The 138,996-nt window shown below is 39.6% G+C and overlaps 3 protein-coding genes across 6 annotated transcripts; 1 reads left to right on the top strand and 2 right to left on the bottom strand.

Annotated features, from left to right (window-relative positions):
* Positions 1-42,898: 42,898 nt before the first annotated feature.
* On the bottom strand, positions 42,899-66,994 carry LOC117381312 (core histone macro-H2A.1). 3 transcript variants are annotated; one of them, XM_033978251.2, is made up of 9 exons: positions 66,734-66,994; positions 61,715-61,913; positions 60,947-61,053; positions 59,805-59,987; positions 57,107-57,217; positions 53,626-53,725; positions 48,645-48,734; positions 45,105-45,279; positions 42,899-44,486 (listed from the first exon to the last, which is right to left on the bottom strand). In XM_033978251.2, exons 2-9 carry the CDS (start codon positions 61,884-61,886, stop codon positions 44,321-44,323), a joined length of 1,104 nt encoding a protein of 367 aa, XP_033834142.1. In that variant the 5' UTR covers positions 61,887-61,913; positions 66,734-66,994; the 3' UTR covers positions 42,899-44,320. The 3 variants fall into 3 exon arrangements, with proteins under 3 accessions (XP_033834142.1, XP_033834143.1, XP_055082915.1); XM_033978252.2 differs by lacking the exon at positions 53,626-53,725 and adding an exon at positions 49,878-49,968 and having other exon boundaries at positions 66,734-66,984; XM_055226940.1 differs by lacking the exons at positions 42,899-44,486; positions 53,626-53,725 and having other exon boundaries at positions 45,136-45,279; positions 66,734-66,985.
* Positions 66,995-73,739: 6,745 nt separating this feature from the next.
* Positions 73,740-86,604, top strand: faxdc2 (fatty acid hydroxylase domain containing 2). Of its 2 annotated transcripts, none has more exons than XM_033978300.2 (9): positions 73,740-73,809; positions 76,286-76,311; positions 77,762-77,877; positions 78,682-78,785; positions 79,850-79,971; positions 81,940-82,145; positions 83,479-83,584; positions 83,844-84,010; positions 84,859-86,604. In XM_033978300.2, exons 1-9 carry the CDS (start codon positions 73,785-73,787, stop codon positions 85,013-85,015), a joined length of 1,029 nt encoding a protein of 342 aa, XP_033834191.1. In that variant the 5' UTR covers positions 73,740-73,784; the 3' UTR covers positions 85,016-86,604. The 2 variants fall into 2 exon arrangements, with proteins under 2 accessions (XP_033834191.1, XP_055082916.1); XM_055226941.1 differs by having other exon boundaries at positions 73,743-73,809; positions 77,774-77,877.
* A 240-nt stretch (positions 86,605-86,844) lies between these two features.
* larp1 (La ribonucleoprotein 1, translational regulator) lies at positions 86,845-138,528 on the bottom strand. Its single transcript, XM_033978192.2, has 21 exons — positions 137,918-138,528; positions 115,938-116,002; positions 114,696-114,761; positions 110,876-110,935; positions 108,330-108,480; positions 105,178-105,312; positions 104,318-104,470; positions 103,522-103,684; positions 102,207-102,351; positions 101,830-102,007; positions 101,116-101,279; positions 99,495-99,587; positions 97,094-97,420; positions 94,700-94,823; positions 93,822-94,027; positions 92,765-93,029; positions 92,387-92,531; positions 91,910-92,019; positions 91,200-91,330; positions 87,425-90,768; positions 86,845-87,136 (listed from the first exon to the last, which is right to left on the bottom strand). Exons 1-20 carry the CDS (start codon positions 138,261-138,263, stop codon positions 90,502-90,504), a joined length of 3,294 nt encoding a protein of 1,097 aa, XP_033834083.1. The 5' UTR covers positions 138,264-138,528; the 3' UTR covers positions 86,845-87,136; positions 87,425-90,501.
* Between the last annotated feature and the right edge of the window lie 468 nt (positions 138,529-138,996).

Genomic DNA, 138,996 nt, shown 5'->3' with positions numbered 1-138,996 from the left:
GAACCGCACTAGTGAGGGACTATACCGTTTTGTTTTGATCTAATACTATCGCTAGTCAGCTATATTGATCCAATACTGATACGTGAAAATGCAAAGCTAATGTTGAAGTATTATAACTGGACATGCAAATAATCAAGACTATATTCCAGCTCATACTAATCAAAAAATACATTTCATGTGCACATATGAAGCTAAAATATGAAAGGCAATTTTTCACGCTTAGATATTTTGCATGAGAATCAATAGTTTTCAATACCTCATTCAGTATACAGTTGGTATATTAATATTTTAGTTTACTGTAGATCCACCAATCACCAACTGCTCTACTTTACTTTAATACAAAAGTAAAAATCCAAGTACTCACAGTGCACCCTTAACATAACACTGTACTGTATTCTTCAGACCTGTTCCTACAGTGTAAATGGCTCCTCTCGTGAATAAACTCAGAGGTCGTCTTTTTAAACGGCCTGTACCTGACTTCAGACCATGACCCTGTTTTAGTTTGCTTGCATGATTCTTTGTGCTGCTTCTTGTGTTGGTTCAGCTTTAATCAGTGTAAAAAGTGTACACATTTGATAGAAAACGTTAATGTTAAGAAACCGTGCTGACTCGTTCACGAATGTCATATCACTAGTAACAATGTGCCTGATTGGACAAGAAGAGGTGGTCCTGTCAATAGATCCTGTATTAGTAAAATGCAATGTAAATGTATGTATAGTGTGAAATTCTTTTTTATTTAGCTGCTTTTACCAAACATGCATGATGTATCTTGACAAGATTAAACCAAAATCAGGTACCGGCCCTTTAAGCTCCTCTCGCTTTGGGCTTTTGTGGCTAAACGCTAACAACAAGACCCTGCTAGCCCTGCAATAACCCAGATCTCCATCCAGTCCTGTCACTTTGGGCAGGCTTAGGAGTAATAAGGCTTGTGTACAGCCATGGCTAACACACGCTAAGCTACAACAAGGTGCTAATAAAGGCAGCAGCTAGCGGCTCACGGTGCGGCTAAAGCTAAAGCCGGCCTGAATTAGCGCCGGAGCTGCAGGTTTGAGCTAGCCTTGTTGTGGTCAGTGCAGCGAGACGCCGACAATAGCAAACCAGCCCAATCTAAGCACAGGACTTTAGCCTGTCAAGATAAAAACATGTTTGAGTTAAAACAGAGATTTTCAAAATTTATGTTTCAAAATGTTGCAACTAAAAGTACTGAGCCCCGAGTCAGCTGTTTGATTTGACATATTTCAGATAGAAGTGTTGTTAAACTCATACTGAATGCCCAGTTTAAAGTGCATATCGTGCATTTCACTAAGACATTGTAAACTTAGTTCTATTTACATATTTACTGGTCTTTCTTGTTCTAGTTTTTTGCTTTTGGCGAAGTTTATAATTTTACTTCCTGGTTGGACACAGGCAGCAGGTGTGACACACACATAGAGGTAATTGCATAATTGTTACCTAGCAACCATAATGTTACCAAGGGCCAAAACTAAACCTAAATTACACAATAGAACTCAGCGCTACTTCCTGTATTTTTGTACTTTTCAATTTCTTTTTTTCCACTAGACTGATGTGAAGCTTTGATAAATATTTACCACACCCACCAAACTAAGTCAAAATTAGAAAAACATGAAAACTTGTCATAAGCATTTTATTAACACATATCAAATGCTAGACTTAAACAGATTAGACTGAAAATTAGACAAATGTTCTTGATCCACAAGTGAAATGACTCAGACACACAATAGAAAAACAAAGAGCAAAAATATGAATGATACTAAAAGTAGCAAAAATAACCTTGTGTCAAATAAGACGCAATTATATAAAATAAGGGACAAAAATACAATTTGAAAATTATAAAATATATACAAAACTATATACAGTAGGTGGTGGGAGGAGGAACAGGGCAAAGATGACATGATTTCACATTATAAGTTTCTATGAGATAAGGGGGAGATGTTGTACAGCTGGAACATGAAAAAATCTATACATTAGGTAAATATCATGAAAACAGGAGAGCAGTTTATTTAAATTGTTTCGAGAAGCTTTGACCAGTGGGAAAGATGGACTGACGTGGGCAGAGATGTGTTTTTCCTCGAGTGATGCAGAAAAGAGGGAGCCGCTGTCTGTGTGAATTAGTTTAAATAGACTATTCTTAAACATGCTATACTTATCATACTCTCACACATTCAACTATTACAGCTTTTGAAACGAAACTGCAGATGTAAATCAACACAGAGAGCTTTATTCTGGTACAAAGTGTCCCTCATTGTTTCATTGATGAATGCTCCTGTGCGTGGTCCTTGTAAAATAAACAAAATAAACTAAAATAAACTCATTGCAAATCTGTTAAATGAATGTATCTATACTCTGGTAAATGATCACACCTTTTTTTTTATATAGCACTTTTCCATTTTCAAGACACTCAAAACGCTTTACATCCAGGAACCGCTCACCTTCAACTTCGCTGGAGGTGAGGTGGGTTAAGTGTCTTGCCCAAGGACACAATGGCAGTAATCATCTGTGGGAGCTGGAATTGCACCGCTCCTCCAATAAAATTTTTTGGGTTTTTTTTTGCGTCAAAAGCGAGATTCAAACTGCCGGATCATGTCTTTGAAATAATATTATCTTTATCATTCAGTTGTTTGTTCTTTTTTTATATTTAATGAGAAAGAAAAAAATGTAAAATGGCTGTTTTAATACTTTATCATTCAAAAATCCTCATTATAAAAACAGTACCTCACTGAAAAACTCCAATATAAAAGCTCAAAAACAGTAGTATGTTTTTTGAACCATAAAACCCATTTTTCAGTCGTGATTTATTCCTCTGGCCCTTAAAGATGTCTGTGTCTCTGCTCCTCTCTGCTTTCGTGATAACACTAAGACGCCCAAAGCCCTCCCCAGCCTGACCCCGTGACCCTTGGGTATTTCTGCTCCTACGCTGGGTACGGGGCGGTCTCCGGAGAGTAGGGGGGCTCTGGGGGAACACAAGCCTGGATTAAGGCCTCTGTTTGGGCAGCGGTGACTTCTATGAGCCCCTGTTTGGCTTGGCCTGCAGCGGAGGACCAGAGCAGCGCGATTTCGATTGAAGATGGAGGAGTTTGCTGTGAGAGAGAGGTGGAAAAAAAGACGAGGTTTAAAAATGTTTGAGCAGGATTTGGAAGGATTCGGACACTCACACGACTCATGAGAACTGAACAATACATGGGCTATTTTCAGAAGGCTGCTGTTACTGACGCTCATTCTAGTTTCAAAGGAGAGCTATTGTGCAAAATTGACTTTTCACAGCTTTTATCCATGTTTTAAGTGTTTCTCATTTACCCTCTGAAGTTATATTTAGAGTGATTCATGCATATTTGAGTAATCTTCATTCTTTTGTATCTAAGACGTCATTGCTCAGGCCTACCCCCGTTTTCCTCACCACCTGTACACACCCGCTGTGACATACTGCCTTCTCCAGTTTTATTTTCTTAATCGGTGATACTCGCATTCTACCAGACAAAAGTTTGGAAAATTTTGTTCATTTATGTTTCTTCTTTGTTTCCATGATCACTTTCATTGTAGATTCTCACGGAAAGGATCAAAACTATGAATGACACATGTGGAATGTAGCAGACGAAAATAAACTCAAAATAAATTAAAAATAATTAATAAATAGCCACCATTTGTTTTGAACTCTGATTCGCACTTTCTTGACCCTGAGACGCAGCTGTGTAGTGAAAACCATCATCATGAAGCTCATTGAGAGAAGGACAAGGGTTTGCAGCGCAGTCGACCGAGCAAAGGGTGAATACTCTGAGAATTTGAATATAAAATGAATATTTTAAAAATGTGTTGAATTATTTCACTTCTGTCTTTGCTACATAATTACATATATGTTGCTTCATATATTTGATATATTCTGTTTGTATCTGAAATATAGAAAGTAGTGAACAAAAAGAAAAATTAATTGAAAGAGAGGATGTGTCTAAACTTTGTCTGGTACTGTAGGATTCGGCAGCGTCACAAAGTCATATTGGCACAAAAAAAATCTGCTGTTGACTAATGTGATCTGCAGAGCGTGGTCCTGTAGAGCGTGGTCCTGTAGAGCGTGGTCCTGTAGAGCGTGGTCCTGTAGAGCGTGGTCCTGTAGAGCGTGGTCCTGGAGAGCGTGGTCCTGTAGAGCGTGGCCCTGTAGAGCGTGGTCCTTCAGAGCGTGGTCCTGTAGAGCGTGATCCTGGAGAACGTGGTCCTGGAGAGCGTGGTCCTGGAGAGCGTGGTCCTGGAGAACGTGGTCCTGGAGAACGTGGTCCCGGAGAGCGTGGTCCTGCAGAGCATGGTCCTGGAGAGCGTGGTCCTGGAGAACGTGGTCCTGTGGTGTTTGTTGTTGTTGCATTTATGTCAAAACAATTTTAAAGTCCAAGTGCTGATGAAAGCATGCAGGAGTAACTTTATTGTGAGCCACGGCCAAAATGTGTAAGACAAAGTAAAATATTTTATTTCAAGATTTAGTAAAATTATAATTAGAAAATGAAAAAGGACCTACAATTATTATATTAGACTGCTGGCATTTTGATGTTATGTTTGGGCCAGTGGGAAAATCCTCCTGCATAAACAAAATACACTCATGAAATTCCATATTTTTCTTCCAAATTCTGAACTCTCCAAAAACTTTTACAGACAAAGAACTGGCTTTAGACCTCTTCATTGAGACCCAAACAGCATTTGAGCAAAATATGTCCTACCCCAGCACACATATATATTTTATAAACAGATTTTGAGGTAAAAAATAAGTCTACTGTGTGCTGTCTGCATCCAATTAGAAAGCTTGTATTGTCCAATAATCAGGAAATGTGCCTTAGCATGATAGCTGTTGCTAGAAAACAAAATAATAACATTTTATCAGTTTTAAAATGTCATAGCAGCTAAAGTAAATCAAAGTTCAAAACAAGATCATAGGAAATACAAAAACTATTAAAATGGTAATAAATAGTACTAGTCAGCCTTTTGGAATAAAAATGTCTTTAGGCCTTTTTTAAAGACCTCCCTGCTTTAAGGTGCCCTCGGGGACTCTTGGACGGGCGTTCCAAAGGCGTGGAGCAATGGCCTGAATTGCCCTGTGTCCCATATTGAAGGGCTTGGTCCAGGGCTGGTGGAGGGAGCAGGAGGAGGTGGTGGAGCAGAGGCATCGTGAGGTGGTGTGTGAGGTCGGCAGGGGCAGTTCTATGTGGGCACTGGTATGTGAGGAGCAGAGTTTATACTGGATCCTGTACTGAAGGGACCAGCGGAGGGACCGGAGGGCAGGAGTTATGTGGTCATATTTACACCTCTTCGTCACCCTGCTCTCCAAAAGTTGTAAAAAGTGCTTATAAACTCATTGTGGTGAATAATTAGGATGCTCGGGAGGCATAAGGAAACTGCAAACCATTTTTAAGACAGTAAAAATCAGGTACAGCATCTTTAATTGCACAATAGAAGTATTATATATCTAACATAATACACAATCGGTTGTTTTGTTTGCGGTTTCTGATCCGGTCTGATTTCATGGGCGAGTCGTGACGTTCTCAGACAGTTGTTTTGTCATATAATAATACCTCATAACGAACAATGTTTAATAATGATAAATGAGCTATTGAGGCATTGTGCTGTTTCCTGTCACTGCTCCATCAGAACAGAGAGCTCAACTAGACACCACTACTGCCCCCTACTGACCCAAAACACTCACTCCACTCATGCCAGAGAGAATTCAATGTACAGTTTTAGACCTTGCCATTATATATTGTCATTTTACACTAGATAAAATGTACTTGGATATAATTGAATACGAATTTAAATGGTAAAATGGTCACTTTTTATACAGCGCTTTTCCATTTTCAAGCCACTCAAAACGCTTTTTACATCAAGAAACCACTCGCCCATTCACACACACACATTAACACACCAGCGTACGCAGACATATGGGGGTGAGGTTGGTTAAGCGTCTTGCCCAAGGACGCAACAACAGCATCATTTGTACATATTAATGAATCAGAATTAGCTAAGAAGGGTATTTTTTTATCTGTAGTCCCCGTGACAGATTAAGCCTTGGAACCAGTCATGTACTTACATAATAATTACAGGCTTATGCACATTACCAACCTCATTGTACAATTTGGCACAAGCTCATATGTGAAACTGAAAATGCTATAGCTGATTTTATTTATTTATTTAAACATATAAGCAGCACAGTCGAGTCATTTCTACAAAATGCTGGTGTAAAATTCCAGTATTTTTAATGATCGACTCTGTTTCAACATGTTATTAATTTGTTAACGTTATTTTATTTTGGAGGGTTTTATTTGATATTTTGAGAGCCTGTTTTGGTGCGTTCGCAGAGTCGTAGATATCACACACCTGTGAGCGATGGGAGCCCGAACATGTGCACATGATTTACAGTTGGGGTCAGAGGTCAGAGGGGATGTTTGAGAGCTACAGTGAACAACAGCTTAGACCGACTTTTAGGTTACGATCTGAGCAAGTCCACTGTGTATCGACTTATAAAGCATTTATTGTACAAGAATTAGGAAGTGCGCATTAGCAGGCTAGTTGTTGTTAGCCAAAACTCCGCTCTGATTTGGTGGAAGTTGCGAAAAGTGCTTAGAAACTCATTGTGGTGAATAATTACGATGCTCAGAATGCATACGGTGAATAAGAAATGACTTTGGATCACTGCATCACTGTTTTTACGACATCGGGTACAGTGCCTTTAAGTGATTTTCTGTACCTGGTGCCTGCGTCTGGGGTCACGGTGGGGTCGTGGTGGGGTCACGGGGAGTGCGTCTGCCTCTCACTGTTTTGAAGCTGCTCTTTACAGCTCCTCTTTATAACTCACTCTAATGCATCAGTTTGACCCCGGAGCTGTGAATCACTACAGGGTCTCTGATGTGACACAGCCTGCTTCCTCCGACTTTCAACCGATCACGTCCAAAACACACTCCCTCTCCACCGCAGCAGCAGCACCACCGGCCTCCTTAGCCTCTCCATCTCCTCCGCTTTATCTCCTGCAGGTTTCCACATCATGTTTTTTTTATGTTTATGGAGGTTTGTCGTGTGGGAGCATGGGTGACGTAGACGTGGAGGTGAGGAATTGCACAGAATCCTACAGCAAACCGCAAGGAGGGTTCGAATAGGGCCTGGGAAAGATCGCTAAAGTACTCAAACATACATGGATGACATCTAACACGTCTTCAGGCCTATTTTTGATGAGGTAACGTTATAACATGGCAGAAAGCTCAGAAAAATCGATTTTGCTTAGTACTTCTTTAAGTGGTAATCCATTAGTATCACTCCTGGTTTAACTCTAAAACTCAGTACTAAAATTATTTACACTGAGACGCATCTTAAATCTCTTGTTGTTAGCCTCATCTGAGCTGCTTCACTAATTGCGACGACAGAGGGTCTTTCTTTACATCTTTTTCCTGCTACTGTGCCCTTATATGGTCACAAATGTGCACAGGTACATCGGCTTGGTTTTGCATTAAAATGTTACGTAAAAAATTGTAAAATGATGAATGCTGAGTTGTGCAATAGGTAAAGGGTTGTCAAAATATTGAAACTCAGATACTAATCGATACATTTGATACGCGTTTGAGCAAGTATACTAAAAAGTCCCATTCACAGGACAGAAATGAACCTTTCCTGAATAACTTTAGAATTGTTTTGAGCTGTGTCAGAACAAGTATAAGACCCATGGACCACTACAGAACCTACCTGAACCACTGAGGGATTACGCAGATATAAGACCACATGGGAATATAAAAGAAAGAAAAAAAAGAAAGTACTAGGATTTAAAGTTGAAAATCACACTCCATTGTCTAAAGAAAGAGTTTTTTATTAACATCGTGGTATCAAAATCGGTTTTGCGTATTGTCTCTCTTCCTTAGTATTGAAATCGAGTTTGAAATATTGGTATCGTGAGAGTGTGAGTTGTAAAACATAATCCCTGTGCCCATGTCATCAACACAGGAAACTCCATCCAAAATACAGAGACAGTTTACGCACAAGGAAGACTTTTTTCTGACAGTTTAAAAGCTCGTTCAACAAAATAAAGGTGTTGTCATGCATTTTTATGAGTCTAATCAAAACTATTGCGCAGTTTAGTTTTCGCCCTTGTTTACATTACGGTTGCTTAGTAACACATGTCTAGCCAGGAAATGAAATAATAAACTTCACCATAAAAAATAAGAAAAAAACACAAGGAAAAATTATTTGTAAAATCTTAAATATAATGGTTTGAACTATGTTTTAGTGAAATGAGGAGTCTAATCTGTTAGACGCACTTTACGCAAAATTGACTCGTGTGAACTTTAAGCCATGTTCTGATGTAGTTATGTCCGCTTCAAAAACATACCTGGAGTTGTGTTTGAGTAATGCTTTTTTTATTAGTCTGTCTACATCTCCAAAGCTGAAAATGCTTTGTTCCACCTTGTGATGTCATTTAGTGGTAGTTTTCAAGCTATTAGCTACATTTTACCTTTCGTTCAGCAGAGATTGGCAATTTCAGGGGTGAAATTATCCAAATGATTCTACTGAAGGTGTAGGACAACCCTTTTTGCTTTGCATTGAAGAGGAAAAGAACAAGACTGGGAACCAACTGGACAGCTCAGATGGTAAAGTGTTTGTCCACAGATCTGAAGGTTGGCGGTTTGAATCCCACTGTCGATATAAACTTCATTGGTGCAGCTCCCACAGATGAGTGCTGCTGTTGTATCTCCAGTGCCTGTTTACACTGGAAAAACACTATATAAAAATGTGACCAATGTGCCTAAATGGGTGAAATCCATGCATAGATGACCAAATGAGATGCTTTCACTGGTGTTGATAAACTAGCATACTTTTAGGTGTGTATCATATCGTCTCATCTTTGATTATATGTACAACATGGTAAAATATCTTAAATGAAATTAAGTTTAACATTTAATGGATAGTGTCAATTTTTGTCTAATTTAAGTGAGATTTAAAGCTGAAAAACAGCAACACTAAAAGGGTTTATTTTTCTCTTTATAATACTTAAAAGTTACTATTAACTCCTAAAAATACTCAATGCTAATAGCTTTTTGAGAATTAATAATTAACCTCCAAAAGGGCGACTTTAACACTTTTCTGACTGGTCCCATATCGACACTGAAAAAGAGTCGATATGAAGTGATTTGACGCTGCTGAATGTAATTTGGGCCCTTAAGTAAGCAAAGTTATGTGAAAGGTGTTGAGCATTTCCATTTGCCTGTGTTAGTCTGGGTCACTCTGTTTTTGAAGCGTTTAAACTCCTCAGTCACAGATCTGATTGGCTGAGAGCAGAGGGAGCTGCTTATCTGAAGGACTATTGATCGTAATGTCTTTATCTTTGTTTGAGCAGATTACACAGTGAAAGGGCCCGTTCTTATCAGTCAATATATTAACAATGACAAACAATATACAAACACATCTCTAGTCATGTATGGTCCTGAGCACAGTTTATTCCTGGTTTAGTTCCAGTTAAGTTCCACTTTTTGTGTGAAGTGTGAATGCAGCCTTATCTACAACACTTAAAGTGTCTAGGATGGGTTGGACTTCACTAAAACACGCTTAAGATCATTATATTTAAAATTGAGCTAAAATATCTATTTTCCTGCCATTATTATTATTATTATTATTATTATTATTATTATTATTATTATTATTATTATTATTATTATTATTATTATTATTATTATTATTATTATTATTAATTTATTTTCTTTTATTTATTTTTTTTCTAATTTTACTTCCAAGTTGGAAATCATGACATCACACTAGGGATGTCCATACCTGTTACCTCGCCTCCGTGTAGTATACAAGGCCAAAACTCCTCTAATGTACAAAGAAATTATTTAACAAATACAAATAGAAGAAAACACCTTGATTTTGTTGAAATAATGTTTAAAGTATCAGAAAAATGTATTTCTTGTGTGTAAATTCTCCCTAGAGTAATGTCATGTAATAAAACTCTCTAAAACAGAACTCTCTACTTGCTGCAATTTTAAACAAGTTTTGTTTTTTTTTCTTTACAAATTGCTTCTTGATTGGTGTAAACTTATAATGCATGTATTTAATAATTTATCCCACCTAATGAAATCAAAATCAGAGAATCATTAAAATCTGTCATACGCTCTTTAACCAGATCCACCACAATGGGGCACGAAAACCGGGCAATTACCAAGAGCCCTAAGCTGCAGAGGGCTCCAAACATTATTCTGTCAAAAATATTAATGATATGGCTTAACATTTGAATGGCACTTTACAACATTGATTCATACATACTTGGTCACTACTGTAGCCACGGCTGACCTGGAGCAGACTGACTCATGTGAGGCTGCTAATTTGCGCCATCGGCCCCTCCCACCACCACCACCACCACGTACCACTCACTACATTCATACATGAGCACGGTGGATGAAATGCTTTGCCCAAGGACACAACAACAGTATGGACTTGTGGGTGAAAGCTCTAATCACCTGAGTTGTTTGTGTAAAATGTGAGTCACCACAAAGAAAGTCTGATTTAGCAACATTTAGAGGCAAAAGTGGCCAGGGTGGAATATTACTTAACACTGATGAAGAGCAGCTAAAATAAATATTGTTAAAATGCAGATTTTCGTTGTGAGTTCTTTGGTAGTGTGATCAGATTTTCAAAATTAAAAAGAAACTGGAATACACCCGTGTTTGGAGTGGTTGGCAGTAATAAAACTGTGAAAAGAGCGTGTAATTATTGTGTACTCAACCTATTCTCGACTCACTTCTGAGTCAGTATATAATCTGAGAGACGTCTGTCTGCGCAAAATACATTCTTTTGTGTTCTGGCCATGTTCAAGCCCAGTTTTCTGTAATTTGGCTAAACAATTGACAATTTATGCCGCTCTTAACTCACAGGATCAATCTGGTAAAAATACTGACACCTGGGAAATTTCTTGAATAAAACTGGGACAAATCTGTGGTTTTGGATAAATCTATTGGGACATGGGACACAGGGCTCAAAAGTGGGACTGTCCCAGGTAAACAGGGACGTCTTGTCACACTATTCCTGGATCGAGTCACTAGGAATGACACAGGTTCAACATTTGTGCATTTACATTTGGATATTTCATGGTAAATAACTGCAATGTGATCAATAGATGCCAAAACTATCTCTTTCCCCCATCTGTACGTATGACATCATCTCACTCTACAACCTGAAAACAAAAAGTATTGCCCTCGATTTAGACGTATTGGTGCAATAGGTCGTTTTCACATGAACAACAATAACTACCTGTCTGCCTGACCTATCTACTGCTTATGCCAACTGTGTCAAAGAGCTGTATATTTGAGCAGTGTTTTAGCTCGTCCTGCGGCTAATCTCCGATGAAAACCTCTTCAAAGCCTCGAGCTAAACCTAGCTTAGCCGACGTTAGCTTTGGCCGCTATTAGCTTAGCACGCTTCACGGCTCACTTGCCTCCAGTTGCATGCACAGTCATCTCGAAACAGCGAGCGCATGTGTCACCGAAAACCCCATACGTCAAGCCGCTGTGCCACTGTAGCCATGGGAGCGGCGGCACAGTCAATAATAAAAACCCAGTCCTTTTTTACACAAGTGGCTTGACAAAACGAGGCGATCCGTCTTTCTGACAAGAGCAAAGTTGTTTGATTAACTGCAGTAGTTTTAGAGCTATGGGGCCTGACTGGATCTCTTTGTTAAAGTATTTAGCTGAAGATACAATAGTGGAAAGTGTACACAAGTTTAAAGGACTCAACTTTGAGGTCATTCGAAAACGATTAATAGGCTCCTGCTGACATGGAATGGACCTAAGTGGTTAGAGGTGCCTGGTTTTAAAATTTGCTGTGCAGCTAGTTTAAAATATTATTCAGTAGGCTGGATGTATAAAAATAAAAAATATAGACCTATATATTATGGATTTATGACAACCAACCCCATTCAAATATATATATATCATGGAGAATATGGACTAATATGGAGCAGAAAAGAAAGGGAAAGCATCAGGTCTAAATAAGACAGGTCTAAACCAGGACTAAACCAGGTCTATACCAGGTTTAAGCCAGGTTTAAAACAGGTTTAAGCCAGGTCTAAACTGGAATTAAACCAGGATTACACGAGAACAGACAGACTGTATATGTGATATAGTCTAATCGAGGAATAAAGCTCCACTAGATGAAGTCAATATGCTGAAATTTACAACATATATATGAGCCAAACCGCTCCTTAAACCACTGCAGTCTCTGCCCCAGTACAGATGTATTGTATAAGCAGCTCTTGAAAAAAAAAAAAAAAAACATTTAGTGTCCCATAATCAGGAAATGTGTGATAGCATACTTGTTGTTGTTAGCTTTACCATGATAGCTGTGCTCTGGTCTCTGAAAGTTGTGAAAGTGCTTATAAACTCATCATGTGAGTAATTAGGATGCTCTGAATGCAAAAGTAAGTGAGGAATAACTTTGGACCACTGCAATTGGTTTAAAATGGACTAGTTCATATAGCAGGTCTAAACCAGGACTAAACCAGAACTAAACCAGGTCTAAATCAGGTCTATACCAAGTTTAAGACAGGTCTAAACCAGGACTAAACCAGGACTAAACCAGGTCTAAACCAGGTCTATATCAGGTTTAAGCCAGGTCTAAGCCAGGACTAAACCAGGACTAAACCAGGTCTATATCAGGTTTAAGCCAGGTCTAAGCCAGGACTAAACCAGGACTAAACCAGGTCTAAACCAGGTCTATATCAGGTTTAAGCCAGGTGTTGTGAATAATTAGGATGGACTCTGCAAACTGTGTAAAATGAACAAGTTGTTTTTCACATTTTTCACAGATACAGTACTATTACAAATACAACTTTTGATACAGCCTACAAATGTATTTTTTGTTGAAATGTTTGTTCAAATAAATGTTTTCTATCATCCCACAAAGGTTCCTGTCATTTCTTTGTGTAGATGCTAGATGCACAGTTGGAATAATTAGTAGCTGCGTTGACATTTGCTCTGCTCCTGACCTCTTAATCCCGCTGGTGTACTTAAACGTTAATTGTCTGAATGATGAATCACGTTGTATGATTTAGATGTGACTAAAGAGCGTCATTCACCTGTCAGGAACCAAACCACGATGACAAAACACGAGCACATTTTTGTCTGCGCACCTCAGTCACCACTCCTCCTCTCCTCTCAGTCACCACTCCTCCTCTCCTCTCATTCTTCACTCACACGATCGCCTTTTGTTTTTCCAATGTGCCGTGTTTTAGAGTACACTCCCTCTGCCTCTGTGAAACTCTAAAAGGTCGAAAAGTATTCGTTTGTCACACATGGTTTTGTCCAACGCCCTCCACTCTCTGCCAGGGCTAAAAACAGGAAATGCATTGTATCTAAACAGAGAGATTTAATTTAGGGTAATTTACTTTTGGATTAGTGACGTGACGAATGCCTCGAAACATGAATGGTTCAAAGTGGGTCTAATATTTTAAAAGTGGACAGTGTATTGCATTATTGTGCCTTTGTGCGGTAGTGTGATACCTGCTTAGCAAAAGAAATTCAATTCTGTCACTGGACAAAAGTTTTAGTGTGAAGACGTTTCACTGCTCAGCCAAGTGGTGTCTTACCTACCTGGATGACTGAGGGATTACAGAGACAACTATCTGCCATTTATCCTTCTCATATTCAGCATTGTACTGTAATCATAGCCACTTGCTGTACACAATAGTGCTGTAGGCTTTTATTTTATTTTATTTTACTTTCACAGTATACTTTTTATTCTTTTTGAGTGCCTATTTCTGCTCTCTTGCTGTTCTTGAACCGTGTCAGGACTAATGCTAATGCTAATGACTCTATTTAATATATAAATAACACCTGAAAATAACTAGGTCATCCATACAACACATTTTATTTTGTTGTTATGTTACATTTAACGTTGTAATAGAAGTTAGCATTAGCGTTGACAAACAAAGACGTATCTTTCTAAAAGCAGAAGTGTCCTCCAGTGAAGTTTTCCTCATATTTGTAAAGTGTTAAACTGATCTGTCAGAATTGAGTGATTTTAACGCAACTCTGCAAAAACCTCACAGACATTACACTGCGCTCAAAATGGTCACGCAGACCCCTCTGATTGGAACTAACCGGCTACCGTTGTGCACAAGTCAGTTACTATGATGATGACACTGCATTTAATATACTTTTGATTGAAAGGAGTAAAAGTATGAGGTCAGACAACGCAAAAACTAGCTGAATAAATATTTCTGAACACCATTTATTTATTAAATTTTTTGCCACTAAAAACTCGTACAGGCATCAATTTAATTTTAAAATGTTTGGTATTTATTGGGGATTTCCACAAGGATCAGTCTTGGCTCCCACCATTTTTAATCTATTTTGAGTGATTCCATAAAAAAAGCACCAGCATTTATTTAATTGTATATAAACTGGAGTATTTCTTTTAAGATATATTTAATTTACCGCCACCTTAACGTGGTGGAGGGGTTTGAGCACCCGAATGATCCTGGGAGCTATGTTGTCGGGGGCTTCATGCCCCTGGTAGGGTCACCCATGGCAAACAGGTCCTGGGAGACGGGTCTGACTAAGAGCGGTTCAGAAGCCCAGCATGGAAAGTAAAAGACCAAGGCCGGTTACGTCGCCCGGACTGGCGTTACCGGGGCCCCACCCTGGAGCCAGGCCTGGGGTGGGTGCTCGGCAGCGAGCGCCTGGTGGCCGGGCCTTTCCCCACGGGGCCCGGTCGGGCCCAGCCCGAAGAAACGACGTGGGGCCGTCCTCCCGTGGACCCACCACCTGCGGGAGGAGCCATGAGGGGCGGGTGCGGAGAGATCCGGGTAGCAGTCGAAGGCGGGGACCTCGACGACCGGATCTCCGGACATGGAGACTAGCTCTGGGGACATGGAATGTCACCTCGCTGGGGGGGAAGGAGCCTGAGCTTGTGCGGGAGGTTGAGCGTTACCGGCTAGATATAGTCGGCCTCACCTCCACGCACAGCTTGGGCTCTGGAACCCAACTTCTTGAGAGGGGTTGGACTCTCCATTTCTCTGGCGTTGCCCGCGGGGAGCGGCGGCGAGCTGGTGTGGGCTTGCTCATTGCCCCACAGCTCAGCCGCTGCGTGTTGGGGTTCACTCCGGTGAACGAGAGGGTCGCGTCCCTGCGCCTTCGGGTCGGGGACAGGTCTCTCACTGTTATGTCGGCCTACGGGCCAAACAGCAGTGCAGAGTACCCGGCCTTCTTGGAGTCCCTGGGAGGGGTACTAGACAGTGCACCAACCGGGGACTCCGTTGTTCTCCTGGGGGACTTCAACGCCCATGTGGGTAACGACAGTGACACTTGGAGGGGCGTGATTGGGAGGAACGGCCTCCCCGATCTGAACCCGAGCGGTGTTTTGTTATTGGACTTCTGTGCTAGTCACAGCTTGTCCATAACAAACACCATGTTCGAGCACAAGGGTGTCCATCGGTGCACATGGCACCAGGACACTCTAGGTCAGAGGTCGATGATCGACTTTGTTGTCGTGTCATCTGACCTCCGACCGCGTGTCTTGGACACTCGGGTGAAGAGAGGGGCTGAGCTGTCAACTGATCACCACCTGGTGGTGAGTTGGATCCGCTGGCGGAGGAGGAAGCCGGACAGACCTGGCAGGCCCAAGCGTATTGTGAGGGTCTGCTGGGAACGTCTGGCGGAGCCCTCTGTCAGGGGGGTCTTCAACTCCCACCTCCGGGAGAGCTTCTCCCTGATCCCGGGGGAGGTTGGAGACATGGACTCCGAGTGGGCCATGTTCTCCACCTCTATTGTTGATGCGGCTGCTCGTAGCTGTGGTCGTAAGGTCTGTGGTGCTTGTCGCGGCGGCAATCCCCGAACCCGGTGGTGGACACCGGAAGTAAGGGATGCCGTCAAGCTGAAGAAGGAGTCCTATCGAGCCTTGTTGGCTCGTGGGACTCCTGAGGCAGCTGATGAGTACCGGCGGGCCAAGCGTGCCGCGGCTCGGGCAGTCACAGAGGCAAAAACTCGGGGTTGGGAGGAGTTCGGGGAGGCCATGGAGGAGGACTATCGGACGGCCTCAAAGAGATTCTGGCAAACCGTCCGACGCCTCAGGAGGGGAAAGCAGTGCTTCACCAACACTGTTTACAGTGCGGGTGGAGAGCTGCTGACCTCGACTGGGGATGTTGTCGGGCGGTGGAAGGAATACTTTGAGGATCTCCTCAATCCCACTGTCACGTCTTCCGAGGAGGAAGCAGAAACTGGGGACCCAGGGGCGGACTCGTCCATCACCCTGGCTGAAGTCACTGAGGTGGTTGGCAAGCTCCTCGGTGGCAAGGCTCCGGGGGTGGATGAGATCCGTCCTGAGTACCTCAAGTCTCTGGATGTTGTGGGACTGTCTTGGCTGACACGTCTCTGCAACATCGCGTGGCGGTCGGGGACAGTACCTGTGGAATGGCAGACCGGGGTGGTGGTCCCTCTGTATAAGAAGGGGGACCGGAGGGTGTGTTCCAATTACAGGGGAATCACACTCCTCAGCCTTCCCGGTAAGGTCTATTCCAGGGTGCTGGAGAGGAGAATCCGACCGATAGTCGAACCTCGGATTCAGGAGGAGCAGTGTGGTTTTCGCCCTGGTCGTGGAACACTGGACCAGCTCTATACTCTCCATCGGGTCCTCGAGGGTTCATGGGAGTATGCCCAACCAGTCCACATGTGTTTTGTGGATCTGGAGAAGGCATTCGACCGTGTCCCTCGTGGTGTCCTTTGGGGGGTGCTCTGGGAGTATGGGGTCCGGGGCTCTTTGCTAAGGGCTGTCCGGTCCCTGTATGACCGGAGCAGGAGCTGTGTTCGCATTGCCGGCAGTAAGTCAGACCTGTTCCCAGTGCATGTTGGACTCCGCCAGGGCTGCCCTTTGTCACCGGTTCTGTTCATTATATTTATGGACAGAATTTCTAGGCGCAGCCAGGGGCCGGAGGGGGCCTGGTTTGGGAACCACAGGATTTCATCTCTGCTGTTTGCAGATGATGTTGTCCTGATGGCTTCTTCGAGCCAGGACCTGCAGCAGGCACTGGGGCGGTTTGCAGCCGAGTGTGAAGCGGCTGGGATGAGAATCAGCTCCTCCAAATCCGAGGCCATGGTTCTCGACCGGAAAAAGGTGGTTTGCTCTCTCCGGGTGGGTGGTGAGTCTCTGCCCCAAGTGGAGGAGTTCAAGTATCTCGGGGTCTTGTTCACGAGTGAGGGAAGGATGGAGCGTGAGATTGACAGGCGGATCGGTGCAGCGTCTGCAGTGATGCGGTCGCTGTATCGGTCCGTTGTGGTAAAGAAGGAGCTGAGCCGTAAGGCGAAGCTCTCTATTTACCGGTCAATCTACGTTCCTACCCTCACCTATGGTCATGAGCTTTGGGTAATGACCGAAAGGACAAGATCGCGGATACAAGCGGCCGAAATGGGTTTCCTCCGCAGAGTGGCCGGGCGCACCCTTAGGGATAGGGTGAGGAGCTCGGTCACACGGGAGGAGCTCGGAGTAGAGCCGCTGCTCCTACACGTTGAGAGGAACCAGCTGAGGTGGCTCGGGCATCTGCTCAGGATGCCTCCTGGACGCCTCCCTAGGGAGGTGTTCTGGGCATGTCCCACCGGGAGGAGGCCCCGGGGAAGACCCAGGACACGCTGGAGGGACTATGTCTCTCGGCTGGCCTGGGAACGCCTTGGGGTCCCACCGGAGGAGCTGGAGGACGTGTCCGGGGTGAGGGAAGTCTGGGAGTCCCTGCTTAGACTGCTGCCCCCGCGACCCGGCCCCGGATAAGCGGAAGAAAATGGATGGATGGATGGATGGTTGTAAATGAGCATACTTCATAAATAAGTTGAATTATACAGCTGTAGTGTTATAGCTGTAAAGTGTCAGTGGGAGGCTGCTACAAAAGCTGCAGAGCGCGGCCTTATTTTCTCAGTGCAAAGACAACACGCAGACCAGTTTGCCGAATGGGTTTGTTCTGCTGTGAAAACGCCTTCACTGACTCACTCTGCAAATCATAAAGAAAAAAAAAAAAAACGACATCTAAGAAATTGGAATGTGTCTCTAATGCCAAAAATACTATACCCTGTGTAAAACCTTTCACTGGTTTAGGCCTAGATTATCCTACTTGTTTCGCTAACTATTTTCAATATACCGTGTTCTTATATTAAGCCAGTTGATTTATTTAGGATTATTAGGATCATTCTAATTGTCTATTTTAAGAGTAGATAAAAATACATAATTATAATGATGGGCCAAGTTGATACCAGTGTCCCATATTTGACCTTAAGTTGAAGTAAATATCGCTAATTTATCTTTTTGTTTTTGTAAAAATAACAAAATGTACTTTACTGAAATATAAAACAGTTGTACAAACAGCCATATAACGCTCTTCTGTTTCCATTTTGACTCATGATTAAAAAAGGACACACAGAGAATGGTATTGATTATTGGTATCTAACATAAATATCAATACTGGAATCAATACCCATCCCAGTTCACATGACATCCCAACATCCTAAACGGTTAGCTCTCGCCTCACAGCCAGAAGGTCTTGGGTTCCATTCTGTGATAACATAGAGCCTTTCTATGTGGAGTTTGCATGTTCTTTCTGTGTCTGTGTGGCTTCTTCCGATTGTCTGGCTTCACCCACCACTAAAAACACGTACAATAGGTACGATAATAACTATATCGACTTATCGTTCAATACAGAAAAGAAAGAACAATATATTTTGGGGTTCAGTATTTAATGTGTGTCCATTTTCTTTGCAATAGTTGGGAAATGTATGTTATTTTTGTCGCAGTATGATGAGATTTAAACTGCAGAGGGGTGAATAAGTAAATTCTATGGCAAATTTGTGGTTCATGCTGTAATTTATTTATTGCAGCTTAGGTTTTTTTAATGATACAGTCTATTTAAAAATGGTTTACAGGGATTATCTGGTTTATTGTTATTTTGTTACCATAATGTGATTTCAGTATTATCCTGTGGCAGTGGCAGTTTGTGGGGAAAGTAGAAAACAAAAGGTACAAAAATACAGGAAGTAACACAGAAAACTCCATCCATAATACGCAGGAGGCATTTTTCTGACACTTTAAACACTGATTCAACAAAATAAAGGTGTTGTCATTATTTTTATTATTTTTATTTAGCAAATCACAACATTTTTTCTTAAATAAATCTAATGATGTTAACTATGTTTTAGAGAAATGAGCAGTCTAACCTGTCATATGCTATAGTCTATTTTGCACAATATGTCCCCTTTAAGAATCGGTCTAATTCATTCTCCATAGACTTCTTTAACACAAACCAACATTGTTTTCCAGAATCCAGCCCCTTTTCCGATGTTGTATTTTTCCGTATAGTGGGAAGACTGGACCGTGTTGCTCCTCCCTGCTCATAACTTTGACAATTCCCAGCGCGGCTCTGGATAAATCCTGTTATTTCTAATGAAGCCCCTCAGTCCCAAAGTCTCATAAAGTTCTCATTAGGGCGACACATTTCCCTAAAGCGAGTAAGTCTGCTCTGACACCTCCAGATTAAAGAGGTTTGAAAGCACCACTGGCCCATAACAGCTCAGCTAAAAAAGCATTACGCCGATACAACCCAACAACGGCAACAGTTTTCTTAAAGAGACTCAAAAAAATCTTTAAACAATTTGCTTTTCAAACTGGGACCAGGGCTTTGGGTTGCCAGATATGCGAGGACAAATAAGCGACTAATCTTATGAAAGCAAATAGCCAAAAACAAGGGACCCCAGGCTTAAAGGAAGCAAACAGTAAAGTGTGGCAGTGATTACTTTTAAAGGACTATGCAACTAACACTATGTAACTTTTCTGATGAAGGGTCTGCCATCTGTTTGTCTCATGGAGATGCCACTACATTGACTGGAATGATCCACAGTATGGCATTAAACTTATCCATCTCCATTGAGTAAAGCCACCAGCCAACATGGAATTCTTACTAAAAACATGGAATTCTTACCAAAAAAGTGAACGTACACACAAAACACAAATGTCAACAAACTTCTTTAAGGCGCCCATATTACAATATTCTGATCTATGCGTTCTGGATGTACTGCAGCTGTCTTTACACTCATTTGGAAAGGCCAGTAAGCAGGCCGTTACAGTAATATAACCTACTGGAGACAAACGCATGGATAAGTCTTTCCAAGTCTGGTTTTGACAGTAAACCTTTGATTTTTGCAATGTTTTTAGATGGTAAAAAGCTGCAGATGTTATTGATTTGATGTGGCTGTTGAAGTTCAAGTCTTAGTCGATTATTACCCCTAGTTTTCTAGCCTGATTTGAAGGTTTTAGAGAGAGAGAACGGAGGTGACAGCTAACACTTTCTCTACGTTTACTCAGAAATTTGTGAATGAAACAAAACCTGCACGCTTCCATCAGCTGATCATTTTCATGTTAAATTGTGTTTTTATAGTACACAAATTCAACATGGAAGTTATGTACAGATGATTTTGTTTGTATACACACTTTTTAAATGGACCCTTGATCTGTGGAGAGGCAAGCCCGCTCACAGTAACTTTTTGTTAAATAAAATGGAAGACTGGAGGCCTTACTTTTCCTTCCTGCTCCTCTGTGCTCTTTTGTCCTGGGGCAGAACCAGGATTAAGGCTCTTTCTAATAGGACACAGCAACACACACTTCTCACACACAAACTCTCTCTCTCCCTTTCCTAAGCCCCTCCGCAACCCACACTCCCCCTTTTTTTCTCTCATTTTCTCTCTTGTCACTGTCTCTCCTCCCCCCTTTCTCTTTTCCTCATCACTCTCTCACTATCTTTCTCTCTCTCCCTTCTTTTTCTTCTCTTTTATATCTCTCTTTCCATTTTATTTCCCTGTCACACACCTTTCTCTTTCGTTTTTTCATTCCCACCCACTCTCTCTTCTCGCCCCCAACCCCCATGCCACTCTCTCCTATTTTCTCTAAACCCTTTTTCTCCCTCTCTACCTTTTTTCCTTCTTTCTCTCCCTCTCTCTCTCCATCTTTGGCTCAGATCTGGTTTAAGCTCCAGGATTAAAGTCGACACTTGGTTCAGACATGGCTCCTGGTTACAGTGAGTTTGATGGACCATAAGAGCTTAGACACAATTATATAACAGTATAGTCCAATCAAACACACACGTACTGATGAGAAAGTACAGGCTAATGTATGGGACAGGGGTTTGGTAGCACTGGTTCTTTCACAGCGATCCGGATTTGGTATGGGTTAAAACGTAATGTGTGTTTAGGGTGATTCATGCAGGTTTGAACGTGCAAGACGCCATTGCTTCGAAAATCCCTGTTTGTACCTACCCTTCATACACTCCCACTGCTCTTATTATTTTCTTATTTGGTAATACACATAGAATTTGTCAGCACCACGTAGACATTTTGGCACAAATGAAAAAAAATCCATCTTACTAGTGTGATCTGCACTTATCTGTATTTGCCTCTGTCAGCATTTTACGTCAGAGAGATGTTTTGTTGTTATGACGTTTATAGTGATGTACCGTAAAGGTGTAGACTGGAATCAATGCTGCAGTTATTGCTTCTGTCATCAAGTAATTTTAGATCAATATTGACCACCTCTACAGCAGCAATCCTGTGTTGATCGGAGGGTGTTTAGAGGTTGGTGGTGCGTTCAGGATCCCTCAGACGCTGCAGAGTAAACAGAGAATCCCAAAAACAAACAGCACAAAGCTCCACACTCCTAGTCCCTAACTCCTTTACCTTTGGAGCTACGTCACGGGGTCAACCATAACAGTTTTAGGCAGAGAGGAGAAGGAGCTTCAGCTGCGTTTGGAGAATCCGCCCATCCTAACCAATGGTGGGAACAACGGTGAAGTCACGTGACCCTACAGCTGTGTAATAAAAACTACAGCACCCACAAAACGGACTTCAATAAGCGCTCCTCGTTCTCCTCTACTGCTCTGATTTTAATGAGAATTTCAACATGGTATTGTACTTAAATGACCCAAGTGTTTGCACATGAGAGAAGATGCTAAAAACGCTCAGCAATAAACTCCACAGACTGTATGATCTGTGACTCTGACAAGTTTAAACATGAACCACCTCCAACAATAAGATATGTGCTCAGGCACAGAACAGAATAAATATTCTCACCATCAGCTGAAGCTTCTGCTCTGTCCTCTGTCACTACAAATATTCAACCACATCCTGTCCTTTTGTCTGTCTGTTGAAGGACAGAGCGGTGCACAGGCTCCATAGGCAAGTTTGCAAATAAGTTTAAATTTGGTTTCTATGGACACAAAAACTGTGCACAGATTTTTCCTTATGCCATTACGCTATCTACAGATCAACTGCATTAAGCTGAGATGAGCCTAAAAGCTTTTATGTTCACTTTTGAAGTTGGGTTCATTCAAAAAGATGCTCTGTATAATGTTTGAGACAATAAAACTTTTACTGCAATAGAAACTCTTGGTGCTGAGATCTACTAGAAGCTTCGTGGCCAATTTGAGGAATTCGTAACGAGCACTAGTCTTTGTTCTGGCTCATCTGTGCTGTCTGGTCTTCTTCTGTCAGGCCAAAGCTGGTACACTATCAGACTGAAGTAATGTAGATAGCATCTAGTGATATGTCGGAATACAACGGGGCAGATCAGCCAGTCTAAGTACAGATGGTAGCTTTAAATCCCAGGCACAAACTATGAATAAACAGAATAGAGACATTTAGGCATTCACAAAATGCAGACAGTTTATTGCAGACTGTTAAATCTAAATGCTATAATGTTAAAAGATATATTCAAAAAGATACTAACATTAACTATCGAGTTTGGGCCTGTGCTTCTGTCTTTTCTGGCACTATAAGAAATGCCAATCAATCATTTAAATAGAGATAAATGTGTGAGAAAGTTGACTTAAAGCTCCACTAATGGTTTAACTGTGTTTGTGAATGCTCACTTAGTCCGCTCATAAACAGTCATTTATCTGGGGCTTTCCAGATCTACTCACGTCAGTTCAAACAAAACCTGAAAAGGATTTAACAAGAGAATGATTCAGGAAGGCAACAATTATTTAGACGTTGTACCTGATTTTTACTGTCTTAAAAACGTGAAAAACAAAACTGGTTCATTTAAGGTTATTCCTCATTTAACTATACATTCTGAGCATCCGAATTATTCCCCACAACTCTCAGAGACCAGAGCAGATTTTTGCAATGACTATAATGCTAACAACAACTAGCAGGCTAACGTGCACTGCCTGATTATTGGATAGTGCTTTATAATTAAATGCAGGCAGTAGACAGCAGACTTATAAATGTATGGTCAATGGTCATATTTTTACATAGCACTTTTCCACCTTCATGATGGTCAAAGCACTTTACATCATCATATACACATTCATGCACCAGGCAGGGAAAAGCCAAAAGTAAAATCTGCCAACTGGACAAAAAGTTGTAGGAGTGAAGACGTTTTGCTGCTCATCCAAATGTCTTCTTCAGATCTGGTCAGATTACTGGTGGACACTTGTCTTATATCTATCTGAAGTTACTCGGGCTCAGTGCTCACTTAGTGTAGCTCAATAGACCTAGCCCACAAATAGAAACTGTAAACAAAAGCTGTTTTCAGTTTCAGTGTAGTTAGCCCCTCCCTACAGATAGATACACTTTTGGCTTTTACTATGGATCAGACCTGGACAACTGAGGGATTACACAGACATGCACCAGGTGAGGCTTGCCCAAGGACATCTGTGTTGAACCCATGATGTTTGTGTTGAGAGTGGGATTCAAACCACCAACCTTCCGATAAGTGGACAACTGCTCTACTAACTGAGCTACTGTATTGGGGCAAGAAACAGAAGCACAAGAATCCCCATGTTCATCTATCTCAAGGACCTTCTCCATCAGCACTGTCCCACCCGCCACATCAGATTAGCCGACACCATAGACCGTATAGATAAATGGACATAGCTAAACTGCTAGCCGCCGCATTCAAAATAGGAAATGCTCATGGGTGCACTTCCGGCTCCATCGATTCTGGCTCCAATTCACTTCACATTGGAAAATTGTCACCCCTCCCTCTGTAACTGCTGCTGTCAGACTCCTCATTTTGGACTTAAAATGTTATGTAACCCCTGCTACATGATTTTTTTGGGGGGGCGAGCCTCTGGAACTCACTCCCACAACCCATCAGGAATTTGACCTCACTGCAACACTTCAAATCACTACTAAAACCTCACCTGTTCAGTCTGGCATCCCCCCCTTGTTTTATTATTAGAAAAGACGTTGAACAGGTCAAAAAAATCTGCAATCTGACAGTTAAACAACAAATTCCACCACAGAACTCGGACCTGTCTCCAGCTCTGTTTAAAGTACATCCAGTTGAAATACTGTGATGGCTCTTCTTATTGTGTGAGTGCAGCTGTTGACACTCTCTTTGCAGTGTCCTGTGGCTGTGGATCTTGTGTTGACAGAAGTGAGTTTCCTCTTCGGTGACATCAGTGAAAAGTCCGACCGTCCCTCAGCTCCTCCTCTTCACCACATTCTGGTATTTGTTACAATATTGAAATACATACACATATATAAATAGAAATGGACATAAGAATCACTTTTACAAACAATTTATAATTTTTTTTCTTGTTTTGTTCTAAATGACAGCTCTGCCCTTCAGTGTATTAGATTAGTGGTTTTCAGATTAGATTGTGATGGTGACGTTCTTGGGTCTAGTCAATAATAGAAATGATCAGATTCAGCATTTGTGAATCTGTCTTTGAATATTTCATGTCAAAGTACAATGTAATAATCCACGGAGAAAAGTGTCTCTTTCCTCCATCTGGGAGTATGACATCATCACATTTTAGGATCTGAAAACTACCAATACTCTGGGCTACAACTAACAATTACTTTGGAAGTTGACCAGTGAGCTCATTATTTCTGTTGTACAGGGAGACTTTATATACAAATATGGTGGATAGAGAATATTTACATGTAAGATGTATTATTGATAGAAATGAGAAATAGTTTATTTTTGTTTGACATTTTGACTGAATAATGTTGCTGTCTTAGCTCTTTTTGGCATGTGTTTTAGAGTGTGTAAACTACACTCCAAATTACGATTATTCTCAAAATATCAATACTATAGATAGAAAGATAGACAGGTAAACTTTGTTCTCCTGAGGAGCGGAAATGCAGGTGTCCAGAAGTATATAGTATAGTATAGTGTGATATAATATGACCAATCCCACACAATAATACATCACTAATCATAGTCCACTAGTCTCGATTAATGACATATCTACTTTTTCACAGTTTCGCCTTTTACTGGGGACAAAAAACTTGTAATGTAATGTAATAATTGAAATTTCATTTCTGACTAAAACTTCTCTGTAACTGAGCGGCCCAGGTCACAGCTTCCCACGGTTCTTCTTTAAACACACTCACTTCCTCTGCCGCACTGAGTGACAGAGAAATCCATTAGACAGTCTGACACTGAGACACATTACAAAACAATGTGTCAGATGCCCCGGAGCGCTGGTCTCTCTGACGCCTGTCCCGTCCCTGTCACTGCTCCTGTCTCTGCTCCTGTCACTGCTCCTGTCTCCCCTCCTGTCACTGCTCCTGTCTCTGCTCCTGTCTCTGCTCCTGTCTCTGCTCCTGTCTCTGCTCCTGTCTCCCCTCCTGTCACTGCTCCTGTCTCTGCTCCTGTCTCTGCTCCTGTCTCTGCTCCTGTCTCTGCTCCTGTCACTGCTCCTGTCTCTGCTCCTGTCTCTGCTCCTGTCTTTGCTCCTGTCTCTGCTCCTGTCTCTGCTCCTGTCACTGCTCCTGTCTCTGCTCCTGTCTCTGCTCCTGTCTCCATTCCTCTGCACCCACCTCCACTGTCACCCACACTCACCTACTCGCCCTCACCCACTTCCACACTAGGGCTGAAATATGATATGAAATGTGGGATATTGTGATACAATTCTCCGTGCATTGCAGATGATTTTCCTCTCATTCTGAAGGGAGGCAGACCGATTGCTGCTTATGCTAAAACTTACATTGAATTAAACACTGACTTGCCACAGAGACTTACAATTTGAAACAAAATATGATATTTTTTTAAATGGGAAAGAGACAAGCTGAAACCCGTGAATAGCTTATCTATAGCTATATTCGAAAACAACTTGTGTAGATACTGTTTTGTTTTTGACGTTCTCAGCCACCCCTCCCTTTGCTCTCCGTGCTAAGTCACTCCCCCTTCAGAGTGACATCACAACACAATCAGCATGCATCCCACTAATGACACTACTGCACATTACGTCAAGTTTGTGAAGTTATATTTGTATAGTTGTATATTTGTGGAGAATTGTTGAGAGGGCGATTGGGTGACCATTGGACAGAATGATATTGCTAACTGTAAGAAAAGGTTCAAATAGAGCCCAGGACAAATCAGTAGATAACTCAAACATGGATGACATATAAAATCTTATCAGGCATGTTTCTGATGAGGGAAAAATGTTATAACATGGGAAAAAGCTCCAATTTTGTAAATCTTCAAATCATGATGAATATAGCTGCAATTATTTCACTATATGTTGTTATCTGGTGTTGCTTGTTGAAACGTTGCATCAGCTCTTTGTCTTTGTCTCTGTGGCTCTGTTGGTTCAGTGAAAGCCCAGTTTGTTGTTTGGTTCTTGACAGATGAACACGCTGAATGTCATCACGGCTCAAACAGAGAACCAACAACGAGAGAAAACCACCTCAGCTTCCAATGACAAGTCCACATTTCAACATGAATGTTTGGATTTCCTGAAGTCTCTAAACTAATCTGTAACGGAAACTACCTGAACCATAACCTCACCGTGACCCCAATTTGACCCCAACCCAACCTTTAACCGATCGCAAGCTTGTTTAGAATCATTGACAGTTCACATTCTTCCTTATTGAGTCCACAAACATCCCTAAGCACCAATTATAACCACTAAAACAAACCTATAATGCAAAATTGACTTTTCAGAACTTTTAACCATGTTGTTTCTCCTCACCATTTAATCATCTGAAGTTATATTTGGACTGATTTGTGCATGTTTGATCTTTAATCACTTAATTTGAAAACACAATAGTGCCAATCAACTCTTGTTTTCACCATCTGTATATGTTCATTGCTCTGTGCTTACATTGTTCTCCAATTTTATTCTTTTAATGTGTTTAAAATGTCCACATTACAACATAATGACCCACCGGTGTCATAGGTTTTAACTACAGAGCAGACAAAGGCACAATATGTCTTCTTTAAGCTCAAATAGTTAACATTACAAATTGACTTTAATGTGTTTCATTGATCAATAGTATTTCGACACAGCACAGGTTGGTATCGATTTCTCTTCGTTTCACTAAAGCCGTATCTTTTAGTGTTTCAGATAAGTGACATTTTTGGAGCTAAACATTCACTAAAAGTCAACATTATTCAACAGCTCAGGACAAACAAAACATAAACCATAAAAAGTGTTATCTGGACAAAAATAGCGAAAGAGGAATTTGAATTTGCACAGAGGAAACTGATGCAAAAATGAAAACTAAACCTGGCTGTTTTAGGGTTGTTAAAATAGATAACACAGAATCAAATTATATTTTTATATTTTATATATTATTTTACAATTATTCATGATTATTGACCATGACAACAGCAAGGTCCTTCATTCAGTTTCATTGTAATAGATGAGCATTCCTCCAGTATGTGACCAGTTTTATCAAATCACACTTTATGAATGATAAAGGTTGAATTTTCAAATAAATTGTTGTTAAAAACACAAAAGAGGGTTAATTTTTTTATGTTCTGCAGTGGTTCATAAGCTATTCCTCATTTAGTTTACTGATTACCAGACCAAAGTTTTGCTGTCATGGCAGACCTAACAACAACAAGCATGCTAACATGCACTTTCTGATTATCAGATAGTAAAACGCTTTCAATTTTGCTCAAATACATCGGATACAGCCACTTTAATAGGCTGCATTAAAGTGATATTTTTACCTTAAAATGAAAGTACGTTTCCACAGAAATAGAAAGTTAAAACCATACTTCAGAACTTTCTACATGGGGATAGATCAGTTTTATGTTATATATGGAAGATTATAGCCAAAGATACAACATTTCAAGTAAGAATCAGGTTTGTGGAGATGCAAGCTCGCTCACAGTAAGGACAAATGTTATTCTGTGCAATAAACACACCTATAATCAAAAAACATGCCTTTATTTTAATCTACTTTTGGCAAAAGTAGCATACTATGGCTTTAAATGGCTTGTGTTTATGTGTGCAGCAGCACTTTGATGACATGTCCTGTCTTTAATGACCAGTGTGTGGACGGTGTGTGTGGACAGAGGTAATGCCACAGCAAACAGGGGCGGGACAGAGCTGACTGCTGACCACATGCACTTTTCATCATCTTTGTAAACCTCATATCAGGAAACAGACCAACGGCAAAGACCTCGACAGCCACTGTTGCTTCAGTCTTGCCACTAAGACGAATTTTAATGATTTTTGTGAGTTGACAAACTCTTAAGAAGCCGTCTACTGTTGCCTGGGATCCAGAATATACACTTCTCCAATACTTCACGAAGTCAATCTTTCCGAATGATTAACAGGTGAATTAGCCAATCAGGGACACGCATGGTCCGTCTATATAAAAAAAAGACTTACAAGAAAAAATGAAAAGAAAACATATCACAGCAGACTAGAAAGCAACAGAGATTTCTGCAGAATCAATGAGTGAAGCACTAATCTGAGATGAGAGAGGTGTCATTTTGTTTGTAAATGATACATGACCTATTAGCTCCGTCATTTCACAGGCATCACTTAAAATAAACAAATTGATTTGAATTGATTGGACGATTGTGTTTGGTTCTGGCTTGAGATCATAGACTATATATAAAAGGACATAGCTAACCCGCTCTTTACTGTGTTCCAAATAGGAAGTGATCATCGGTGCAATTTGTCTCCATCGGCTTTGGCTCCAACTCACTTTCTATTGAAAAAAACGTTGGCCCTCTCTCTATAACTGTCAGGCTCATCATTGTTTTAAATGTCCTTAAAATGTTCTTTTTAACCCACTCTACATGATCCTGTTGTTATTTCACGACTTTGTCCATAAATCAGAATATGAACATTAATAACACACCATGGATTGATAAAGTTGCTAAGCGCCTGTTTCCTGCTAAACCAGCCGTGCAGGAAAGGTAGTGTAACATCCACAACATCCTGATTGTCTCTTTGGTTACTCTTGCACTTGTGCTCAGAATTTCAAATATGATGAAAATGGCTCCAAATTAGCTGCTATAACTGTTGACCTTGATAGGCTTCATTTGGCTGGAGCTGACCGCTATGAGAGACGTCACACTCTCTTAGCCCACTTTTATATACAGTGTAAGCTCGAGACACAACGGAGGAAGTAATGACCAGACCGATATCCCTCTGTATAAAAAATACAGTATAAAATATATCAGTCTGGATTTACCAAGCAAAAGACAAACAGCACCGCAGCCACTGTCAACACAACACAAACCTGATCCTGTAGAAGACATGTGTTGTTAATACAAGTCAATGGGCATCTGTACATGGATTATATCTGTCAGCCATTATCCCATTCTAATCAAACTGTGTGCGTCCCAACCAGGCCAAAATGCATGGAGCAAATCTCATAAATGCGATCATTGAGGAAGGCAGTGCGGCTCAAACCGGTAACTCTAGAACAGAACCGAGTCAGGCCAATGTGGACCAGCTGTGGGCTAATCCAGGACCTTAGAGGGGATTTGGGGCGGCCATGTCAACTTTAATTGAGCATTAATTACAAACAGTGCAATTTCCCATTCAGATTGGCCTGTTTGGTGATGGGGTACTGCCATCTGAGAGGCTGAGGCTGAGTGTGGTATGTCTCTGGTCCACTCATGTTTAAACTACGTCCTGTCTGAAATCTACAAATGTGATTCTTTTCAAAATGTTTGATCAGATCCAAATCAGGAATAAGAGGAGGTAATATTCAGTCAAGACAAGAAGGATGAAAGTTAAAGTGCATATGACAGATTTTTATGATTCTTTAATTTTGACTTTATTTTGTGGGATAATACCTGTCATAAATATAAATTATAGTTTTATACCAACAGCAAGCAGAGTTTTAAAACATATTGATGACATTACACTAGACAAGGGACATTCAGAATTCCTTCCCAAGACAATTTACAGACAAAAAACTACATTTTCCAAACTTTAAACATTATTTCAACAAAATAATCATATATTTTCTTTTGGCAAATAATGATTTCTGTGTACATTGGAGGAGTTTTGGCCCAGTGTACTCCAAACTGCATCAAAATTTGTAACATTTTTAGTTAAATCTTACATACTACAGAGAATCAGCAAAATATTTCAACTATATTTTCTATATTTAAAGCGACCAGTGTCACATCACCTGCATAATTCCATGGAAACACAAAGTACAAACCATACCCCAGATGACATTTTATGATATATTGTGGAATATTATAGCCAAAAGCACAACATTTCCATAAAAAAGCAGCAGAAGGCCCTCACCATGCCAAATAAGAGTTAGGTTTGTGAAGATGCAAGCCCGATCACAGTAAAGATACATGTATTTGTGTTTCAGTGCAATAAAAAATCCAAAAGCGCTTCTGTATTTTTTGGCTAAAACCTCACGCATTAGAGCTTTGACTGTCCGTTCCCATCTTGTGCCCGGATCTCGCCGTGTCGGGTGCTGGGGCCTTAAGTGTCTCATATATTGTGTGATGTTTGGTGGAGTGGACAGTCTGAGACAGGAGGAAATGGGTTTGAATGGATGAGGTTGTGCTAGTTTATATGACTGTGAGTGCTCCTCTCTCTAATCCACTCACACCTCCTGATCTCTACTGCACAGAGCTGGTACAGGCTCCACTGCACTGGATCACAACTAAAATCTGCATGAGGGTTCTTTTTTTAATGCTATGGGGGTATTATTTGCTCATCCATAACATGTTGTAGTGTATTAGTTTTGTATCATCATTTTAAGAAAGAGCGCTGTACAGGAGCATGGGTGACGTAGGTTTGTGGGTGGAGCCTTGTTAATGGTTGGACGGCAAACTGTAAAGAGGATTCGAAAGGCCTGGGAGAGATAGCTAGATTACTCAAACATGCACGAATGACATATAAAACCTCTTCAGTCATGGTTTTGATGAAGGAACAACATTATAACATGGTAAAAAGCTCCAAAAAGTCAATTTTGCGTAATACCCCCTCCTTAACAATATTAATTTCAGCTGCCTCCATGTGTATTAAGTATCACTGGCCTGTAGACTCTTCTGATGTCATCTGAATCCCAGCAATGCCAGTCCAAGGCAGCTCTTCAGTTACTCCAGCAACAGTCACTATACACAAATCATAAATGACAAAGCAATTTGAAATTCCTGCAAGTGTGTGACCATCTACAAAACCATTATTGTTTAAAATTTACCACATAGAACAAGTGTGTTTCCATTTCGAGTGCTTTGACCTAACACCAAACGAACACTGTCTGCATCAATCAAACTGAGAGGATTTCCATTAACCAGAGACAATGTTATATCTGGAGATTTGGGCTCGTATGTGATTATAGAGCTGAAAGGTAAAGGTATATATGGCAGAGTGGCGCAGTGTTTCTACCTCTTCATCAGTCAAATGTGGCTGAAAATGTCCAAACTGAAGAATTCTAGAGCCACCAGACACGAAGCGCAAGTCCTTCAAGACCGGAGCAAATTCATCACGTTTATCGAGTCCGTTCACTATCGCGACCACTACTGTCTGATCCTGGACAACTTTTCTTGCGAGCTTGTTCAATCATTTGCGCTAAATTTCAGATCTCTGTACCTTTCGGGCATACGCCGCATCGCAGAAAAGTAACTAGTTGCGTTTCACGAACTAGCAAAACATAAAATTGTACATATTACACTAGTTAACCACAAGCTAGAAACGTTTAGAGTGAAGCTGATAGACTTTGGGGTATCTCGTGCAGTTTGCGACTTGACTCCTGGTGTTGTCGTCAAAGCAATCGGGGTACCACGCTCGCGAAGTATCGTTAGCATCAAAACTGAGCAAAGCTATTGATATGTGGGCGCTAAGCTGCGTGCTAGCATTCCTATACCATAGATGCAATTTTTTCCTGACTCTTTGTACGTCAACAGCTCGTGGAAGGTCATTTCACAGCTAAACACTTCTGCATTACCCATTACTCAAGATCAAAAAGGTCACAGCAAAAACAAATGTGGCAGATTTGGAGTTTCAAAAAGTCACTGCTTTGCTCCAAGAGAAAGAGAAGGAGATGGTTTCCCACATCAGTGCCCACAAACAGCTCAGAAACCTGTACATCTATGCAGGACAGGAAAACATGCAGCTTAAACACCAAAAAAATTACTGCAAAAATGGAGTTGGAGTTGCAAAACGTCAAGGACAAGCTCCAAAAGAAAGAGAAAGAGCTGGATAGTGTCACCAGTTTACATAACAAAATCAGACAGCATTTTCACAGTGCACTGAGGGACAAAAAACAGCTCACACAAGAACTGGCTTTTACCAAAAGGAAAATGGAAGCAATGACCAGTACACTTAAAGAACAGGACACTGCAATCTCTGCCCTGAAACGACAAGACTGGTCTGATCCAGAGGCCTCCAGCCGGAAAGAAACAGTCCAGAGCACAAGCGGCAAAACCAGGGCCGATGAGCAGAGGGACGACAAAACAACTCCAACGATGGACAACCCTGCATCAAGACAAAATAAAACTCGAACTATTTTAAATATGTGTTATTCGTTTTACAGTCCAAACCTGACTTACATGTTGCCATATAACTGGTCACTATTATGAAGGATATTGGTGAAGTCTGAAGTAAAAGTAAAATTCCAAAAGATACTCAAGTAAAAGTATTAAAGTACCTATTTAAAAGTGTATTTAAAGAGTAAAAAGTAAAAGGGCTTTTGTTGTTTTAAGATTTTGAGATCTTATAAAGCAGTGGTGCCCAAACTCTTCACCGAGGGCCATATCTTGAAAAATATTTGACACAGAGGGCCACAGACCAGTGGTGAATACAGTCAATAGTTCAGATGGTGCATTTACCATAGTTTTGACTTCATAATTTAAATAAGGATTGAAATATTATTATTAGGTCTGTATGACAATGCATTGTGATGTTATTTAGGTTATATTGGTAGGATTACTCAAATTTGCCATAAAAAGTACAGATTATGATCAATTGGGCCAGTTCAACTGAAGGTCTGAGGGCCGCATTTGGCCCCCGGGCCACAGTTTGGGCATGCCTGGTCTAATAGTTCTAATGCTCCAGTCTGGGGCTTGTCTCATCGTCATGGATACCTACCAACTGTCCTTGTGCCATCCACCATCTGAGGTCGTGCTCCTGTCCTGCCTCAGCTCTCGTCTCAGCTCATTTCAAAGAGCTTTGGTTTCAGAAACATGGTATTATAAAACACTTTGAGGTTAAACTGCTCAGTGAGAACTGGACTCTCTGAAAACAAAACTAGTTATTTTCAAACAGTTTGCACAGGTCCAAAGTTATTCCTCACTCACTTTATGCATTCTGAGCACCCTAAATATTCACCACAATGAGTTTATAAGAGCTTTCAGAGCCCAGTGTGGAGCAGAGCCAGAACATAAATAATATAACACTCACATCAGAACTTTTAATAGAGGGCAGACCAGCTGGTTGTCTCCATGAGAATGTGATGACTTTGCCTGGAATGTTTCACAGTATGGCATTAAAAGTATCTATTCCCATGGAGACAAGAACATGACGCTACCGTGCCAAGTTACAGGTCAGATCTGTGGTGACGCAACGCTGCTCGCAGTAAAAATGCATATTTGGAATGTAAGGAAGACACAAATATCATACTGTAAACAATCTTGGCCAAATCCGGCATTTTTCTGGCCACAGTGTAATTACTGCTTTAACATTAGACTCGCTGTAGTAGCAGTAGTAGTAGTATCCATATCCTCAGTAGTAGTTGCAGTTCTCCAGTTACAGATTGATTAGCTGCATGTTTGTGAGGATTAGAGCCCAGACCCAGAGTCTAGACCGGGTCTAGACCAGGTCGGCTTTCACTGGACCAGGACAAAGACCGGAGCGTTGGACTCGGGACAATGCAGTTATTAGGACAGACAGATTACACAGGAGACAGAGGAGACACAGAGCAAGACTTGGGCTCATGTCAGAAAAGGACAGTTCTGAAATGACACTTTCAATGAGAGGGAAATATAACATTATGTCCACATGTTTCATCCAGGGACTTTCTGTTTTTGTCTCCATGGAGATGTTATTGCTGTGCCTTTTCACCTTATTGTTGCTGTGGGCGCTGCCATCGTCGTTTGGGTTGTATTATTTTGTATGGAGCTGCTGATCTTGACAGCAAATAAGTTCTACAGGGACTAAAGAGCCGTTTAAAGCTTTAGAGAATCAGTGCAGTATTGACTTGTTGCACATAAACATTGAACATTTGACACAAACCGACCGACTTTATATAATATTTTAGCGCCAAAACATTTTCCAAATTCTGCATTGAAAGGAATGGGGTTTCCACTTAACTGGACGTGCTACTACAAAGGAAGCACTGTTTAGCTGCATTCACGGAAAAAGTGAGCAGGGCGGAATAAGGTCAATATTCCACAGTATGGCATTAAACCGATGTACTTTCCCACTTTGTTGCTAAACTGTGCATCTGTTTATAGAAAAATGAATTGTTTTAAAAGGATGTCTGCTCCTCTGGTTCTACTCCTGTCTGCTCCTGTGGCTCTGCTCCTCTCTGCTCCTCTCTGCTCCTGTCACTCATCTGCCTCTCCTCCTGTCTGCTCCTCTCTCCTCCTGTCTGCTCCTCTCTGCTCCTCTCTCCTCCTGTCTGCTCCTCTCTCCTCCTCTCTCCTCCTGTCTGCTCCTCTCTCCTCCTGTCTGCTCCTCTCTGCTCCTGTCTGCTCCTCTCTCCTCCTGTCTGCTCCTCTCTCCTCCTGTCTGCTCCTCTCTGCTCCTGTCTGCTCCTCTCTCCTCCTGTCTGCTCCTCTCTCCTCCTCTCTGCTCCTCTCTCCTCCTGCCTGCCCCTCTCTCCTCCTGTCTGCTCCTCTCTGCTCCTGTCTGCTCCTCTCTGCTCCTGCCTGCTCCTCTCTCCTCCTGCCTGCTCCTCTCTGCCCCTCTCTCCTCCTGTCTGCTCCTCTCTGCTCTTGTCTGCCCCTCTGACCCCCCATCATAGATCCTTCTGTAAGCTGCTAATTGTGCCTATTGTTCTGGAGGACTTTGAACTGAAAGGGGGCCAGATGACATCTATGACACCCAGCCTGCTGTCTCATGTCCCGGGACAGACCTCCTTTGCCGGACAAAGGAGGGGCTTAAGGCCTCAGCACCCAGTGACAGCCAGTGGCACCCAGTGACACTCCAAACACCCGGGACAAAAGCAAACATGTGTGGCCTGAGCAAGGGTCCCAGACGGGGAGGGTCCTGACCTGAAACCACCAGCAAAATCTCAGGTAGACTCAGGTACAGCTCACCTGGGCGGGCAGGTCGGGGTTAATCTGCCTCCAAGGTGGATGTCTCACCTCTGCAGCCTCCACCCACACACAGACACACCCATGGATGCACACACACAGACAAACGCACACAGACAAACGCACACACACAGACACAGAAAACATGTAGGTGCAGAATGGTCTATACTGTCCCGGGATGAAAGAAAACAAATTGTTACATCTCAGCTTTAAAAGGGGGTATAAATCTACTCTCTATCATGTTATAACGTTGTTCCATCATCAAAAACATGGGTCTGACAGAGAATAAATTTACCTCGAGAGAGATCAGTAAAGTGTACCTTACCCTATTTATGAGTTTTCAAACACACGTACAGCTTTAGAGCAGCTTTATTAGACAAATAAGTCCCTCACAGCCAATCAGCTCGCAGCATCATCAAGCTCTTAACTTGTGATTTTTCTGTGTTTTTACTTTGTTGACACAGTTATACAGTTACAGTTATTACTCAATCAAACAGCAATAATTCAATAAATAACCAATAGCTTATAAACTTACATTGTCAGTGATCATGTTTCGTTTAATTTATTCTTATTTGTCAAGGACCATGTACAAATGCATTCATCTCACAAAAAGATGAACTGTGCCAGATTTCGCTGCTGCTACTTTCCATCTGCAGTCCCTGGGCAGGCGCGAAAAGTTGTCATTGTCATTGGTCAAATCATTGATGTTGGCTGTTATTGCATTGAATTTGTTACTATCCTCCAGTGGTGGAAGGTAACAAAGTACAAGTTGTAAAGTAGTGACTTAAGAATTATTTTTAGGTATCTGTACTTCATGTAAGTCAATTTTAGAGAGGATGCTTTTTACTTTTACCTCACTACATTTGAGAGCATGTATCTGTACTTTCTACTCCACTACATTTTTTTACTGGACTGAAAAGTAAAAGTAGTGTGTTCAAGGATTGAGAGATTAAGTACTTTTATATAGGTACTTAAATACTTTTACTGAAGTAGATTTTTTCATGTTATACTCTTATACACTCTTACTTAAGAAACAAAAAGAGAGAGCTACCCCTCTCTGTTCATGTCCAAACTGTCTGGACACATGAGGCTTTCTCTGTAGAACATCTTGCCCTGACCCTTGACCCCTGAGTCCAGTCCCTGTCGTTTTGTCCTTCTGTTTCCTCTTTTGATGATGACGTCTGGAGGCCGGGCTTAAGTCACACCCAACGTCTGAAATCTTAAGAGAAAAATAAATCTATAAATGACTTCAAGTTGTTGTTGTTTTTCTTTCTTTCTTAACTAGACACCAGTGTAGGGGTGGGAAATATTGACAAAATGTTAGATTTTTATTTTTATTTTATTTTTTCTGCATGATCTCATTAACAATAATCAGATGATATTTTGATATGTTGGTTTGGCTGAGATTCAAATATAGTAAATGGGCCATAAAAGTAACCATAGCAGTGTAGAAATATCACCTTTTTTCCGCTTGTTTGGGAGTTTAAATTAGACGTTTCTGCCATTTTTATTTTTGATTAGGTCTTTTTTCTGTCATTTTTAATAGTTTTATTCACTGACGATATACTCAACATTCAAATTCAACAACAACAACTGTGATATGATCCATTTTTCGATAAATATCTTCCACCTCTACACTGATGGTGAAGCTGAGGCGACGGAGAGGCCTTACTTCCTGGTTCTTGGACAATAAAACACTTTATAATTAGATGTAGACAGTAAACAGCAGACTTAATTTGACCTCAAGAAGTGTTTATACAGTAGATCTATGTTGGGACAAGACAGTTTTGACTAATAATCAGGTACAGTCTATTTAAACCTCGCTTCCAGGTCTCACCGTTGAGTTTTCTGAGAATTTTTTAGGATTTATTTAAAGTTCACATTTTAAACATGTCCGGAAGAATTGACAAAATGACAAACTAATACAAGAATCACACTTCAGAACATGTTTGTACAAATCTAAACTACAGTTGTTATGCAAAATACAACAGGAGGTTTTGTTTGTGGAGGAAATTATGGTACTTCAAAAATTACAGCCTTTGCGATTTGCTAATTCTGTCCATTCAAATTGCGATTCAATTACAAAGAGTCTTACAGCTCCAAAATGTACTACCGCCTGTGTTTTTCTTGAGCTCCGTGTCAGGTCTTCACGCTTTGATGCCCTTCACTTGGCGTGTTAGCAACGATGACACGCGAACATGCTAACTCAAAGCTAAAGCCATACTATCTCTGCGTCACACGTGCTCAGACAGGCCGGGTCTTTTCACAGCTCAGTTATAAATACTTGAGTAACTTTTTAAAGACATTGGACTTTTCAGAGTACTTTTCTACCAGCATACTTTTACGTGCTTGAGTAAAAGTTGTGGTTACTCTTGTCACTCTGAGTTCACAAGTGACAAAATGTTTTATTACGATTTAGTTTGTCTCATTTTTGTGTCTGTCCTTTGAAAATATCAGTTGTTACCTCGCAACAGTTACTCTTTAAGTTACTCTTACTTGACTAGTACTTTTTCCTAATACTCTTGTACTCTTGTTGTTCTGATGTTGTATTTATTTTTATTATAATAGCTATATTTCTACTTTTTTATATTATTATTCAGTGTTTTGTGTAGTTTGTGAGTTGTGTTCACTGACAACGACAATAAAAGTCTTCTAATTCTGATTCTGATCACTTGAATAACTTCTTAGACCACTACTTTGTACTTCTACTTGAGTGATATTATTTTGAAGTAACATTTCTCTTACTTGAATACAGTTTTTGGCTACTCTACTCACTCTGGTCATGTGCAGACAAAAGCAAACTGCTGGCTATAAGCTGAAAGAGTTTATTACTTGGTTGTCTCGTTGAAGATATTTACAATATTTTGCCTGGAATGTTCCACAGTGTAGCATTAAACATATCTATCTTGATGAAGAAAAGCATTCGATGCCACCAGGCCAAGTTACAAGTCAGATCCGTGGAGAAATGAGCCCACTCACAGTAAGAATGAATGTTTTTGAGCAATAACATGTGGAATATCGACCAAAAGCGACGTGGATGAGCAGAGAAACGTCTTCACCTCTACAACTTTTTGTCCAATTGACAGATTTTACTTTTTTACTTTGAAGTTTAATGCCATACTGTGTAACATTCCAGGGAAAGCGATAACGTCACTAGGGAAGCAGGCGGGTGGTGGATCCTGGAAGGTATGTCCTAATTCAATCAAAACTGTTTTAAAAATGTTATTATAAACATATCAGGTTAAAAGAGCCAATATTACACTGTTTTCAGATCTATGTGATGTTGTTTCCTCATCACAAACCTGCATATTTAGGCTGAAAAACACTCTGTTCCACCTTGTGATGTCATGTGGTAAAACAGGAAGTGCTCCACTATGTTTTCAAACTCCATACACCTTCACTAGAATCATGTGGATAATTTCAGCCCTGAAATTGCTCATCTCTGCTGAACTAAAGGTAAAAGGAGCTGTTAGCATGAAAACTACCACTTCATGACATCACAAGGTGGAACAGAGCATTTCAAGCTTCGCAGATGTAGACAAACTAATAATGTAGGATTGTTCAAACATGTGTGAATGAAATAAAACACAACTCTAGGCATGTTTTTAATGGGGTAACGACATTGTAACACGGTTTAAAGCTCAAGAGTCTATTTTGAGTAACGTGAGGACTTTAAATCCAAACTGTTTCAAGTTTATCTGGAGCTGACCCTGTAATTACCCCAGAATGACCCCAGAGTTAGAACAGGGACACAAGAGAGAGAGAGAAAGAGAGGAGGAGAGAGAGAGGGAGAGGGGAAAGAGAGGAAGGGTGGAAGATAGCGGGGAGAAGCAGAGAGAGGAGGGGGAGAGCAGGTGGAGAAGACGGTGTGAGAGGAAGAAAGAAAAAACAAGGAAGAGAGACGAGGGAGAGAGAGGGAAAGAAAAGTGAGAGACAGAGGGGTGGGGTAGAGAGAGAGGAGAAAGAGGAAGGGTGTGGAGAGAGAGAATAAGAAGAGAGGGTGGAGAAGAGCAGGGAGAGGTAGAAAGAAAAGAGAGAGGAAGTGCGTATGCGTGTGCGTGAGAGTGAAAGTGAGACAGAAGGGTGAAGAGAGAGAGAAAGAGAGAGGAGAGACAGACGCGGGGGCAGAGAAAAGAGAAGGAGAGAAGAGAGGAGAAAGAGAGGGGAAAGGTGGGAACAGAGAAAAAGGGAGAGGGTGGAGAAGAGGGGAGAGGTAGAAAGAAAAGAGTGTGCGGAAGTGTGCGTGCATGAAAGAGAGAGTGAGAGAAGAAGAGTAGAGAGAAAGATATAATTAAAAAGCAGTACAACAGGAATATGAAGGTGGAACTCAAGTGCAATAAAATAGAATAAAATAAATTTGAATAAAAATGAGTCTAAACAAAGGTGAAAACTCCACATAGAACAATTCTCAGTTACAAAATTAAAGATGTAATAGTACTTAAAGGTGCACTAAACTTAAGTGAGCTTGTTTCCATTTAATGTCATACTCTGGAATATTCCATGGAGACAAGGAGGTGGCAAAGTCTGTGCCAGAAAAGATACAAACTCCAGCTTTTATCTTGCTACTGAAATCATGCTCTACTCTTAAAGGTGCTTAAAATAAAAGGAGTCAATACAAAAAATGTGTAAATACTGCGCCTCATCATTCTGTCTTTCAAATAAACTGTACATTTGAAGCTTTGAATCACTTTTTGATCCAGTACAATTCCACTTTTTCACTGGATCTAAAGTTTCAGCCATTGCTCGTCTTCCTGGTGTTCTACTGCCACCCTCAGGACACAGGCGGAATTGACAAAAACTACTCAATTTATTTATAAAACAGAAGAAAGTGCACCACACATAAAATATACACGCATACGCAAAAATAAGTCAATTCTGAAATAAATAAAATGTTTAATGTGCTTCTTATTTTGAATTTTGTGACGATACAGCCATTTTTAAGAGGTTCCTGTGACTGCAGTGGGGGTAACTAGAGGCACTGCTCTGTCTGAAGCTTTTTTACTCAATTTAGACTTTAATCTGATTTTTGCTTAACACAATCTGACCATAAAGAGCTGACGTAAGTGGAATTACAACAGGTGATCTGATTTGTGCTATTAAACAAGTCTCTTACACATTAAATTACAGGCACAAGCAACATTTTTTTCAGTTAATCGCACTTTTTTGTTGACAATCAAACTCCTAAACAGGATCATGAACGCTCGTATTGATCACAGGCTCCTGAAAATGTGTGTGTTTAAATCTAAAAAGTGTGTTTACATTGTGTCACCGTGGTTTAATCCACTGCTGCTCCTGTGTCATAATCTGACCCATAATCTGCCTCTGCACATGAGCGCCCCCCGGTGTTTGCTCTGCTCATCCATGTTTTCTTTCTCGAACAAAGAATCCAAACTTCATGTGAGAAGCACAGCGCACACATGCTTCAAGTTTAGGGGATTAGGGAGGAGATGGAGCGATGGGAGGAGAGGGAGAGAGGGAAGGAGAGAGCGGCGGTATGGAAAGAGCGGAGAGCAGGGTAGAGGAAGACAGGGATGGAGAGAAGGCGGGAGAGGAGAGAGAAATGGGAGGTGAGATAAGAGGAGAACATGGAGGAGAGAGGAAAGAAGAATGGAGGGAATGAGAGGGGAGAGGAGAAAGATAAAGAGGAGAGAGGAGAGAGATAGAGGAGAGGGGGAAGAGAGAGTAGAGGAATAGAGAGAAGAGAGAGGGAAAAGGAGAGAGAGGAGGATAGAGATGGAAGGAGAGGAGAGGGCAGAGAGGGATGGGGGGGGGATGTGGAAAGCGTAGAGGAAGAGAGGGTTAGAAAGAGAAGGGAGCAAAGGGGAGAGAGGAAATGAGAGAGTAGAGAAATGAGGGGGATATGGAAAGAGGAGAGGGTATTGTAGAAGAAGAAAGGGATGGAGAGAATGTAGGAGAAGGAGAGGAGGAATGAAGAGAATGAAAATGGAGAGGAGAGAAGGGGCAGATAAGAGAGAAGAAAGAAGAGGGGAGATATAGGGATAGAAAGCAATGAGAGAGAGGGAGAGAGTGGGAGACTCATCTATCTGTATTTCCGGGGATTAGAGACGTCCAGGAGATGAATCTGACCAGGATTAATATTTAACTGAGCTGCTGGTTCTAAAAACAGACTTTTTGACAAGACAAATCTAATGTAGACCTAACATTATGAGAAATACACATCCAGCTTTAGTTTTGCTTCTGTTGATGCATCAGAGCTGCCATTTTGTTCCAAACAGACCATTTGTGCTGATATTAACAAATGCAGATTTTAGACAATGTATTTTTTCAGTCAGGTTAAAGTTAGGGTTTGCATCAGAGTAGATTGAGCAATAGTTAAGTTTAGGGTTTTGGGTTAAGTTTACCACCTGGGTCTAGGCAAAACTGCGGTCTCATTTATAAAATGTGTACGCACAAAACGGGGTCTAAATGTTACGTATCTGACGTTTCACGTTAATTTTGGGATCTATAAAAAGGCAACTTGACGTGGGATTGTGTGCTCCTGTCCGATGACTCTGGACCTTGTGTATGGAGTTTTCAGCAGACGAGGCAGATCTGTGCTCAGAGAGGAGCCAGTCTGAGGAAGTTTGTGTTTAGTGTTTAGATGGCTACAGATCCCTTTATTTTATATTTGTAATGGCACTCACTGAATCACAACTGTCTGTGGGGAATAAAAACAATGGTTTGTATTCATATGAATGTTTCGTCATTTCAAAGCCGTTTGTGCACATGTGCACAAGAGGTTCTGGCTTATTTTTTATATTATATAAAGAGAAGCTGATGCCATAAACACTGGACATAAAGATAATAAAAGTCCAACTCTCAAAGACACTGCTGTTATACACACAACCGGTACCAAAGCTCCACTACCCCTCCTCCTCTCCTCCTTTAATCATGCCCATCTGAACTCTGGGAGATTCACCAGTGACCAGACTCACATCTTCACAAAAGATCCCAACAAAATACTTGGTCCCACATTGTGATGTCATCTGGTGGTACCAGAAGTGCGGCTCTTTATTTTTACAGTCCATCAAATCTTCATCATTTATGTAACTTTAAGCTGCACACTGATCTGTAAAGAACTGTAAAACATTTTATAGATCACAACCCCAGAATAAAGAGCCTGATAATAATGAATTTGCATCAGTTTATTTAAAGTGCATATGACAGGTCAGACTACTCATTTCACTAAATCATAGGGCAGCAGATGAACCAAACCCATTTTTACAACATTTTAAACATTAATTAAACAAAATAAAGGTGTTAACTGCCCTTTAAAACTCAAATGCTCTGGTCTGGACCCTCTGCTGTGTCCCACCAAACCAAGTCAGAATTAGAAAAACATGAAAACCTGTCATATGCAATTTAACGTCCAGCCCTGATTTATAATTCTAAATCTGAAGCCAAACTTATGAAAATATTGTGAGTTTTTCAATGATTTTATTACTTGAGTGTACAGAGCTTTTGTAATCCTTAGAAAGCATTTTACATTTCTGTTTTTTTACATAAGAAAAGGTAATTCGGAAAAGTCCAAAATGCCGCGGAAATAGCGCAGTCCGTGTTTAGATCCTCGATGAGTCCCAATTAAATCCCAACTCAAATCTGCTGCAGGGAAAACCATGGAGGAGCCAGTCCAATTGTAAACTATATAGCGCCATCTAGAGGTGGAACAGTGGAAAAAAACAAAACAAAAATCTAAAGCAGCTACAAGTGCAATGGGGTCGAACAAAGACAGAAACACAGAATCTACTTAATCATGTTTTTTCTTTCTGCGTCTTAAAGGATCTTTATGAAAATCAAAGTAAAAATCTACAGTCCCATATTTTTTTTACCATAAAGTTTCACAATTACTCCATCAATATAACACGTACAAACACACAATAGGAACCGATGAGCACTGCAGAGGCCACAAATCTCCAAAATATAATGCACGATCATGGAATCTTATAATAATTAAAGGGACCGTTTATGAATAACTAACACACTGACTAAAGCGGCAACATTATTCAGGGGATGAGAGGAGAGGGTCAGAGGGACAGAGGAGAGGGTCAGAGGGACAGAGGAGAAGAAGATGCAGAGGAGAGGGTCAGAGGGTCAGAGGAGCAGAGGATAAAGAGGGGAGGGTCAGAGGGACAGAGGAGAGGGTCAGAGGGACAGAGGAGAAGAAGATGCAGAGGGGAGGGTCAGAGGAGCAGAGGATAAAGAGGGGAGGGTCAGAGGGACAGAGGAGAGGGTCAGAGGGACAGAGGAGAGGGTCAGAGGAGAAGAAGATGCAGAGGAGAAGGTCAGAGGTGCAGAGGAGAGGGTCAGGTGGAGCAGAGGATAGAAGTTTTTTAAACAGTTCTATCAACCACTTTTTTATAGCTTGCCTTTCATTTTTTTGCATTTAAATGGCTGACAAAGATGAAGTGAGCGAAGCATTCACCCACAAACGAGACGGTGGTGGTTCAAACCTCACTGTCCTCATGACACTTCACCCCTTAAACCTACTTCAGTCACAGTATGTAGTATGTAGGGTGTGAAAGGGAGGGCATCTGGCGCAAAAATTGGCCAAATCACAGTGACTAGTTTTGCTGTAATAAAAGCTACCGTAATATTCTAGGTATAGATATATATAAAACATAATTTGATCATTCTTTTGGCATTTAATTGTCTGAAATTTGAAATCTCTGCAGTGCTGTTTTTGCCTGTTTAAATAAAGGCAAAAATAACATGAAATTTTCAGAACACGACACAAAAACTGAAATTATTTATGAATTTTGTCAACAATTCCCAGCCTTAGAAAGATTCTTCATGTACAGAGGACTGCGTTAGCTTTAGCTGTTAGCCGTGAGCATTAGCCTTAGCTGGTCTCGAGCTTGGCCATCTCCTGGACGTAGATGCCGATGCTCTCGCTGTCGAACAGGACGAAGTAAACCGTTTTGATGGTGGAAGACATTGTCGCCACGAAATAACTGGAGATGGCCTTCAGGATGAGCTGCGCTGCTGTCTGCTTTGGGAAGCCGTTCCTGTGAAAAAAAACATGGATATTTATCTTTATTAAAGTCATACTCTTGGACGTGCCGTTGATGTCATAAATACACTCAGTCCAATAAAACAATATCATTTTGTCTGATTTAAACATGTCCCAGGGATTTGTACAATGCTGTTTGAACTGCACAACAGCTCATTATTTTATTTTTTTTAAACAAAAATTTCATCCATTTTTGTCAATATCATATCTTTGCTAAACTAAAAACTATAATAATCACTTATTTGATTTGCACGGAGACTTTCAAGACACCCAGACCTCTTCACAGTGCATTATTCATCCTAATTATTTACCACGACACACTTTTGGACTGACAGTAAATCAAACAACTACCATGTTAATACACACAGGTATTGATACTAAAAAGTCCCATTCACAGCCCATGGATCACTATGGAACTTACCCAGGGATTACACAGATGGAAGGCTTCATGGTAATATAAAAGAAAATACTAGGATTTAATGTTGAAAATGATATTCTCTATAGAGTGTTTTTTATTATCATCGTGGTATCAGAATTGGTATTGAGTCTATTCCTTAGTATCGGAGCAGAGTTTGAGATTTTAGTCTGGTGACGGCACTGGCTCAGATCTCACCGTCCGCTGCCGATGGAGGGGAAGGCCACAGACTTGAGTTTCTTCTCGTCGGCTAAAGCCAAACAGTTCCTCACGGTTTTGTCCAAAAGCTCCTCACATTTGTCCGAGCCCCAGCCGGGACTGTGGCAGTGGATCACGTACTTCGCAGGGAGACCGAAGCCCGACGTCAGCACCGCTACAGGAGGAGAGGGAGAAGAGAGGAAGAGGAGAGGAAGGAGAGAGGTAGGAGAGGACAGCGAGAGGGAGGAGAGAGGAAGAGGAGAGGGGAAGGAGAGAGGAAGAGGAGAGGAAGAGGAGAGGAAGGAGAGGACAGCGAGAGGGAGGAGAGAGGAAGGAGAGAGGACAGAGAGGGGAGGGAGAGAGGAAGAGAGAGGAAGGAGAGAGGAAGAGGAGAGGAAGGAGAGAGGAAAGAGAGAGGTAGGAGAGAGGAAGGAGACAGGGAGGAGAGAGGACAGGGAGAGGGAGGAGAGAGGAAGGAGAGAGGAAGGAGAGAGGACAGAGAGAGAGGAAGAAGAGAGGAAGGGTGGAAGGAGGGGAAGAGGGAGGAAGAGAGAGAAAGACAAAGAGATATTGAAATAAGGGTGAAAGTGAAAGAGTGATGGGATGAAGAGACACAGTAAGAAAGCAAGAGAGAGTTGTAAGAAAGAGATAGAAGAGATGCAGAAGGGAAAACAAGGGGGAGACAATAGAGGAGGGAAAGAAGTAAGAATATGAGAGCAGCAAGAGTAGAAATGAGGAGGAAAAAGAAAAGAGGGAAAGAAGAAATGGAAAGAGAGGGAGGAGAGCAGGTGAACAGAGGTGAGGAGAGAAGTAGAGAGAAATAGAGACGCAAAAGGCGGATGGGTGATGGAGGAAGGGGAGAAAAGAAAATCAAAATCAAAATTGCTATTTAAATGAGCACAAATTGCAACGATTGTAATTATTCACTGAATGTAACACATAAAATAACTGTCCGTGTGTGTCTGATGCCCTCCCAGTGTCTCCATGGGCTCTTATTCTGTGTAAAAGCTGCTAAACCTGTAGCTTAAACCACAAAAACATGCACTGAAAGGCATGAGATTCATGTTTCAGGAGGAGGTGTTACGCTGCTATGGGGTATTAACCTCTAACACATAACAGATTTGGATCACCATGTTATCTTTTATTGTTTTAAAAATATTCGCCATTAATGTGTAACAAGCTTCATTGTTGTTTTTAAAGCTCTGAATCCTCCCTCCTTTTGCTCTCTGCACCAAGTCGACTTGGATCCCGCTAATGAAACTAATGCACATCACACCAGGTTTGTCAAGTTGTAGTGTGTTGTTGTTGTTTTTTTTATTATTATGCTTTTGTATATTTATGAAAAAATGACGTGTGGGAGTTTGGGTGAAATAGGGTTGTGGGCGGAGTCTTGTACAGGCTTGTACTTTTAAACATAAAGACGGTTTGAATAGGGAGAGATTGCCAAAATACTCAAACATGCACGACATCTAAAACCTCTTCAGGCGTGTTTTTGATGAGGGAACATCGTAACATGGAAAGCTCCAAGATTTTTTTTTTGCATAATACCCCCTCTTGAAAAAAACTTTCACATTGGTCACAAACCGAGCCGACCAAAGCATGTGTAGATGTTGAGCTCTTGAACATTGATCTAATTGCTAATCAAAAACATGCCATAAAAATCGATGACCCTGGATGTTTTTATCCCATAATAAAGTAACTGTCACATTTTCCCCTTTGTGGATTCTACTTCAGACAGCACAAATTTAACAGTTTCAAATATTTTGAGTGGAAGATTGCCGCGATGAGGGCTCAAAAATCACTTCTCCAAATCTACAAAACGTCCATCGCAAAACGAGAATTAGGCATCAGCTTTTGCAGTTCAAACATGAGCTTTAGCCTCCATCAAACTCAAATCGGCATCATCAGAAATCCTGCCAAAGAGCTGAGAGCGCTGTGAAGTTTGAGAAGAACCGCCCGAGTTCGTTATCCGACAGAAAAGTGAGAGGAGACTTAAGACAAATGTATTTCCAGATGTTTCAGGGGGAAACAGATGTTGGAGCAGAGGAGGTGCAAAGTGCTCATTAGGAGTGATGCACGCACTGCTCTGGGAGAGTTAAAAGCCTCATAATGAGACTTTTAACAATGATTTACAATGATTTTCAACAACTCTGTACCAGAATTTGTTGAAGTGCCGAGTTGACCATTCGCTCATGTTTAAAACTCAACCGCTGCATATTTTCTTCTTGTGATGTCATGTGGGTAATACAGGAAGTGCTCTACTGTGTTTTAATCATTCAGATGATGTCAGCGCTGGAATTTGCAATCTCTACTAAGCTAAAGGTACCGGTAGTTGTTAACTTTAAAACTACCTCTACATGACATCACAGGCAGACACAACGGAGCATTTTGAGTTTTGGAGATGTAGACAGAGTACTAATAAAGGGTTACTCATTTATCCTATTTTCCGGAGTATAAATCACACTTTTTTTTATAGTTTGGCCGGGGGTGCGACTTATACTCAGATGCAGCTCATATGTGAAATTATTCAAGTACAGAATTTCACATCTTCACTCTGACAACTGCGCGAGGGTACTCTAGGCTTGTGTACCAGTCTGGCAGCCAACTACCTCCGGAGCAGCGCTTCATCTACTTCCGGGGCAGGCGGAGTTGTTCAGAAGCGACGCGAGAGTGAGTTTGTTAGCTTGTTTTTTATGCTTTAGTTATCTGATTAACTGTTAATATCTTATGTTAATATACCAGACATGTTCACTGTCTATGCTTCTTGTGGCTGAATAAATATGTGTTGTGTAAAGGTTCATTATTTATGTTATAGTTCACTTGTTTGACCAATAGATGGCGCTGGTGTGTTTGTAATACCTGTAAGAATATTTACTTGACTTTTCTTTTATACATTTCATATTTAATTTCCCTTTATTTATTTCCCCTTCTTTATAAGACCATAAAGGTGATGATTTTTATTTTGGAACAATATTGTAAATGTTTAGTTTATCATACGTTTAGTTTAAGGTCGCAAAAACTACTTCCTGTTTTCTGGTTCAGCCTTTTGCACTAATGTGAAGTCTTACTCGACAGAGCGCTATTTAAGAAACAATTGAAAAGTAAAATATAAAGTTTTTGGTTCACTGTTTTTTTTACTTGCAGGCCAAAGTGGTGTGTATATTTTCCATGGATTCAGATGTGATTTTGTGTGTATTTGTAATATGAGCCAGAGCTTATGTTATATTTTATGTGTTTGCTAGTTCTACGGTGTGAACTGTGATGAAGAAGTAAGACCACAGTAAACATCACTGAAAATAACAGACTCTCGCGTCTCTTGTGTTTGTGGACAAGCTGGCATGTTACATTGGCGTCGTGTATCTGATCAACTGTTAATATCTTGCGTAAACATACCAGACACGTATTCAGTTTGTCGTCTATGTGTTATGTTAGCGTGCTGTACTGCTATTCAGCCTGTTGTTCTCCATTTTATTGTTATTCAATTGTGATTAATGTTGCAGCTCATAATATAATGCAACATAACACAGGCCCTTTACTTACCCCCAGCCACCTCCAGGGGGCCGTTTTTCTTCTTGAGCTCCTGTACCGCTTCTGCAAACTCTTTGCCTCCTTTCTTCTCCAGAGCAGTTCCTATAAAAACAATGCCCAATTTTTTATATTTTTAAATGAATTAGAAACATTTAAGCAACATAAAGAAACAAAAAACAAGAGGTGAGAGACATGCAGTCGATCAGGCACAACACAGAAGTGATCAAAAAGTTTATTAATAAATTAATGTATTAGTCCCCTGGTTTAGTCCTAGTTTAGTCCTGGTGCAGTCCTGGTTTTGTTCCCTAGTTTCGTCCCCTGGCTTCGTCCCCTGGTATCGTCCCCTGGTATTGTCCCCTGGTATCGTCCCCTGGTATCGTCTTCTGGCTTCGTTGCTTGGTATCGTCCCCTGGTATCGTCCCCTGGTATCGTCCCCTGGTATCGTCCCCTGGTATCCATTGGACTGGTTTAGTCCTTGTCTAGTCCCTGGATTAGTCCAAGGGCATAAAAAAAACTAACAAAACACAAACTTACCCACTCTAGAAGCAACTTTATAAATATGATTTTTTAAATTTGATTTATTCCCAGATTGTCCATGTCTCCAATCAAATTATAAAAAATTGTGAGGATGATTTTAGGGGTGAGGTGGGGTGTCAGAATCGTACCACTTTTCAATACAGTTTTATTGCCAACCCTTAGACTTAAAGAAGACATGTTGTGCGTCTGCTATAGTAGTTATAAACTGTGACACCAGTGGATCATTATGTCATACTTTAGCCATTTTAATTCACAAAATGATCTAAAATTAATAATAAAATAATAAATAATAATAAAAAATCTTCTGACATGTCATCACAACAAAGCTGCACCTCACCTCACAAGGAAACTAGATTTTTTTTTTTAAATTTGCACCAAAATAACTATGCGATGCTGCTGAATCCTACACATATCACCGATTAAGAAAATAAAACCAGAGAAGGAATCAGTACAGAGCAGTGGACACATACCCCTGAAAACGGGGGTAGATCGGGGAAATAAATATAGGACAATAAAGATTATTCAAACATGCATGAACCACTAAATACAACTGGGTACATTTTCTAAAAAGTAAATCTTGCACAATATGTCTTCTTTAAGCAATTTCTTTATTTTGACTGGAAGAAGTTTTGTATTGTACATGGATAATCTGGGCCGTAGATTGGATTAGTGCATATAATCTCTGTGGTTCTATGTCCTGTAGTTTACCTACTTCCCCTCCCATGTACAGGGAGGAGTTGGTGGGGTGGACCACCGCGTCACTGTCCACGCAGGAAATGTCCGCTTTCACAACTTGTAACTATGACGACAACATGAAGGACACATGAAGGTCAACGAGGTCAGAATGAGACAGTGGACATGGGGTCAGAGGTCACAATTAGGGATGGGACAATAAACAAGTATATTGTTTATCGTGATAAAAAAGGATGACAATTATCGATCATGGGACATTTTATATAATTGTGATAATGGCCAATGAAGACAAGCGGCATCTCATCAGAATAAAAAGCTACTTCTCCATGAGGTTTTTTTCCAGATCGAACTATAACAGTTTAAATATGGAACCTATTTGTAAAATTATAATTATTCATAACCAGAACATGTTTATACTGTCAGCAATTTTAATACTCGTCGTAATATAATCGTTAATCGTAATTATTTTGGCCATGATGACCGTGACACCAAATTTCAATATCGTCCCATGCCTAGTCACAATGGGGTCATATGGAGTCAAAGCGCAGGAGGGCAGGGGGTAGCGCTTCGTTTGAGAATGAGCTCTGCAAAAACATGAGAAAAACTGACTTGAATTCAGAATCTGTCATGTAACGATCATTTCTGACATGTTATATTTCATATTTCATGCTGTTCTTGTGTCGTTAGGCAACACACGTCACATACATTGCCTAGTATGAGTGTGGTGTGTGTGTTGGCGGTGGACGGAGAGGCTGATGGCGCAGACTGGCAGCCTCACTTCCTTCAGTCTGCCCACCCAAGTAACCACCAGAGTGTTGAATGAATGAATAATGTGAAATGCCTTTAAAGCCACAGTATGTAACTTTTTTTTCATTTTGGTAGTGTTTATTTCATTAAAAAAACATAGAAAAACATGTGTCCTTACTCTGAGCAGGCTTGCATCCCCACAAACCTGACTTATATGGCCTCCTGCTTGTTTCCATGGAAATGTTGGTCCTTTGGCTACTATCCTCCACTATTCTATCTCCTTGGAGAATGTTCCAAAGTATGGTTTTAACTTTGTTTCCGTGGAATCATGCAGGTGAAGTGCCACCTCCAGAAAGCTACATACTGTATCTTTAAAGTGTTCGAAAAGCCTTGTGTGAATCAAATACATTATTATGAACATTTCTTATTTAATCGGCTTCTGACAAACGCAGAAAAATCATTACATAAACACAGATCTAATCAATGAAAACTAATCAAAATGAGGTACATCTTTGACATTCAAGTCAATTTAACTTTGTATTCGCTTTTGCAGTGAAGCTGAAAGCAGAGAAGTGACAAAAAAGGTTAAGCAGGACAGTGCACAATGAAACAGGAGCCCAATTCACAACTTCTCAATGGAATTAAAAGCATCACGTTGAAATATTTGTTTTAATTTGACATTTTTTGACAAATTTTTGTGAAAATTTCTGTCCAATTGTGCCGTCCTGACTTTAAAACCCTTTTTATCTACAAATTATAAGACACTTTTAAAAGCTCAAATCCAAAGCAACCATCTTTCAGTGGAGATTTCGCCAGATTATACATTTTTTGGCAGCAATGGGTGATGTTTTCATTCCACATATTTTAAAAAAAACACAAAAACAGATTTGGTTTCAAAAGTAAAAATATATAATTTTCTCATATTACCTTCAATTTTTTACTTACATTTTTTCAGGCAACTACAGACCAGGAGTGCACCGTTTATATATCAGAATAGGTTGTGTTATATAATTCAGATGGAGGGCAGGGGTCTATATAACTCTATGGGGGATTCACTGTTTTTGAAAGAAATATCCAAACTTATGGTCCACAAACTTTTCATATTAATCTTATTGTTTAAAGTCCTTTCAGCTGACAACAATCACATCTTTCGGGTTGAATAATTTCATAACTTTTTGAAAACATTGTGAAAAAATTATTTCACTTTTATTTATTTATACTGACAGAGAAGGTATTGAACTCTGAGCCAGTGTTTATTTCATGAGGATAGGCCCAGTTATTACAAAGATATTAACCATAAACCAGGTCAACAAATCTGTAATCTGCCAGTGAAACAGCAAATCCACCTGAGAGTTCAGACCCGTCTCCAGGTCTGTTTTAATTATGGGATTCTACAATGTGCAGACAGAGATATTACCCATAAACCAGGACAATATATCAGTCAGTTGTTGTTATATCGGCTCTTTTCACACTTTTGTAATTTGTAAATATTGCATTTAGGTGTTTTAGGTGTTCATTTTTCTCACATCAGAAATTTAAGCTCTGAGTCACTTGACTGAAAGGGTCGTTGCCTTGGACAGAACTCAGACCTGAGGGGCTCGGAGAGGATCCTTGAGTGTGTCGAGAATATCTGTTTAAATGAAAATTATTTATAAATTTTCTTGAGGCAGATTTCAAGTTGTGTATAGCCATTTCAACAAAATCTAATCTGCAGATTGGCAGTTCTTTGATGCACTAGCTATAAAAATGCAAAAGCTGCTCTGGTAGCCCTGGTTCAGTCTGGGTTTGCTCCTGTTTTAGCCCTTGGCTAATCCTGGTTCATTCTCTGGTTTATGTACACCAAATAATTGTTTGACAAATCAAAAAAATAACTGCTTCCTATTTGACTCTTGTCAGTAAACAGGGCAGACCTATGTGATATCACATAGTACTTAAAATCACAGCGTCAGCTGGGGGAGCACACATTGCCCACTGTATGTGTGTAGCATTGAACACAAAACTGCAAATGTACCTAGTTTACTTCATCAGTAGAACATACTGATAAAATAAAACTAGTGATAGGCCTTGATGGGACTGCAGTGAAATAAGGTTGTGGATAGCTTTGTTTGCCTTTCCAATCATATAATTTGGGTAGAAATTATCCAAATCGGCCCAACAATATCGAGTTTATTGGTCATTGAGTGCTCTGGTTTCTAAACCATCATATCAGCATGAAAAAAACCCATATGAGTCCATCTCCAATTAAAATACCCCCAAAAGGTTGATGTAGTGTTTAGTTTTAGTTGTAAGTAGATTTATTTTAAGGTTGAACTAGTTTTTAATAAACATAAATGAGTCCTCTATGATATTATTCAAGTGCTGCCAGTTAGCTCCGGCTATAATCACTGTGATCCATGCGTCGAGCTGCTGTGCTACAGTAAAAGTTCAAATAAATCAGTATATGGCCAATAATGGACTCCCTAGTTCAGTTGTGGTTGTGATGACGACAGCAGAAGTGAGAGATATAACGCTCCATACTTCAAAACTATTCATGAACACAATGATTCCCTCATGGTCCCAGGCCTCCTCAACCACACTGAGACGTCTCTGCTCATTACACAAGCTGACTCTGAACGTCCTTGACAAAAAGCCCAGACAGTGACATCACAATTTTAAAGAAACATACAATTTAAAAGTTTTGCCAATTTTGATAATGTTAAATTATTTTAGTATCTTAACTCTAATACACCACTGAATTCACCAGCTGATTTAAAACGGGAAACAAAAAAGTTAAAAGTACTTACATGCTTCCAAACAAAAATGCCCTCTCTGATAATGTTGTATATTTGTGTTTTGCCTGTTTTTATATATGTATATATTTTTTACAGACAGGTGTTGAAAACGAGCACTTGTGCGTTTGTGTCTTGCCCAATGTGATTGTGACGTCCTTTACAAACATAAATACGTCGTTCTTTCCATGTGACCACTGTAGGATTCTCTCTCTCCCCTCAGCTCTGTGTGTGGATTCTAGTCTCACCCAAATCGTCCTTGAGTTCGAGTTCGGCGTTGGTGGGGTTAATGACGCCCTCCACGTCGAAGCCGGCCAGGTTACTGACCTCACTGTGGATAAGGTTCAGCTGCAGTGCAAAGCGGCACCAACAGGGGGCGCAGTGCAGGAGGAGACATGCGCGGGGACACAGAGGAGAGCAGGGCGGGGTTATAACACCATCACACACAGCCACAAGGACACCGGGACTTCAGGACACTTCAAACAGCTTGTTTTGGCATAGTTATTGCGCATTTTTGCTGATAATTCAATACTATTCATTTCAAAGACACATTTATAAAACGTTGTAGATCCTTCGGTTTTATTAGGATTGAACAATATGGGAGGAATTATGATTTTTGTGTGAAACATTGGGGTTAAATTTGACATTTATGTTTTAAGAATAGGATTCTGTTCAAAGTTCACAGTTTAAATGTGTCCAGGAGAATTGACAAAAAGACTGAAATATGAACTGACAAACTAATAACATTTCAGAACATGTTTGTACAGCTCTAAACTACAGGGTAAGCATTTTTTTTAATGCAGAAAAAACAGGAGATGTTGTTTGTGGAGGAAATTATGGCACTTCAAAAACTGCAGCCTTTGCTAATCGTGTCCATTGAAATTCTATTGCGCTGAGTTTTACAATCCTATAAATAATAGTGCTGAAAATGTTTGAAAAAATGTCTAATTGTAATATTTTTTAATGGTAAAAATTTTAACGTTAACATTTTAAACTCATCCAGAAGCATGAACGCTTGAGAAAAGACTGAAATCTGAACTTTAAACTAATACAAGAATCCCACACATTGCACAATATATTCTAAACTACAGGGTTAGCAGTTTTTAGCCATTGTCATTACTCTGCAAGTCAGTGTATTTATGCATAATTCACACTTAAAAGCATGTAAAAGTCCAGGTATCCTTTTGGCCTAATCAAACCCAGCAGGAGGAGTTAGTACATTTGATTATTGCTCATTAAAACACATTAGATTATAGACAGAGTAAAGTACCAGGATGTGGGGAAAGAGAAAAGTCATTGTGTTTTCTAATCAGACACCTGCGTCGCTCTGATTAAAAACACATTTAACGACCGGCTTCACTGCGGTCACCATCAGGGCTGAATCATAAATCAAAATGTACATGAGTAGCTACAGAGCTCAGAGCAGAGCAAAGGTGAATGTGATTCAAAAGGCCCATATTACACCACTTTCTGAGCCGTTATAAGGCAGTTTCCTTGTTAAAAACATACCTGGGAGTTCTGTTTTGCTTCATTCACACATGTTAAAAAGCACAAACCCTGCCTATTTAGGCTGAGTTCTTCTCTCAAACAGAAAACTCTCTGTTACACCTTGTGATGTCATGTGGTAATACAGGAAGTGTTACTCAAACATGTGTGAATGAAACAAAACACAAGTCCAGGTATGTTTTTGATGAGGTAACAACATTATAACATGGCTTAAAGCTCCTAAGAGTCAATTTAGCGTAATATAGGACCTATGTGTTGTTTTAAACGGGTAAAGTATGACTATAATACTCCCTACAAGTCGATGCAAAGAAGTGTTTAAATGCTCAATCAAAGCCAAATAGTGTTTTTAAGGTGTACAATGTAACTCCTGCTATTCTCAATAAAGACTATTACTGTTATTGAATTGAATGAGTATCGCATTAAACTCATCAACTGCCATGGAGACAACAAGCAGACGAAACCACCAGGCCAAGATCTACAGGTTTGGTTTGTGGAGAGGCAAGAGGTTACAGTAAGAATGCATGTTTTTCCAAGGTATTTTACACGCTTGTAATTGAATAATACAAGATGGATCAGTTTAATGCCATACTGTGCAACGTTCCAGGCAAAGCAATAACGTCTCAAGCAGGTGGTGGTAACCCTAACCTACCAGAAAAGTTGCACAGTGCACTTTTAAAATGAACTGAATTGGGTGAGAAGATTTTCAGTTCACTCCTTGTCACTTATTGCATCAGTCTTGAGTCACTCACTGCTCCCAACGTCTTTTTTTTTTTTACTTTTTCTCGATCAAAAATGAAACTCCTCATGAGCTCAAAGGGCCTATATTACGCTATTTTTGGATCTATGTTATAATGTTGTTTCCTTATTAAAAGTTGTGAGAGTTGTGTTTCATTTCGTTCACGCGTTTATCTCACAGATCCTGCTTTTCTCATTTGGAAAATACTCTGTTCCACCTTGTGATGTCATGTGGTAATACAGGAAGTGCTCCATTGTTCCACTCCATTATAGGATCATTTGGATAATTTCAGCCCTAGAATTGCCAGTCTCTACTGAACAAAAGGTAAAAGGTAGATGTTAACTTGAAAACCTCCACTTCATGACATCACGAGGTAGAACAGAGCATTTTGAGCTTTGGACATGTAGACAGACTAATGATACAGGATTACTCAACCGTGTGAATGAAACAAAACACAACTCCAGGTTTGTTTTTGAGGAGGTAAAAACATTGTAACATGGCTTAAATTTCACAAGAGTCTATTGTGCATAATATGGGACCTATAAGATGCAACTATTGAAGACTACTGCAATGGCAACAGAACTAACTACAGCAGATTTCAAAATATTTGCAGACAATAGTAGTTAATTTAAAGTTGCACAATGTAACTTTTCTGGGGGAGGGTTTGTCACCTGCTCGTCTCCATGGAGATGTTATTGCTTTGCGAACTATTTGGGGAAAAATATCTAATTGCAATTTTTCTGAGAAGCACTGTGGTTGAGATTAGATTTGTGATTTATGTTTTAATAATAGGATTCTGTTCAAAGTTCATTAAACTTATGCATTTAAAGGGGATTTTATTACTCAGAATTACATAGAGCCCAGTTATAGAAAGAATGCATGTTTTTCCAAGTTAGGTCTACTTGCACAGATCCAAGATAGATGAGATTAATGCCATACCGTGGAACAATCCAGGGAAAGCAATAACATCTCTAAGGTGACAAGCTTGTGGCGGCCACTCCAAACAGAAAAGTTACACAGAGCACCCAAAATAAACCAAATTATTGATACTATGCAGTAGGAATGTGCCAAAATCTCACTATATTAACATCCAGATGCCCTGCCTGAATTCTCTTTCCTCATTTCCTGTGTAAATCCCGCCCACTGAGGAGGCCATTTGGCGCTCTCATCTCGCTGGACGTGAGTGACAGCTGTGGAGTCAAGGAAAGAGAAGTGGGATGCTCATTAGGGAGCCATAGTGGGGCCGTTAGAGGCATGGTCTTGTGTGGTCGTTAGGGGGGTGGTCGTGTTTGGTTGAGTGTGTGTGTGTGTGTGTGTGTGGGTGTGTGTGTGTGTGTGTGTGGGTGGGTGCGTGGTCGCGTGTGGTCGCGTGTGGTCGCGTGTGGTCGCGTGTGGTCGCGTGTGGTCGCGTGTGGTCGCGTGTGGTCGCGTGTGGTCGCGTGTGGTCGCGTGTGGTCGCGTGTGGTCGTTAGGGGGTATGGTCTGACCTTTTGACCCAGGAAGAGGCTCTTGGTGGACAGGACAGTGAAGCTGTCCCCGATTGCACCCTCTGTGGTGCTGTCTGCTGAGGCCGCCTTGCTGACCTCTCCAGTCTGCTTCTGCAAAACAAAAACAAAAGATCATGTTACAGAAATTATCCAGAAAGAGGTGAGTTTTGAATGACATGAGGTAGAGATCGACTGATAAGGGGATTTTCATGGCCAATGCCAATAAACCGCCATATTTGTTTTGATACTGACGGACCAAGTGTGCGTGTCACTGATAAGTGAATTAGCCAGTCAATCCCACCCATCTGAACTCTGGGAGATTCCCAGGTGACCAGACTCATATCTGCATAAAGTATTAGAGGAGTGTGTATTCTGGACCTGAGGCAAAGGGCCGAGCAGTTTCCTCTGTAAATGTGTTGTTAGGCCTTTCCCACAACTGAGGAAGTGTGAATGCCTCAGGACAGGTCCCTCAGTCATGGTCACCACCAAGAATTTAAAGTTGGTCATCCTCTCGGCACTGAGGAGGTAGAGAAGTGAGTGGTCGTTTTGTCAATTTTGTCCTTGGTCTTTCTGATGTTCAGGACAAGTTCAAGCTATTGTTGTGATGTTGCACCTCATTCCTGTTGGCCGTCTCATTGTCATCGGCGATGACTTGGAGCACTGTGGTGGTATTGGCAGATTTGACAATGAGACTGGAGGAGGAAGAGGAAGAGGCAAAGCAGTCATGTGTAAACAAAGTGTAGAGCAGGGGGCCAGGTTTGACACCGTCAATAGGCCTCGTGTTGTTGTTTGGCCGTATTGATGCCTCTCGTCAGAGCAGCTCTGGCTGTGCTGTATGCCGCCTGGTCTTGTGACTTTGTGCATTTCAATGGAATTTGTGAAGAAATGTTTTTAAATCAACATGATTGAAATCCCCAGCTGCAATAAGCACACTGCCTGGATGTGCTACACGGCTGTTGTTAATGCTATTGTACACTTGTGTTAGCACTAGCTTACCATTAGCGTCCGATGGAATGAACACAGCACAGATGTAAACAGCAGTAAACTCCCTCGGGAGATAAAATGTCTGACACTTTAGCAGCAAGAGTACACATTTTATCCACTACTGTGACGCTAGTGCCCCAGGAGTTGTTAATATAGATCAAGCCCGTCCACAGAAATTTGGGGGCCCTGGGCAAGAAGCCTCACATAGGCCCCCTCTAATATAAATGAATAGAAAGAGGGACAACAGACCTCTTAGTCCCTCCCTGTCCACTCCCTGATATAGATGCACAGTCCCCCCTCGTTCTCCTTACCACAATCCATGGTCCTGTCAGTTTGGTAGGCGGCGCGTCCTGCTAGCTCTACAGCCACTCCTTGAATGGAGCCGTCCTGCCAGGTCTCGGAGTAAATCATGCAGCAACAGTTGTTAAGAGCCCTCTGTGCAGTCATTTACTGTATCTCATCCATCTTATTCCAGATTGACCGAGCATTGGAGAGAAAGCTGGTAAAACGCGGTGGTCTGATCGGGTTAGCCTTTAGCCTGGCGCACACCCTGCCCACTTGCCGCTCTTCTGAAATACTGTTGACAGGTGACATTCTCCAGTGTGCGGGAGTAGGAGTCCAGTCCAACAATAGTGAAGTGTGCCAAAACTGTGCAAAAAATCCACAGCAGCACCAATAGAGAGCAAAAACTTACCGCCATCTTGTATGAGCATGTTTTAACCATTTTTCTTTTGATTAATTGATTAGTTTAGATTGTGAAAAGCCCGTCATTGAGATTTTGACTAAATTTGACCCACATAATGCCACTTGTCCAACCATGATTTAATCCCTGCTTTTAAAGGGGCCTATATTACACAAAGCCCAAAATGCTCTGTTCCAGCTTGTGACGTCAGATAGTTTTTAAAGTTAACAGCTCCCTTCTACGTTTTGTTTATTAGAGATTGGCAACTCCAGAGCTGAAAATATCCATGACACATCCAATGACTCTAGTGAAGGTGTATGGAGTTTAAAAACACAATGGAGCGCTTCCTGTGTTTCCAAGTAAGTTTGACAATTGTCTCAGTGATCGATTAGTTGTGATTAACTGATTAACTCTTTTCAGCCCTGATACTAGATTCACACATTTGTTCAGCAATATAAACATCTGTAATTGCGTAAGTGTAAAATAGATGTGTTTAATACTAATGTTTATTGTTTTATATTGATACTTTGCAACTGATGTCATCAACATTCCCCGAGGATGTGATGCTAACTGAAGGTACTACTCTATCTGCTCGGTTACTCAAATTAGACTCAACGGGTGAGCTGATTTGTGCTGTTAAACAAGTCACTGTCAAATATCATTACAGTCACAAACTAGCTAGCATTAGCCAACAGTTTCAGTTAGTCACCCTCACCTTTTTGTTGAAAATCAAAGTCCTAAACTGGATCATGAACACTCATATTGTTCACAGGCTCCTGAAAATGTGTTGTTTGCAAATTACTTTTTTTGTTAAAACATTTGACTCACCAGTGTTTACTAATGTGTGCCCCCATGATAACATCTGAACATTCCACCATAGAGATACATGTAGAACACTGCCAGTTTAATGTCACTGCAAAGTATCAATTGCCCCTGTGTTTGTCGGTTTTAATAACGGACCATGAGTGAAGGCTGTACTGTGGAACATTCCAGACAAACATCTCCACGGTTGCAGCCTCTTTGTGTCTGTACCTTGGGGCGGCCGAGCTTCTTGCCGCTCAGTTTCCTGGTGGCTGGTTTCTTCTTGGGCTTCTTCTCTGGAGCAGGAGACACCGGCGCCTCCAGTTTTCCCTTGGCTCCTCTCTTTTTGGCCAGCAGCTCCGGGTGGATGTTGGGCAGGACTCCTCCAGCCGCGATTGTCACGCCTTTGAGCAGCTGCAGGGACAAGAGGGTGCACGAGGTCAGACTCACAAAAGATTACATTAGTCACAAATATTGATTTTATTTGGTATGTTTCATAAAAGACTTGGAATACTTTTCTAGCAAATTCACTGCTAGTAGGGCTGCAAGTCTAATCAGAATCAAATCACAATTTGAATGGACGCAGTGAATGAATGAAAGATTGCAAGTGAATTTGAAGTACCATAATTTCCTCCACAAACAGCAATTAAACTGCATAGAAACTGTTAACCCTGTGGTTAAGATCTGTACAAACATGAATTGAAATGTGCACTTGGTACTGTTGATATAACTGTTGTAAAAACTGTTTTCACTTGTGTTTTTTTGAGATAAAAACATGTTGTTTTCTAAATCAGATCCTCCACTTCCTTCACCTGGCTGGATGACTCCTACCCTATCCTGGATTAGCCCCCCCTCTGTCCTTTAGTCTTGAGTGGACTCTGGCCTTACAGATCTGAACTTTATCTGCAAATGGATGCGTGTTAGTCCTGGACACATCTGCAGCCCGTCCAGGTTTTAGTCCAGGTTTTAGTCCAGGTTTTAGTCCAGGTTTTAGTCCAGGTTTTAGTCCAGGTTTTAGTCCAGGTTTTAGTCCAGGTTTTAGTCCAGGTTTTAGTCCAGGTTTTAGTCCACGTTTTAGTCCACGTTTTAGTCCACGTTTTAGTCCACGTTTTAGTCCACGTTTTAGTCCACGTTTTAGTCCACGTTTTAGTCCACGTTTTAGTCCTTTATTGACCAATATCTGTTTCACTGTTGTCTGACTTTCTGTTGGTTAAATCAATGATCTTGTGAGGCCCCAAGAGACAACTGCAGCTGTGATTTTGAGCTTTACAGAAATAAATTGAACTGAAATGGAATTAAATTACCTGTTGACTAAATAAACCCACCTGTGACTAAATAAACCCACAGACACTTAGAGCAGTGACCGGTCAAACCTGGTTGAGCTCTTCGTCGTTGGCGATGGCGAGGAGGATGTGACGAGGTGTGACGCGACCCTTCTTATTGTCTCGGGCTGCGTTTCCTGCCAGCTCCAGGATCTCAGCTGAAACAGAACCACAGACACTTTTAACACAGAAACATGAAAATGAAGATGTGCTGAACGATCATATCAAAATAGTGTGTTAAAGATATTAAAATGAGTGATGTTTATATTACCATGTGGCCTTACATCTGTGTAATCCCTCAGTCATTTCTCGTGGTAAAAAGGGTAGACAATAATTATTTGTGGGAATTTTATATAATTATCAAGTTCATCATCATTATATCACCAGAATGTGTGGAAAAAACCTACTTCTCCTTGATGATCTCTTCTGGATCATTGTTGTTTTCCCTTATAACAAAGTACAATTATATACAATAATATAACAGTTGTTTAAATATGGAACCTAATATTAAAATTATAATAATTCATATCCATAACATTTTAAACTGACAGCAACTTCAGTCATTATTTTGATAATCGTGGCAGCCTCGATATTGTCCCATGGTTAGTTCTGATACAACTCAAGATCATTCTAAATCTGTTCAGGAAAAGTTTATTTCTGTCCTGTGAATGTGACTTTTCAGTATTGATACCTGCTCAAATAAGTATCTAGGTTCGATGCTAGTTTTAGTATCGATTAGTACCTGATTTTCGATACTTTTGATAACCCTATATCAAAGCACTTGTGTTGAAGATAAAATGGTGTGACCCTGCGACTCACCGGTCAGATACTCGAGGACGGCGGCCAGGTACACCGGAGCCCCCACCCCGATGCGGTACTTGGGGAGTCCTCTCTTGATGTAGCGCAGCATTCGTCCCACGGGGAAGATCACGCCGGCTTTGGTGGAGCGCGACGTTTTGGTCGTCTTCTTCTTTCCTCCTCGGCTCGACATGGCGCCGCTCTGCTACCGACTCAGGACCTGACACAAAACACACAGGTGTTTAGAATCTTTTCACTGCAAATAAACAGCACAGCCATGACGACATTTTCTTAAAGTGTGTATGACTTTCATGAGTCTCAAATTTTGATTTAATTTGGGGGGATTCCCTAGTGTAATGTCATGATTTCCAACTAGGAAGGAAACTTTGAGACCTGAAAATTGCCAACTTGGAGGAAAATGTTTTAAATATTTAGTAAAATCATAAATATAATGGTCTTAACCGCGTTTTATTAAAAGAGAAGTCCAACCCATCATAGGCACTTTAAAAAGGAACTAAACTGAGTATGTTTTTTAATAGCATGATCTGCTGCAACTTCAGTGCAAACTAGGTAAATTTGCAGCTTTCTGGTTAAAAACAGACAGTCTGTCCTGGCTCCAGTAGCCAATTTCAAGTACTATATAACATCGCACAGGACTGCCCTGTTTACATCCAGGTGTTTCTGATTATACCTCCAGGCCCCACCCCTCACTCTCCACTTTAATCCTCCAGACCCCTCCCCTCCTCCCCCTTCACTCTCCCTTTTAGTCCTCCAGGCACTGCCAAGTTTAGCAGCTCTATTTGAATGTGGTTGTGGGTGGAGTTTGGGTGTTTAGTCCCACTTTAAATTTGTTTAGCATTACCTTGATGGAAATGATCATTTTAGACTTTTAGATGTGCATCATTAAGAAACTACTGCACATTACATCCGGTTTGACAAGTTGTACAGCTGACCGTAAGGAGAGTTTGAACAGGGCCCGGGAGAGAACGCTAGATTACCCAAACATGCATGGATGACATCTAAAACCTCTTCAGTCATGTTTTTAATGTTACTATCATAACATGGAAGAAAGCTCCAAAAGGTTTATTTGCATAATACTCCATCTTTAAGGGAGAGGCTCAATACCACAACGATAACAAATATTTTCTTAGATAAAAAGTACTATTATTTTTATTGAAAATGACATTGTATTAATACCTCCCTGTGGTCTTACACTAGTTCTGATAAAACTGAAAACAAAAATATTAAGTCACATTTTCATGGGTCAAACTACGCAAAAGACTCAATACCACAATAATAAAAAACACTCAATATAATGAGAATCTTGAAGTTCAAGTATCACAAGTAAATGCACTGTAAAATGTAGTTACATTTAACAGTTTATCAAATATTTATTTTATAGATAACACTTGTAAAGTTTATTTATTCACACTTATATGCATGAAAAAACACATTTTACACATTCATAATCAGGCAGGCTTAGTTTGTGTTTTTAATAATCCAACCAGAGTAGAATGAGCTCCTCACTTTGGGTTTTCAAGATCTAAAACCAGTAATAATCCCAAAAGGCGCTCTCTATGATATAATGCAGGGCTGAAAGATTAATCGCACATGAATCAAAATCTGAATGGATGCAATTAGCTAATCAAAAAGACAGCAATTTCTAAAGTACCGTAATTTTCTTATTCTGCATAAAAACTGCTCACCCTGTAGTTTAGATCTGCACAAACATGTTCTGAAATCTGATTCTAGTATTAGTTTGTCAGGTTTTTATTCTTTTTGTCAATTCTTCTGGACGAGTTTAAAATGTAAACTTTGGACAGAATCCTATTATTAAAACACAAATCACAATCACATTTGTCAGAAAAATCACAATTATTTATGTTATTTTATATTGTAAATGACAGATAATGTGATTGTATTGACATCCCTTTAGTGCCAATGTAAATCTAACAAAAGAGAAATCTGATATATGGGTTTTTGGCCTTCGCACGCCGCTCCTGCAGGATTAGGCTGTGTACATTGTATATCTGTAGAACGTCTCTGTGTCCCAGTTCTGCTAATCATGCACTGTACAGAAAACTGACATCTATTGACACAAGCTGCAGTCCTGATAATCCACTACAAACACTCCTCTTTCAGCACAGTGGCTACGTTTACACGGACAGGCAAATCAGATAACAGAGTAATCAGATAACAGAGTAATCAGATAACAGAGTAATCAGATAATGCAATGATTACATCCAATTTTTGTATGCGTTTACAGCACAAGAGAAATGTGATCATCAAAACCACCTGGTGACACGTACGGCTACAGTCAGTCGATGGAGTCTGAGTTGACCGTTTTATTCAGATTATGAGAAGAAAGGAGAAGTTAGTGAGTGAGTGAGCTGAAGATTTGGTATTTATACGTTAAAAAAGGTAGATTCAATTCAGTCTTTATATAAATACATTGTTTCCACGTGTTCCAATTGTTTGTTTTTGCATGAACTCCCCCTGCAGGTGTCGTCTTGCGAGTGCAGTTTGGGTCAGATACACAGAGATACACAATAGTTTTGAGAGCTTTTGCCACGCCCCCTTTTGAGCCGACTAATTGATCAGCAGCACGTGCCCTGGGACATGTCGTTTAATCAACGTGATTTTAGAATAACTGTTGTATTTGGAAGATGAAGTGCAATGAATTTTAAAATAACCAATTCAATCTTTAATATTTTCTCTTTGCCACATTAGTTTGATCTTTTTTGCAAGATGTTCCTCGTCAAAACCTGCACAGGGGTGAACAATCAGAGAGAAATCAGATTAGGGTTGCCCAAAGTGTCGAAAATCATATACTACTTGATAAACTAGTAATACTCATTTGAACATGTATCAATACTAAAAAAGTGAACCTTTCCTGAATAGTTTTAAAATTATCTTGAGCTGTATCTTTCACAAGTATAAGACACATAGACTAGTATACACCCATGGACCACTATGGAACCTACCTGAACGACTGAGATATTACACAGATATAAGACCACATGCAATATAAAAGGAAGTACTATGATTTAATGTTGAATATCACATTGCGTTGTCTAAAGAAAGAGCGTCTATTATTATCATGGAATCGGAAGTGGTATTGAGTATCAAGGCTATTCCTTAATATGGAAATACAGTTTGAAATTTTAGTATTACTCACCTCAGATATAACTCTTTATATAACATTTCTATTATCTGATAACTCCAGAAATCAGGTCATGATCAGATTTTTGATGTGCATGTAAACACAGCCAGCATGTTTATTTATGTTTAGACCTATAGAAGCAAGAACCTACTGAAAATTAACAATGTATTCAACCTGTTTGCTATTTATGTCCATACAAATTGTGGTTTTGCAGCTTTAGTGAAAACTGCAAAAGGGTGATTTTATTCTACAGGTGCCTTAAGTGGACAAACTGAGCATTAATCTATACGTTTCTTTGCCTGGAATGTTCCACCGTATCCTCATAGAACCAAGTAGATGGCACCAAAGCTGAGTAAGTTAGATCTGTGTAGAGGCAAACCCGCTCCAAAAAAAAAAGTCCACAGATGAATAAATCCAAGACAGAGATGTTTAATGCCATACTGTGGAACACTCCTGGTAAAGGAATAACATCTTCATGGAGACAAGCAAGTGTTGGGCTGTTCAGTAGAAAAATTACATAGTGCAATTTTAAAATAAATGCATTAAAATGTATATTTTTATCACTCTACATCACAGGTTGCTTTATTAGTTGCTTATTGTCCAATGATCATCTCATCAAAAATTTCAATATTTGACAAATGACAAGTAGAGCTATAGTCAAATATAGTATTACACATCTGTATCTGACTCACTGCACTCACACCACTACACCTGCAGGGGGAGTTCATGCAAAAACGATATACTAATAATACAAACACAGATTAAACTCTTGAATCATGAGTTTAATCTGTTTTGTTTTGGTTTTTTTTACAAATAAATACCAAACTTCTGCTGTTGCCCCATGTAAATTCTTATAATCTAAATAAATAATTAGTCGACTCTTTCAAAATGTAATCAACTAATCAACTCCATCGACTGATTAATCGACTAAATCACTAAAGGACTGCAGCCTAAATGATCAGCATTAGGCTTTACAAAAACATGAAGGTCTGATGACGTTAATAGGCCTATAATATAATATGTAAATAGGCCAACTTACATTATGCAAACCTAGAACTTCCACTGTTTACTCATTTATACTGGGTTGTTACTGACTACAGGTTTAGTTTTAAAGATCTCATTCAGACCAGGAGGTTGCACTAAGCCAACAGAACCTTATTTTACTCATTTAACCCATGACAAGCTTCTATCCGCTGCCAAAAGACTTTCCAAACCACCAAAGATGCCGCAAAAGGGAAAATAATTACAAATGAACAACAATCCAATTAACGCTGTGTTACAGGGAATCAATTAGCGCCACAATGGACCTGGCTCTTCCACCTTCTCCATAGCAACAGCACATTTTATGGTATCTACAGCTGACCTTACCCGTTACGCGAGAATTACGCACGGTTACGCTGTTTACCGCTAAAAAACTGTGCACATTTGGGTTCGTATGCGCCACATGTTGTGTATAAATCTCCGGAGCGCTCAGGTGTGGAGGTTTTGAATCGGTTTAAATTCTTGCAGCTGTGACAGTGACAACCATTTCCGCATGTCCACAGCACGACCACCGCGCGGGACGGACTGGCAGCGGCGCAAAATAACGCTCTGTTTTTTAATCATGTTTGTCAGTCGACGCACAGACGTTTCTACTGTTGAGGTCAGCGGGTTTTTCCGTGGAAATGACCCAGGCTGAGCTACGAGGCGGCTGGCTATTCCCGCTCCTCCCCTCCCTCTCTGCCGCCTGCTCTCCGCCTGTCTGTCGCTCTCCACAATCGGCCTTCGCGCTGGAAAAAAGGAAAAAACGCACGAAATGGCACCGCGCGTAAAACAAGCCACGAGCGTAACCCACTAAATATCATCACGTTCCGTCCGAAAACAGCGAGATTACTCACAAACGAGGCGAGCACAGCGGAGGGAATGCGTCTTCGCGTCTCCGGTAACAGCCTGGGTAGTGTCCTAGACTCGACTCCCACAATCCACAGCGAGCCCGAGCCAGCGCTGCCCGCGGAGTGAGCGCGCCGAGAGCGGAACCTGCCGCGCGGAATCTCAATCCGCGGCGAAGAGGTGAGCTTTAACCCTTTACGCGCTCACTGTTCAGGGCAAAGACACGTGAGACGAGCCGGTGACTCCTCCACAGCGCGATATTGGACCTAAACACAGAGATTATTGCGCAGGTTTGGTTTAAATTGATGTTTGTGATGGAATTTCCATTAAAGGGGCGGTGCAACTGTGCAGGAAAAACTCAGGCAAAAAGAACCACCGGGTTTGCTCTGAACACTCAACTATTACCGGAATAATAATAATAATAATGATGATGGGTAATGCAGACAAGTATTTAACGTCGAAAAACTACATTTGCATTGGAATTATGCAGTAACATGTGTAATTTTCAACTTTACAAAGGAATAATCATATTTTTATACCATAGTTTGGCCTTGCAGAGTCATACCCTGAATTTGCCAGAAAAGCAAGGCAAGTGAGGCTATTAAACGTGTGGATAATGGAAGATTCGGCCATTATGTTAAAGCCACAGTGTGTAACATTTTACCTTCAAAATAGATCAAAATGAAATCCGCTGTTTTTTTTGTTTTTTCTCATTTTCGTTCTGTTTATTGTAATGAAAAAAGTAGAAAAAACACATGTCCTTACTGTGAGTGAGCTTGGATCTCCACAGACCTGGTTATTATGGTTTTAAACTTCTGTCTCCATGGAAACAAAGCAAAATGACTCTTCTCATGAATGTGTTTAATAATAAGAAGTCCTTCAATTGAAAATGTCTTGTATTTGACCCAGAACCTTTACTGTAACACTAACAGGGCTTAAAGTTTCATTGCATAACTTTACTGGGACAGGATGCACCACCTGTTTGCATCTACACTTATGTATCTCCATGGAGATGTCACTAGGCCAAGTTACAGGTCAGATCTGTGAAGAGGCGAACCCCAGTAACAGTAACTAAGAATGCATGTTTTCAAGGTATTTTCTCAATCAAAAGACTTGCAATTAAATAAATGCTAGATGTAAGCAATAACATCTCCATGGAGATGAGCAGGAGATAAATCTGAAAAGTTACACAGTGCATCTTTAATTCACAATATTGTACAAAATTGACTCTTGTGAGCGTTGTTACCTCCTCAAAAACATGGGCTAAACATGAACTAATTGACCAAATGATTCTAGTGAAGTGCAGAGTTTAAAAACACAGTGGAGCATTTCCTGTATGACAGCACAAGGTGGAACAGAGTGTTTTCAGTGTGAGAAAATAAACCTAAATATACAGGGTTTGTGTGTTGAACATGTGAATAAAACAAAGCACAACTCCATGTTTCTGATGAAGAAACAACATTATAACAGATCCAGAAAATAGCATAATCTGGAGCCTTTAAATTTAGCACAGAGGACAGAACATGCCTCTGCTTGTCCAGTCTTGTCCAGTGTTGTCCAGCCTTGTCCAGTCTGCCATCTCTACTTGACACTTTTTTTTAATTAAACACTATGGCTGTGTTACAGTAAATGCACTTTATCAGCACTTAACAGTAATAGCTCTATTGTTGAAGCAAACTGTGTAAACTTTTGAAATAGTCCAAACTAATTACATATAATTAGCCTATAATTTAAACCTCATTACTCAGAACAATTACTATACGAGTCCTCACATACCTACCAACCTGTTTACCCGTCATTTTAATAGCCTCATCACTCCATAATCACATTATGAGCACGTAACCGCAGCACAGACACGAATCTGGACAGGCACAGACGCAGTGACGCCACGTACCCAGCAGAGGGCACACTAGACCTGCAGAACAAAGACACTGTATGAGGCTTAAAAAGTGAACGTGAGGAAAACTTCTGTTTGATACAGCGCTTATTACTAAGGCAGTTTATTGCACTCTCTTGGATAACAAAAAAGGTTTTGATTTAATGAAAAAAATTAGGATAAACATTATGTTGGACCTGAGCTGGAAGTCATTCCCACAGCATCTGTAGGCTTTTCTTCAGAGCACACCTATTCTTCAAAATGGACTTTTCAGAGCTTTTAACTATGTTATTGTGATCAATGAATTCATTTATTTTATTATTGTGTCTTGCATACAAATATGCTGAGCCTTTTAATCTGCTTATAAGACACCATTAACAAAATACAATAAAATACAATAGACCAGTTGCCAGACGTGTGTTACAAACACCCATGGACTCATTTAAACAAACTTATTTGCCACTTCTTCCAGGCTTTACAGAGAAATCATGCCAACTTATAAACATCAGAATTAAACAACCATTGTATCTTGTTGTCATCATTACACCAGAACGTATCAGTGTTGAGTGAACTTTTCATCAAATAAGGGATTTCTAAATTCATCAAAAAAAATTGACAAAACAAAAAAATCATCTTAATTTTCCAGTTCTCCCAACGCACACAAACCACAGTCTTTCTTCTTCAGAGGTTTGAGAAAACCTTCCAGTTTCTAAGGCCAGGGAAGCAGGGAAATCAATGATCTTTGATTCCTGGCCAAATTTGCTCATAAAATTTTGTCTTAAATTTATCTTTTAATTGAAGATATATCCTCAAGATCCAATTCAGCTACTGTTCCTCATAATTGAACACCAGTTTCTCTCTTATTCTGCAGATGCTGCCTGGTAAATTGTTATGGAACATACTGAGTTATTCTTCAGGGAAAACAGCCCGTAGCTCTGCTGCCCAGAGTGACTTAGGTTTACTCCACCCAAAGACCTTTTTGGATACTCTATTATCAGGCAGATTAATAATCCGATTCCACAGTCTGACCATGTCACGCTTTGTTTGGATTAAGCCAGAGACCCAGCCCATATCACCCTGCGCTGCCAAAACTGGGACAAACTTGTGCACTCCCAAGAAACAGCGGACGGCTTTGTTTTCCACAGCATCTAAGGCTGAACTCTGTCTGGCCCCCCACACACCAGCAGCATAGTTTAGTACAGATACAACCTAGAATATGTTTCATAACTGAGATCTTTACACATTTTCATCTTGTTAATCACAGAACCGAGCTCGACTGACTGCAGCAGCAAGGATTTTTACCCCACTGTCAAAAATCATGAATGCATCAAATGTCAACCCCAGATATTTGTACTGAGAGACATATTCAAGATTTACATTTCCAAATATAAGGACCTTTCTGCTTTGTGGAGTTGACTTTTTCTAAAGTGTATTATTTGGGTTTTAGCTTTATGACAACTCTCCCCCTACAGCACCACTGATGTAACACGTTTAACATTGACTCTTGTGTTTCAGCCAGGAATGTAAAATCATCAGCATAGAGCAAAATGCCAACAACACCTTTCATGTGTATAACAATGTCCAGTCGTTTGATTTCAAGAGCCAAGTCATTTATGAAGAGCGAGAACAGGCTTGGGGACAAAACATCCCCTTGTTTTACCCCAGTAGGTATGGAGAACCGCTCTGTCTGTAGATCATTAACTTAAACACACTCCATATAGTCTGCATACAGGGATTTTAATGCTCGATCAAATCTCCCATCAATCCCGGCCTGAAGAAGTTTCAAACACAACAAATCCCTATAAACCCAGTCGAATGCTTTCTTAAAATCTTAAAATCAACAAAACAAATAAAAGTGGGTTTATTTCCAGCCAGTCGAGTTCTCACTATAGTTGAAATCTTATAAATATGTTCAATACAAAGCGCTGTGTTTTCTAAATCAATTTTGTTCAATCACCAACAATTGTGTGTTTTCAAGAAACTGTCAATCTGTCATTTCGGATACTAGAATAGATTTTATGAGCTGTACTTACCGGGCTGCTTTCCCTATAATTGACCGGCATTTTGGGGTCATCCTTTGCCGACTTAGGGATGGGTACGATTATGGATTCGTACCATGTTGAAGGGACAATGCCATATTCAAAATAAAGATTAAAACAGAAAAGAACATTCAAAAGATGTGGACACATAAACACTTCATTTGGAATTTCTTCTAGTCCCATTGCCTTCCAATTTAGAGTGTTGCCTACTTCCTCCAAGGTAATATTAGCGTTCAGGAGCATATTTGACTGATAACTTTCTTGTCTCATACTTGACTCTAGATCCTCTTTCGTTTGAACTGAAATCTCTCCAAAAATAGAATCAAAATCAGAGGAAGACAATCCCCCCAACATAAAGAAATCATGCTCCTATTTTTAAATCACTTTCCTGTCTATCTCCAGTAACAGGAAGATGTGCTGCTGCTGCATTTTGGTCCATGTGGCAGTAATCACTTTAAAACTAAGACAGGACTCCAAATAATCATGCGGTGTCACTATATAATCCACAACGGCTTTACCTCAAACTGAAACAGAAGTTAAATTATCATCATACACATTAAGTTCAAAACACAACACTTTGAATCTCTCAGGAAATCAAGAAACAAATCACTATGACTGTTACAAACAAGATCTAACGCCACTCGAGGAGGAAGTGTCTATGTCGGCTACAGAGTCTTTATCTTTATCTCCAAAACGACTATTGAAAACGCCACAGATGTAAATAATATCCACGTGCAGGCCGTACGTTACAGTCAATAAGCGGAGAGATCCTTCTGGAGATAAATAACAGGAAAATACCACAAACCTGTACTTTGTGTTTTGTGTTCAAACTGCATTCCTATGATGTCATCCACTGATTATCCACCTCACTGATTTTAAATGACTCAACAAGTGTTTCTTTGACTAAAAGGACAACGCCACCTGATCCTTTCGGCGCATTTATATGTCTTTTTCTATTGTTTCCAAACCAGCCGTAGCCACTTAGCTCGACAGCAACTTCAGTAAACAAGTGTCTTTCATTAAGAGAAATAATATGAGGATTTAAAGACTATAACAATAGAGCCCTGAGTTTACAGTTTTCATTTGTTCAACCATTTACATTCCAATGCAGTAATGACAAACAAGATGAGTCAGACCTTGCTGAATTGGCAGCAGGTGTTTCCCTTTTCATTTATCCTCTTGAAGTTATATTTAGAGCGATTCGTGCATGTTTGAGCAATATTTAATCGCCACATCGACGCTATATTGTGATCCATCCCCGTTTTCCACCACCACTGGCACACGCCCACTGCTCTCTACTGTACGACTACTTTGTTCTCCAGTTTGAGTTTCTTGATCGGTGATACGTGTAAGTTCAGCAGCTCCCACTAGGCACCGCAGTTTTAGAAGAATATTTGCAATTTAAAATGTCCAAATTATACCGTAATGATCCATGGGTGTCATAGATTATAACTATAGAGCAGACACAAGCACAATGTCTGCTTTCAAAAGTGAACGTTATGATGATTTTTGTTTGATGTGTGTGTGTTTTTTTAGATACCAGTATATCTGTTTTATAATGTTCAACTATTGTATAATTTTTCAGCACGTTTTGAACCTTTTAAAATTATTTCATTATAAAAAATATCCTTACACAAGTCAGTTACCAAAAAAGTCTGATGCCCCAACCCTGGACCACTGGCACTTGTCTTTGTCATGAAGAGAATAATGCTGCATAACAGACTTCAAACAGACAAATGTGATAAAATATGTGATAAATGGACGTCTCATATTGTGCTCATGAGGCCAGACTTTGACCCTGTGACCTTTAAGTGCATTCTGACATGTAACTGTGCACCTACTGTGTATTTATTGTTTAATGTTGATGTCATTTGTATCTTTTTTCTGTATGCAAAAGAAAATTCTTGAAAAAAGTGAATAAATAAATATAAATAAACAATGTCAATATGCAAATTGTATAACTTCAAAACAATTTGAATCAGCGTTTTCTATTTGACCAGGGACCTCCACGCTGCAGTTACCACAGTCACATTTGGACAGGACCATGAGGCAACTCTTTGGTTATTAACTGTAAATCATATTAGCTCAGAGATAATGACGGTCATAGTTGTAGAGGGGGCTGTGCATTATCAGGGAGATGTTACGCAATGGGGCATTATCCACAGAAAAACAAAGGTGTAGAAACATGTTATTTTACAACCTGTTACATGTTTAGTAACAACTCATAACTCTCCTCTGCTCCACCTGACCGTTTCTCCTACATCCTCTGCTCCATCTGACCCTCTCTCCTACATCCTCTGCTCCATCTGACCTTCTCTTCTGCATCCTCTGCTCCATCTGACCCTGTTCTCTGCATCCTCTGCTCCTTCTTACCTTCTCCTCTGCTCCATCTAACCTTCTTCTCTGCATCCTCTGCTCCATCTGACCCTCTCTCCTACATCCCCTGCTCCATCTGACCCTCTCTTCTGCATCCTCTGCTCCATCTGACCCTCTCCTCTGCTCCATCTGACCCTGTTCTCTGCATCCCTGCAGGGTCAGATGGAGCAAATCTGATCCTCTCTTCTGTGCCATCTGATCATGTCCTCTGCATCCTCTGCTCCATCTGACCCTGTTCTCTGCATCCTCTGCTCCTTCTGACCTTCTCCTCTGCTCCATCTAACCTTCTTCTCTGCATCATCTGTTCTAGCTGACCCTCTATCTTGCATCCCCTGCTCCATCTGACCCTCTCCTCTGCATCCTCTGCTCCATCTGACCCTTCCCTCTACATCCTCTGTACTCTATATTCACTCTCCTTCCTCTGTACCATGTATTCACTCTCCTTCCTCTGCACTTCCTCTGTACTTTATATTCACTCTCCTTCCACTATGCCGTATATTTCCTCTTAATAAACTCACTTATTCTTACTAAACTCACTCAACTCTTATTTTTCTACCCGGTAAGGCAATGGACGGTCGCGTGGAGAGCTTCACCCTTCACCTGGATCCAGAGGGACAAAAAAAACAATAAAAAAACAGCAGGCAACAGGCTCCGCTACTTCCGGGTCAGCTGACTGCGCCGCAGCCAATCAGGAGTGCGCCTCGGGTGTAAATAAACGTTGGGTTTAAGTTCACGAGCGCAGTGTTACCAGCGGACAACCACAGAGACATGACGGCAGAGACAGAAACGCGAGGTGAGATGGGAAATCATGGGGTTTATTATTGTCCTGGGCTTATTTATGTTTGAATATTACATAGCGGTGAGATGCCAGTATGGAAGAATTTATCCCGCGTTTGGGCTTTTGGCTGAGTGCGTAACCATGCGTAAAAGTCGCATTTAGACGTCATTATGTAGCAGACCCACATTTTCTTTATTAGGTGGTTATATTACATTTATCGTGTTATTTCTCAGTGTTATTAGCCTATACAAGTGTTTTAGAATTTTATCTATAACATATTATCACATTTGTGTCGTTTTTATTTTTTGTGTTCGTTGTGTAACAGTGACGAAAACAACTTAAAGATGCACTGCGTAACTTTTCGCTTGGAGGGTCCAAAACCGCCTGTTATTGCTTTACCAGGAATGTTCCACAGTATGGCATTAAAGCAGGTGACACAAGTAGACCGAGTTACATGTCAGCAGTGATGGGAAGAATAAAGAGTAAAACTGAAACATATGATTAAAAACAGATTTATGTTTGTTTCACGTTTGTTATGTATTTCCTATCACAAATTATAATATAATATGTATATGTATATGTATAATATGTATTTTCAGTTTATGTGTTCAGTTACTTCCCAGCACTGCCTGTCAGCCCTGAGGTCACTCCGCTCACAGAAGAATGGGTGTTTTTTAATAATACAACTGAATACATGTAGATTCATTTAATGCCATACTGTGAAACATTACAGGCAAATCAATCAAGATAGATAATCACCAGAAAAGTTACATTATGCGTGAGTGACTGAGGGGGGCAGAGGCTGATGGTCTTGGAGGCAAATTCTGACCAATTACTGTAGATCAGTTCCCTACAGCATTTCATGATTAAAGTTAAATCGACTTTGGATCGATTGTTTTTTTTTAACACATTGAAAATGAACACTTAAAAATTCAACAACTAAAATTCATGTTTTTTTCAGAGTTAAAAATTCAAAGTAAGAAATTCAGCACAATTTAAAATTCTAGTTTTTTGGCATAAAATGTAATAAATGAAATGTCCGTATTGTGTGGCTATTCCACAGTGTGGTGTGTTATAACAATAACACACCACAAATGCTGTTAGTGTTGTCACGATACTAACATTCAAATTTGATACTAAAGTACCGGCTCGATACTCGATTTTGACCCAAATGATCATTTAAAAGCACTTTTTTTAGACAATGTTGTAATTTTCAACACAAAATAATAGTATTTGTTTATGACACTATTTGTTCTTATACTATTCTAATAAAACTCAAGATGAAACTGTTGAGGAAAGGTCCATTTTTATCCATCCAAATTTTATTTATACTTGTTCAAATGGGTATCTAGTTTCAACACTAGTTTTACTTTTGATTATTATCTGATTTTCAATACTTTTGATAACCCTAAATGTTATATATAGATTTTTAATAAGGAATTTGCTGTAAAATATTATATAAATATGCTAAAGCCTTTTGATTATTTTCAGATGAATGAGTAAATTATTTTTTGCAGATTTTCCTGTTTGGCCGTGTTATGTAAGAGCGGCTCCTTTCAATAAAGAGAAAATTCACAGGAGGTCATAGGGTTTTTCAGTTGGCACGATTGTGTCAATTATTACTGTAGATAAGAGTCTAAATAAACAAAAATGATGCAATGAACACATTTATTAGAAGCATATTATTATATATCTTATTATTATAAAGATATAACATGTACCATACCTGAAAGTTGGGTCATTAAATATTAACTGGAATAACAGTTTGGTCCTGGTTTAGTCCTGGTTTAGTGCTGCAGTTGTTCAGTCCTGGTTACTCTTGGCTTAGTCCCGGTTTAGTTCTGTTTTAGTCCTGGTTTAGTTCTGGTTTAGTCCTGCAGTTTTAGTTTTGTAGTAAGTAAAGTAAACAGAATTAAATTTTAACATTGCCTCTGTCTCTATCATATTGTCTCTAGACCATTACAGTTTGGATCACTTTACAACAAAACTAAACCGAAAAAAAGCTAAACAAAAACTGTCTAAGTCCCCGCTGTGTGTGAGCGATCGCTGCAGATCATCTGAAAGTGGGGCAGATATTTTACCTTTTTTGAGTTGAACTGGATCAGAGCCGAGATCCAAATGAATCTTTCATTTATGAGGCTGTAATAACGACAGAAAAAGATATCACATATAGATATCACATATACAATCACATATTGATATCACATATTGGTCTGGTTGTGGCCGTGTTTACAATATTACAGTTGTGTAATATGTAATTGCATAAGTATTTTCCTGTTGATTGCATAAATGTCACTTTAGAGCTACATGCTAAATGTTGGGAACTTGTCCATATTTGACTAATACATGGAAAAAAGTACCTGATATCACCAGTCCTTTAATCAGCATTGACCTGTTGTCCATCTCTACATGCAATAAAACATATGAAGTACCTGGGAACTGATCTATATTTGAACACCTTTTGTTTGAACTTTTTGTTTTGTGTTTTCAGAAATGAGAGACACAAGCGAGACACAGGTATGACATTTTAAACCAACCTTAAGTAAATATATATAGGAGGGGATTAGTAGCTTTGCCAGCAAGATGAGTTCCTGTGATTTCCGTGAGTGCACGAGGTCCTGAGAATCTGTCTTGGCACCACCAGTGAGGTCTGACCAATCACAGGGCAGCGCCGGGGGTTTGGGCGGACGCCAGCTCTAAACGAACAACTGGTGACTCTGACAGACAGACATACTTTAACCTATTTTAGCAAATACGGAATATTTAGAATTTGCTTTGTGCATTTGTGGAGGAAAGATATCGGTGTATTTCTCTCAACTGGATTTAACTGCTGTTGTCTCATATAAATCAGTCGACTAATAAACATTTTGGTCGACTTGGACACCGTGGACCTGCAGCCATAGAAACCAGCTGACACTATCCCAGACTCGAAAAACTAGGTTGGGATAAGAGACAACTGGAAACAACTGCATGACTCTCACACTGAAACTCTCAAACTGGGTGTTGGTTTAAATCTGGCACTGTCCCTTTAAATCTCCTGGGCAGTTTTTGAGCAGAGCCTCACCCGCTTCGTCCATCATTGGTTTAGTTCTTGATATATTTTGTCTCATGTTTTGTTTTTATTCGCACTGAGATCTTGGCCTCTCCCCAAAACAACAGTCTTTTGTTGTTTATATAAACCTGTTCTTCGCTGCCTTCCCTTCAACTGCCAGTTTAACATGTTTCAATATTTCAAGGGAGATTTAAATTTGGATTATGTCACTTGATTTTTCTAGTGAGGCTCAGTCAAAGCTCAAAGGCATGACCGATATTTTAATTGTTTCTAATGGTCAGTGATCTTCTTGGGTGGTCAGCTCTTGGTGGAATAAAGACGTGTCCTGCTGTTCGAGTGGTCAACTAAAGAGGCAAAAACTCTCAACACTATTACGTATATCTGTGTATCTTACCCAAACTGTACTCACAAGACTATACCTGGGGGGGGGGAGTTCATGCAAAAACTACTATTTATACAGAAAAAAGTACTAGAGAACAAACTATTTGTATAAAGACATTAAACTTGTGAATCATGAGATAAAAATCATATTGTTCAGATCTATTTGTAACAGCACCCTACCTCCACACTCACTTCTGTTTTTTCTGCCCCTCTCCTCTTTATACTCCCCTCTCTTCCTCCTTTTTCTCCTCTCTCTGTCCTCCTCTTCTTTTTACCCCGGTGTCTCTCTCCCTTTTTTACTCTCTCCATGTCCTCTTCCCCTCTCTCCTCCTATTACCCCCCACGGTCTCTCTCTCTTCTCCTCTTATTATCCCTTCCACTCTCTCTCCTCCTGTTTTTACCCCACTCTCTCCTTCTCCCCCCTCACTCTCTCTCCCTCTCTTATTACCCCCCTCTCTCCTTCTATCCCCCCACTCTCTCTCCCTCTTTTATTACCCTTCTCTCCGTCTCCCTCTCTCCTTCTCCTCTTTTTAGCCCTCACTCCAGCAGCAGGACGGTCCTGGAGGAGTGTGGGACTCGGTGAAGAAAGCTGCATTTGTGATCGGCTCTGGGATTCTGTTTCTCGCTGCCTTTGGGAACTCTCTCACATGGTACAAAAATCTGTTGTATTCATAAAAACACACGAGGGCCCTCTCTCGTCTCACGGAGCAACTGAAAGATCACAACAATAGGAACAAGGATAGGCTCAGTTGTTTGTGTAAATCGTGCACACTGGTTAGACACGGGCAGCACATATGACATGTAGAGATAATTCCACTATTACACACCTTTATTTTGTTAAACGCTTTGTTAAATCTTAAACTGCCAATCCTCGGCACTTGCCCTGTGCCAAGGATTGGCTCTGTGAACAACAGCACCTGGCAATCTCACTGTTTGGGTCAGTATTTCCTGTCCAGTTTTATCTCTATTCATTTTAGAATGACTCTGTAAAAACCTCATGAATATTTAAAGATGAGGCAGTGGACAGGGAGCTGCGGCTGGATGTCACTGACACCATGTTAAACACCACACAAATAAAACAAACACTTCACTGGAGACACTTCTGTGTTTAGAAAGAGAGATGTTTGTGTCTCAATGCTAACGCTAATGCTAATTTTGAGGCATAATAAATACTAAAATAACACCACAAACTGAAGTATTCTACATATAAAATAATCGGGTAATCTTTATTTTAAGTGATTTGAATTTGAATAGTTGTTTATATTATGTTTTCCGATTTTACTAAAAGTGACTGACCTTTTACCACAGGTCCTATCCCACCCAACCAAGTCAGAACTAGAAAAATATCAGGAGCTGTCGTATGCCTTTTACCTGTCTCTTTAGCCGTCTCTTTAGCCATTATAACACTGTAGATCTGATGGTTCTTCTCTGGTCTGTGCTCTGGTTGGTCTCAGGCACCTGCAGAAGTTCTGGGGAGCATCTGGAGACTTCTGGCAGAATCAGTGGAGCAAACTTCACTCACGGTTTGAGGGACACGACCAGGCGCTGTTCTACCTTGGTGAGACTGAATGCACTTTCATCGAGGTGTGAGGAAGACACTTTGAATCTAAATATGTGGGAAAATTAACTATGAAAAATTAGGAAATTTGCCATAGTGATTAACAATTCAAAACTAAACATTATATCTTTTGAATGGGACAAAGTCATCAAAATGTTGCATATAACAGGAAGCTGAAAGCCACGAACTCGGCTGAGCTCACTGCAACGAGACGACAGTGGCTCAGTTGGTAGAGTTTGTCCACTCACCTGAAAGTTGTCTGCTCGAATCTCGCTCTCGTCATAAATATCATTGGTTGAGCGTTCAGATCCTCTGAACCACAGATGAATGTTGTTGTGTCCTTGGGCACGACACCTGACCCCCCTCGGCCCAGTGTCTGTGTCCACTGGTGTATGAACGTGTGTGTGACTGGGTGAGTGGTTTTTTGGTTTAAAGCCCTTTGAGCGCCTTGAAGGTGGAAAAGCACTGTATAAAAATGTGACCATTTACCAACTATAAATTCCAAAATCATTAATATTTATACCACAGTCAATGAACATTTCAAATGCGAACTGCTGTTTGTTCATTTAACATAATGCAGAAGTTATCTGTCCTCAGAGCACATGTAACACAATCATAAGACAGAGACCACACAAGAGTCACTTTGTGCAGAAAACCACACCTCAGCGTCAGGTTTGAATGACATTTCACAAATGAGTCATTTTCAAACACACACAGCTTTGTCTCATGTCCATGTTGAACGCAACATTAAATCCACATTCATCCATTTTGTTTTACAAAATACTTTGGACAGAATGAGGTCTCTGAGATCTGGAGCTCACACTGTGGAGTTTGCATGTTCTGCCTGTGTCAGCAGGTTTTTTCTAACACTAAAACATATACCAGCTCTTTAGTTTCAACATGTTAGTTGTTATTGAAACTGGACTCCTACTATTTATTAATTTATGTTGGTCTCTGTTGGTCTCTGCCCCTCTCTCACTCCCTCACTCCCTCTCCCCCCCCCCCCCCTCCCTCCCTCCCCCCCTCTCTCTCTCCCTCCCCTCCCCCCTCTCTTTCTCTCTCAGGGACCATGCTGGTGCCCACTGTGGTCTTCTGGGGGACTAACGCTCTGCTGCTGTTTGTGGACATCATGGCCAAACCCTCGTTCATCACAAAGTACCGGATCCAACAGGACAAGAACAACCCGGTAACTCCCATCACATCTGTGAATATATGAAAGGAATAATAATGCAGGACAAGAACTAATGTTGTCTTTATACTAACATCTCAAACTCGATTTTGATAAAAAGGAAAAAACTCCACATTAAATTGTACCATCACTAAACACTGACACACCAACCATATTCATACTAGACCATATGACAACTGTCTTAAAAACATGAAAAACAGAACTAGTTCATTTTAAACGGTCTACAGTGGTCCAAAATGATTCCTCACTTACCTCATGTATTCAGAGCATCCTAATTATTCACGACGATGAGTTTTTAAGAGTCTTTGACAACTCTTAGACACCAGGGCTGAGTTGTCGGGAAATGATTAGTGATAATGAGCCACATGACCCTGCAGTGTGTAACAAGAGTTTTGCCGTCATGATAAAGCAAACAACTAGCATGCTAACAGCGCATGTCCTGATTATCAGACAATAAAACGCTTTAAATGCAGACAGTACACAGTGGACTTATATTGACCTCAAGAGCAGCTTATAAAATATCATCCTGAGTGCGTGAGATCAAAAATCTCACGCACTCAGGATGTTATCTGAAACTGAGATAACATTTTATCAGAATGTAACCTCAAATAACACAACTCCATTCACAACAACTTGTCTCCTCGTCTCAGGAAGATGTTTGTGGATTAAATTCTTTTCCTGTATCAATCATCACATTACAACTTTTTATCAGGGCACATCTCCACAAATCATAAAAAGTCCAAAGGTCCACGGACTGAAACTATCTATAATAGCTATAATATTCCATAGTACGGCAAATGGCTTAGCGATCTCTATGGAGTATGGTTTGAACTTTCTATTTCTATGGAATCATACTGACGATGTGCAAGCTCCAGAAAGTTACACACTGTAGCTTTAATGTTGGAACACATCAGGTTTGTACAGTAAAAGGAGCAGGTGAAGGGGAAGCGGCTGCTGTCCGTTTCCTGGTGAAAGTTGAGATGAATATTCTGAATGTGATTAGATTATTTTTTGCAGTGCAGACAGATATATTGTTTTTGCTCAGTGTATCTGGCCTGTCCATGTGTCCACTCCAAAGTCCAGTCCTGATACTGGCTCCGGGACATTCTGCTGATAAACTCTTGCCTCAGATTAGAGCACTTCAGTCATCGAGTAGAGATTAAAAACGGACACAGCGGAAACAGTCGGATCAATGAGACGATATCATTACTATGTTTCACACAGGGTTTAGTTTACAACATAATGACACATATGTCGTTTGTAGAACGGATTCTTTGCAGCTTATGCCATGAATATTCCTTGGGGTGTGAAGCTAACTGTAGGCACTGCCCTGTCTGAAGTTCTGTCAGACTTTAATTTGAGCTTCGTTTAAACAATCTGACCATAAAGAACTAACTTAGCAGGAAGTATAACAGGTGAGCTGATTTGTGCTGTTAAACAAGTCCCTCACAGCATAAACTACAGTCACAAGCTAGCATTAGCTAACAATGTTTGACTGTCGCACTCACCGTTTTTGTGTCACCATGGTAACTGCAGAACATTTCACCTTAGAGATACATGTAGAACACTCCCAGCATGATGGTTAGGTGGTTAGGTAGGTTAGGTAGGTTGAGTTCACATGATATCAACACATTTAAGAATCGGTGTAGTTTAAGTGTTTATCACAGGTTAAATGACTTTTGATGACGGAAAATTTAAACAGAGTTGGAGACAGGTCAGATTTCTATGGTGGAGTTTTCTGTTTAACTGTCAGATTGCAGAGTTGTTGACCTGGTTTATCGTTAATATCTCTGTAATTACTGGACCTACCCACATGAAACAAAAACTGGTATAAAGTTCAGTACCTTCCTGTTAGCATAGATCAACAAACACAAATACAAAAGTAACCCTACACAGGACACTAAATAACAAAGGCTTTTTTATCTTTCATATCTTAATTCTCACCTTACCTTTTGTTTTTCGCAGGTGGACCCGGCCAAGCTCCGCCACGCCCTGAAGACCGTGCTGTTTAACCACATGTGTATCTCGGGGCCCATGGTGGTGGCGGCGTACCACCTGATGTCCTACAGGGGGCAGCCTTGTGGCCCCGAGCTGCCCACGTTTCACTGGGCTCTGCTGGAGCTGACCGGCTTTGTCATCATCGAGGAAATCATGTTCTACTACTCACACAGGTCAGAGAGCGCAATGTAATATGTGTCTTCATTTATCACCTACGAGGGCAAAACCAGGTCCAAAATGTTGTTTTTTTTGCACTGAAAAACAAATAAAAACATGTGTCCTTACTGTGAGCAGGCTTGCATCTTCACAAACCTGTGTCTTCTTTTTAAAAAACATTTTAAAGGTGCAATATGTAACTTTTCTGTCAGGCGGTCCACCACTTGCCTGTCTCCATGGAGATTTTATTGCTTGGTGATGTTCCATAATAGGTTGTATATATAACTGCACATAGCTAACGTGCTAGCTGTCAAATAGGAAGTCAGCATGGGATCTAAATGGTTCCTTTGAGCTCTGGTTGCAATTCACTTTTTATTGAAAAAAACGTTGCTCCTCTCTCTGTATCTGCCTCTCGCCATTTTGGTCTTAAAATGTCTGTATTAACCGGCTCTACATGATCCTGGAGTTTTTATTTCACTATTTTGTCTCGAAATTAATATATGAACATCAGTAACCAGAAGGCGCCTTCTGTCCTCGGTCGCTCACACTAGAGTTAAGGATAGATTTGACTGACGGGCTCGTTGCTAAGCACACGCCCTCTGGCAAACCATAGGCTGTATATATAAATGGACATAGCTAACCTGTTAGCCGTCACGTTCCAAATAGGAAGTGATCATGGGCTGCCCTCCGGCTCCATCAACTCTGACTCCAATTCACTTTACATTAGAAAACTGTGGCCCCTCTCTCTGTAAATGCTGCTGTCGCTCGTCATTTTGGCCTTAAAATGTTCATATTGACTCACTCTACACGATCCTGGTATGTTTATGTCACTATTGTGTCCATAACTCAGGATATGAACATTAATAAGAGACAAATCAGCTGCCTTCTTTCCCCGAGGGTGCGTTTGATTGACAGCGTTGCTAAGCGAGACAAGGAAAGGACGCTGCCGTCCACAGCCTCGCTCCAGTTTGGCTCTTTGGTCGCTATGATACTTGAGGTCGGAATTCTAAATATGGAGCCTGGCTCTAAGTTCACCCCGTAACTGATGGGGTGACGTGACACTCACTTTATACAGTCAAACCAACAGTCCAAGAAGAAGGGGCATGTACCTTCAACAGCCTCTAGACTGGCTCTTTGGCTTCACGCTCGGATTTCCAAACACTCACAGTATTACAATATAAATCTGCATTTGAACATTTTATTTTATTTGTCTTCCATGTGTGTTTTATTTGATTGGCCTATAGAATGTCATGATGTCCTCTGAAACTCAACAATATGTAAACACCTGATGTACGCCCCCTAGTGGAGCACATGTGTACAACCAGGTGACAGTATGTCCTTGTCCCTCAGACTGTTCCACCAGCCGAGTCTGTACAAGACGTTCCACAAACAGCACCATGAGTGGACGGCTCCGATCGGCATTGTCTGCATCTACGCCCACCCACTGGAGCACGTGGTCAGTACAACATCTGCCCCCTCACAACCACCACAACCACCCCACTCACAACCATCACAACCCTCCCACTACAACCACCCAGTCTACATACTTTTCTTAACTCTTTTCCTCAAACTGCCACTTAACTGATGTAAAACTATGATAAATATTGACCACAGGTACGATCCAACCAAGCCAAGTCAAAATTAGAAAAACATTAAATCTGTCACATGCACTTTAACCTTTAACCCCTCTCTCGTCTGTGTGTATTTCGGGTCAGATCTCAAACATGTTGCCCGTAGCCATTGGCCCGGTGATCCTGGGCTCCCACATCAGTACCACGTGTCTGTGGTACTGTCTCGCCCTCGTCAGCACCACTGTGTCTCACTGCGGGTACCATCTGCCCCTCCTGCCCTCGCCCGAGTTCCACGACTTCCACCACCTCAGGTATGTCCAAGGGATTTAAGAATTATGTATTATGTGGAAGAATTAAAATCAGATTCCTTACATGGCTACTGCACAGTGATGGAACGTAACAAAGTAAAAGTAGTAAAGTCTTATACTACACTTACAACTACACAGATTTAAGGTATCTGTACATTACTTTTTACTTTTACTTCACTACATTTGAGAGCCAGTTTCTTACGTTTCAGTCCTGTTATAAAAAGCGGTGGAGTAGAAAGTATAAAGTATTTTTTATTATTGTTTGAGACCTTTTGTAAAGCCTGAGGGGTTTATTTTTAGCACATTTATTATTTGCGCAAACAAAAATATACAAATGAAAACAGCTAGAAAAAAGGATCAATTCAACTACTGAACAAAATCCAGCACAGATTTCTATCAAAATAAATCCATCTGAAGCTTAATTAGTGCTCAATATCTGCAGGAAATACTTTTAATTTTACTCTTTCAGTACATTTTTAATTGGGTAGTACTTTTACGCAAGTAGATTTTTGTTCATGTGACACTTTTTTTTTTTTTGCTTCGGTATCTGTACGTTTACTCAAGAAACTAAATTAAGTACGTCTTCCACCACAGCTATTACCATTGTATACACATAATTTTGCTGCCTAACTTTGTGCTCTAATAAATGGATACAGGTTTATATTTTATAGACTTCATAGAGCAACTATTTTCAGTCACTCGTTGGCTGAATAATGAAAAACCCTATTTTGAAGCTGTGAAAAAATAATTTCACAGTTTGTTTCATGTGGTTAGGCTCAGTAATTACAGGTCAGTTCTGAATATAGTGATGTCACATAAATCTTACCTTATGTTTTGACCCTCTGTCTCAGGTTTAACCAGTGCTACGGCGTGCTGGGGATTCTGGACCGACTTCACGGCACCGACTCAAAGTTCCGACAAACCAAACAGTACGAACGCCACACGCTCCTCACCAGCCTGACCCCCCTCACGGAGAGCATCCCCGACGAGCCCAAGAAAGGCCTCTGAACCCGGGGTAACCTCGTGAGCGGGAGCCGGAGCTTGGAGTTTTGGAGTTCGCTTTAAAGGCACCGTACCTGATTTTTACTGTCTTAAAATAACTGAAAAACAGTTCATTTTAAACGGTTTGCAGTGGTCCAAAGTTATCCCTCACTTCCCTCTTGCAATCAGAGCATTCTAATTATTCACTACATTGAGTTTATAAGCACTTTTCACAACTTTCAGAGACCAGTTTAGAGTTTTTGCGGAGAAAATCACATTCTGCTCAAATACATGGGAAAAATCGGGTACAAGACCTTTAATTATACGATATATTTATAAGGAAACCTCACAAATGTTGAATCTGATCATTGCACTATCCATAGTTTAAACTGAGCTGGAGAAAAGGCCAGACGACTGTGGTAAAATGTGTTGACCTGGTTTATTTTTAATGTCGCTGTAATTACTGAACCTATCCACATGAAACAAAAACTGGCACAAATATCAACGTCATCTGTCAATATAAATAAACAAAAGTGACATTTAATATTTCACCTACCCCCATCTCAGTTACAGTGTCATCTGCAATCCCGCAATATAACTTTATTTAAAAAACCTCTTCACTACACACTCTTTTTACATAAACAAAACTAGGTGTCTATATATTTCTATGTATTTAAGGAATGTAAACAAGTTAATCTATTTAAATGTATTATTCATGTTTATTAAATGTGGTATATTTTTATGTTCTTATCTTCCTCATAAACAAAACATTTAGCATTTTTTGACATGAGTTTTGACAGGTTTTTTTTTTTTACTTCAGATGCTCTTCCTTGTCTTGACAATGACCAATATCATGCACTTACGGGATAATTAAATCAGTTATTTTCTGGAGAGTGGGTAAATACTTAACTCACTGGGCCACAAAATAGTTGAAATATACTTGCTACTGACAAGAAATGTACCACAACTTTAAAACTAATCATATATTTTTGTAGCCTAAATGCAATTACAAATCAGTGTGATCTCATAAGGTTTTTATTTTTACTTTATTTAACTTTTTTTCGATTCATTTTTAAGGTTTTCATTTTTAAGGTGAGACATTTGAGGTAAATTGGGAATAACTGAAATGTAGATATATCAAATTCAAGCCAGTAATTTACAGAAAAGTTTGAATTTTATATTTAAACATTTAGGTTTTTTTTCCCCTATTGACCTGAAAGTCTCACAAAAAGTGCACTTAACTGATTTAACTGTGGCACTAGATTATTTCATTTAAAACTGGGATTTACCACTTTGAATTGTCTGCTAGTTTAGACAAAAGTGAACAAAATGTATAAACGTCCTTAACATGATTGTTCTAGCCAAGCCGTGCGCACAATAGTGAATACAGCGGAGAATATACTAACCCTGCTAACCTAAGACAAACAGGAAGTACTTTATAGATTGTTTTTAACTAATTCTCATGTTTAACACTTAAAACTTTAAAGAGCAATGCAAAGGATGCAATTACAATCATGTAAAGATTGTATTTTGAAGAATTATGTAATCGTTTATCATTTTAATTTTGTGTTTTTTAGCGTGTATGTTTTAAACTGTTCTAAAAATAATAGTGTTTAAAGCCACTTGTTGCTTGTGTGTTTATTGTAAATGTGTAGAGAGCAGCGCCGTCTGGTGGTGGAATTTAACAGAGCAGACTGAATAAAGTGAGGCAATTTGCACCATGAGCCTCTACGACCACCACAAACTAGGGATGTCAAAAGTAAATCAGATGCTGTTCTACATTTTTAACAATGTCGGCCAAGAAATCCCACACTCATCTAAACCCTTTGATAAATTAAAGAGTCCATACACAGGTATTTAAGGTTTTTTTGTCCATTTTGTGGTTTTTTTCTTTATTAAGGAAAAAGCACAATTACTACAAATTACAAAGAACACTAATAGCGAATCACATCAGCCTACAAAGCAGAGATTATGAATCGTAAATGTTATGATACACGTCTCATTCAAGTATTTTACATTTTTCACTTTTAGAGATTTTTTTGTTCCTTTTAACACCGCGGTTTTCCTCCCGACGAGCCCAGCATTTATTCACATGTTTCTATGGTTACAGACACTTTGCAGATAATTTTATGGCTTCGTGAATTCATTCTTTTAAAAGGTGCACTGCAGAACTTTTCTAGTGGAGCGTCCGAAACTGCCTGTTATTGTTTTGGCAGGAATGTTCCACAGTATGGCGTTAAATGTGTCTTATCATGAGCACGAGTAGGTGACACAACTAGTTACTCCGCTCACATTAAGAACGCATGTATGCATTTTTGAACAATAACATACAATTGAAAACAAGTAGAATAATTTAACGCCAAACTGTGAAACATTTCAGGCAAATCAATCAATATCATATCCATAGATACTCACCAGAAAAGTTACACAATGCACCTTTAAATTTCAGTCTCAAGACATCTTTTTCCAACATCAAGCACCATTTGAAATTGTATAGGCTGCGGCGCCCCCTACGGTTTCCATTGAGAGCAGTTTTGGGGCTTTGATCACACAGGAGGGTAATACATTTCCAAGATTATATTTTGAGTTTTTGCGATTTATCGAAAAGTACAAGATTCAAACATTAACTTTTTATTAACTGGCAAAAAGGCATTCAACTTTGATAAGAAAAAAAAAACAACTTTTGCTAAACGAGCTAGCTGCTAACATCTCAATTTAAAGGTCCTATATTACACAAAATGGATTCCTGTGAGCTTCAAGCCATGTTGTTACGTCAAAACAAAAAATCCTTGAAGTTGTGTTTTGTTTAATTCACACATGTTTGATTAATCCTGATTCATTACATTATTTACACCTCTAAAGCTCAAAATCCTCTGTTCCACCTTCTGATGTCATGTAGTAGAAGTTTTACCTTTAGCTCAGCAGATTGGATCATTTCAGCTCTGGTTTTGCCAAATGATTCTAGTGGAGGTGTGCAGAGTTAAAAAACACAGCGCACTTCCTGCAAACATATGACATCACAAGGTGGAACAGTGTTTTTTTGTTTGAGAGAAGAACTCAGCCTAAATATACAGGGTTTGTGTGTTAAACGTGTGAATGAAACAAAACAACTCCAGGTATGTTTGTGCTGAGGAAACAACAGAAAATAGTGCAATATTGGCCCTTTAAACCAATGTATATTTAGAGTACAGTTTAGATTCATCCATGATAAACTATAACATAACTTAACCCAATTTTGAAATTTTAATTTGCCTAGTTTTTAAGCTTTGTCTAAGATTTAAAGGTCATTTTAAAGATATTTTGTAAAACACATTCTCGATTAGAATTCACAAATTTACCCGTTGTGTGAAAAAGCTTCCAAATCTCAAACATTCGGTCCATTTTTGCCATCACCTGTGATTCACTTGATTTTATTCGATGGCTCTAAAATGTTAAATTTATGAATTTTAACAAATCTCCCAGAAAATAGGATAAACTTTTTGGGGGCAAACAGAAAATTCGTCATTAATAATTTCAATTTGGAGGAAGAAAAAAGCAACACTGACACAACAAAGGTGGACCCTGAAATCGACCAAAGAAACAGGTACGTTTTAGCATTACAATTCTGGCCTTAAAGGTGCACTGCGGGATTTTTCTGGTGGAAGATAAGTCATCTACTTGTCTCCGTGGTGATGTTATTGCTGTGCCTTGAACAGTGGGTCTCAAACTTTACACACCAAGTACCACCAAAGAAAAGATATGGCTTTCCGAGTTGCACCAGATCTAAACCAGGTCTATATCAGGACTATTCCAGGTCTAATCTAGGACTAAACTAGATCTAAAAGTGGACTACATCATTTCCACTATAGAAATAATCCAAAGGTGGAGGATAAATTAGCCTAAAGTCCACATTGGTTTAACGTCACCAGCTTCAAGCATGCAACAAGCGACCAGCAACAAGATCTGTGGAGCGGCAAGCCCACTCGCAGTAAGAATGCATGTATTTTTGAGTGATAAAAACATCTGTACTGAAATAAATACTAAATAGATAAGTTTAATGTCATACTGAGAAACAATCCTGACAAAGCAGCCCGTTTCCATGGAGACAAGCAGATGGCTTACCCACCACTGGAAAAATTACACAGTGCATTTTTCACATTTAATTGTAATTTTTGAGCCTTTTGATGTTTTTTTTTGTGTTTTTTTGTGATGACAGGTCAGAGATTACTATTGGCGAGTTGAACAACACAACGACAATGTAACCAACTTCTGCCTTTTCAAATTCTTGGCAACTAATATTTTTTTTTAGCAACTGACTTCAACGTTCCCTTTTGCTAACACAAAGTTCAACAGCCTGACGCAAACCCATGGCCAAAACATTTAACAGAACAATGCAAGAAGAAACACTGCAAATATTTGTAAATTAAAAAGCATTAAAATAGAATCATGAGCATTTTTCCTTTAAAAAATTAAAGTAGTACATGTGTCTAAGGCAATTGTATATAATCTGATCTTAATAAAACAAGTTGCTATCATTGGGGAAAGGGTTGGGTCTCTTCTGTCAAATTCACATTAGAGGAAAAACATCGTAAACTGCGCAATCATGGTTCAAGTTACTCCAGATTCTTATTTCCAGTCATGAAAAATGGACAAAACGATGGATTTCTGAGGGTTGCAGCTTGCGTGGTATGAAGTTTGGATTTTTTTTTTTTAAGATCCCAAAAGCCAGGAAGCACTTGTCGGAAGCTCATCCCAACTTTTCCATTCGATTTTCTTGGATTCATTTTTCCAGTGAGGGGTCGTAACATGTAACAGGCTGTTTTGGAAGACAGTTCAACGGCAACAAAAGAGGGACAAATTTGTGAGAGGAATTGGCAGACTTGTGGAGGATTTAGTTGATATTCGATGCTTTACGATCAAACCAAAAAGGTAGCGGCACGTTTTGAAGCGGTAAAACCATTAAAATAAGGCAACTTTCAACAATAGTGTCCGTAGTGAGGTCTTTACGCCACTCATTTGGTTCATAGTTGTGTTTTTCCCCAAAAAATATCCAGCTTTTTAAGTATTTTAGCCGTTTTTCGGGGTAATACATCTGTGGATGACATTGCATCAGTCGCTAATCTGTTTCAACCCACTTTGGTCCGAGTTGGATGTACAGGAGCATCATGGCCACTTGAGGGCGCGAGCGAGGGGTGTAGTTCATTACCCAGTTTAAGGTCAAATCCCCAAAAGTTTCTCCAAATCAAAAATAACTTTATTTGGACATCGATGAGACACTGGAGGGGTCAGAAGTGGAACGAAAATTAAATATTTAAAAGAAAAAGAATACGTTATACGTGATTGGTTAAAACAAAAAACAAAACAAAAAAAATATACACCAAAATTTGCCTCATCAAGACAAAAAAAAAAAAATTTGCACCACTGCGATGAATCCAGTTTTCGTGGGGTTGAGTAACTCCTCTCTGCTCCGTGTGGTGAAACAGCGACTTGCAGATATTTTAAAGATATTTTTGACTCAGTTTTACTCATGGGAGCTACTTGGGGGTGTGGTCAGCAGAGGAGGGGATGGGGTCAGCAGAGGAGGGGGCGGGCTTTGCGTCGTCCTTGGCTGTGGTGGAGGAGGTGGGGTTGGTGGAAGAGGAGGGGGCAGACGCTCCATGGCTCGACCCTGAGACAGGAGCCATGTTGGGGGTAGAACTGGCCTGGCTCTGGGGTCTGCTGCTGGAGTTCTGAGAGGGGTGTCTGCGGCGGCCATCCCCGCTTGAGGAGTGCCGTCTGCGTCCGCCGTCCTCCATCGGGGGCTGGGGGGAGAGGCGGAGGGAAGACATGAGACAGATTAAAACAATCACATTTAGTCTACTGACTGATTTCATTGTTTGATTTTCTAACTAACTTATTACATTGAATTATTAATATCAAGTGGATTTATCCATCTTTAAAGGTCTTAATATTACATTCAAATTTGTGTTGTTTAATACAATGTACCCACCTCATTAATTACAACGTAATAAACATGTGAACTGCAGCCTTAACTCTTACTACTGTGTTATTGCATATTACATAGCAATCTCCACTATCTTCAATAACATTTAGTACATCTGATATTTTTAAGTTTCACACTGCCTGTTAAAAGTCATTTGCACATTTTAAATTCTGTCACTGTTCTTATACTTTGGCGTTTAAATGTCCCCTTTGTGGACCTAAAGGTTTTTCCTTCTTCTCTCTCACTCACGTCGATCCTGAAGTCCTCCAGACGTTTGAACTTGCTCAGATATTCCTGCAGCTTGGCGTCGATCTCCAGAGTTTTGGCTTGTTTTGAGTATTTCAGGAAGGCCCAGAACTTTTCCAGCCCGTACAGCTGACCTGAAACAGGAAAATAATGAAATGGTTAAAGACGACAGCACAGCAGGTTTTTGACTTTAAGGCACTGTGAAAAACATTTCAGACAAATAATTTTAAATGGGTTGTAGTGGTCCACAGTTAATCCTCACTTATTTAATGTATTCTGAGACTCATATACTAATCCTGAAATGTGCCAATTACCACAAAAATGTATAATATTGTCTCCTACCAAGTCAATCTTCAACAAATCTAATTTATATTCTCCGACTCAGAACATTTTTGGACTGATATCGGCTTCCAAATACTGGTTTAGCCGAAATCCTGGTTGGACATTGAAATTGATGTAATAATATTTACTGGTCGTAGTCGGCCCGGGAAGTCCCATAATGATTTGAACTGTTATTTATACAAATCTGTTCAATAGTTACTCGCGAGATAAATAACAGCCCCATAACACATTTGCAACGGTTTTGTCTCATTTTATTTATGGGAATAAATGCTGTTGTCAGTCTCTGCACTGACATCAATTGATGTATTGAAATTTGTATCGGAACAGTTTATAAATCAGATACTACAGATTCAACAGTAAAGGTGACTCACCAGCTTCATAATCTTTCATGGTCTCCTCCTGGAAGTCCTTGAAAATGTCCGGTCTGAACTTCTTCTCCAGACCGTAGCTGTAGTACCTGAAGAGGCATTCAAGTCCATATCTGAAAGGGGACAAAACAAAATATAGTTTGAGTTTCCGGTGCACATTTTAAACAGGGCCTCTTTGGAAAAATGTTTAAACCCCTGCTGGCTTTTTAAAAAATATTAAAAAAAACAACAACATTCATTTTTAACAATATTAAAAAAAAACAAAAAAAAAAACAAACATTAACTGTGGCAAAAGTAAAATTCTTATTATTGGTTTTGACTGGATTCCCTTTTAATGATTTCCACAGCCATGAGTGAATTTCTCCTCTGTGAGATCAATACAATTCTCCCTCATTTCATAAACTTAAAGAAAACTGGAAATCCCACACCATTATTACGCATTTAAAAATTTCCTTTTAAACATGCTCATGTGGGTTGTACCTGTATCCCTCTTTGCCGTCCTCCACCACCAGTTGTCTAAACTCCTCGTACATCTTTCTGTTGAAGTGATCTCTCAAGAAAAACGACCAGAAACGAAAGAGCGTGTTCATCTCCTGCGATTGGCCGATCCCCAGCCTCTTCCGCTCTGTGATTTGTTCAGAAAAACATCATTAATAAATACAATCTTGAACTATGCAGAGTGCATTTTATTATTAGTCCAGGGTCCCCGTCTCCGCTGAGGCAGTGCCGGTGATACTTGTGGTTGACCAGTTTAGTCCCAATTTAGTCCCAGTTCAGTCCCAGTTCAGTCCCAGTTCAGTCCCAGTTCAGTCCCAGTTCAGTCCCAGTTCAGTCCCAGTTCAGTCCCAGTTTAGTTACCGTTGAGGCAGCGTCGGCGGTACTTGTGGTAGACGTGTTGGGTGAATCCGTTCTCCTTGAGCAGTTCGTGGGAGGGATGCTGGAACTTAGGCAGGGACTGAGGGGTGGCTCCGATGGTGCCCAGGACGGGGGTGGCCTCGGAGGGGCTAGCGTTGGAGCTTACGGAGGCAGTCCTGGAGCGGTGCTCCCGGGAGTCCATGACCCAACCCACGTGGCACTCCAGAGGCGGGTTAGAGCTATGCCGGGTCTTCCTCTTCCTCGGTGTCTGAGGCAAAGATACAAAGGTGAGTGCAGTGGTCCCTCGCTATAACATTAAATGCTAATGCCTGTCTGAGAAAAGTGTACAAAGTGTTGAGCTCAATGAATCCTTGCATTGTCATCTTGGAATCTGCCCGTGCCATCAGGTAAGAAAAAATCCATTGATGGAATAACCTGGTCATTCAGTATATTCAGGTGTCAGCTGACCTCATTCTTTGAGCACAGACTGTTGTTGAACCTAGACCTGACCAACTGCAGCAAACCCGTACCTATGCGCTTAGTTAAATCCAGGTGGCGACTTTCTTTTGGCCAGGCAGTATATATAATTGTAAAAAATAAAGCTGACTTCTTCGCAGATTTTGCCTATTGCATGTTATTTTTAGAACGTAACCCCAGCGATAAATGAGGGACCACTGTATAAAAACTACAAAGAGACATTGTACTTGTGTCTGCTCTATAGTTATAATCCTTGACAACTCATTACATTATAATTTGCATATAACACGTTATCCTCCATATGTTACTGTGTTTTGCTGAGATCAGATAAGAGAAACATGAAAATCAGAAGAGACATGAAAATCTGCAGAACAGTTACAACTGAAATACAGTGACCCACAAATGTTGGACCTTATTTGTTTGGGATTGGCTCCACAAAGTTGTCATATTAATCTTATGGCTTAAAGTGCTTTCAACTGACAACAATCACGTCTTTGGGGTTGTATAATTCCACCACTTTTTGACAATGCATTGAACTTTGCACCAACTTTGTTTAAACTATGGGGATCGTAAAATGGAGTACCTTGGCGTCTACGGGCCGGCTCTCCTTGACGACGGGGTAGAAACGCGGCGTCATGGTGGGGTCTTTCCTGTGCGGCGTGCGGGGCGTGCGCGGTGTCCTGTTGCTACGGTAACCGGGCGACTCGGGGACGGTGGTGGGGAGAGAGCGTGCGATCGAGGAGGGGTCAGGAGCACCGAAGAGCTTGTTCGCCAGAGCGTCTGTGGGAACTGGAGAGAGACGGGGAGAGAGACAGGAGGGGAGAGGGGTGAGGGGGAAAGAGAGGGAGAGTCAGTACAAGAAAAAAGCCTTGTTTCATCTCTATATACAGAATCAAAAATGTTTAACTTCATTTAAAGGAACACATTTTCTGGTGGGTTCAGTCACTTGTCTCCATGCAGAAGATATGCTTTGCCTGGAGTGTTGATTATAATGTTAAATGTTTCATAATATGGAGTATCTGCCAGACTATGGAACAACTGAATAACTTTAAAAACATTCTCATTCAGTATTCTGTGAAGGAGAGGGTCACCTCTCTACAGATCTGACCTGTAACTTGACCTGTTGGCATCACCTCCTCCATGGAGACAAGTGACTGACCTCACCAAAAAAGTTACATAGTGCACCTTTCAATTTAATAAAAAAATAAACCCAATCACTGTCTAAATCATAACTAAGATAATGGCAAATTTATCATAAATCTCCAAAAGATAAAAGTAACTACAAAAACATGCCCAAATGTGTCTAAAATTTGAATGTCAGCACTGAGGAGAAAAAACACCAGTGATCAACAGAAATTACAATAGTGTTTTGGCAGCCCTTTGTAATTATAAGCACTAATGCAGTTTGTGAATGTGAATCTACAGTGAATTAGTTAAGAAAAACTGTATAATTGTCCTTACTCTGCTGAGGTTTGGGGGGTCCAGGGGGCACTTCCTGGTTGGGGTCGACGGGAGGTTCAGGGGTCAAACAGTCGAACTGCTCTCGGCTGATCAAGTGCACCTTCTTGAAGTTCTCCACCTCTTGCTGCAAAAAAACACAGCAAAATATCTTTAAATTAGAACATAATATAACAAGGATAAAACACATGTAACTTTATAACTATAACTCATGGATTATGACCAAATAATCTGTTACATTTCGTCACAACTGAGCCAGTAACAGGAACCCAGCTACCAATCTTCAACAAAGTCAACAACTTTACAAACTGCTGGAAAAAAAAAAAAAAATCACGCTTCACTAATTTTATAATAGAATAAAAACAAAGGAAATATTTGATTAATACACCAGAGGTCCAAGATTGTTTTAAATGGATTTATGTAGTTATTTTTGTTTTGTTTGTATATTTCTGTATTTTAAACAGGGCACCCATTAAAAATAGTGCTCTCATTGAGCTCTCCCTGTATAAATAAAGATAAATGAAAAAATGAATCAAATCAAAATGACAATTTAAAATGGACACAATTAGTAAAAGCTAATATTTGAAGTACCAGAATTTCCTTCACAAACAAAACCACCTGTCTTATTCTACATAAAAACTACTAACCCTGTAGTTTAGATCTGTACAAACATGTTCTGTAGTGTGATTCTTGTGTTGAGTCTTTTTGTCAATTCTTCTAGATGTGTTTAAAATATAAACTCTGAACTCAGAATCATATTTATTAAAACATAAATTGCAACTCTAACCTCAATCACAATACAATGAAAATCTGTGTTTTTCCCAAAATTGTACAGTTGTACAATTCAAAATAAAAATTACAACTAAATAAAGTACACATTAGGGCTGTCAAAAGTATTAAAAAAAAAAAATCAAATACTACTCAATACTGAAACTAGTATCAAAACTAGATACTCATTTGAGCAGGTCTCAATACTAAAAAAAAAGTCACAGGACAGAAATGTACTTTTAATACCTTTATCATGATCTTGAGCTGTATCAGAGCAAGTATAACACACATAGTACACGCCCATGGACCACGATGGAACCTACCTGTACGACTGAGGGATTACACAGATATAAGGCCACATGGTAATATAAAAGAAAGTAATAGGATTTAATGTTGAAAATCACATTCTACTGCCTAAATAAAGAGTATAGAGTAAAATATTTATTATCATCATGGTACCAGAATCAGTATCAAGTCTATTCCTTAGACAACACCGCAAAAGTCCATAAAATGAAACCAATTTTGAATCAATACGTTTTGCAAATTGTTCTGTAAAAAATCTCTTCATTTTAAATTTTAAATGTTTTAATATCTCTTCGATATAAATTTGAAGTAAAAATATTTTCAATTCACTCCCAACAAACCTCTTGAGAAGTCTTGAAATGGAAATACAGCAACAAAACATAGCGGCGAGAAATGTCTTTTTAAATCTCATCTTCCTCACTGCTCTTCTCTCTCCTCTGCCTCGGCCAAAATCCAAAACGAAACTAACTATTTCCAAAACAAAACCTGAATTTTCTAGTCCCAAATGCCCTTTGGTACCTGTCTGTCAAAAATGAGATTAAAAATATGTAAAAATAGTCTAATTGTGTCCAAACTTCACTCACGGATTTGCAACAACAGCTGTGAGAGTTCATCTTGAAAGCCCAGAGGAGGAGAGGAGCAGTTAAAATGAGTCCTTTACATAAATACTGGTGTTTTTTTTCTTTTCTGTTTTGTTTATTGAAAAGGTAGTTTGGACGTTTGCCGGTGAACGCGTGAAGAGTCCACAAAAAGCAAAACAATGAAACAATGAACCAAAAATGACAGACAAAAGCCACTTCTCTCTCCTCCACATGAGAGTTCTGTGCCGTTCTGAGCCACACCGCTCCAGAAACAGGACGATAATGTCATGTCACCACCTGCTCGTCTCCATGGAGATGTTATTGTTTCGCCAGGAATGTTCCACAGATAAGCATTAAACTTATCTCTCTCTATCTCCTATTAAAAAGAGGTTACAGTTGTTTAAAGTTAAAAAGGTTATAAACATGGATCTATGATTATAAATGACAGCAAGTGTACAAGGGAGGCTGAAGTAAGAAGCTAAGCTAGGCTAAAATGACGTTAGCAACGACTGGCAGTTAGTGAGATATACACACTCTAATCCCATTTTATTTTTTTTATTTCAGGCAAAACAAGAACATCTCCATGGAGACAAGCAGGTGATGGATCTTCAATAGATACCTGCTCAAATGGTCTAATTTCAATACTTATTTTAGAGTCGATTAGTATCTGATTTTCAATCGTTTTCACAACCCGATTATGAAGTAAAAAATAGAATACAACATCACGGTGAATAAGTGGTTTTACCTTGATGGTTGCGTACTCGGGCTCATAGGTGTCCTCCCATAGATCCTGCTCATAGTAGAACAGTCCGTCATTAATGACTTTGGCGAGTTCACTGGTCAGTTTGGCGCGTGAGGTGTGGTTGCCAGTTCGATCTCCGCCCGGGTGCTTGCGTAGATAGGGCGGAGTCTGCGTGACAATCAGGATCTTGTTTAAGTCCTGGTCGTCTATCTCTCCATCGGTTTCTTCGTCTGACCAGTCGGTGAAGGTGTTTCGGCGTCCGTCCATCTGAGCCATCTCCTCGTCAAACATGAAGTCCAACTCCTCTGGCTCGTCCTGCTCCCCTCCGTCCTGAGAAAGACACACAGAAGAGTTAAGTTCATCTACACTACCAGTCAAAAGTTTGAACACACCTTTTCAGTGTGTTTTTTCTTTAAGTTTATCAATTGCTACATTTTATTTACACACAGAAGACACCAAATATAGCAAGATGACAGCAAGAAGGTTTATAAAATATCGTAATCTGATTTTTTTTTTTATCTTGGTTTTGTTTAGAAATATATAGGTTTTGCTAAACATCCGATACATTGTCAGTTTGCATTATGAAAAGTCTCTTGGCTACCTGCTTGTAAATTAGGGTTTTAAGATTAATCAAATGGAGAGTTGAAAGAACACAAGTAGCCAATTGCAAAGGCTTCAATTTTTTAAGTACCATAATCTCCTCCACAAACAACAAAACCTCCTGTCTTATTCTGCATAAAAGCTGCTAACCCTATAGTTTAGATCTGCACAAATATGTTCTGTAATGTGATTTTTGTGTGAGTTTGTCAGTTCACATTTGTCCGTCTTTTAGTCAATTCTCCTGGACACGTTTTAAAATGTGAACTTTGAAAAGAATCCTATGATTAAAAGCAAATTGCAAATTTAATAAAAGTACTTTCGGGCAATAGAAGCATCCAGTGTTTGCTTAGAGCTATAGTTAATAGTTTTTTCAGTGCAAAATAACTGGGGCCTGTTCACAAATTAACTGTTTGACTAATATTTGCATTCATGAGATATGTAGTCCTCTAATTTTGCTGAGATCAGAGATATAAAATCATCTTCACTGTTTTTCAGAGAAGAGACATGATGAGCTCATCACTTCAACAGCAAAAACTAAAATTACAAAAAAAGCAAACACCAAATCTGCCCAAATGACAACGCTCAGATATGAACCCATTTATCTGCAAAGTGAAGCAGTGGCTGAAATTAAACCAGGGCTAAACACTAAAGTCATTTTAATGTGTGTCATTGTAAATATATTGAACTGTGTTTCAAGTAGGGATAGGATGATATATGATAATATCGTTAATCGCGATAAAAAGGTCCGCAATTAATCGTTCGTGCTTCGTGCACTATGTGCACAGAAGCAATGATAACGATTATACACCGTATATTTTACCTACAATTAAGTCAATAGCAGAATAAACCACGCTTACCGATCGAGAACAGCATCCAATCAATCAAAAAATAAGGTCCTTTACTCCTGAGTCCACTGTGGGATCTTTACTCTTTGCCATGAACCGCTCCGGGTCAGAGATGCCTCTAGTTTAACTTGTACAAACATCCACAGTGTCCTAGATCACGTATCCCCTTTGTTTTGTCCGTCATGTTTAAAACGCAAAACAACAGTGCGTAAAATGTGCCATTATGCTTCCGGCGCAACAAGGACCGGTCCATTTCACCAGCATGGCATTGAGGAGAACACATTGAGGAGAACACATTTTCTTCCGGGTACGTCTGTGTCGTCCCATCCCTAGTTTCAAGTTGTCACTAGGGATGGGTATCACAACCCGGTTTTTAACATCCCATACACGCAATGTGTCGGCCCTGCTTTGATTATACGTGAAAATGATCCAATATCACACTTGAGTAGAGTTTAAAGCAGGGCTGACAGGTTGCATGCACAGAACGTTTTTGAGAGGAAGTTATGCAGACAGTGTGGAGCAAGGTGCGCTGTGTCATGTAGCCTGCCACATATCACATCATTTCATTTGGCTCCTCTGATTACACAAGGAATAAACTCCAAATTTAACCTTGTTAGTACTAGTTAGTCATATAAAGATAGTCTTATTTTAATTAGAAATATGAAAATAAATTATGCCCAAATGTTTGAGAGTGGAGAAATTAATAATTTTAAATTATAATTTTGTTTTTGCTGTAAAAGCACCAATAAGAGAACCATTAAAAGACTGGCCCGATAAGCAGTATCGATAAGAGTAGTATTATCTAGAAATACTTAATACCTTTGTCTATTTTATAGTCCCATGGCCAAATGGCCTATGGAGATGGCACTGGTTTCCATTTTTTTTTTTAAATGTAACAATTCTGTCTGCTCTGTCTCCCTTAAATAAACTAAATCATAACAGAGGGCGCAGTGTCTTACCTTGGTGGAGGGTGCAGTGGGCAAGGGGGAGGATCCAGTAGGGGGCACTGGAGAGCGCATCTCCTCTTTGTCCTTCTGCTGAAACGAATGGGTCTGAATCAGCCACCGAAGGAAATGAGAAATGAAAAGAAATCAAATTAAAATATATATAAAAAAATGTGAAAATAATGTTAAATAAATGAACATGACCAATTTAAATAAAGTGGGGAGATGGGAATGGTGATGATAGAAATGGTTTGTAAAATGTGATTTGGTTAAAATTCCTGTACCTGACATGCAGTTGAGATAAATGTCTTGCCCCAGTACAAATATATTGTATAAGCAGGTCTTGGGGTGAAAATATGTCCACTGTGTGCTGTCAATATTAACTGTTACTAGAACTAAGAAGCTATGGACTTGCTGATGGAAGGTTGGGACTGTGATCTCAAACTGATAGCAATAAATAGTGTTGATACCAACGTTTTATATATTGTGGGCCTTTGAATTTTAATTAAATGTAATCATATTGTGAACCCTTGTTAAACGTTTTATACTGGATAATTAAAGGTGCACTATGTAACTTTTCTAGTTGAGTGTCTGCCATCTGCTGTGTTTTATTGTTTTGCCTGAAAAGTTTCACAATTTCAAATGTCAATTTCCATGGAGACAAGCAGGTGACATGATCAGGCCAAGTTACAGGTCAGATCTGTGGTGAGGCGAGCCCACTCACAGTAAGAATGCTTGATCCAAAATATACACTTCTTCAATACTTTGCGAAGATGTGAGTCTGGTCACCGGTAAATCTCCCAGTTGTCAAATAGGTGTGATTGACAGATGAATTAGCCAATCGGGTCCATTTGTATTGGAAAAAATAAAAGGAAAAAATATCACAAGGAGCTGAACATCATTACGGATTTCTACAGAATCAATGGGGCGACAGTGGCTCAGTGGTTAGAGTGTTGGTCCCCCAACCCGAAGGTTGGAGGATCGAGTCCCGCTCGGACCAAGTTCTGTCACAAATTTGATTTTATTTACAAATCATAGGTGACCATAGGAGCTCTTTCGTTTCACATGTGTCACTGAAAAAAACTGATCTGACCACGGGGAAACCGATTGATATCAATCTTTATGAAAAAAAAATAGAAATGTGTCATTCTGGACGGCAATAAGAATGCATGATTGACTATTAAAATTCAAGATGGATAATTAATGCCGTGTGGAGCATTCCAGGCAAAACAACAAGTCCACTGAGACAAGTAGGTGAAAAAGTTACATAGCACACCTTTAATATATTAAAAGATGTTTGAGGAAGACTAAACACCTCTGATTCACAGCAAAGTTTAGTCAAAGAAGAGACATGAAGAGCTCATCACTTCTACAGCAGGTTACCAGAGCCCCAAAATATATTGTCCTAGCTTCCATATAATGAGCAATAAATCGATATAGTAATTATCGTGACAGGCCTAAATAAAAGCGTTTGTGTTTGTAAAAGGAGGCAATATAAGAAGGCGGCAATATATTACCACTAGACATCATTAACATAAAATTTGTTATACAGTGATAGAAGAGTTGTGATGGTAGTTTAGTAGTAGTAGTAAAAATAACGGGTGGTAGTGGTAGTACTGGTAGTATCAGAACTAACCTTGGGCCTTGCTGGAGAGGGCCGGGGTCTCTTTTTGACCTCGATCCAGGATTCGGAGTCCAGATCTGGGAGACTGGCCGACAGTCCCTTGGGCATGGTCTTCAGGTTGGAAAGGTCCTGGTCCGGTTTGGTCTGCTGCACTGGCGTTGAAGCTCGTGGGGAACCTGAAAAAGAACGCAAAAACAAATTAGAAAAACCTTTTGTTGACTTCATATTCATTTATTTTATATTTAGCAGTAGGGTTGCCATAGAGAGATTACTGCTTTGCATGGAATGTTCCAGTGTATGTCATAATTTATTTATATATGGGAAAATAAACACTTTGCTGAGATCAGAGGTGTTTAGTCTTCTTCAAAGTTTAGTCAGAGAAGAGACATGAAGAGCTCATCACTTTTACAGCAGATTAAACAGGCTGCCTGAAATGTTACTCACTTGTGGCACTACACCATCTCCATGGAAACAACAAGTTTTGTTGCCTGACTGGAATGTTTTAGTGTTTACCTCTGTGGTCATCAAGTGCAGTGTCAGGTGCAGTGTTTTACCTCTGTGGTCGTCAGGTGCAGTGTTTTACCTCTGTGGTCGTCAGGTGCAGTGTTTTACCTCTGTGGTCGTCAGGTGCAGTGTTTTACCTCTGTGGTCGTCAGGTGCAGTGTTTTACCTCTGTGGTCGTCAGGTGCAGTGTTTAACGTGTTTCTTTGTCAGGTGTATTCTTACCTGTCTGGTCGTCAGGTGCGGTGCGGGGGATGAACTCGGGGCAGTTGATGAGTTGAGAGAAGTCGGTGGTGTGGGCGTGGTTGGGCAGGTTCAGGCCCGGTAAAGGCCACTTCTCCGGCTCCTCTTTCCTCCGAATCTTCATGTCGATGATCTCCACCTCCTGACTGTCCTTCAACGCCTGGAGCAAAACAATGCAAAGTTATAAATAAGTGAGTCTGCTCCAACTATGAAATTATTAGGGATGGGCCGATATGGATTTTTTTGTTTTTTGAGCATATACCGATATCCAATATTTGACCGGATGTTGTGGCCGAATTAAATGTTAACTGTACTCTTACTTCAGTAAATGTTTTGTTACTTTGCTGAACAGTAAATACCTCCAGAATGAGGCTGACGTCAGTGGTCAGTGCCTGCACTCGGTGGAAGCTCGCGATGAGGCCGATGGGCAGAAAACCCTCCTGGTCCATCTTCCGCCGCAGAAAGAAGTCCCTCTCCAGGTTATCCAGACTGAAGTAGTACTCGCTGCAAAAAGATGCAAAATTGACTTTAACCACGACTATATTTTTGCCAAGTTAACATGGGCAATTAATCCATTACATGATATGTGACTGAACGGTTTACTGCTCCAGCTTGGATCATGGTCTATCATGATGATTTATATAGTGACTTTCATTCAATAAATATCTGATCAAACTCTCACATTGCTGAGATCAGAGGTGTTTAGTCTTCCTCAATTTTAATCAGAGAAGAGACATGAAGAGCTCATCACTTCTACAGCAGGTTACTTGTGCTTGTGTCTGCTATATAGTTACAATCTATGCCACCTGTGGATCATTATGTTTTGCAGCTTGGAAATTTTAAATCTCAGTATTGCTGTTAAAATGATTAAATATGAGAAACAAGTCCACTGGCTTCCGTGTTAGAAAACTGCAGTGCCCAATGGGAGATGACATCGTCATAAACATGTCCATACTGGTCAAAGTGTGGCCGTGGTAAATGTAAGAATATTCATTGTTATGCTAAAGTGGTTCCTTAGTCATTAGCATACACGATGAAATTTACTTTTTTACTTTACTAAAGTTACTTCTCTAAATTATATTGGAATTATGCCCAGCTACAGTGATCTTAGTAGGAACAGCCCCTCAAATAAGCATTTCTGTGAAAAGGTAGGAAATTATACAATGAAATAATGGATAATTTGATATGAATGATATACTTTCTACATTTTAGATACTAACAGAAACCATCAAATATAGGAAGCAAGATGTATGGAATTATGTAGCAAATAAAAAAAAGTTAAATAATTCAACTAATTTTTTTTTTTATATTTTTATTAAAATCCTTAAAGTAGCCACCCTTTTCTTTGCTTGACAGATCTGCAAACCTTTGGCCTTCTCTCAATGAGCTTCATGATGAAGTCTCCTGAAATGGTTTTCACTTCACAGTGGTGCCATGTCTGGGTCAAGAAAGGTCAAAAGTGCAAAGCATTGATCAAAGCAAAGGGTGGCTTATTTAACATGTTTGGAGTTATTTTGAGCGTATTTTTTGATGGCTTCCTTCCACACGTGTTCATTCATAGTTTTGATGCCTTCAGTGAAAAGCTACAATGTAAATAGTCATGAAAATAAAAAAATAACCAAAAATGAAAAACTATATACACTACAAGTTTGGAAACACCAAGTGTGGCCTCACATCTGCCTCTTGATGTAGTCCTTGAGCAGGTCCTGGTCCACTGAGTACAGGTCGTTGCTGCTCATGTTGTCGTAGTAATAAGTCACAGAGTTTCCAAACTTCTGTCCGTATGCGGCATCTTTCACGTCGTAGGATTTGTATCCGAAACGGTACTCATAATGGCCTGGAAAAAAGGAACAAGGCATTTTAGAAGATGCTTTACTGATGACTAACTGAAAAACTGTTTACAGTCACAAGCTACCTTACGTTAGTAATGTTATTCGAGAGGAACAGCACAAATCAGCTCACCTGTTGTAGTTCCAACTAAGTTCTGTATTATCAGATTGTGTTGAAAGAAAGCTAAAATTAAAGTCCAACTTAAGTAACAGAGCTATTTATATTAAAGGATATATCACAAGTTGTAAAGTGCAATAAGCATTTTGTCCAAGTAGTAAGTAACGGGCTTCAACTCCCTGTTTATAGGACACACTTTTCAAATGTGACCACTGAAGTAAATCCCACAATGTTTGAAGCAGCAGTGTAAATGTTCATGGAGATACATTAGCAAAAACAACAAAAAAAAAGTCACAAAACAACCCAATAAACTGCTGGGTCACTCTGTCGTTGTATTTAGCATCTTAAAATCTCCATTGGTCTAACATTAGGCTAATCTGCGTTTGACGACAATCCTGAACTCTATACGGAACACCGTCCCTTGTCCCCATCTGAGAGTATGAGATCATCACAATCTACATTCTGAAAACTGCACCAACAGTTCAAAGCCATGTGATCATGTGACCTTAGTGTGTGACCTCACCTCTGCCCGCACCCCTGCCTCGGCCCCGCCCCCTGCCACGTCCCCGGCCCCGCCCCCTGAAGCCGCCTCTGAAGGGCGCCCCCTCACTCTTCACACTGGACACTTCATCGTGGTCGTCCCTCCACTCACGCTCGTACTTCTGAGAGTGCCAGTCTACAAGAAAAGATCATTTACAAGGTTAGAAAATGGGGCTGCAACTTAGTCGATCAGTCAGTAATTACTTCTAACGTATATGTGGCTTATTTTTTTGTGAAAGTGGGAAGATTTTAAACAAAAAAGTGGTTGTTACTTTTAAAGATGCACCAAGTAGATTTTTTGGAGGAGAGAAGAGAATTTTTTTGCAACTGCAATTGAACGAGACTCAATTGTACAATATAAAAATCAAAAACATTCCCAATTTTTCTACTCTTAATCTTAACAAGTACCTTTTGTAGAAAACAGACTGGAGTGGTGCTTCCCTTTCGACCAGTCCTATATTCACATGTCTCTGGTATTCATGTCTTTTTTAAACTAAATTTACTTCCTCTTAAAATGTGACAAAAGTCTGTGTAAAGGCAGAAGTGCATGAACTGCTTGACACGCCCATTTCCTGTTGTTGCAACACTGGCCAATAATATAACTTAACCTTTTACTATTGATACTTTGCAGTGACATCACAATAGGGGGTTCTAAGTGTATATCTATGGTGTAATATTCAGCAGTTAGCATGGTTACACAATACTCCCATTAGAAAACACAGTTAGCTTCACCCCCAGGGGGATGTTGATTACATCAGTTGCAAAAGTATCAATATTCTTTTTTACAGTGGGCCCCTGCTATCCCTCTCCCCGCTCTCAGTTTAAAGCCGTTTCAGTCCTCACCTCGCAGGTCGTTGCGAGCAGTAGGGGGCACTCTCGGGCTCTCATTGGGGCGACTGTTGTTCCGCGACGCCGATCGCTCTCTGGGACCCTCCGGCTTCACCTCGATCATCAGAGGAACCCACTTCTGCTTGTTACCTAGCAACAAACACAAAAACACAAGACATTTTCAATGCATTTGACAGGTTTCCATATTTTTCTAATTACTCCTTGGTGAGATAGTACCTGTGGTAGATATTTACCATAGCTTTACATCATTTAGTGGCAGTTTGTGCTAATCTTTTATTTGGATAATTCTTTCAAAAAACAGTGAATCTCCCATAGTGGTATATATCACTCATATCTGCTTCATCATAGGTTGATCGAGCCAGCTGCAGTCTCACTATTGTCCAGCAGGTGGTACTACTGATGCAGTAGTTTCACAGTTGTTTGAAAGTAAAATAGGAAATGATGCTGTGTTTGGTTTTTTGGTTTTTTGATGAAAATGTGTGGTGACAGATCAAAGCAAAAAGTAAGCAGGAGCATGTACCACAACATAAGTATATATTCTAATCTTATTTAAAGGGCCTATTTATGTATATGTTATAATGTTTTAACACAAAACCTTTGTTTTTAGGCCAAGTTCTTCTCTGAAACAGAAAACACTCTTTCACTTTGTAATGTCATGTGGTAACAGCTCCATACACCTTCACTGAAAGGTGGCTATTGACAACTCCAACTACATGACATCACAAGGAGGAAGAGAGCATTTTGAGCTTGGGAGGCAGACTAACAATGCAGGATTACTCAAACATGTGTGAATGAAACAAAACACTTCAGGTATGTTTTTGATGAGGTAACAACATAACTATATAATTATATCAGTCAATTTTGTGCAATATAGGACCTTTAAAAATCACAAACTACACTTTGCCATCAACGTGTAATGTATAACTACTCTGGGTTGAGCCTTACAACTTTGATTTCAACTCTGAATTAAATGTGCACTATGTAACGTTTGTGGCAGAGGGACACCTGCTTGTCTCCATGGAGATGTTATTGCTTTAATTGCAATGTTCTATTGTGTGCCCTTTAAATTATCCATCTTGCATCAATTCAAATACAGATGTTTGCACACATTCTTCATGGCATTAATTTAGCCAGGACAGCAGTACTGGGATTCAGAATGTTGTTCATTCAACATCTGATCTGTCTGGTCTGCTCAAGCAGGCGGTGTATTCTTCACAAGAAAAGTTACACAGTGCATCTTTAACAGATGTTTTCAAAAAGTATGCTTTTATCGCTGGATTTCAGATGGCATCACAACTAGGGATGGGACGATATACGATAATATCGTTAATCGCGATAAATAAGGTCCGCAATTAATCGTTCGTGGCATTTTTTAATAATCGCGATCATTGCGCACGATTATAATCGCCTTTACGGCATCACACAGCCTCATGTTTCCAGTTCCAATACAACGTTTATATGTTAGTTCTGGTGTTTGCCCACTCTGACATAGCAATGACACTTGTAGCTTCTGTGCTTATGGCTGTTTGAACTATATTCTGTCAGATATCAACAATAAACAAAGTCTGATCCGTAACTCTCCACAGGAACGTACCAGTGCGCGCCTCACCCGTGCGCACAGATGAGACGCTAATGTGTGCACATCTTAGATTTTTACCTACAATAATGCAAACTGCAGAATAAAACAACACCTTTTAAACAACAGACAAATTAAGTCTAATTCATACAGCTGAACACAAATGTGTCAGAGCGCATGGTCCGAATGCGCACTATGTGCACAGGAGCAAAGCTAACGATTATACACGGTATATTTTACGTACAATTAAGTCAATAGCAGAATAAACCACGCTTACCGATCGAGAACAGCATCCAATCCATCAAAAAATAAGGTCCTTTACTCCTGAGTCCACTGTGGGATCTTTAATCTTTGCCATGAACCGCTCTAGGTCCGAGATGCCTCTAGTTTAACTTGTACAAACATCCACAGTGTCCTCGATCACGTCCTCCCTTTGGTTTGTCTGTTTCGTCGTGTTTAAAACGCAAAACAACAGTGCGTAAAATGTGCCATTATGCACACATTTCTGCATCCACTCGTTTCCCAATTCACCAAAGTGCCTTAATTTAAAAAAAATTAAGTCTTCGTCGACGGGCACTTGCGTCACTTCCGGCGCAACAAGGACCGGTCCATTTCTCCAGCATGGCATTGAGGAGTACACATTTTCTTCCGGGTACGTCTGTTTACGGAAAACCATGGCATGTGATACGTCATCCTGTCCCGCTGCTCATTGGCTGTGTGCGGGCTCAGTAACCCACAACCCCCACCTTATTGGCCAACATTGGTGTCAATCACAAGCTAATACGTGTGTTTAGCACTGGGGAACGAAGTTGGCGCTGTCAGAAGTTTATTATGCCTGAAATCGACTAAAGAAAGGCAAAGAAGTGACGGAGCAGATTTCATATTTGGAGTACTTTCCTGCAGCAGATTGGACATAATTTCTTGACTGGAATATATTCTCTGGACCTTTACGGAACAAATGAGACCAACTTTGTGTAAATATGTTGATGTTTGACAGAACCAGAGCGCTCAATGGTAAGTGAAGTCCAGATTCACACTTTGTGACTTTTCTATAAAAACGTCTTTCCTGTCAGCACTGTGGTGATTGCAGGTGAAAATGGTTTGCATATCCAGAAAGACGAGCGCCGCAGCTTTCATTTGATGTGTAGATTGTTTGTGCGGGTGACGCAGAAGTGTATGTACATTGTTGTAAAGTAGGCCCGGGCCGTCGAAACGTTAACAGGTTAATAATTATCGCGATAATATCGTTAATCGCGATTATTTTGGCCACGATAATCGTGAGTCTAAAATTTAATATCGTCCCATCCCTAATCACAACATTCTATCGGCCAATGATTATACAGATGTGGGAAGCTAAAATAAATATAGCTAAAATGCTGATCTTTGTGGTAACGGTTTGTGGTTTCAGACAAATAACAGAAATGATCAGTTTACATGGTATTTCGCCATGAAATATACAAATGTCAATCAACAGGAAAAACTGGCTCTTGCACCCATCTGGCAGTATGACATCTCATTCTTGAATCTGAAAAGCACCAATTGTGTTTTTCATATTAAACCTGGTCCGTACCTTTCTTCTTGGACCCATTCCTCTGGCCGTCCTCGTCAGGATTCTTGTCTTCTCCAGAGTCATCAGATTTGGATTTGAGGTTTTCTTTGCTCTCCTCGATGCTCTCCCGTTTCTCCTTCAGCTCCTTCTTCTGCGACGATCGCTTTGGAGGCTGCACACACAAGGCCAAAAAGATGTTAATAGTATAAAATAATATAATATAAATGTTCAAATTTAAACCTGTCCAGTAGCAAGCAAAATATGAACTGATACATTAATCCAAAAATCTCTAGCATTTCCAAACATGTTTGTAGAGGTCTAAACTACAGAGTTAGCAACTTTTACATGGAATAAAACCTCATGGAGACACAGGGAGGGCATCTGACACACAGGGACATCTCAGAACATGTTTCTAGAGTTCTAAACTACATGGTTAGCAGATTTTACACACAGTAAGACCCCATTTCTCCACAAACCTGATTCTTATTGAGCCTGGAGAAGGGCCTCCTCCTGCTTGTTTCCATGCCAGTGTTTCCCCAACCAGTATATTGGTAGGGCACCCCGTCAACAGCATTAATCACCTATTGTCAAAATACTGTTTTCTACTCTATAAAAATATGGTCCATATTTTCCCCTCATGTTTTGCCTGTCTAATCCAGTCCATCATTCCCCAGCGCTGTATAGTGTCACAGTGGTAGCAACACTAAACAATGTTGCTTCTCCAGCAAGACGACAGACCGATACAGACACTGGCCGAGCGAGGAGTAAGTTAGACTAGTTTGTAGATTACACAAAGTACTATTTGAGCATTTGCATGCATTTCATTAAGTGAGCAAAATGCAAGGCCAACCTACTAGTTTGAATAAGCGCGTTAGCATCATTTGTTTGACAGATACATTGAAGTGTGCCTGGAGCATGGGTTATAAAGCAGTGAAACTTACAGAACACCATAAATAACTGTATTAGGTCATAACCTCAGAACTCATTACGACAAATGATTCAATCCTTAATATGAAATTAAACTATAAGCTCCTTTAATCAAAATGTCCAAACTTCTGAAAGCATGTTCTTAAGGTGTTTCATTGTTATAAACAATTTAAATGCAACAGATAAATGACAATCCATTATAAGCCTGTTTAATATAGAGGTCTATCTTTTTCTCCACTAACGTGCACGAGTGATCGTGCGCATGCACATACAAGGCTAAACCCCCTTTGTCAACCCTGTAAACGTAGGGGAAACACTGCATGGAAAAGCTGTTCCTTTGGCTATAATATTCCACAGTATGGCATAAAACAAATCTATCTAAATGGATAATGTTCTGTAGTATAGTTTTAAGTGTTTGGTTTTTTTCTAATGGGATCATGACTTTCCACCTCCAGAAAGTTGCATACTGTAGCTTTAACTCGACTTGATCTTTTAAAACGTGTGATTAGATGAAGCTAAATCATCTGTAAATGTGACCCTATTCTAATGAAAGTAGAGTTTTTAATACTGAGTGCAAAGCATAGTGGGCATGGTCTCTGTTATGGGACGTCCCAGTGTTATCAGCTCTCACACACTGATAAAGTCCTGCCCAGCACATGACTCAGACAAAACCAAGCACCAACTTTAACTCAAAACAAACCCTATTAAATATATAACTGCAATTTCTATGAAAATTATTGCAATTAGATTTGAGCTCAGATAGTAGGATTCTGTTCATGGTTCACCTTTAGAGAATAATAAAACTGGAACTGCTAAACAAATAATTCTATGTATATCAAAACATCTTAACTACAGGGTTAGCTGCATTTAAACAGAATATAACAGGACATTTTGCAGAAGAAATTTTACTTGTCAATTAGAGCTGTAGGCCTTTTAAATAAACATGATCATTTAAACATGCACCACACATTTGACAAAGAGCCACATAACTGCACACATGACAGACTGGATGCAAGGTTCACAAATGTTGGTATGAGATGAAACTGCTGTATTGAAAAAGTTTCTACTCTCTCAAATTTCTTTTTAGATTTTAAACACAATTATAGAAACAGTTTAGTTACAATATAATTGCAAAAAACAAAATAAAATACCTTAAGTAGTGTGAGGCATCGAAAATACATAGCATCACAACTGACATTTCTGAGTTGTACAAAATATAATATACTAAAAATGTCTTTCAATAACTGCATAAAGTGACATTTGTGCATTTTGTTGAAAATGTAGGTTTTCACTTTTGTCAATAATGTCCACCTGTATTTCAGACATGGACTTTGTTCCATCTTTACTATGTACTGCTAAAAAATTAGATATTTAGAAAAAATAATTGGCCCATTTTGACAATCACATACTGATCACTTATGTAGGTAACTGACGGGAAACCAGAGGCCAACTATTCCCAAAATTAAATTGATGCTCTAACTACCTAAGTTTTGCTCAAACTTCATATCATCAAATGTTAAATGTATTTGTTTGTGTCGTGTGTTCTGGTTTCTGCAGTGTAAGTTTTTTAGTATTTCAGTATTATTTATTATTAGTACAGTTTTGAACATTTCCGCTGCGAATTTGAACTTTGAACTTACAGCTGCTCTCCACGAGTCTCTGACCTGCCTGACAGAGGACAGGCTGGACACTGCCTCCATCTGAACAAAGGAGGAACAGCAGTTTAAACACAACACAATGAGATGGACAGACATAACAGTGGACACAACATAAGATGAGACTAAAGGTGTGAAGGGGTTAATGTTTTGGGAAAATTATATTATGATTTCAGACAAATGTTGCTATAAGATTTAGGTTTTAATAGTTGAATAGAACACTGAAATATGAACTGACAAACTAATACAAGAATTACATTTCAAAACATGTTTTTCAGATCTAAACTACAGGGTTAACATTTTTATAAAGAATAAGACAGGAGTTTTTGTTGTTTATGGAGAAAATTATCGTATTTCAAAAACTGCAGCCTTTGATTTGCGTCCATTCAATTTTATATTCTATATTTCTCTTCATTGGCTATTAACAGTTTAAATTTTTTACATAATATGATTAAATAACAGCAGATTTTAAACATAAAAAATGTGTCATTTATAACCAACCTGAGTTTTACCATGATGGTAAAGCTAGCAATAACTAGACTAGCATGCTAACGCGCACTCCCTGATTCTCAGACAATAAAACCCTTTTTTAATTAGATGCAAACAGCATTAAGCGGCCTTATCTTGATCTAAAGAGCTGCTTATATAATATATCTGCACTGGGGCAAGACACATTTTGCTTAAATACATGCAAAATGGTACAGACCCTTTAAATGGTGAAATTATACTTTTTATTTTATTAATTATTATAAATGAGTAAAAGAGAAGATAATGAATCTGAAAACAAAAATAATGCAGTGCTCTATACTTCAGGCATACCTCCACCTCCCTGATTGCTACGTGACAGTGGCCCCGGTCTATAAATACCTCCAGCTCAGGATCCAGGGGAGCATTTATCTATGGGGATCCCTAAAAGGACATCCCTCCCCAGGCTTGGCCCTCGCCCCCAGCCGCCCCCCTCCACCTGGAGGCTAGGGCTATTCCTGTGCCGATGACGAGACACACATTTCAGGATAAAGTCAGGAGGTGATCAGGGTCAGGTTCAGAGGTGGCTGTGAGTTAACCTTTTAAATAAATGCTACATCTAATCAGAGCAGGGAGTATATTATGACTCAAAAATGACTTTAAAAGAGGGGGTAAAAGCATGGTTTTATAAGTCATGCAGGCATGTTTGAGCAATTTAGTGATCTCTCCCAGACCCTATTCGAACCCTCCTTATAGTTAGAGTATGATCCTGCACAAGGCTCCGCCCACATGCCTACATCACCCATGCTCTGGCATGGCCATTTTTCAGAAATATACAAAAGCATGATATAAACCAATGCACTACAACTTAAGAAATCTGATGCGATGTGCAGCAGTTTCATTTGCAGGATGCAGGATGAATGTTGTGAGCTCTGACGAGTAAGATTACACTGTCAAATATATTACAAGTAAATGTATTGGGTCTGAAAACTACTCAAGTAACATTTGATTAAAAAGTTTCTCTCAAGTGAACGTGCTTAAGGAAACTGTGCAATAGATTTTGGCATAACTCTTCTATGATTATTGAAAGCACTGACACAGTAGCACACTTTCTGAAATAGTTGTGAGCTGAAGGGGACAGGGCTGTGACCTGAAGGGGGTGGGGCTGTAATGTGACACAAATGACATGTAAACGCTGCAGACTAACAGCTGTGTAAACCAGGGTTGCCAGATTTTCAGCGAAACAAGCGACTAAGCAGGTCCCAACAAGTTTCACCAAAATAAGAAAAAGACAAAAAAAGAAGCAACTTATTAAACGCTGTCTGCCACTGCTGAACGTGCTAATAAGATGCGCATATTTTACTTAGATCTTAGAGGAAGATTACGATTTACGATAAAGCTATTGCAATTAAATGGAAACCAAAACTAGAATCACATGTATTTCAGAACGTTTGTAAAAGTCTAAACTACACGTACAGCAATTTTTTTTTTACTGCGATATTTTGTGCAGCGCTATTTTTATTTTAATAGCACACATTACATCAATAAGTGCTTTAGACTTTAACAGCTTGCATCTCGGGCATTACTGTGTCTAATATGATGAAACGGAACTGAAAAAGGTCAGAAATTGCGACATTCACAGCATAAAAAAAACAAAAAAAACAATTCAAGACTCCCAAAATTTTGCAAGCAACATTCCAAAAATAGAAGACAGAAAGCCATTATAAAGAAGCAAACCTGGCAACTCTGTGACAAAGAAAGACGAGGAGTTTAGAGACACCTGAGGAGAGGTGGGCGTGTCCTGCAGTGTGAGAGGTGACCAACAGGTGACAGAGGGTTAAAGATCAGAGGTTGTATTGTTTACAGGTGTCAAAGACGAGAGGGGAGTCTGGTTGCAGGTGATTCGATGGAGGTGCGGTAATGCCTTAAGCCGTCTTTACATTACAAACATGTTGGGGGTTGGTTTCAGTGTTTGTACAAAAATCCCCTACAGAGTTATACAGACATTAGCAGGAGGTCATGAATAAGGACACATACCTTTTGGGGTTAATCAACTTAAGAACTACCTGGTTTTGTCTCATTTTAGGCCTTTTTCGCTCTAATCTAGACCTCATATAGTCCTGGTTTGTGCCTGGTGGTACTTGGAAAGCCAAATACTTGGTGTGAAATGTTTAAGAGCCACTGTTGTAAAACATTATGATAGGGCTGTTATGTACTTTAACAGGCATTACTGTGATATTTTAATATACTTTTTTACATAATAATTTAAGTTATATTAAAATAAAAATAAGCATGCCTAAATGTCCTATTCAGAGTACAATGTCAACCATGGATAGTTTGAGACAGTATGGGGAAATCATTGTTAAAACACGTTCAAATGAAACAGATTTTAACAGTAAATTTCTGTCCGATGGAGAACCTTGGTGATATTATGTTATATTAGTCTGTTGTATGGCTGGGCAGAAAATGTATTAAATCAATTAATCGAATGTGAGGTTGTCTTTTTGAGCAGACCAAATGAGTAATATGAATTTATATCCCAGATAAATACATTTTGTTATATTTACAAATGCGATGAGTTAATTTGTAAACTCACTATAGCTAAATGTAAATGTGGTCTCTACTACAGATTAATATTGGTTCAGCCACAGGCAAATATTGGTTCAGCCACAACAGCACGACAAATATCGGCTATCGGCTCAAAAATTCCATATCGTACTCCCCAGTGATAATTACAAAGATTTTTCCGACTAAAGTGCTCCCATAAAATATGCATGTCACAGCATTACTATTTTGATTGGGGAAGAATGAACAATCGGACTTTATGTAGCCTATGGAACATTGTATGATGTTTGTAAAAATGCGAAGGGTGTCCATATCTTGTTTTACACACTGTAGGTTGCTAGTTTCTAGTTGTGTAATATAAAACAGAACGTCTCAGTGGTAGACAGCCCTGTTTCTGAATGTGTGGTTCATCTCCTGTGTAATTATATTCACTAAAACATCCATTACAGACAACTACTGCGCTCTACTGAAGACGACAGAGCCATCAATCAAACTCAACAGCCAATCAAATCGCAGAGATGATTTTAAATGCCTTTTGATTGGTCTGTTTAGGTTTAATCCAGGAACTAAAGAAGCACACTTTATATTGTAATGACTATGTTTTGTTAAATTGACACGTTACGAACTTCCCAGAGGATATTTTTACATTTAAACCGCAGCTGGTCTCATTTGTGATTTATTTTAAGGGAGTGTTACAAAGCTTGATAAATGGGTATCAAATTTAAACTATAGAATCTTAATCATTTAAATCTGAAAACGGGAAAAAAACATTTACCTGAGTGTCTTTTGTTGCGATTTCTCCAGGAGTTGGCCAGCTGTTCGTGTCACCAAAATCTCCAACCTGGCAACAAATTATAGAAACAAACATCAATATTTAATCAATCTGTGTAAATTTGTCTTTAAAAGGCTACATTTTTGTATCTTTTCTGAATGCCACATGCTTGCCTTCCTGGGAATTGTATTGTTTTGCCTAGAAAAGGGGTGTCTAAACTATGGCCCGGGGACCTCAAGTGTCCTGCTGAATCGGTCCAAATTTAAATAATTCTACCACTATAACCTCGATAACATCTCAATGTGTTATGATACCCACCTAAAATGATCGCTCTAAGCCTTAATAAAGCTACAGTTTGTCTGCTAAAGCCATAAAAAATGCATTGTATCCATCTGAATAATCCACGTCTACTGATAACCTATACTGATTCTTTGGCTGTTCACTTCGAATGTTTCTTTGGTGAAAAAGGTTTGGACACCGCTGGTATAGAATGTTCCGCCGTATAGCATTAAACTTTTATATCTCCATGGAGACAAGCGTGTGACACAGCCCATTTAGAGAAAGAAACCGCATGTTATAGCTATTAAATGTGTACATAAAAGAAATTAATTTAATGCCATACTGTGGAACATTACAGGCAAAGCAATAACATGTACATGGAGACAAAGAGTTGCGTAGGGTAAATTACATTTTTCATTCATACATGATTGTACCTCACAGAGGTTGAAAAGTAGTAAATTAAAAATCAATAATGTGAAAAATAGGACTCATGAATTTAACGTCACAGCCTCAATGTTTCACACTCTCAGTTTATGTTGTACTGTAAATAACTCATTTGAGCAAGTACTGTTACAAGTTTTAATATTGATTACTAGTAGCTGATTTCCGATACTTTTGATATCCCAGGTCAAAAAACATACAAAAGTAAGTGAAGTGTCGTGCCTAAGGACACAACAACAAAACTTGTACCTAGCGGGAATGAATCCTCTGACATTTCTAACAGTGTGGGGACTAAACTCTCACATCGTGGGACCTGCCTCACTTATGGGGACAAAAAGGTAAGGTCCTCATGTAAATGTTTTATTATTCGATCAACAAGATGGTTTCAAGTTCAGATATTAAAATAGGTTAACGTTATGGTTTAGATTAAGGTTAGGTATGTGGTGAATATGGTTAAGGTTAGGATTAGTCTCCGGGAAATGAATGTCCCTGAGAAACATGTAAACCCAACGTGTGTGTGCTCACCTTTCCTCCGCGTCTGGTTTTCGGTGGATTTCCGGCTCGCACCACTTTGGCCGGACCAGTTGATTCTGTGAAAACAAAGAGAAAAGACGACATTTAACCAAACAAACTGGGTTTTTACCAAAGATACCCCAGAAAAAGTGCCTCTGGAGACACAGAAATATTTACTTAAACGTATGCCTGGGCTATTTTTCAGTACATAAGTGCACGTGTAGGGCTGGGTGCCAAAACTCCGCTCCAAGTAGGAGCCCACTGAAAAGGTCCAGTAAGCACTGACACCAAAAAACTAACGTTCCTTCGGTGCCAACTTTCAGCTCCTTGGCTTTAGATGCCTGCGTCAATGAGTCAATACATAAATAAACCGCACTGGTTTATTTAACCGCAGCACAGGCGCTCACGCATCACGACTGCGCTCTGCACAAACGAATGGCACAAACACCAAACCAAAAAGGACGTCCTTGATCTTAAGTGCCGTATGCAGGAAAAACAAAAGTGAAACTTAAGCAAGTGTATCCATGTTAGGATAAGCTGTGCGCTCTGGTTCATTTTGCGCATTTGTTTCGATTTATAAGTGAACATCATAGAGCCAAATACTATGTTCTAATATATGAATTACATATTATATATTATAAACAGTTAAAATATAAAAAAAACACTTTTCAATCCATGAAATATTTGCCATTAATTTACCCTTTAAAATACAGGTATAAAAAAAAATATATATATATATATTCAGGAACCGGTATCGAAAAGCAGGTATTGTTAAGGTACTGATATGGGAAAAAATAATATACATTATAAATTTTATATATATATATATATATATATATATATATCTATATATATATCTATATATATATATCTATCTCACACACACATACATGTATACATATATATATATACATACACACATATACACACAGTTGTAGGAACGGGCGAGAGATCCAGGATCCAATCAGAATGTCCATTTGCTTATGATGTCACTGCAAGCCTGACCTCTCACCTCAAAACCCTGAGGTCACACAGGGCAAAACACAGACAGAGCATTTATTACAACATTTTAAATTCTTATGCATTTCTTTTACATTTGTAATGTTTGCAGTTTGAGATATTGGAAGTTGGGGGTTAAATTAACTGTGTGAATTAGATCTGATCTAATGAGGAAAATCAATGCAATAAGACATTTTCCTAAATCATTCTGCCCTAATTTATGGGGTGGAAGCATCAGCAATTACAGCAGTTACTCACCAATAATGTCAAAACATAAATCTCAAAATGTTAATCAACATGTGCTAACACATCTTGCTGTAGTTTTTCATTATAATCGATATACCCAATAATCAAACGGAGCTCAGTGACTTCTCGCCCCTGGGTTCCCATTCATTTTTTCATAGACTTTCTGAAAAGAAATATATTAAACGTTTTGAGAGCTCAGAGCTAATCATCTATATGGTAACTAATCAATAATTTTATGTAAAATCAGTTTCTGAAACTATGAATTAAAATATTCATAAAAATATAAAATATTTCGCAGAATCTTGTATTTTGGCCTTAAAACAATTGTGTTAAGGATATTAGTCACAGTGCAGCTGATTAGCCTGTGCGATGACCTCTTAATATTTGAATTATTTGACAAGTCTATGGAAAAAATGTATGACTTTGAAGTGGGCAGGACTGTTGTGCTCCATTTCCCACAACAGAATTCAAAACAGAATTCACACAATTATAAATTATTTTGTTTATTACTGTTACTGCAAATTCATATTTAAACAGTGATATAATTTTGAGGCCATACATTTTTCATACATTTCTCTGCCCTAAATTTCCCTCATCTGACCTCATAGGTCCTGCTGCATCACCATTAGCCAACCTCCCTCTGCTGCACGTTTACCAGAGCAGACTTTGACTTTGTTGCGACACTTTCTTTCGAAAATAAAAATGGAATTGCATCTTATCGCCTCAGAGTGAACCTCAAGTGTTCACTCTGAACACCCTCCCTCCTGGCTCTGCTGCTGACTGAGCATGATGGAGCAGGTTTGTTCAGTCAAAAGTCAATGAGTTTAAATGAAAAGGAGCTGAGCAGGTTCAAAATGGAGCCAAATGTTCAAAATGCATTACGTAATTTGATTTAGACATGCACTATGTAACACTTTGACAAGTACAGTAAGTGGTCAATCCTAAACCAAAGTTTGAGTGGATTTGAATTTGCTTGGCATTAAAAGGTCCTGTACCCAATGTTTCTAATTTATTTGAGCAAAATGCGTGTGGTCCCAGTACAGATATATTGTATAAGCAGCAAAGCAAACGTTTTACTGTCATAATCAGGAAGTATGCATTAGCATGCTAGTTTTATTAGCTTTACTGTGGCAGCAAAACTCTGCTCTGGTTTCTGAAAGCTGTAAAAAGGCACTTAATACTCATTGCAGTGAATTATGACCATCAGAATGCATATGGTAAGTGAGGAATAACTTTAGGCCACTGCAAACTGTTTAAAATGATTAGGGTTAGGGTTCATCTTTTTAAGACAGTAAAAAAAAATCTGGTTTAGCGCCATTAAATTTTGGTTTAAAACACACAGAGGAGAATGGTTAGAATGCACAGTGTGGCAGCAACAAGTCACAAAGCACACTTCCTGATTATTAGCCAATAAAATGCTTTATTAAAATAGAAGCAGACAGCACACAGCTGACTAATTTTGACCTGAACAGCCACTTACGACAATATACAATATATCTGTACTGGCAGATATTTTGCTAAAATACATGGGACATAATCTGGTATATGGCCTTCAGTGAAATATTTAAGATTAGTAAATAAACTGGGAATATGCCTGTGCATTGTATTAAATGCTTTTAAAAACACGTGCTAATCAAAACAGATGTATTTTTCAAGTCATCATTTGCCACGAGACTCTACATCGTGGGGGCCGTCTCTAAGCGCACACACAGACGCACAGGCGCACAGATACAGAACAGGAGACTTATGTGAGACAGAGGAGAGATGGAGGATTAGTGCTACTTTAATCACCTTTGCTCTGTGGTTTGTAGTGTTGTTGTTGGCAATGAAGGAAAGCTCATGCGCCAACTACAGCCACGTGTTGGAGTTAAAAGGTTCATTGTACATAGGCTATAAATATTTTCAAATAAATTTAATAATTTTTGTCTTTGACAAATAGGCATACAAGTTCAATTACTGCAGTATGAATCAACTGGGCCAAGATAATGTTTCAGAAGATCAATTATTTTTATTGAATTGTGAACTAATAAAATTAAGTAAAGTTTCAGATACTTTCTTATTCTGCCTGATCTAAGAAAAATTCTATTTTATATGGATATACAGTTTACATAAAACATTGTTACAACGGGGAACTTGAAATGTGTAAAATTAATTTAATGAAAAATAGCTTCAGGATAGAATTTACAATCATTTTAGAATCGAGAATCGTTTTTCACTCAAATTGGGACTTGAATAATGTAAATTAAATTGTCAGAGACATAAAGATTCACACCCCAAAGCTAATGCCATACTATCGTTTTTAAATGTGCACTTCTCGACTTTGTCACATTGTTTTAATATTTATATTGCCTTAAACATAGCATTAGCACTAGAATTGAGACACAAACATCTCCCTTTGTGAAGTATTAACCTTATTTGTTTAGTCTTGAACCTGTTCTCAGTGTCATTCGCCCGCAGCTCCCAGTCCACTGCCTCATTTTCAAAGGTCCTATATTACACAAATTAGAAGCATGTGAGCTTTTTCTATATTATAATGCTGTTACCTCCTCAAAACATATCCCCGAGTTGTGTTTTGTTTCATTCACACATGTTTGAGTAACCCTTTATTAGTCTGTCAACATCTCCCAGGTTCAAAATGCTCTGTTCCACCTTGTGATGTCATGAAGCTGTAGTTTTTCAAGTTTACAGCTTCCTTTTACCTTTTGTTCAGTAGAGATAGACAAATCCAGGGGTGAAATTATCCAAATAATTGTAGCGAGGGTGTATGGAGTTTAAAAACAGTTGGGTATTTTTTTGATGAGGAAACATTATAATAACACAGCATAAAAAAAAGAGCATCATATGGGCCTTTTAAGCATTTATTAATCTTAATATGACTCGGCAAAAACTCCACAGCGAAACAATTGGTCAGGAAGTAGTAATACTAACAGTGAGGTTGCCAGGTGCCGTTGTGCACAGAGCCAATTGGACAACAACATGGTTAGTGCTAGATAATAGGGTCCGGAGGGACAGAAGTGCTCACGTAGCTCTGGTTGCCACAATAATGTGCTTCTGTTGTTATGAACAGGCCTAAAATGTTATATTTTTGACTCTTAGACATTTTAGCAGCTGTAATAAAACTGTATGTGACTGTGTAAATCATTTTTTTAATTACTTCTGCTCAGATGTCAGCTAATCCAAAACATTTCCAAACCCTAACCATATCCTAATTAAAAAAAAAAAAAAAAAAAAGAATGAAAAAATTGTTCATAAACTTGCACTTCAAATGCATCACAGCAAAATGCCCCTCCCGACCCAACATTCTAGCATTAACCAAACAACATGGACAAAGGTGGGGCTCAGAAGGTACAACAGTTCTCTAATACTCAGACTCTGTTCTGTTACTTTTGCCTAAACCAAAATGCCAAGTTGGACAGAAAGTTCCATTTAAGAATCATATCTTATCCACTGAAGTACTGACATCAGCTGCTTTCAGATCAGATGATCAGCTAGTACTGCCCCGTGAGGCCTGAGGGGTCACGTGACCTCTGGACCACTCACTTTTCCACGGATCGTTATTTAAACAAAGGTGTTCTTATCAGACAAATATTTGCTTAGTTTAGCCCCAAGCAGAAACTGCATAGCACCAAACCAGGGATATTCTCAAGTAGGGCCATTTGGTAACGATATTAACCTACATATTTATGAAGAACATTAACTGATGAAAAATCAAATGGCTTATTCGTTTGTATTTTATTTAGTAATGCCACCGTCTTTGGCCTAAAACACATGAAAAGACCCTTTATAACAGTGTTTCCCAAATTGTGGTACATGTACCACAGGTGGTATGCAAGCTCCTTCTGGTGGTACTTGGGCAGCTTTTCAGTTTGTTTACATGACTAATATAGAGTTCAATTTATCAACTTTTTATCCTCCTTTGAATAATTTCTTCTTTAGAACTGCAGTGGAAATAATGAAGTCCACTTTTAGACCTGGTTTAGTTCTGGATTAGACATGGTTTAGATTGCTGGTACTCAAAGCCAAATATCTTCTTTGGTGGTACTTTGTGTGAAAAGTTTGAGAGTCACTGTTTCAGAGCCTGTATAGTCCAGAAAATGATTACCATTATTAGCAAACAACAATTACTTTTTATATAGTCTCCTGGTCACAATTAGTCAATTAATCATTACAACCCGAACCACAATTAGAAATTTTTATAATGAGAAACACCTTTAATATTTTCACTTTACTATTCCATTGGTTTATTCACATGCGTCGATGACCTTTGACCTCCCAATGTCTGTGTTCAAAGTCTGGCCTGTGGGCAAATGGTTTAAGAATCAATATTGCCTGGTGAATCAGCAAAGCCACAAACAAGAAACACAACTTCATCACACCATTTTAAACGCTCACACCAAGCTTAAACTGAGCTGGACATAGTTCAAAATTCTATGGTGGAATTTGCTGTTTCACTGTGAGACTGCAGATTTGTTGACCTGGTTTATGGTTAATATCTCTGTAGTTACTGGGCCTATCCACATGAAACAAAAACTGGGACACAGTTCTTCTTAGGTAAAATGATGTGTTTGTTGTCAGCTGAAAGGACTTCAAGCATAAGAGTAAGATGATGTGTCTGCCAATCACAAACAAACAAAGATAAGGTCCAACATTTATGGAAGATAAGTTTGGAGATTTCTTTCACAAACAGTGAATTTCCCATAGAGTTACATGAAAAGGTAACATTGGAAAAGCCATGGTGGGTGTAGAGTTATCTTCAGCTTGATAAAAGGTCATTTCTGCTTGATATCAAGGACAAACACAATTCAGTAAACCACATGAGCTGCCTATGATAAGCTAGAGTCATTATTTTTTACAATGCGCTAAATTAAAAATATGTAGCAGAACATTAAGACCCTAAACCGGATTGTTCCCATGTATCTGAGAAAAATGTGTCTTGCCCCAGGATAGATATATTGTATAAGCAGCTCTTAAGGTCAAAATAAATCTGCTTGTACTGTCTGCATTTACCCTTATTACAAAAGTGTTTTATTGTCCAAAAATCTGGAAATGCACATTAGCATGCTAGCTGTACAGTCACCGTAAAACTCTGCTCTGGTCGCTGAAAGTTGCAAAAAGTGCTAATAAAAGTACTTGGAAACTCATCGTAGTGAATAAATGGGATGCTCAGAACGCATAAGGTAAGTGAGAAATAACTTTGGTCCACTGTTGAACTAGTATTTTCCGGACTATAAGTCGCACCAGCCAAAAAATGCATAATAATGAAGAAAAAACATGTCGCACTGGACTAAAAGTAGCATTTTTGGCTAAGTGTATTTTACAAAAACAACGAGATCAAAAACAGACATTTTATCTTTAATAGACAAGTTATAATAATAATAAAATAGAGAAGAGGCTGAATATCAGAACTGCACGCCAACGTAACAGTTAAATTTATTCAGCTACATGAAGCACAGACATCTTACGGTAACATACCAGACACGTATTCAGTTCGCTATTAGCTTGTTTTTTATGCTTTAGTTAAATGATTAACTATTAACAAGTTTACTCTTGATCTCACTCCAAATCACTAAATCCATTGAATAAATTTATATACAAGTCGTGTTTCTATCGGAGTATAAATCACACCCCCAGCAAAACTATGGAAAAAAAAGTGCGACTTATTGTCCGGAAAATACGGTAGTTTCGTGTTTCATTTTTTTTAAGATGAGTACAGTGCCTTTAAATTAAAAATAAAAAGACACCAAACAAGTTTGCATTGTCATATGAAATAGCCTAGTACCACATTATCAGCCATGAACAAGACAAAACGAGAGTAATTGTTTTTGTGCTAAAATGTTAAGATTTTCCAAATGCATAATTCAAAACCTGCATCTAAAAGCACATTGTAAAAACGCTACAGAATCCGGCTTGTAATCTCCACTTTACAACCTATTTCCTTCCTGCCTGGGCCCACTCACCGCCCGTTATTCACAAACTGCCTGAAGCTAACATTAGCATTAGCATCACATAACACATTTTTGTATTGACTGACCAGTCACAACATTGTTACAAAGGGCCTGCTGTATGGGTGTAACCAAGTTGGGCCAGACTTACTTAGCGTGATGTCACAGCAAAAGTAATTCCAAATCTCTTTTGATGCTGACGTGTATGGAGGAATGTTCAGCAGTTACCGTGGTGACGCAGTGCACACATTAGCATTACTATCAAAAGTGTTTTAAGATGGTCTGAAAAAATGCAAAATGGATTTAAACAACACATTTTCATGAGCCTGTGATCAATACCAGCGTTCATTTACCTGGTCCATTCAGGTCAAAAACATAAACGCTTGCATGAAAAAAGGGGAAAACAATATAAAGGACTGAGAAATGGTGCAAATTTTTCTGTATAACAATAGGAGCACCAAACTATTACTTATCTCAGGTATAAGCAGTTACATATTTTGTTCTCAATTATACGAGAATGAGATGTTTCGCATTAGAGACAATTAGCAGCTGTCGTAGGACTGTCTCAAGTTTGGACAGATAATTTTTAGCCTCTACAGTCTGGTTCCACACCCTTCAGGATTTGAACAAAATGTAGAAGGGACTGGCTGGTCAGCCAAAGCATTCATGGTCCTATTTAGGATTTTGATTTAACAAAAAAGGTGAGTGTGATTAACTGAAAAACTGTTGAAAAGTAAATATACAAAATAATTGCACAGCACTAATACTGGGTTGTCTAATGCTATAATATTACGGTAGGCTGTGGTATTCAAGGTGTGAGACGTCTTGTGAGTAACGGCTCTGGTGTTCTTATAACCAAATAAACAGTTCATTAAATACTGCGCCGTGGTATCAGATTTATTTTAGTCATGGTCTCTAATGTTTAGGCCTTATGGGATTTTGCCTGTGAACTTCACCAGAGAGACTGCATCAGGAGAGAGGGTCCAATGGGATTTTAAACTCTAAATTTGGGGCCTACAGACAATGTTTTTGTAATAAGTCCTTTTAGATTTATTCAGTATTTTTCCAACGTGATGTTTTTCAGCTTATTCTGATAGATGGGCAATATATAAAATTCTCAAAGGATATGAAGTAATATTTCTGTGGATGGTTAGCCAAGGACGTGGTTAATTTTATGGTTTATACATTGGTTTAATACTTTAATACTATGGCTGCACGATTTGGGAAACAGTGATTTTTTCATTACGATTAGATTTGCTTTAAGATTTAATAATGGGATTCTGTTCAAAGCTCACGTTTTAAACCCATCCAGAAGAATTGACAAAAAGACTGAAATATGAACTGACAAACTAATAGGACTGGATACTATTAAGATTTTTTCGATACCAGTATTTTAATACCTGCTTTTTGATAACGGTTCCTGAACAGTGTTTTTTTTTTTTTTGGTGCCTGTATTTGTCTATGATGTTCAATTATAACTCGAAACAAATGCGCAAAAAGAACCAGAGCGCATCGCTGATCCTCACATGGATTTACACGCATTTAAATTTCACTTTTGCTTTCTCTCCATACTTTAGGTCAAAGACAGCTCTGCAGAACACATCCTTTTTGTTTTAATAAATAACTTCACACTTTTACTGCATGGTTACCTTGACGGACAAGGAGGATTATGACAAACTTTATTGTGGAGTGCGAATGTGTAAAGGTGCAGCCAAACGAAATCACGTAGATACATTTACTATAACACATTTTTTTGGGAATTACACGTTTACCAGAACTGAGTTGGAGGATGTTGCCACTTGGCTGATATCATCCACTTGGCGTATTCATTTATTTGTGGGCTCATTGACACAAACACTTTTCAGGACCTTTTTGGTTGGTGCCTTCTTGGAACCGAGTGTCAATCTTACGCCCTAGAAACCAATACAAGAATCAGATTTCAGAACATGTTTGTACAGATCTAAACTACAGGGTTGGCAGGTTTTATACAGAATGACACAGATTTGGTCATTTATGATGGGAATTCAAAAAATTGCATTCATTTTTGCTTCGTAAATGTCTTGACCCGAGTGCAGTCTGAATTCAACTGTAAAAGGAAATCCCCATTCTGTAAAGAGCAGAGCAAGTGCAGAGTGTCGTCAGAGAAGCCTGAAGAGCCAAATATGGAGAATACTACAGAAGCCCTCTCCTCACAGGCCCACCCACACACTTCATTTAAAGAGACACTACAGGGAAAATACATGGTTAATATTACAGGAATATTAGCGGGGTTGGGAGACACTGACAAAAATTAATGTCTCTGTATTTTTTACATAATCTTGATAACAATATTCTGTCAATATTTTTACAATGTATCAGAAATGTGCTAAAATTTGCCTGTAAAAGGTAGAGATTCAAGTGTCACACAAAACATGAATAAGCAATAAAATTAACCACAAAAGGGCAGAAATATCATTTTATACTAGGGCTGGCAAAAATATAAAAATTAAAATCAGATCAAAATTAAAACTAGTATCAGAACAAGTGTAAGATCCCATAGACCAGGGGTCACCAACACTGCCCGCGGGCGCCATGTCGCCCCCAAGCCCCACATGAGTCGCCCGCAGACCGGTTCTAAAAATAGCACAACTCACTAATGAGCTGCATCTAAAATTTAATTTTATTCTGTTGCTATTTTTTTTTTAATCACCTTTGCGTTTATATAGATTTTAAAATGACAACTTATCTAAACTTCACGTATAATGAACATATGTTTAAGATATTAATGTGAACTTTGACCTACTCACTTCAAAGGTCAGTATTGTGCACGTGACAAAACCAGTGCTTTGCTCGCGAGCGCTGTGAGGATGCGCTGAATGCAGTTTCTTACTCCAAAACATGGTAGAAAATAAAGATCACTTTCACAACGATTTAAGACAAAAGAAACCTGCGCGTCTCTCATCTGCGGAGCGACTGTGGTGACGGCAAAGCAGCACAATGTGGAGGGACAGTTCACTACGTCTCACAAAACTCCACACTAACTACCCACAGGGACGCACACTCCCCACAGGGACGCGCACTATGGGCAGAACAAGCCCAGAGCTAAACGCAGCTTTGGGTAAACAACAGGCTTTTTTCACGACACCGGTGAAAAAGTCACACAACGCAACCAAGATTTATTTAAAAATATGTAAGCTTATTTTTCTTTAACATTACATAATTGATAACTTTATGAAACATGGTGCAATGTATATTATTTATGTTTTGTTAAAAAGGTTTGTCAATGGATAATGAAAATGGGACACTTTTTCTATGAGATGTAGTGATGTGTCATCTGGAAATTTAACAATTACTAAGATGAGTAAAGTTAAAGTGCTGAATACTGATATCTGTTTCCCTCCTCCATTGTTGATAATTATTTTGAGAAATCATTAATGTGATCAGTGTCTTGCAATGTGATCAGTGTGTTCACATAGATAATTATCATTTATCATTATTAATAATGTATAACTAAAGGCAAACTGAGAAAATTTGTTATTTCAGAAGAGCGTCTCAAACTGGTAGCCCTTCGTATGACTCAGTGCCCATAAAGTAGCTCTCAGGTTAAAAAAGGTTGGTGACCCCTGCCATAGACTAATATACACTCATGGACCACTACGGAACATACCTGGACGACTGAGAGATTACACAGATATAAGGCCGCATACAAGAAAGTACTAGTATTTCATGTTGAAAATGACTTTCTACTGTCTAAAGCATGAGTCTCCAACCTGTAGCTCGGGAGCTACCATTAGCTCTCCACCTCTATCCAAGTAGCTCACCAAAAGATTTCTGAAATATAAAAATGGAAATAAATACAATTTCTGTAATAAAGCACAAGTGTAAATAGCAATTGAAACCTAACTTTGTGCACTCATAAATGGATAATTGGTTTACGTTTTATAGGTGTCTAACTGTGCCCCATCTAAGTCTTGCTGTGGCTCTTATACATACACTCTTTCTTCTTTCTAAAGTTCTCTGGTGAGCTACATTTCCAAACGAAAATGCCACAGGAAAAAGGTTGGAGACCCCTCATCTAAAGAGTGCTGATGATGATTCTTATTATTATTATTATGGCATCTTAATCTCTATTGATTTCGATACCAAGGGAAAGACTATACAAGAGCTTGAGATTTTAGCATTGTGACATTACTATTAGTACTGTTTACTCATACTCTTGGGTTTTAGTTTTCTGTTATATGCAACATTTTGAAGACTTTTTTTCCTTAAATTGTTAATTACAATGATTCTATTTTTTCATCTTTCTGAAAACGATGGATAGACATTACATGCATTCCACAGCTGGTTTATAATGATATGTTAACCCAATAACTGCCCTTAAAACCCCTCCCCAGCCATCACACGACCACATCCTGAAGCAGTGACGTCATCAAAGGAGCCATGTGACCATCTGATGACATCACGCAGACGGGGGCCAGAGGGTGCTCTCACAAGCATGGGCCTTCAGGATTACATTAGGCTGACCCAAATACTGCTGCTTCAAGACGTCAAGACACATGAACCATTGTGAAACCATTATTTCACATTATGTAAATATGTCCAATTGTATTTTCTGACATTTAAAGACATAACCAGGCTTTGTTTTACTAAGATGCCCTGTGTTTATTCAAGAAGTTGGGCATTTTTTTCAGATTTTCAAATTAATCTGATATAAAATGAAATATTTTTTAATGATTGCAGGGCTCCAGACTGACCCTTATTTTTGGCATGTGTGTGAGTATTTTTTTCAAGCACTAGCTATGTACAAGTGCATTTTTCTGTGAGGTTCGTACAAAGTTACAGAAGCTGAATAATTTTCTCACTCAGACCTGCTTAGTATTTGCATTAAAAGTCACTCTCATTCGCACTGCTCTCAATCATCTCCCCTCATCTCATCCCGCTCTTTGCTCCCACAGCAGCAGCAGACAGAGCTGAGTGGCGGCTGAGCTCAGGCTGGGTCTGTGTGGAGTCTGTGTGTCTACAGCAGCAGCGAGAGAGTGTGACCCACGGACATCTCTAGCATCTGCCCACGGGTTTCAATTCAACCACCCTTTTTGTTCTAATAAAAAGTCACTCATACACAACATCACTACACCACGCCATTCTGCTCGCATCCTCCGTGACTTTTTTAAGTGTAGCAACAAATGACCACAGTAACCTTTGTAAACTCTCTCCACACTTCCCTCTGGCAGGAGGCTACAGTCCATTGGGACCAGAACATCTCGTCATAAGAACAGTTTCTTCCTCTCTGCCGTTTGTCTCATGAACACTTTATAATATTTGCACAAAACTGGACACTTTATAACACCGGTCACTTTAATAAGTCATGTTTGCACTGTTGTTCTGATGCTGCTGTTGTATATATTTTCTACCTATAAGTTTTTTTTTTAAAGCATATCTTTTTTTAACTTTGTACATGCCCTTATTTGTATTTATTCGGTGTGTTTTATGTTGCACTTTATCACCGAAGTAAGTTCCTAGTTTGTGAACTGTGTTCACAAACTAGGAACTAGGAAAGTCTTCTGATTCTGTATACATGTAAAAAACAGAAGAAGAGACTGTAGTTTCAGTGATAAGAGGGAACCTTAAAGAGTGTTAGCATGAGGCGTCTGTGCTTTAAGATGATATTAAGAAAGAGCAGACAATACACAATTACTCAGACTGTATGTTAAACAGATGCATAATGAGAGGGGGCACTGAAAGAAATTTAGACAATTGTTGCTCAATTCTACTGTAAACTTACATTCACTCAGTATATGGTTTATTTTCAAACCAGATCTGTTTTACAGATGACCTGCTTCTTGCCTCTTGTTCTTAAGTAAATCTGCCTGCATTAAACATCTATTAGCTGGTTACATAACAAATGAGCATGAATAAAAAATAAATTAGCTCTATAATATTAACTGGAAAAAAATGATATCTGTTTATATAACGCACCCCTAAAGGTTCTGCTTGTGCTCCTAAATGATTTCAGTTAGGGGCTGACGTGCTCTTAGAAAAAAACCTACATTGTGTAGACTGCAATATTTTCAGATTAACTGCTAAATTTTTACTACTTCTGTTCCAAAAGACACTTCTAATGCACTGAGGACAAACTGGGAATGACTGGGACAGCTTGGGGGAAAAAATTGAATAATTAACATTTTAGACTATATCTGACTCAATCCCCTCCATATATATTTCATCCCGAGAACCTGGACCGATTTTGAACTAAACATGGTTTATTCTGAACTGTTTATCTGTTGTGGTGCAACATTAGAGCAAGAAAAGGATGTGTCTGAGATAGTCCCAGACATTTGCTTCCAAATGGTTCTCAAACAATCCTTATTATTCACCACAATGAATTTATAAGCAACTTTCAGAGACCAGAGCAAAGTTTGATGTCAAGCTAAAGCAACAACTAGCATGCTAACATGCACCTCCTGATTATCTGACAATGCAACATTTGATAATTAGATGGAGCGAGTACACAGTTGATTTATTTAGACCTCAAGTGTCATTACACACACATCTATACTGGGGCAAGACACATTTTACTCAAATACATGGGGAACAAAAATCGAGTACAGACTTTTAATATTTTCACAAATATAATTATGTGAGGTCTTACACTAAAATTGGCCAGGTAAAATATTGTATTTTAATGTCTTTTTTTATTAGTACTGATTCAAATGAGTATCTCCTTTAAATACTAGTATTGGTTTAAAAGTTGGTTAGCCACAGTAAAATCAAACATCACTGTGGGCGTTTAGACAGTCCACACCCAGAACTCCCATAGCAGAGGGGTCTATCACAGAGGCCAGACCAGATACACCCACACTGAGCCAGAGACTAAACCAGAGACTAAGCAAGGGACTAGACCAGAAACTAAACCAGGACTGCTCTTAATATCAAAATACAATTTCGCCACAGCAGACTCACACTACCTGCTCAACACTACATTAAGTGTACAACTTACAATGCATTCATGCTGTTTAAAAGTGTCCATAAATCCACAACTATTTATTGCTGTATCGATATTTTGAGTACAACCCTAGACCAGGCACTGGACCAGGCACTGGACCAGGCACCGGACCAGGGACCGGACCTGGGACCGGACCTGGGACCGGACCTGGGACCGGACCTGGGACCGGACCTATTTGAAAACAATACTTGATTTTTGAAACAATTATTGATGCAGTTTCAATACAGTTTTAATATTTGATTATAATCCAGGTACAGTTTTTACCGCCCTGATGCTTGTAGCAATGTTATACCAAATCAATCGTCTCTCCATTTCCACAACAAACAGTGAAACTTTAAAAACACCTCAAACAAAGACCAACAGTTCACAGCTTTAATCTTGATGCAGTTTTTAAACAGGAGTCACCATGTTTACAGGTGCTAATGAACTTAGCCGCATGTCACAGAGGAATGCTAATGCCAACACCGCAGATTCACACGTCTATGTCTGCGACCAGTCCCTCTGCATTTCCACTGACCAACACAAAATAGGAACAGAAGGGTTTTCACTATGGAAGAAATTAGGGTTGCCAAATGTATCAAAAATCAGATACTAATCAATACTGAAACGAGTATCAAAACTAGATCCTAATTTGATCAGAACAAGTATAAGACACATAGACTAGAACCTATGTGGACGACTGAGGGATTACAGATATAAGCCCACATGGTAAGATAAAAGAAAGTACTACAATTGAAATATATATTGAAATTTACTTTCTATTGTCTAAAGTTTTTATTATCAGTATTGAGCATCAAGTCTATTCTTTAGTATCTAAATTGAGTTTGAAATTTTTATATCGTCACAACACTAGAAGTTAACATGTTCAATCAAATACAGCTTTTACTAATAACTGTTATGCTGATGTATTCTTAACCACAAAAACACTGGAAATAATGGCAAATTTATGGTTGCTTTGGTGTTTTGGTTGCCAAGACGATTATCCAATCAGAGTGTCATGTGAGTCTCATTCTGCTTTCTATTATAGTTGTGATGTACATGTTTGGCGTGTGCACTTGTGTGGTCTTATCAATCAGCTGGTGCATTGTGATGGGCTATGTATGTGGTCAAGTCAATAAAATATTAAATATTGTGGAGAATCAAGTGTGTCTTCTACAAGAATTAAACAGGGTTGGCTTAGTCCTGCCTCGGCGCCTCCTCCAGCGCACCTCTGCAGGTGGACAAGAGGCTGTATATGATTGCTTTGGCATATGCAGGCCTACGAAAACTATGTCTGTATATCTGGGTTGCTAGCCCAGATCGTGAGGCCACGGTCCACCACTGCCTCTAGGAGGGAGCTGGCACTTGTAGCTATGATAAACATAAACAAAAGAATCATGTGACTGGCACCATGAGTCATACATGTCTCAAATTTCTATAATAAACCTGCTCTGCTATTGTGAGGTCATAGGCGTTTGCCCTGACATACCAGGATGCCAAAGTCTCCTGTGGTTCTGGGCACATAAACATGGCAGCAGTCATGTGAAAATGGAAGGGGGAAAAAAGAAATGAAAAATTACGTTTGAGATGCGCAAAATTTAATTAAATTGTTAAAGATCCTACATTACGCAAAATTGACTCTTGTGAGCTTTAAACCATGTTAGAATGTTGTTACTTCATAAAAAAACCTATACCTGCAGTCATGTTGTTTCATTCACAGGTTTGAGTAATCCTTTATTAGTAATCCTGTCTACATCTACAAAGCTCAAAATGCTTCATGACATCACAAGGTGGAATAGAGCAGTTGTTTTTAAGTCAACAGCTACCTTTTACCTTTGTTTAGTAATAGATTGACAATTATCCACATGATCCTTTTGAAGGTGTATGGAGTTTAAAAACACAGTGGAGCATTTCCTGTATTACCACATGACATCACAAGGTGAAACAGAAGGTGTTCTGTTTGAGAGAAGAACTAGGCCTAAATATGCAGGGTTTGTGTGTTAAACATGAGTGAATGAGGTACGTTTGTGATGAGGAAACAGCATAACAGATAAAGAAAATAGAAACCATGACCCAGATTTACCTTTTATGTGTTACAACAGGTGTTAATGTTATAAAGCATTGTTAACTAGTGCGAGTTGAGTTTGACTGGAGGCTTTCCATGTATCCATGTTTAGGGGAGCTTCCCTGTAGTCTGAATTACTCTGAGAGCCAAAGCTTTCAAAGGTTTCTCTTTAATGAGATTCTGCTTATGCTCTGCAGCCTATAAAGGATGTTTATGTTGTTAGAAAGTAAAAGCATCTCTCACACTGAGCGTTTTGGAGACAGCGTGAAGATACCCCCAAACACACAATGTGCCAGTTGATCTGGCACGATATGAAAAGACTACAAGGCTGATTCTGCATTCAGTTGTCTGCTTTATAAATTATTATGCAAAGATAACTGAAGGAATCATGTGGTGACATTATTAAGGCTGAATTATAGACCCAAGTGTGTAACCTTCATGTCTTCATGTCTGTCAAATGATGAATGATCAGAATATCATCACGATGCTACTCAAAGTGCTTACACTTTTTGTAAATATCTGCCTCCTTCAAGAATGCGCACCAAGTTCAACTTCAGCCCTTGGAAAAGAGATTTTAATTAAAAGGTTAAAAAATGGTTTAAAGATAGCTGACACATATGAGCCAAGATTATAACGATTAACGTTGCAGGCAAAAATGTTCCTGGGCAGCAGAGGCATTGATGTCTCCTGACGAATAAAATGTGATTTTTTTTGTTTTACTCAGTCAAAAGAGCGCATGCATGTTATTGAAAATTTCAGGACATCATTTTCACTCTTTTGTTCTGTTAAACCAGTAATTCTTCTGAATGGCCAGGATTTAGAAAGTTTGTAAATTATCCTTTTAGATATGTTTAAGTACAATGTAATCAGAAAAAATCTCTATGTATGTGTCCAAGTATGACATGACATTCTAGAAAATGAAAACTACAAATAATGTCTAAGAGCTGGACATTTAATCCATGATCAAATCAAACTTCTAATGGACACAATTAGGAAATCACAAATACTGACTTTTTGAAGTGCCATAATTTTTCCACAAACTAAATCTCTCATTCTGTTTAGATCTGTACAAACATGTTCTGAAATGTCATTCTTGTATTAGGAAGACTGAAAGATAAACTAAAACTGTCAAACCGCCTGGAAGTGTTTAAAATAAAAAAATAAAACACAAATCTAATCTAATCAACACAAATAGATATTTTCCTCAAATTGTAAGACCCTAGTTTTTACACTTTCTAGGTTTAAATATCCTGAGATGACCTGCAGCTATTGAAATCCTGGTCGGGTTTTCAGCTGGTTTGGTCCAGTCTTGGATCAAGGCCTGACTTTAAAGAGTTGAAACGAACGGATCCCAAAACAATCAAGTGCCAACCAGTCCAAAGTCCTCCTCTGCTCCTACTCACTCAACAAGAGGCAAAATGTTCCCAACTTTACAAGGTTATAGAGCAAATACAGCATTACACCCAGACCTAACACATTGTTGCAAGATTAAAGGTCCTGTATCAGATTTCTTCCCATATATCCGAGTCCTGGCCCAGTACAGATATATTGTATAAGCAGCTCTTGAGGTCAAAATAAGTTTGCCGTGTACCGTCTGCAACTAATTAGAAAGTGTTTTACTGCCTGAAAGTCAGGAAGTGTGTGCTAGCATACTAGTAGTTAACGTTATCATGATGGCAAAACTCCATGCTTGTCTCTGAAAGTTGTGAGAAGTGCTTAGAAACTAATGATTTCCGAGCATAATAATTATTCCCCGCTATAAAGGTAAATGAGGAATGACTCTGGACCACTGCAAACAATTTAAAAGTAAGCAGTTCTGTTTGTCATGATTCTAAGACAGTAAAAATCAGGCACAGTGACTAATTATAATGATATCCACTTTTAATCTACCAACTATGCAAAAATGACTCACATTTTTACCAAACTAACATCTAATAATTTCTTTTGGTGGGTGATCAGCTTGGATCTTTTGAATGGAGAGTCAATCCTCCATCAGTAAAAGTATGTGGTTTGGAGCAGACACGAGGCTTTGGAGAAACAAGTTGGACTGTTTTGGGTTAAATGACAATAATAAAAGTCTGTATTACATGTTAAAGACTTAAGACAGGATATGTTGTTTGTGGACGAAATTATGATATGCGTTTTGTTTCAATTGTGATCAATCTCGAAGCTCTACAGTAAAATAAAGTAACGAGAAAGCACAGGGTCAAAGGAGCTGAGTTGTTGATTCACGGTCCAGTCAGCTGAAAAAAAACAACAAAAATATCCTTAATTTGTGCTTCTTCCATTATCACAACAGCAGCACTCTGAGATACTGGGGGAAGGTAACTCTACAAAGGAGATAAGTCTAAGCATACTCCCTATTTGAAGACACTGGGCTCAGAGAGCAAAGGACTCGTGGGTTAGTTCATATTAGGTCAAAAGTATCAAAAATCAGATACTAATCAATACTAAAAGAAACATCAAAACTAGAAACTCATTTGATCAAGTTTTTTAAAAAAAGTCACATTCACAGGACAGAAATGAACCTTTCCTGAATACCTTTAGCATGATCTTGAGTTGTATCAGAACAAGTATAAGACATATAGACTAGTATACACCAATGGACCACTATGGACCCTACCTGGACAACTGAAGGATTACACAGATATAAGGCCACATGGTAATATTAAAAGAAAGTACTACCATTTAATGGTGAAAATCACTTTCTATTGTCTAAAGAAGAGTGTTTTTAATCATCATTGTGGTATTGGAATTGACATTGAGTATCTAGTCCATTCCTTAGTATCGAAATTGCAATTTGAGTGGACACAATGAGCAAATATAAAATTGCAGCTTTTGCAAAGTACCATGTTTCCTCCACAAACAATAAAATCTCCCAATTTATTCTGCATACAAAGGTCTAACCCTGTAGTTAGATCTGTAAAAACATGTTCTGAAATATGGTTTGTGTTTTTGCCAGTTCTCCTGGACATGTTTAAATGTGAACTTTAACAGAATTCTATTATTAAAACGTATCCACTTTTGGTTTACCTAATAAACAGCCTCTATATTGGATGTATGGGGATATTTTGAGGCCCTGTTTAGCCCACTAGCCAGTGAAGTTTGTAAGCAAACACCTGAGTCAGGTAATATGATATTAGTTTGTAAAGCTAATAATGCATAGTGTAAACAGTGTTTAAAAAATATTTGCCATGACAACAACTATATGCATCAGGAAGCATATGCATGCTGGTTGAACTGGCAACAAAAACAATTCCTCGAAAGCTGAGGATGCCGCCTTTGGTGAGGTGTGGTAGACGGACAGCCAGGGTTGCTAGATCTGATGAGAGAATGGCGAAAGAGCAATGAGGCCTGAGAAATGACATGCAAAACAAAGAAATCATATAACGCTGCAGCTCCTAGTCCCATAAAAATCTGCCCCCAAATAACCAACCTGACAACAGTTAGAATTTACTCTAGTTTTAACTTGGTGAAATTCAATTTTAATTAAATTTAGGTAGTAGTTTTAAGACTCAATACTTTTACTCCTACTTGATTAATATATTGGTACAGTGTAACAGTACTCTCTTTTCTTCCCACTGTAAGTTCACAAGTGACAAAAGTTTTATGCCAACAATATGAAATGGCTTGAACATTTGTGTTTCTTGCACCGCTCCTTTAAATATGATTATGTTTGTCTCATTTTTGTGTATGTCCTTTGAAAATACCAGATTTTGTGCTATATCTTTTTTTTTTGCATTTCCAAGTATATTTGCTTCAAATTATAAATTAGATGTTACAGACAGTTAGTCTTATTTGAGTAGTAGTTTCCCCAAATGTTTTTATTCTTACATGAGTAATTTAATGCTTGAATCATATTTTTGAAGTAACAGTATTTTTACTCCAGCTGGTCTATCCACCAGTTCATCAGTTGTGTGTGGTTTAGAGTAAAATGCAATCAGCAATGCACCATTTTCACTCTACAAATGGTAGACCCATTTCTCGACACTGGTGCATTGTGGGAAAACTACTTAATAGCCATGACAATCTTTATCTTGGTAAAGTTCTACATCACACAGAATTGATTCTTATGAGCTTTAAGACATGTTCTAATGCTGTTCCCTCCTCAAAAACATATCCAGAGTTGTGTTTTATTTCATTCACACATGTTTCCAGGCCTGAAATCACCAAAACGATTCTAGTGAAGTTGTACAGAGTTTAAAAACACAGTGGAGCACTTCCTGTATTACCACATGACATCACAAGGTGGAAGAGAAAGTTCAGTTTGAGAGAATAATTTAAACCTGCGAATGAAACAAAACACAACTCCAGGTTTTTGAATAAGGAAACAACATTATAACATGGGTCAGAAAATAGCGTCATGTGGTCCCTTTAAATGCTACTGGTCTCTTGCCATTATGATCATAAAAGTAGTAGCAGTTTTTTAGCTTGTATTTCACCAATTATTGAGATTTATTGGTAATATTGGTAAATTAAATCTTTTAAATTTGTCATGCCAACCAACTGCGTCTCAAAAACAAATCTTTATCCACCAAAAACATCATAAAGGTGTCGTCTACTCTACAAATCAGAAGCCAATAGCCTGTTAGCATGCTAGCTACAGTCGTCCATGCTGCTTTTCTCTATTGGGAACACGTGGAGTGAACACGTGACGCCCATAACAAACTTTTAAGTGGATTTCGCGACCAAATTATACATTTAAGATTACGTTTAAGAGCCATGGGGGAAGGTAGAGGCAACAAAAGAACACACATTGTCTAAAAAGTCGTAAGCGGTGAAGGAAATGCTAAAGAAGCTATGCTAATGGGCCTGGTTGTGCTAGGCCAGACAGAGTGCTATTGTTAGCCAAGAGGGCGACTCGTGGTGGCTTTGCTGCTAATGCAAGTCATTGGGGCGGCTAACCTGCAAAATGTCTGCAGTGGTTTTATGTCGAAACTGGCTGAAACCAGGAGGTAAACACGGAGCTTAAATATTTGACACACACTGGAGTCTGTAGGCTTAAAGTTGACTCATATAACAGGACATACGTGATTACACATTATCCTACTGCCAACCAAATGTGTATTTTGGGGGAAGACTTGAACTACAAAGCCACAATTGGCAGACAAAAGCTTAAAAATAGAAAGAAAAAAAACTAAACCCAGGATACCACTTGTGAATGGAGTAGACTTTACAAGACTTGCACAACAGGATTTAAAATAAGACTAAATGTGCTTATATGCAAGAATGTGGCTCAAAATACCCCAAAGGAAACTAAAACCGTAAATCAAAGCTATAATTATACCCACTGCACTATTTTAACACTATTTGAGCCAACGTGAGTGCAGAGATTAATTTCTCCAGTGTCTTACCGTATGTCAACACCCCAGCATAGTAACAAGCGTTACACGAGAAAAACTACGAAATCAACCATTTTAACACGAGATTTGCGCTTAAAACTACCCAGACAAGTTAAAGCACGAGTATAAAGTCGGTTTGAGCTGTTTGAAATGCTTTAAAGTCCACCCAAAGTTAAAAATCTGCCTGCAAAGAGCTTGACACTAAAGACATTTCCAAATTTTGACTTGGGAGCTCCAAGAATAGCTTGCAGTGGCAGCAGGAGGGGTCTGCACGCCAAATATAACCAACTACTTTGCGTATTTGTGCACGAAGTTGAAGCTTTTACTCTCTGACATCTGTTTTGAGCGTGTTGTTAGAGGCACGCACGCCCAAAAGAGAGCAAACCGAGGCTGACATGCACAAACTGACCGCGTATGGAAGTGAAAAATGTACGAACCGTTGGGCGCCTGTCCGTTGACGCTGACCACCGTGACCGCGTTCATTTTCTTAGTCCACGGGTTCACCTTGGGCGGAGGGGCTTCGGTAAACTCCTTTTTGCCTTTGACGCCCTCCTCGTTCGGCTTGTTGTCGTTGTCAGAGTCGCCTTTTGGCTCTTTACCGGAGGCTGGGTGCTGCTCCGAGTCGTGGGTGCCTCCCTGCCCGGCGCAACTGCTGCCTCGCTCGGCCTCGTCCCCTCGCCCGCCCCGGTCCCCCTGCCCCAGCTCACCGCGGATCATGGCGCTGTGGTCCTCGGGTTTGGACAGCGGGTTGCCGGGCAGGAGTGTCTCCACCTGAGTGGCCATTTCCCACCTCCGCCGTGCCTGTCTCCTCCGGTAGGATTACCAGTCCTGGCCGATCGGCAGTGTTCTCTTTCGGGGGGAAAAATTGGAGGTTTGTACGCTGCCCCGCCGCTGTTCAGACCAAAGCTTCAGTCCACAGCGCACCAGGGCCGGCCGCAGCCACACGCACCGAAACGAGGAGAAACGTGTCCGAGGGCCTCCGGATTAAGCCTTATCTCCAGCACTAGCACCAATATGGATGATCCTCACCACGCGATACGTGTGGACGCGCACGCTCACGTAGGGGGAGTAGGCACGTACAGACGGGAGCGCGCCTCGGGTCAGGCCGTGTCAGCTGCGTTCAGGGCCGCCGGAGTTTAGACAGAGGGAGTCATTAAAAGAAACGACAATAAAACAGCCTCTTTCACACTTTCCACACCAAATACCACCAAAGATCTGAGTACCACTAGATCTAAATTAGGTCTAATTTACCACTAAATCAGGACTAAAAGTGAATTATATCATTTCCACTGTACTTTTAAACTACCAGAGGAGGACAAATAAATATAAAATGAACAGTAAAGCAGGAAATATGGGGGGAAAAAATAAGGGGAAACAGCATAGCATTTTTATGACTAGAAGAAAAAAGTTAATTCAACAGAAAATTGGCTAATATAGTAAAAATGTTTAGTTCGATGTCCAAAATGTTAATATACCTAATCTTTTCCAGCCCAGGCTACACTCACACAAAGACTGA

This window comes from Periophthalmus magnuspinnatus, chromosome 14 (assembly GCF_009829125.3).
Source record: "Periophthalmus magnuspinnatus isolate fPerMag1 chromosome 14, fPerMag1.2.pri, whole genome shotgun sequence".
NCBI lineage: Eukaryota > Metazoa > Chordata > Actinopteri > Gobiiformes > Gobiidae > Periophthalmus > Periophthalmus magnuspinnatus.
This window is presented reverse-complemented; position numbering and strand designations above follow the sequence as displayed.

Bases quoted from the DNA above. Each gene is read 5' to 3' on its own strand.
- faxdc2 (XM_033978300.2), top strand. From the start codon at position 73,785: ATGACGGCAGAGACAGAAACGCGAG. The intron at 82,146-83,478 runs GTCAGAGAGCGC...CTTGTCCCTCAG, and splicing joins ATGTTCTACTACTCACACAG to ACTGTTCCACCAGCCGAGTC. The intron at 83,585-83,843 runs GTCAGTACAACA...ATTTCGGGTCAG, and splicing joins CCCACCCACTGGAGCACGTG to ATCTCAAACATGTTGCCCGT.
- LOC117381312 (XM_033978251.2), bottom strand. From the start codon at position 61,886: ATGTCGAGCCGAGGAGGAAAGAAGAAGACGACCAAAACGTCGCGCTCC. The intron at 57,218-59,804 runs GTACAGACACAA...TTTGTTTTGCAG, and splicing joins AGAAGCTCGGCCGCCCCAAG to AAGCAGACTGGAGAGGTCAG. The intron at 48,735-53,625 runs GTGAGACTAGAA...TTGTTTTTATAG, and splicing joins CGAACTCAAGGACGATTTGG to GAACTGCTCTGGAGAAGAAA.
- larp1 (XM_033978192.2), bottom strand. From the start codon at position 138,263: ATGGCCACTCAGGTGGAGACACTCCTGCCCGGCAACCCGCTGTCCAAA. The intron at 114,762-115,937 runs GTGAGCACACAC...ATTTGTTGCCAG, and splicing joins AAACCAGACGCGGAGGAAAG to GTTGGAGATTTTGGTGACAC. The intron at 93,030-93,821 runs GTACTCCATTTT...TCTTTGCCTCAG, and splicing joins GCCGGCCCGTAGACGCCAAG to ACACCGAGGAAGAGGAAGAC.